We start from the raw sequence: 144,179 nt of genomic DNA, 5'->3' as shown, positions 1-144,179 counted from the left end.
TGCCAGCAGCTTTGGCACCATCGTCTGCTGCCTGCTCTGCTGCCAGGGAACATGACATAGAGACCCTGTCAGCATCTCTGGTGTCCTCCTGAGCACTGGCAGCAGGTCGTATCTCACCCTTGGGGTGCTTCCCAGCCTTGGGAGCCGGCACCTGGGTTGTTTGTGCTGGTGCTCTTACAGTGCTGGAGGGTGCGCGTTGCCTTGGACCTGCTGGTTTCTGCCAAGGTCCTGGTCTTGTGGCTACCGGACTCCTTTGGTATGCCAAATTGAGGAACTTGCGTGAGGGATGAGCAGGCTTGAGAGGGGGTACAGGGACATGCAGGAATGGTCCACCACTTGGCAGAGGCTGTGTCCCTTCCCCAGGGGCTCTGCTGCGGGTGGATGCGTCCCTGAGCTCCAGCCTGTCCACCTGCAAGAGAAGCAGAGGAGAAATGCTAAGTTAGTGGAGTCCTTTCCCCTCGCGACCCACACGTCCATGCTGAAATGTGTCCCGCGAGGCCCTGCAGGGAGCCCGAGGGCAGCACTCAGTTCACTGATTGCTGCAGCCCTGTTCCCTTGTGCCAGTGTCAGAGAGCTGCCCGCCGTGAGGCACCCTCATGCCCCAGCTGTCCCCTGCAACAGTCCCTGACACACTCCAGCAGCCGTCTGGCCGTGGCAGGGCTCAACCTTCCAGACTTCCCTGCAGTGTGCACGCTCCTGACCCTGCCTCCACTTCATGCCTGCTACCAACCACTCGTATCTTGCTCACCCCGTGCTGAAGCTTCCCTGGCACTGGAGACGCTGGAGGTTGGGCCTCTGCCTCACCGAATGATGTGCTCACAGGGTCTTTGGCTGCCACCACCACAGCGTCTCTCTCAGCGTCTCTCTCAGCGGTGCCTTTCCTCTCTTTCTGCTCATCCATCTGAACACTGCCAGTAGAACAGCAAAGACAGCAGGGCAGGCAAATGCCCCACCTCTTGACGGACCGTGGCCTTTCTTCAGTATCCTTGGTAGCTAGCATGGCCTGGGAAGTGCCAGCAGCTTTGGCGCCATCGTCTGCTGCCTGCTCTGCTGTCAGGGAACGTGACGCAGAGACCCTGTCAGCATCTCTGGTGCCCTCCTGAGCACTGGCAGCAGGTCGTGTCTCATCCTTGGGGTGCTTCCCAGCCTTGGGGGCCGGCACCTGCGTTGTTTGTGCCGGTGTTCTCACAGTGCTGGTGGGTGCACGTTGCGTAGGCCATGCTGGTTTCTGGCAGGGTCCCGGACTTGTGGCTATCGGACGCCTGCGGTACGCCAACCTCAGGGACTTGGGCGTTTTCTTTGCAGCCTCGAACGGGGGTGCAGGGACACACAGATCTGCCTGCCAGCCCTCAGCCCTCGCTGCCGTATCGTGGTGTTGAGGGTTGCCCTGTACAGATAGGACAGGCAGTCCACCACTGGTAGCTCCTACAGCACCTGCTCTGCCTCTTGGAGAACTCCTGGAGGCTGTTGCTGGCAGTGTGGACAATGTGGGAAGTTGTCCTTGAGCAGTGGCTGCATTCTGGGGTGCAGCTGTCAGTGGCATTGCCTGCTGTAGGAGAGGCGGCAAGGCTGGCAGAGTCTGTCTCCCTACTCCAGAGTGGCTGCTGCGGGGCACTGCCTGCCTGAGCTCTGGTCTGTCCGCCTGCAAGAGAAGCCAGGGGAAAGCCTAAGTTAGCGGGGTCCCTTCCTCTCACGCTCCACCGGTCCATGTTGGAACGGCTCCCGCAAGGCCCTGAGGAACAGCAGCCGAAGGGCAGCACCCAGCTCACGCCCACTGCCACCCCCTTCCCTAAAGCGGAACTGTCACAGTACGGCTCCACCCCCAGCAGTCCCCAGCACACGCCAGCAGGCAAGCCGCTGCAGCAGGCTCATCCTGCTAGGAGCGGTCCCCACCACCAGCTGCCACGTGCTCGTTGGCTGCTCCCCGCACTCGGGAAGACGTTCCCATTTCCCTTGGGCTCCCTACCTGTGCACGGCGGCTCCCAGAGGCTTGTGCGCTCTCCAGGTGGGGTAGCGGTGGCAGATGGAATTCACGGAGGGACAAATCCCGGCTCCGGCTGCCTGGCTGCACAGCTTGCTGCGGCCTGCGGCCCACCTGTGTAGGGAGAAGGAGGCATGGAATGAAGGTGGCTGCGTTACCACCAGCGTCCCTGGCAAAGCCCCCATTAGGAGGCCGCTCCTGCACACGGACGGCCCAGCTGAGCTCAGTCCTACTGCTCTCTGCCTCTGGGGGCAGAGCTGCTGGGCCCGCCGCATGGGCCTGGTCTGGCCCGGGAGTCGGCTCCTCGCCAGGAAGTGCCCCGGGGCAGGAGGAGCAGTGCCCTGGCCACAGGTGCTCAGGGCCCGCCATGGCACCCCACCCTCTGCTGTGCCCCACGCCTCGGTGCTTCGGGTGCCGTGGCATCCTTCTCCCTCCCACCACATCCCGCACCTGGCACCGTTCCTGCACGCTCAGCAGCCCTTTGTTGGGCTGGGAGCGGGCCTTCTTCTCCTGCTCCTTGGGCATCTCTGTATCCTCTCACGGAGACAAAGCTACGGGCACCCAGGGGAGCTGCTACCTCCTCACGGAGCTGCTCTCCTGAAAGTGAGCAGCACGGGGACTCTGGCCCCTGAAGGCACCGAACACCCCTATGTCACAATGCCTTTTGGGTGTGGTTGCCGCGTGTATCACAAAGTCCTGGCAGTTGCCATGGAGGCTCCCCTGGCAGCCCCCCACATGGCCAGCATGTTGAGGCGCCCCTCCTCACACAATCACAGAATCATTGGCGTTGGAAGGGACCTCCGGAGACCATTGAGTCCAACCCTTCTGCCAAAGCAGTGTGATGAAGAAGAAAGAACTGCTTGGCAGAACTGGTACCTTTAATGATAAACAGTTGTGTCAAACAGGAATTCTGCATGGGTATGGAAGATGTTATTTGGCTTAATTTTCAGCGTTCAGATCATGCATATCTTGTCTGGGTGCGGCAGTGCAGTTGCATCTCCAGTCATTAACTGAACAAAAAACAAAATCACTATGTTTTAGACATCTGGGGCTCTTCTTTTTTGCTTTTCCTATGGAAGGAAGGAACGAAGGGAGGGAGGGAGGAAGGGACGAAGGAAGGAAGGAAGGAAGGAAGGAAGGAAGGAAGGAAGGAAGAAAGGAAGGAAAGGAAGGAAGGAAGGAAGGAAAGAAGGAAGGAAAGAAGGAAGGAAGGAAGGAAAAGGAAAGAAGAAGGAAGGAAGGATAGGAAAGGAGGGAGGGAGGGAGGGAGGGAGGAAAGGGAGGGAGGAAGGCTCCTCTGTATGGTCTGATACTTCAGATAGCTACGGATAGCCAGCCTGCAGCCAGCTAAATCCCCTCCTAGCTAAATTCCCCTCCTCACTCAATCACAGAATCACTGGGGTTGGAAGGCACCTCTGGAGACCATTGAATCCAACCCTTCTGCCAAAGCAGCTTGCTGCCATCAGCAAACTTGCTGAGGGTGCACTGAATCCCACCATTCATGTCACACATAAAGATACTTAAATGCACCAGACCCAACACTGTCCCTTGGGGGACACTGCTCGTTACTGATCTCCACCTGGACACAGAGCCATCGACCACAGCCCTCTGTCTGTGACCTTCCAACTCATTCCTCACCCAATGAATATTCCACCCTTCACATCCCGGTCTTTCCAACCTGGAGAGAAGGATGTGGTGGGAGACCACGTCAACGGCCTTGCAGTAGATGACATCCCTTGCCTTCCCTTTGTCCACCTGTGGGAATCAAATGCTGCTGCTGCATTCGCATTAGATAATTTTTTATTTCACGGTCTCTGCTGCCATAGTTCTTTTTGGGAGTCTTTCTACTTTACTTGGGGCGGGGTCTCTGATAGTTTCCATTGCTTATTCTCTAGACGAACCTTCCCCAGGAATGCTCGCTCAACATATAGGTGTATGAATGTATATTTTATCGTACACATTGCGAGAATATCCTGCAAGAGATTTATCAAACCAGAGAAGTAGTCATGACATGCACATGGAAGCAACTGAAGAGACATTGGGAAGGCCTGGTACTTCACCCCCCGTCTCTTTTTTTAACAAAGACACTTTGAAGAAAATCATCATATCAGTATGACTGAGACATCTTGGAAACAACAGGATGGCCACTGACTGATACCTGATAACACACAAATTACCAAATGTAAACCTTTGATAAAACTGTGAACCCGGGGTAACCAGCCAATGGAGAAACAGGGGAGGGGGATAGGCAAAGGGGGAAACATGGTGCAAACTGTCATTGTGTCCTTGGGGGTGCTCCTGCTTGTGGGACGCCCACCATTGCAATCACAATTCTTATCGCTCTTATCAGAGATATCATCCTGGCAAAACTATTTGGTTATTTCCCACAATCTGGGGTCTCGTGTGGGATTATTATCGCCTCTTTGAGGGTCCCCTTACTGCTCTGGACAGGATAGGTGTACCCTGCTGATTTTACTGGTCCTGTTTGAGTGGTGAGGTGACTCCTTGTGATGGCCGATAAGAAACCAAGACTGTTACATAAAGGACGGGCTCTGTGAAATCCAAGGGGCAGGAAGGTACGTGCACTGACCCCCGCAGACCCGGAAACTTGGTGCACGGAGCAAGGTAAGGGAATTTAATTCCTGCCTTAGGGATCGGGGGAGACTCGGGTGAGTCTCCGGCGTGCTGTGTGCTTGACGAAGTGCCAGCAGTACACCCTATTGAATCTGAGAATCAGAGCGAGGTACTCCGGAGGGATTGGCCCTAAATCCAAGAATTGGAGTGTGGTAACCTGTGAGCTGGGGAGTTCACAGCAGTGTTCCGGAGGGATGGGGAATGGGAATTCCAAGAGCAGGGAGAAAGGGTCCCCGAAATCGTGCCTAAAGATAGCCCCTTGGGAAATAAGCTACAGAATTGGAAAATAATCCCAAAACTAGGGACAGGAACAGGAAAAAGATGCTTACATACTGTATACAGACATAGACTCAAGAGCCGCTACAAGGAGAATCATTATTTTGACCAGAATAAGGGTCTGACGAAGATGGGGCCTGTCAGACTTTGAACTCATAAGTAAACAGCAAGACTCCTTTTTCTGAAAGAGAATTGGCTTATGCCATATACTGGGTGCAAGAAGTAAAACAGTTCCTCACAAGAAGGGGTCGAAGCTCAAAAGAAAAAGTAAAGAGAAGCAAAAGATCATAAATGGGATCCCTTAGATAACTCCCCATCCCTTCAGTTTCTAAAGCAATGCAAGCTGCAGTGATCTCCCTCTCCAGGGAGGGGAGTGGCCGTGCTGCTGATCCCATGCAGGGTCCCGGAGAGAGGATGCACTCTCAGTTCCTGAGGGAACTGGAGCAATGTGAATGGGACCTGGAGAGTTTTTCTTTCTCTAACACTAACCTTACTAATACATCACTATACTTCCCTCTCAGGGAAGTCTCCTTAGGTCAAAGGCAAATAAGGTATGCTTATGCCTGCTGTTTTTACTAGCAGGAAGGTTAGGAGTTTCAAGAAGGAAATGAATTCCTTAATTGAGGATCTACAAGAGCAGCAGAACAATTAGATCAATTTCTAGGGCCTAAGTTCTGCTCATGGATGGAAATGATGTTTATGGTAGGTATCTTGTTCACCGGAGAAGAAAGAGGGGTGATTAGGTGGGCAGCTATGCAACTGTGGGAAAGGAATAGAGAGGGAAGTTTTGGGCCGTGGGGGGAGGCAGAGAGAAGAAGGATGCTGAGGATAAATTGTACTGATTATTGTCACTGTCTTTGTGATGATTAAAGATCTACGTTGTGAAAGTGTTACCTAAGAGGCTGTTATGGGAAAAGGGATGTCTGAAGAGATGCTGAGAAGGCCCATTGGCTTGTGTTTTGGCTCACTGGAGAAACACTGCTGGTAAGACAGGGGGAAACCAGGAACATAAATGGAGTAATGGAACCAGTTCTATAACTGGGTAGCCTAATCATGAGACCATGTGCTGGGTGTCTGTGGAAACTGAAGAACTGTATTGTTTGACTTGTGGATTTTGAAGGGAGTGGCAGAAACTGTTTTGATGGTACGTGGAAGAGCAATTGTTAATGGTATATGGAAGTGTAATTGTGAATGGTAGGTGGAAGTGCAATTGTTCTCGGTACATAGAAATGTAGTTGAGGACACAAATGTGAGAATTATGGGGAAAAAAAAACAAAAAAATACAGCAAATGGATTAAGGAAAATAGTGAGTTTGGACTATTAGAGTTTGTGCCGGCATGAGAATGCATTTGCAAAACACTGATGCTGTCACTCCATCATAGAAGGCCACCAGACTGGTCAGGCAAGATCTGCCCTCGGTGAAGCCATGTTGGCTCTCTCAGATCACCTCTTTGTCTTGTATGTAGCTTGACATAGCTGCTACAAGGACCTGCTTCATGATTGTCCTAGGCACAGAGGTGAGGCTCACTGGCCTGTAGTTCCCCGGGTCCTCCTTTCTCCCTTTCTTGAAAATGGGAGTAACGTTTCCCTTTTTCCAGTCACCGGGGACTTCACCGAACAGCCACCATTTTTCGGATAGGATGGAGTGTGGCTCGGCAACCACATCAGCCATCTCGCTCAGAACCCTGGGATAGATATCATCCAAACCCATGAACTTACAGACATTCTGTTTCATGACAAAGTCTCAGACATGTTCTGCTGTTACAGTGGGATGGAATCCGCTCCCCACACTCTCACCCTAGAGGTTCAGGGTTCTGCCAGACATGGGAAGCCAGACCACCAGTGAAGACTGAGGCAAAGCACTCATCCAGTACCTCAGCTTTTTCTCCATCTGAGGAAGCCAGCTCTCCATTGCCTTGCATCGGAGGGTCTCTTCTTGGCCTGTCTCCTCCAGCCTATGTACCTGTAGAACCCCTTCTTGTTATCTTTCACATCCCTCACCGAGTTCAGCTGCTGCAAGCTCCATCTGTGCCTTGGCGTTCCTAATCCTATGTCTACACACACAGACAACAGCCCCGTATTCCTCCCAGGATACACAATCCTGCTTCCACTTCCTGTACATTTCCATTTTCCCTCAGTTTCAGCTGCAGGTCCTTGATCAGCCACGTCGGTCTTCTGCCTCCCCTGCTCGACTTCTGCTGGACAATGGAGAGCTCTTGTGCTCTCAGGAGAGTATCCTTACAGAGCTGCCAGTTCTTTTCTGTGCCCATGCCCTTAAGGACAGTTTCCCAGGGGATCCCATCCAGCAATTCCTTGAGCAGCTGGAAGCTTGCCCTCCAGAAGCTCAGGGTCCTGACTCTGCTTTTTGCCAGACCTGCGTTCTTCAAGACCACAAACTTCGCCAGGGTATGGTCGCTACAGCTCAGGCTGCCCCCAGTCCTAACCTCTCCAGTGCTCTCGTCCGCACTGGTGAGCACCAGGTCCAGTAAGGCTTCACCTCTGCTCGGTCCATCTAATGCCTGGACTAAGAAGTTACCGTCAGCGGACTCCAAGACTTTCCTGGATTGCCTGATCAGGTGGCATGTAGCAGACCCCATCCTCTAGATGTCCTTTGCTGGACTGATCCTTGATTTTATCCCGCAGTCTCTCAACCTGATCGTGACTGTTCCTCAGACACAGCTTGTTGCAGTCTCTCCACTACCTAACACGGAGGACAACTCCCCCACCCCTCCTACCCGGTCTATCCCTTCTGAAAAGCCTGTAGCCCTCAATCACAGTATTCCAATGGTGGGTTTCGTCCCACCACGTTTCCGTGATAGCAGTTAGGTCATGCTTTTCCAATTATGTCATGGTTTCTCCCTCCTCCTGTATATTTCCCATGCTGCGTGCATTGGTATAGATGCACTTCAGCTTGGCTATTGACTTCGCTGCTTTCTCGGAGGAGCCCTCCCTAATACCTCCAGGACGAGTCTGGGGTTTTCTCCTAACACCTCCCACAGGGAGCAGCCTGATGAGCCCCGGGCAACCTCTCTTGCATGGGTGGACCTTCAGCCACATCCAAATTCCCCTCTTCCTCCAGCTTCAGAGCCTCGTACTTGCTACGTAAGGGCGCCAGGGAAGGTTGGACAGGCAGAAGGTTGGACAGTTCGCTTGCTGCCCCGAACAGGCACTTGTTTTCATCCCTCACTGTGTCTGAGGTCACTCCCTCAGGCATTCTCTGCAGCCCTGTTCCGCCCCGTTCCTTGACTAATGGGGCAGGGGACCCACTGCCCCAGAACACAAGAAAGGAGGGGGGAAAAAAAGGGGCGGTATCATTGGGATTATCGGAGGATGTGTTTTCCCACAGAAACAGGAAACGACAGCAATACTTAGATGCATTCATCTGAAATCTAGTGAGGACGATAAGCCATATGTTGCTGTTCTAAGAATGCTGACACTTTTGAAAAAGGCAAAAGGTTTATCACATCAGATGGAAAAAGTAAAATGAAATTTAATAGTTTTATTATATTTTTTCTTAGTTCCAAATTAAAAAGCCAGATTTAGCCTAATGAGGAATCCGTGTACAAAATGGTCATCTACATGTAGGTGAGAAGCAATTTGTACACAAACGGGAAAGCGAAGCGTCTCATCAAGTGCCGATACCTTTCCTACTTCCTTGCCAAATGTAAAGGCGATGAAGTGATGCTGCGGTGATGAAGGAAGAGCTGCTTGGCAGAACTGGCACCTAGATGATAAACAGTTGTGTAGAACAGGAAATGCGCACATGGGTACTGAATCAAGAGAACTGCTCTCCTGCATCATGAGAACAGCCTCTGGCATGACTTGAGCAGGTACAAGCTGAAGGACGGAGGCTTGCGTAAATGTAAGCTCAAGAACAGAGAGCAGAGGAGGCCGCGGATCTTGTTGCCTCCGGTATCTGAGTGACCAGGGTGTTTCATTTGCTGACTGGAGAGGGAGTGCAGGGAGGGACGTGCTGGGCTGGCCCACAGGTTGGCAGAGGCTGTCTCAACCTGCCAGGCTTCCCCCCATTGAGCGCAGTCCAGACCCAGTCTTCTTTTTGAGCCTGGTGCCAACCACTTGTGCCTTGCTCGCCTCATGCTGAGGGCACACAGTCACACCAGAAGCTGAAGGCTTGTCTTCTGCTTCATCAGAGTGGGGGGGACACCAAACAGTCACTGTGGTATTGGCTGCTTCTGTGTATTCCTTTACTCAGGCTTGTCTACCCAGTGGTCCCGCAGAAAAAAGCTTTCAGTGTCCCAACAAAGATCATCCTTTGGCAACAAGGCGTGGGTAGGTACGAATTGCCCCTCACGCCTGGGACCTGCAGACAGAGCAGAGGCTGGAGGCAAGGATTGTGCCTGCCCAGATGGTGTGCTCGCTGGGCCTTTAGCAGCCTCTCCCACAGTGCTGTCTTCCCCCTCTTCCTGCTCATCCATCAGAACATCACGGCAGGTAGAACAGCAAAGACAGTACGGCAGGAACACGGCCCCACTCCTGCCAGACCCTGCCCTTTCTTCAGCAATCCTGGCACCCAGCATGGTCTGAGAAGTGCCAGCAGCTTTGGCACCATCGTCTGCTGCCTGCTCTGCTGCCAGGGAACATGACATAGAGACCCTGTCAGCATCTCTGGTGTCCTCCTGAGCACTGGCAGCAGGTCGTATCTCACCCTTGGGGTGCTTCCCAGCCTTGGGAGCCGGCACCTGGGTTGTTTGTGCTGGTGCTCTTACAGTGCTGGAGGGTGCGCGTTGCCTTGGACCTGCTGGTTTCTGCCAAGGTCCTGGTCTTGTGGCTACCGGACTCCTTTGGTATGCCAAATTGAGGAACTTGCGTGAGGGATGAGCAGGCTTGAGAGGAGGTACAGGGACATGCAGGAATGGTCCACCACTTGGCAGAGGCTGTGTCCCTTCCCCAGGGGCTCTGCTGCGGGTGGATGCGTCCCTGAGCTCCAGCCTGTCCACCTGCAAGAGAAGCAGAGGAGAAATGCTAAGTTAGTGGAGTCCTTTCCCCTCGCGACCCACACGTCCATGCTGAAATGTGTCCCGCGAGGCCCTGCAGGGAGCCCGAGGGCAGCACTCAGTTCACTGATTGCTGCAGCCCTGTTCCCTTGTGCCAGTGTCAGAGAGCTGCCCGCCGTGAGGCACCCTCATGCCCCAGCTGTCCCCTGCAACAGTCCCTGACACACTCCAGCAGCCGTCTGGCCGTGGCAGGGCTCAACCTTCCAGACTTCCCTGCAGTGTGCACGCTCCTGACCCTGCCTCCACTTCATGCCTGCTACCAACCACTCGTATCTTGCTCACCCCGTGCTGAAGCTTCCCTGGCACTGGAGACGCTGGAGGTTGGGCCTCTGCCTCACCGAATGATGTGCTCACAGGGTCTTTGGCTGCCACCACCACAGCGTCTCTCTCAGCGTCTCTCTCAGCGGTGCCTTTCCTCTCTTTCTGCTCATCCATCTGAACACTGCCAGTAGAACAGCAAAGACAGCAGGGCAGGCAAATGCCCCACCTCTTGACGGACCGTGGCCTTTCTTCAGTATCCTTGGTAGCTAGCATGGCCTGGGAAGTGCCAGCAGCTTTGGCGCCATCGTCTGCTGCCTGCTCTGCTGTCAGGGAACGTGACGCAGAGACCCTGTCAGCATCTCTGGTGCCCTCCTGAGCACTGGCAGCAGGTCGTGTCTCATCCTTGGGGTGCTTCCCAGCCTTGGGGGCCGGCACCTGCGTTGTTTGTGCCGGTGTTCTCACAGTGCTGGTGGGTGCACGTTGCGTAGGCCATGCTGGTTTCTGGCAGGGTCCCGGACTTGTGGCTATCGGACGCCTGCGGTACGCCAACCTCAGGGACTTGGGCGTTTTCTTTGCAGCCTCGAACGGGGGTGCAGGGACACACAGATCTGCCTGCCAGCCCTCAGCCCTCGCTGCCGTATCGTGGTGTTGAGGGTTGCCCTGTACAGATAGGACAGGCAGTCCACCACTGGTAGCTCCTACAGCACCTGCTCTGCCTCTTGGAGAACTCCTGGAGGCTGTTGCTGGCAGTGTGGACAATGTGGGAAGTTGTCCTTGAGCAGTGGCTGCATTCTGGGGTGCAGCTGTCAGTGGCATTGCCTGCTGTAGGAGAGGCGGCAAGGCTGGCAGAGTCTGTCTCCCTACTCCAGAGTGGCTGCTGCGGGGCACTGCCTGCCTGAGCTCTGGTCTGTCCGCCTGCAAGAGAAGCCAGGGGAAAGCCTAAGTTAGCGGGGTCCCTTCCTCTCACGCTCCACCGGTCCATGTTGGAACGGCTCCCGCAAGGCCCTGAGGAACAGCAGCCGAAGGGCAGCACCCAGCTCACGCCCACTGCCACCCCCTTCCCTAAAGCGGAACTGTCACAGTACGGCTCCACCCCCAGCAGTCCCCAGCACACGCCAGCAGGCAAGCCGCTGCAGCAGGCTCATCCTGCTAGGAGCGGTCCCCACCACCAGCTGCCACGTGCTCGTTGGCTGCTCCCCGCACTCGGGAAGACGTTCCCATTTCCCTTGGGCTCCCTACCTGTGCACGGCGGCTCCCAGAGGCTTGTGCGCTCTCCAGGTGGGGTAGCGGTGGCAGATGGAATTCACGGAGGGACAAATCCCGGCTCCGGCTGCCTGGCTGCACAGCTTGCTGCGGCCTGCGGCCCACCTGTGTAGGGAGAAGGAGGCATGGAATGAAGGTGGCTGCGTTACCACCAGCGTCCCTGGCAAAGCCCCCATTAGGAGGCCGCTCCTGCACACGGACGGCCCAGCTGAGCTCAGTCCTACTGCTCTCTGCCTCTGGGGGCAGAGCTGCTGGGCCCGCCGCATGGGCCTGGTCTGGCCCGGGAGTCGGCTCCTCGCCAGGAAGTGCCCCGGGGCAGGAGGAGCAGTGCCCTGGCCACAGGTGCTCAGGGCCCGCCATGGCACCCCACCCTCTGCTGTGCCCCACGCCTCGGTGCTTCGGGTGCCGTGGCATCCTTCTCCCTCCCACCACATCCCGCACCTGGCACCGTTCCTGCACGCTCAGCAGCCCTTTGTTGGGCTGGGAGCGGGCCTTCTTCTCCTGCTCCTTGGGCATCTCTGTATCCTCTCACGGAGACAAAGCTACGGGCACCCAGGGGAGCTGCTACCTCCTCACGGAGCTGCTCTCCTGAAAGTGAGCAGCACGGGGACTCTGGCCCCTGAAGGCACCGAACACCCCTATGTCACAATGCCTTTTGGGTGTGGTTGCCGCGTGTATCACAAAGTCCTGGCAGTTGCCATGGAGGCTCCCCTGGCAGCCCCCCACATGGCCAGCATGTTGAGGCGCCCCTCCTCACACAATCACAGAATCATTGGCGTTGGAAGGGACCTCCGGAGACCATTGAGTCCAACCCTTCTGCCAAAGCAGTGTGATGAAGAAGAAAGAACTGCTTGGCAGAACTGGTACCTTTAATGATAAACAGTTGTGTCGAACAGGAATTCTGCATGGGTATGGAAGATGTTATTTGGCTTAATTTTCAGCGTTCAGATCATGCATATCTTGTCTGGGTGCGGCAGTGCAGTTGCATCTCCAGTCATTAACTGAACAAAAAACAAAATCACTATGTTTTAGACATCTGGGGCTCTTCTTTTTTGCTTTTCCTATGGAAGGAAGGAACGAAGGGAGGGAGGGAGGGAGGGAGGAAGGGACGAAGAGGAAGGAAGGAAGGAAGGAAGGAAGGAAGGAAGGAAGGAAGGAAGGAAGGAAGGAAGGAAGGAAGGAAGGAAGGAAGGAAAGAAGGAAGGAAGGAAGGAAAGAAGGAAGGAAAGAAGGAAGGAAGGAAGGAAAAGGAAAGAAGAAGGAAGGAAGGATAGGAAAGGAGGGAGGGAGGGAGGGAGGAAAGGGAGGGAGGAAGGCTCCTCTGTATGGTCTGATACTTCAGATAGCTACGGATAGCCAGCCTGCAGCCAGCTAAATCCCCTCCTAGCTAAATTCCCCTCCTCACTCAATCACAGAATCACTGGGGTTGGAAGGCACCTCTGGAGACCATTGAATCCAACCCTTCTGCCAAAGCAGCTTGCTGCCATCAGCAAACTTGCTGAGGGTGCACTGAATCCCACCATTCATGTCACACATAAAGATACTTAAATGCACCAGACCCAACACTGTCCCTTGGGGGACACTGCTCGTTACTGATCTCCACCTGGACACAGAGCCATCGACCACAGCCCTCTGTCTGTGACCTTCCAACTCATTCCTCACCCAATGAATATTCCACCCTTCACATCCCGGTCTTTCCAACCTGGAGAGAAGGATGTGGTGGGAGACCACGTCAACGGCCTTGCAGTAGATGACATCCCTTGCCTTCCCTTTGTCCACCTGTGGGAATCAAATGCTGCTGCTGCATTCGCATTAGATAATTTTTTATTTCACGGTCTCTGCTGCCATAGTTCTTTTTGGGAGTCTTTCTACTTTACTTGGGGCGGGGTCTCTGATAGTTTCCATTGCTTATTCTCTAGACGAACCTTCCCCAGGAATGCTCGCTCAACATATAGGTGTATGAATGTATATTTTATCGTACACATTGCGAGAATATCCTGCAAGAGATTTATCAAACCAGAGAAGTAGTCATGACATGCACATGGAAGCAACTGAAGAGACATTGGGAAGGCCTGGTACTTCACCCCCCGTCTCTTTTTTTAACAAAGACACTTTGAAGAAAATCATCATATCAGTATGACTGAGACATCTTGGAAACAACAGGATGGCCACTGACTGATACCTGATAACACACAAATTACCAAATGTAAACCTTTGATAAAACTGTGAACCCGGGGTAACCAGCCAATGGAGAAACAGGGGAGGGGGATAGGCAAAGGGGGAAACATGGTGCAAACTGTCATTGTGTCCTTGGGGGTGCTCCTGCTTGTGGGACGCCCACCATTGCAATCACAATTCTTATCGCTCTTATCAGAGATATCATCCTGGCAAAACTATTTGGTTATTTCCCACAATCTGGGGTCTCGTGTGGGATTATTATCGCCTCTTTGAGGGTCCCCTTACTGCTCTGGACAGGATAGGTGTACCCTGCTGATTTTACTGGTCCTGTTTGAGTGGTGAGGTGACTCCTTGTGATGGCCGATAAGAAACCAAGACTGTTACATAAAGGACGGGCTCTGTGAAATCCAAGGGGCAGGAAGGTACGTGCACTGACCCCCGCAGACCCGGAAACTTGGTGCACGGAGCAAGGTAAGGGAATTTAATTCCTGCCTTAGGGATCGGGGGAGACTCGGGTGAGTCTCCGGCGTGCTGTGTGCTTGACGAAGTGCCAGCAGTACACCCTATTGAATCTGAGAATCAGAGCGAGGTACTCCGGAGGGATTGGCCCTAAATCCAAGAATTGGAGTGTGGTAACCTGTGAGCTGGGGAGTTCACAGCAGTGTTCCGGAGGGATGGGGAATGGGAATTCCAAGAGCAGGGAGAAAGGGTCCCCGAAATCGTGCCTAAAGATAGCCCCTTGGGAAATAAGCTACAGAATTGGAAAATAATCCCAAAACTAGGGACAGGAACAGGAAAAAGATGCTTACATACTGTATACAGACATAGACTCAAGAGCCGCTACAAGGAGAATCATTATTTTGACCAGAATAAGGGTCTGACGAAGATGGGGCCTGTCAGACTTTGAACTCATAAGTAAACAGCAAGACTCCTTTTTCTGAAAGAGAATTGGCTTATGCCATATACTGGGTGCAAGAAGTAAAACAGTTCCTCACAAGAAGGGGTCGAAGCTCAAAAGAAAAAGTAAAGAGAAGCAAAAGATCATAAATGGGATCCCTTAGATAACTCCCCATCCCTTCAGTTTCTAAAGCAATGCAAGCTGCAGTGATCTCCCTCTCCAGGGAGGGGAGTGGCCGTGCTGCTGATCCCATGCAGGGTCCCGGAGAGAGGATGCACTCTCAGTTCCTGAGGGAACTGGAGCAATGTGAATGGGACCTGGAGAGTTTTTCTTTCTCTAACACTAACCTTACTAATACATCACTATACTTCCCTCTCAGGGAAGTCTCCTTAGGTCAAAGGCAAATAAGGTATGCTTATGCCTGCTGTTTTTACTAGCAGGAAGGTTAGGAGTTTCAAGAAGGAAATGAATTCCTTAATTGAGGATCCTACAAGAGCAGCAGAACAATTAGATCAATTTCTAGGGCCTAAGTTCTGCTCATGGATGGAAATGATGTTTATGGTAGGTATCTTGTTCACCGGAGAAGAAAGAGGGGTGATTAGGTGGGCAGCTATGCAACTGTGGGAAAGGAATAGAGAGGGAAGTTTTGGGCCGTGGGGGGAGGCAGAGAGAAGAAGGATGCTGAGGATAAATTGTACTGATTATTGTCACTGTCTTTGTGATGATTAAAGATCTACGTTGTGAAAGTGTTACCTAAGAGGCTGTTATGGGAAAAGGGATGTCTGAAGAGATGCTGAGAAGGCCCATTGGCTTGTGTTTTGGCTCACTGGAGAAACACTGCTGGTAAGACAGGGGGAAACCAGGAACATAAATGGAGTAATGGAACCAGTTCTATAACTGGGTAGCCTAATCATGAGACCATGTGCTGGGTGTCTGTGGAAACTGAAGAACTGTATTGTTTGATTTGTGGATTTTGAAGGGAGTGGCAGAAACTGTTTTGATGGTACGTGGAAGAGCCTCCCACGGGGAGCAGCCTGACGAGCCCCGGGCAACCTCTCTTGCATGGGTGGACTTTCAGCCACATCCACATCCCCTCTTCCTCCAGCTTTAGAGCCTCATACGTGCTATGTAAGGGTGCCAGGGAAGGTTGGACAGGCAGAAGGTTGGACAGTTCGCTTGCTGCCCCGAACAGGCACTTGTTTTCATCCCTCACTGTGTCTGAGGTCACTCCCTCAGGCCTTCTCCACAGCCCATTTCTGCCTGGTTCTGTGACTAATAGAGTAGGGGACCCACCACCCCAGAACACAAGAAAGGAGGAAAAAAAGAAGGGGGGCAGTAACCACTCTGATCATTGGAATAATCGGAGGATGTGTTTTCCCACACAAATAGGAAATGACATCAATACTTAGATGCATTCATTTGAAATCTAGTGAGGAGGACAAGCCATCTGTTGCTGTTCTAAGAATGCTGACGCTTTTGAAAAAGGCAAAAGGTTTATCACATCAGATGGAAAAAGTAAAATGAAATTTAATAGTTTTATTATATTTTTTCTTAGTTCCAAATTAAAAAGCCAGATTTAGCCTAATGAGGAATCCATGTACAAAATGGTCATCTACATGTAGGTGAGAAGCAATTTGTACACAAACGGGAAAGCGAAGCTGTGGTTTACAAGGAAGAGCTGCTTGGCAGAACTGGCACCTGAGATTATAAACAGTTGTGTAGCCATTGACCACAGCCCTCTGTGACCTTCCAACCCATTCCTCACCCAGTGAATAGTCCACCTTTCAAATCCATGTCTTTCCTACTTAGAGAGAAAATGGGAGTAACTTTCTTCCTTTTTCCCGTCACAAGGGACTTCACTGGACAGCCACAATTTTCCAGTATGATAGTGTGGCTCAGCAACATTATCAGCCATCTCTCTCAGAACCCTAGGAAAAATATCATCCAAACCCATGAACTTACAGACATTCAGTTTCATGAGAAAGTCTCAGGCATGTTCTACTGTTACAGTGGGATGGAATCCTCTTTCCACACCCTCACCTAGAGTGAAATTCCCTCATATCCTCTCCATCATTCCAAGTGAATGGTATACTTTATCAAAATCTATGTACCACTCTGGAAAAAAAGGGTAATAATCTCCCAAGTCAACCTGCAAGTTAATTAGAAGACTAAAGTAGTGTTCTAGAACAGTTTTGGAGTTTAATTTTTCCCAGCCTTATCTTTCGTTACAGAGTGTATGTCCCTTAGCTACCCCTAAGAGAGTTTGAGCCACAGCATACGAAGAGAATACCTGATCTCGCAAATACTTGATATATATATTTTTTTTTATAAAAGAGTGTGAGGGAGGCATAAGAAGTAGCTACTGGATTCCAGTGGAGGTAACTCATTTTATATCACAAGATTAAATATGACAAATTGATGCCATCTCTTATTTGTAGCAAGATTTTCTCATTTATTGGTCCCCAAAGTTCTTTGGAAATGCAATTCATGAAAAAAACTGTAAGCAATGAATTTGATACAGATATTTGAAGGTGAGCAACACAGTGGAAAGTTGGATACTAAGCCTATGAAAATCAAGGATATAAAATATTTTTCTGTTGCACATAATAAGGTCTACAATTAAGTAGCCATCTTGTTAGAAATATTTGAAATTTTTCATGACATAGAAAAAAATGTATATGTTATGTTGTCTGGTGAAATGTCAAAGTTGTCCACAAAACAGAGATTTCTGTTTTTTTTAATTTGCTGATTGGTACATCTTATCTTAATCTCTGTCTTCTATTACTATTTTAAATAACTAAATAAGTGATAATTAACTTATCTACCCAAATTCTAGATAGCCTAATAGCAATTTTTCATAGTGTTACTAAATGTTTCCGTCTTTGGAAAGCATATTCAGACCACTAGCCACTTTGCTACACCTGAGTGTCTAGTCTTTGGTATTCCTTCCTACAATTTCTTTTCATTAAAAATGAAAAAGCAGAGTGAGATACGAAAAGCTTTGTGAGATACGATATTCCTCCTGTCTTTCTCTAACAGTTGCCTTCTCTTTGTTGGCTGTGTAAAGCTTCCAGCAGTCCATGGCTGAGAAGTTTGTTATATTGGAATTCTGGTAAGGCAGAAAAATGGAAATGAAGCCAGATCAGTGTCTAGGCAGCAAGTACTGCATGAGGAATTGAGGCATGGGAGTTTCTCACTTCTATTCTTGTCTCAGGTTAAGAACCTGTAAATAAGTGGGAATATACCGGGTGTTCAAACCTGTTAGGTTTCTTTGGAGAGTATGGAATAGTGGCATTGTATTCACCCACCGTTCAGTTTTTCTTTTTTAACTGGAATGTTATGAATCTTGAAGTGTTGAATCGAATGCAGATAGTTTTAAACGAAGTCCACATAGTGTTGGGTGTGTCCTTCTCAGGAGGCTAGAAAAGCTATCTCATCTCTTCCTCCTAAATGCCTTTGATAGTTGCTAAATTTTGATACATTCAATTCCTCTTGGAGTTGTAGTTGGACCTGAAGCTTCATAATATTCTACTGATTGCTTTTTTTTTCTTTCAATTTGTATTACTTCTCCTTGGAATAAAATCTACTTATCAGAGCACCAGACAGTCATTAAGAATCAAAATGATCAATTCAAACCCATTCTAGCCAAAACACTTGCCACAAAAGGAATAATTAACTAATCAGTATAAGCAAATTAAGTTATTTACTACTGAGAGACTGATAATTGTAATAGAATTCAACTTTTACAATATATTTACTGCATCTATCATTACCCAAGCATTACATCCACTCCTTTTAATCATGAATTTTCATCCATGTGAAATGCAGTTTTCCCACTGAATGAGCAGTGGAGATTGCAAACCTGATCACAATCCACAGCTATGATAAAAGAGCTTCTCAATGGTGTTAAGCATGATTATCCTCAATTCTGTTGTTAGTACATTCTCTGTTTATACTATTCGAGATCCTGTGAGGAAATGTCCCTTGGAATTCAGTTTTGAAAGGTAAAGGGGTCCCAGGAGGCTGGACACTCTTCAAGAAGGAAGAGTCCCCTTGTGCCGTAAGATGAGCTGGTGGGAAAGATTGGTGTGGATATACAGGAAATATTTCCTGAAACTCCAGGAGAAAAAGGTAGACTACATTCTCTGGAAAACGGGACAGACAACTAGGAAAGAGTGCAAGAATGCTGCTAGGATACGCAGTGAGAAATTTAGAAAGGCAAAAACGCAGCTTGAACTCACATGAGCCACTGAAGTGTAAGAGAAAAGAACATTTTTACTAATATATCAACAGTAAGAGAAGGACCAAGGAGAATCTCCATATTTTTCTGCATGTGGCAGGGAGTGTGATAAGGAAAAGGCTGAGGTTCTCAATGCCTTCCTTAACTCTGTTATTAAATTCAGACCAGGTATCCTCGTAGTACTCTGTGGTCTGACCTGGAAGTCTTGGATAGGGAGCAGAAAAAGCCTCCCAAAATTCAAGTGGAAACAGAGGTGTACAACTGCACCTGGACTTCCACATGGATGGGATCCATTTGAGGATGCTGAGGAAGCCAGCAGAGGTGCATAGCAAGCCACTTTCCATCATTTATCAGTGTTCCTGGTCAGCCGGAGAGTCCAATAGGATTGAGGGCTTGCCAGCGTGACTCCGATATACAAGAAGGGTTGTAAGGAGGATCCAAGGAACTACAGGTTTGTCAGCCTGATGTCACTGCCACATAAGTTTGTGGAGCAGATAATCGTGAGGGAGATCACACAGCATGTGTGAGACAAGTTGCAAGATCAAGTTCAGCAAGCATAGGTTCGTGAAAGGCAGGTCCTGCTTGACAAACTTGATCTCTTTCTATGACAGTGAACCATTGAGTAGATGAGGGAAAGGATGCTGACACAGTCTTCAGCAAAGCCTTTGACACTGTGTCCCACAGTATTCTGGAGAAGCTGGCAGACTGTGGCACAGACACATACACTCTCTTCTGGCTAAGGAATTCATTGTCCCCAGTGGGCGAACTGTGAGGTTACAGCCTTGAACCAGTGTTTGAACACCTGGTGAAGAGGTGTAGCCAGTCCTGGGAGCACAGGTGGAAGGAAATCACCTGTGCAACCACAAGGGTGTTCACCCCTGCCTGACCTCATGTGAGGCCTGGCAGCCACGAGGAAGTTTCTCTGCTTTGAGACTGCTTCCTTTGGAGTGTTTGATGAACCCTGATCCTTGGAAAAGGGATTTATGCCTGATGTCTTTTGTTTAAATCAATTGTATATGCTACTTTCTATCTTTACATTTGGCAAGTCAGGTAGAATCACCTATAAAAGGCAATATTAATTCTGAAATGGCTTTGTTAAAGGCCATAGCAAGTTGTTCTGTATGGGGGAAAACCATTTCCTTGGGAGAGGAGTTACTTGGGCACATTCTGGGATTTCTCAGAGATGCCCTTACTATGGGCTTGCATCCATAGCAGAGATCCCATTACATCGGGATCTCCCATCGGGAGAACATTGCAGTTCCCCAGCCTGAATGACAGCATATTTTGAGGGCCTTGGATAGGATATTTTGATTAACAAAGAAAGAAAGTCTGCTGCATCCATTACAACCTGGTCCCTGTTAATGGCCTTAAATCACTTAAATACCTTAGAACAATATATTGAGGATGAAAATCGGCTATTATGCAGTCGAGTTAAACAGCTAGAATGTAAGTTTGCTGTAATAATAGATAAACTGACCAAACTAATATGTTACAGCAAGTCAAGGCCTTGTCTCTCACAAATGAAGGACACCCCAAGCAAGTGGACCCCTATGGCCCTGACAAGATTGGCGAGGAGAATTCTAAAAAACCTAAAAAGTAGACACTCTGGCGGAACTGGAATTTCTAGAAATCTGGCCAAGGGTAACTAAAAAAAAAGCAAGAAAATCCAAAAAAGACATATAGGAGTGCCACCCAAAGAAACGGCTTTGTCTCCCAAGCTATGAAGCATGTTACTGCACACCATATATGGCCACTGAATTGATGGACTTAGACCAGTTATTTCAGTAAAGACTAAGGGAGATTGTCCCAGCCTGGTTTTTGAGACTCTGGAATACGAGAGCTGAAAGTGTCATTGTAAATAGCTCAGAAATTTTCAAACTAGCCCCTGTCATGCCACAGCCAGCACTGAGGCAAAAGTTATGCATACATATACAGGTGTCCAGTTTTGGGCCCCTCACTGCAAGAAAGACACTGAGGCCTTGGAGCATGTCCAGAGAAAGGCAGTGAAGCTGATGAGGGTCTGGAGCACAAGTCTTATGAGGAATGGCTGAGGGAGGTGGTATTCTTTCTTCTGGAAAAGAGGAGGTTCAGGGGAGATCTTATCAATCTCTACAACTCCCTGAAAGGAGGCTGTGGTGAAGTGGCTGTCAGCGTCTTCTCTCACGTAACTAGCAAAATGATGAGAGGGACTGGCCTCAAGTTGCACTAAGGGATGTTCAGGCTGGATGTTAAGAAAAATTTCTTCTATGGAAGAGTTGTCAAGTGTTGTAACTGCCTGAGGAGGTAGTTGTGTCACCATCCCTGGCGGTGTTCAGGAAACATTTAGCTGTTGTACTAGGGGACATAGTTTAGTGGGAAAATATTGGCGGTAGGTGGATGGTTGGACCTGATTATCTCAGAGGTTTTTTCCAACCTTGGTGATTCTGATTCTAGTCCTCTCTCTACCTTTCTGTTTACTTGTAGCTTTTGCAAGCAACTTACGGAAACTAACAGGTTTACTTGAGGAAAACCTTTTACATGCACCCTCAAATAAAAATAAAAAAAAGTAAATCGCCAGAACAATTCAGTTTTTCCCCTTTATTTACTATCAGATTTAAGGTAGCCTTGAATCCATGTCTCTGCACGTAGGTCTACTCAAATAAAAATTACAGATACGATTTCTACTATGTTGCATAAGTCATTTCCCATCCTTTGTGTGAAGAAAATTGAGTAACAAGTAATATTTAATGAAAACATGTGAGACTAGCTTGTTAGGAAATTATGCATGGCATTCATATGCATAGATGTGAGTACAAGTCAGGGTTCTTCACATTATCAGTGAATCACTTTAGCAGTTTCCTGAGTTTACTTTGTGGGAAGCCTGTATCATTGGAATGATTTTCGACAATTATCTGTTCCCAAGCAACAGTCAGCACTACCCTTTTAAACACCTTTTTAAACACCTTTTAAAACAAAATCCCTCATTTTGCAGGTTATTAAATCCTAAAAGCCTATGGTCTAAAACATAAATAGCCCTAAACACTAAGTCTGTAATACAAGAACACTTCAGCTCTGTACTTTTCAATTTCTTTCTTGATCAGAAACACAAAATATTCAGTTTAGAGCTAGCCAAGTCTCAGGCTGTTCATTGCCTCAGATTTTCAAGATTCCCACTTAAAATACAACATCATCACCTATACAGAGAGTCAAACCTATTTGCATTTTGATTCTGGGTGATTATTCTGTGTCTTGGATAGACAATGACCAAAAGTATCACAGGCCATGATTTACTTGGACTGATGTATGACTTCTGCTGTATTGACCTATGTTTTTTAGCTCCCTTTAATATAAAGCAGTATTCCAAATACATTTGGAAATTTGGTCTCTAAAATTTGGGGATGCATGTAATTAGTCAGTATTTGCAAGCCAAAATGATACAGGTGATACGCATTATAACTTCTGGAAACCCTCTGGAATGAAGATTGGACAGAGGGTAGTCCTGGCTGTTGCTTGGGAACAGATAATTGTCGAAAATCATTCCAATGATACAGGCTTCCAAGGAAGTAAACTGTTCTATTGGTGTCTGCTCTAGAAAAAAATTACTTGTGCTTGGCCACCTTCATATTACAAAAGTGTAAAATTTATATGTAAAACAATTGTTTATTTGTGATTAAGAATGAGTTATTACTCCTGACATATGTAGGACAAGATAATCCATATTGTATTATAGAAGTGAATGAGGGAATAGGTTGATCTTGGACAGACAGAATCTTATGAGGAAAATAAAATTTTATGTTATTAGATAATTGCCAAATAGTTTCTTTCAAGGAGATATTGATAATAAGGGCTAGTCATTCTTTTGTATTAAATCCCAGGATTGCAGGATTGCTGGTGTTAGTTTTATTCTATAGTAGTTGGGAAAAAGCAGGTTGAGTTCTCAGTTTTAAACATTTTTTGGAAGCACACAAACAGATATGAGTTTAGAGCTTTCAGAGAAACAGCATTTCTTCTTCCCCAGCTATTAAACTCCTCTGACATAATGGGATTTGGTCAAATAAGAATTAGTGATTTTAAGTGTTACTTAAAATATAGACTTTAAGACTTTTAAGCATACCTTACTTTTAAGATATCTTGCTTTTGGGTAAGTTACTTAGGTGGGTAGCAACTATTCTGAACTCATTTTTTCATCTGAAAAAAATGCAACTGTAACACCCTCTCCTTCAAAAAAATATAAAATAGAACAAAATACCTACAAAAATGAAAAACAAACAAACAAAAAATCAAAAAAGAGATAAGATGAAAACCATGGAAAAATTAATCTTGTTTATGTCTTATCTATGTCCTGAGATCTCCCACTGCAATGCGTAATGTGGCCAGAGCTTTACTCAAATGGGATTACTGGAGTTGGAAAAAAGAGTGGGGAAACCTTTTAAAAATGAATAACAAGCCAAAGGTTAGAGTGAAGAGCAGATTGAAAATTATAACATGGAAAATTTCTATTAAGTAATTTCAACTACAGTATGTGAAGAATTGGCATTGTGCAACTTGAAATGAATCTGGAATGTCACAGCACATTCAAATATATAATGAGGAATACATGACCCATTCTTCAGCACCAACAATTAAAGCGAGGTGTGGAAGATCTTTCAATTATTAGAATCTCATTATCTAGGAGGGGATCAAAGTAAAAGATGAAATAACTGACTTTAAAAAGAAAGCTGCATACATAGAAGGAAGGGTTAGTTGCGTGTTTTACGGCAGGATAGGAGACAGCATGAATCTGTAATTTCTCCTCATTAGCACCTCGACCATTGCATTTAGCCCATTAGCTATGTGGAAATTAGAATAATTGATATAACTTTTAATGTCTTTTGCCTGTTCAAACTGTAAATCTTAGAAACTGTATTGAATCCTCACAGTTTCCACAGGACCGTAGTCCTGAAGTTTCCAGAATGGAACTTCAGTCTGAATATAAAGAAAAATAGTAACAGTGAAATTACTAGTTTCTTAGAGTGTCCCCAAAAATGAAATCAGTGACAAAAATAATTTTTATATTTCTAAAGAGAAAATATTTCTCCCAATATTTTTTGTTGTTAAATGAATAACCTTGAAAACAAGAAAAACTGTTTATATATAGATCATGAAAGCAAATATACTTGTTGAACTATTACCATATACATTCGTGTTAACATAGTCGATGGCATGCAGTGTAAGGGCCAGAAACATGAGTTAAAAATACTTTGATGGGCACAGTAAAAATTCAGGTCAGAGTCATACCCTTAGAGGTAGTGTTGATGTGCAGTGGTGAAGGAATGATGTTTGCAGAATGTTCAGGAAAAAAATCAAGGGAATGAGAGATCAGTTTCAGAAAACTACCATCCTTACTGTCAAAAACAGCCTTCATGTTGTTAAAGAGTAGAGCAGCTTTGGCAGGTCTTCTGCTTACATACAGAAAAGAAGTAGTAATTCAACTAAGTATGGACAAGCCTACAGTTTTTAGGATCTAAAAGCTGTGCTATTCCAGTCTCAAGGACTGAGAACTCTATAGCATAGCTATACTGAGGGCTGCAGCTCTGCTACAATCTGAGTGCTGACACAAGCATATGTTTCATTTGGAGTGGTATACAGGAATACCTTCATACAGTGAATTCAAATTCATTCAAGGCTTGATCTTAACACCCAGTTACTGAAGTTTTGGGCTAAATTACATATGCTGTTAACATTTCTGACTTGGACATTTGTCCTGTTTCTTATTTTGTATAAAATCTTTTAAGGCTATTCGCAAAATAGTTAAATATTTACATACAACTCCATATTTTGATGAAGTTTTACATGTGACAAAATGTGATAAAACTGTCGCAATTTACTCACAAAGTATTACATAGGAATACTTTGGAAGGTGTAATGACAATTGCTGAGCCTTTTCAAGACAATGAAGTAAATTCATTCTTCAAAAACTGCTTGTATTTGGCATAATATCTCAAATGCTAGGAAGGAAGGAAAGGAGGAAGGCAGGAAGGGAGGGAGGGTAGGAGAGGGAGGGATGGGGGGGGAAGGGGAGGAGGGAAGAAAGAAAGAAAAAGAAAAGAAAATCCTTGAATTTTTCTGTGTGACTACTTGGTCCTGGGATTTATTTTTAAATTGAGCTAGATTTGTTCTAAGTTGCTCCCTATATGAAACTTTCTGTGATTTTCTTCATAATCTATAAGACAATAACTAGGTTGGTTAATTAATGCTTTCTGTGCATGACTATGAAATGTTGAAAACTGGCCAGTGTCTTGTGCAAAACAATAAGTTAGGATTTCCATACTCAATTGTTTAGCAATTCAAAAGCAATGTAATGATGTAAGTGTAAGCAGGTACTTTCCTTAGTACCGAATTGGAAAAAGACAGTGTTGACAACAAGTGCTCCAGCCTCCTGAATTTAGATGCAATTGAAAGTCCTTTTCTCAGTAATACAAAAATAGCACTTACTGAGAACATTCTACCTGTTTGGTGTGCTAATACAGCAGTTATCTGTCTTTTGATTGCATGGCTCTATTAACTAAGAAAGAAGACAGACATTTTCTTCAATTGCGAAATATTTATTTTCACTTGAATTTTGTATACTTGAGATATCTATCACCATCCCTTTTCTGCAAACCACAGAAACTGCATAATCTTCCAGTAGTGGACAAAATTGTCTGTCTTAACAGCTTCTTAAACAATGATCTCTGAACAAAAAGGAAGATTCTGGCCAAGTATCTGTCAGGAGAACATCTACCTCTCTTGTCCTGGACAGACACAAGTGGTGACCAAGATAGATTGTAAATGATGTTTCAGATTTGTTATCATTGTACAAAGGAAAGAAGGGAAAAGAAAAGAAAATCTGAGAAGATATACTCATTTTTAAGGCATATCATTCTGATTTCTTTCATTTTTCAAGGTTTTTGCATTTTTCTTCAACAGCCTCTCCCTATTCCCCTTCTCCTCTCATTTTCCATGATTCATTCTTTAAGTTCTTATTTAAAAAGGAAACTCTTCACTAAGGCACGTAGCAGTTGATAGAGCTGGTATATGGTACTCTGTGAATGTCTTGTCAGTCTCTCCTTTGATTCTCTCAAGCATCCATCGACCAGCCTGCTTATTCCCATAGTGAGGATGAGAAGGGAGTGTTCAGAACTCCCAATTCAGTCCTTCAAAAAACAAAAACTTATTTATTTTTCCTCCATACTCGCTCAGTTGTCACTTGTATAAAATAATGCATAATTGCTATAAGTTTTACCTCCACACCTCTAACCCAAAAGAGTGAAAATCAGATCCCTTAGCTAGGAAAGCTCTATGTGAACATGCAGAATATTAATTTAATGTTTTCCTCCTTTTGTTTCACTTACTAAAACTGGAGAAAGCCAGTCAGTATGTTTTTCATTCTCCTCAACAAGTTATGATATTAAATTCCATCTTTCTTCCGGTTACAGTTCATTATTGTGTACCACAGATTACTCCAGCAGTAGTTAGAAAAGCAAAGTGATGCCACTGACAACTTTTTGACAGATTCCTGTTCATCCTTGCACTGTTGAAGGAAGCCTTCAAGAGAATTGTCAGTGCCCAAACTGTAGAGATTAAAGGCAGAGAGCTGAATAGTCACAAAGTTCAACTAAAGCTCCTTCTCAAAGTCTCTGAAAAAATGCTTTCCTGATTGGCAAGTATCTCAAGTTTCATCTTGTATGTACAGCAATTTTCTGTAAAACCACATGAAGTTGTGCCTTGGGATGCACAGAAATATGTGCATATGCAATCCCTTTGTGTGCAACCCAATCTCTCTAGTATTATCACACCTCATGCTTGTATACTGACTTGAGAGTCATTAGACTCAATTTCAGCCATCACCAAAATGTATACAAATACAAGGATGTTAATGTCCAAACCAAAGCACATGTTGCTCTGATCTCTGATGCTTCTGGTCTTTTGAAGGTGTCCTGGAAAGTGTTCAAGTGAAGTACTGTATCAGTAGTTTTATTTCCTACCTACAAATCTCTTAATATTTCACCAACTTCTGATTTTTAATTTTCTAGTATACTCATCCAGAGACACCTAGCCCCTATCAATGCATAAATGCATTACTTGCACTAATTGAATGTACTTTCTCATGCTCAGTGTTATCAGTGTTATGAAGATACCTTACATTATTTGGTTTGAGAATTCCTGTAACTTAGTGGCCATTTCCTGGAAGCAATGTATTGTTACTTATTTTCACAAAATTTTCCAGAAGCAATACAGAAAGAACAAGTCTTAGAGACCAAGAAGACTACAGAAAACCTGAAAGATATTATTAATGGTAGCACAAGTTAGTCCACTTCTGTATCCTTAGGGGGTGCATTAAAAATAACATGGCCAGCTGGTAAAGTGAGGTGATCCTCCCTCTCTATTCTGCCGTGGTGTGGCCATGTTTAGAATATTGTGCTTAGTCATGGGCTCCCTAGTTCCTAGAAGGAATCCAGTGCAGGGCCACAAAGATGAGAAGGGTCCTAGGGCACCTCCATTATGAGGAAAGGCTGAGTAACCTGGATCTACTCAGCCTGGGGAAAAGAAGACTGAGGGGAGAGCTGACAAATGTTTACAATATCTGAAGAGAGGTAAGAAGCAAATGGATGAAGCCACGCTCTTCTAAGTGGTGCGTAGCAATAAGACAAGGAGTAATGGCCTAAAACTTGTACATAGGAAGTTCCATACAAACATGCAGAAATATTACATTACAGTAAGGATGACAGCACACTGGGACTCACTGGGTTGCCCAGAGAGGTTGTGGAGTCTCCTTCTATGGAGATATTCAAGACCCAGCTGAACGCCGACTTGTGTGAGCTATTGAAGGGAACCTTCTTTGGCAGGGGAGTTGGATTCAGTCTGTTGAGGTCCCTTCCAACCTCTGTGATTCTGCAGTATTTTTTTTAAACCAAACGTACTGTTTATTTCCTTCACTGTTTTTTCACCATTGGTCTACTCTACCAACAGAATCCAGAGCATGTCAAAAGACTAGCTTCCACCATGACTCCTTGTCAAGCTGTAGCTAATACAGCAGACCTAAATAAATAACTCTGAATCAAGATTAGATACTTGAAAGGCTTGTAGGCAGACTACTCTTCAGAATGCCGAATCACTGTCTAAAGCTGAAAGTTCAGAAAATCTTTGAGAGACAGAGCAAGTTGAAATAGAAGTAGCTAAAATGTGGTCTAGAAAACCCTGAGGAAATCAAGCATGTAGTGCTTGGATCTGTCAAAAATTTCAAAATAAATATTCCAGAAGAACTTTTTGTCCATATACTTCATGGTTTATTCTAAAGAAAAGGCTAGTTTCAAAAAGAAGGGGAAGGAGCGGTTGCTCCCAAATGATTAATTTGAATTAGATATATAAAAATCTAAAATGTGATGAATATGCAATATGTTTTTGGAATCACAGAATCACCAAAGTTGGAAAAGGCCTCTAAGATTATCTAGTCCAACCATCCACCTACCGCCAATATTTTCCAGTAAACTATGTCCCTTAGTACAACATCTAAATGTGTCTTGAACACCTATACAGACTGTGACTCCACCACTTTCCTGGGCAGCCCATTCCAGTGCCTGACCACTCTCTCAGAGAAGTATTTTCTAATGTCCAAAATGAATCTCCCCTGGTGCAACTTGAGGCCAGTCCCTCTACTCCTATTTCTGGTTATATGGGGAAAGAAGCCAACTTCCACCTCACCACAACCTCCTTTCAGGGAGCTGTAGAGAACAATAAGGTCTCTTTTGAGTCTCACTGGAACGGACGTCAAGTTCCAGCCCCCCGCCCTTCCCTCTTTTATATAAGGGTATATTTCTTTCATTTCAGTGATAGCAGCACTACCTTAATCCATTATCCAATTTGAACTATGAGAATTGACAAGAAGACATCATTTCATTCATTTCTGGAGATTTATACTTCTGGTTTTGTAAACCAAATAGGTTTTGTTTTTTTTTTTGTCTTCTGCCTGGAAGTATATTTTAGCTGTTAAAACCTGAAACAAAATTCATGTCGCTCTTGAGAGTGTTTTTTTCAGGAATTCTGAGAAGACTTGTAGGAACTAGTCAGATGCTATCTTCTAATACAGTGCAAAGTGAAGTTCTAGCATCATGTGAGAGCTTAACATAGTAGCTCTTTGCTAATACCTGTCAAAAGCAATTTAGTTTTTCTAATTACTTGCATACATAACCAGAGTTCTTCTGTAGCCTAATGATCAAAAAAGGAACATGCTGCTCTGTTTGCAAAATGAATCTCTAATGTATTTGTTGTTGCTACCTACCAGTTAATCATTCAGAAGCTATTATACAAAAAAAATCTTGTTCTTTTCTATTAATCACCTACGGAATCATTTCCGCTTGAAAAATTACAAACTTTCTTGGTTAAAAAAAAAAAAAAAAGCAGAACATTTTCTGAAATCTCATGAAGTATTTGATCTCTTGTATAAAAAATAAGTACACACAAGAGTTCTCTAGTTCTCTCTATATAAGGGCTAGGCATAATAATTACTGTTATGTCAAGTCATGTAGTCTACCTCAAAACATTGTATTCTAAGGTGTTACTGCATACCTTGATTGTGCATCCAGTGGTTTCTTATTTTCTTCAGGAGAAGGCTGGGAAGCCGTGTCAAATGCCGTACTAAAGTCTGCCTAAACCACAGACTTTCCTTTTTCCACTATGTGGGTCATCATCACAGGAGAAGTTGAGGTTAGTCCTGAAATATCTGCCATTCATAAACCAGTGCTGCCTATATCTGATCACAAAGTCTAATGTCTCCATTAACTCTTTCACTTTCAAGGACTGGCTGCCATATTTCACAGTCCTTCAAGAATCCCCAGTAGTATAAACTCCAGCCTAGCAGCATTACTTTACCAAAGTTACTTGTCAGGTACCCAAAGGAAATGATGTGGATTTACTATGATTTGATAATTTAGATCATGAACTGAGGTAATTTTCCTCCTAGCACTTTTAAATACAGACTAGAAGTCAGAGCACTTCTGCTTGGACTCTTCAGTGAAATGGTTCAAGTGTCTTTTGCACCTGTGTCTGTTCTGTGACATCTCAGAATCATGAGCCAGCATTTAACCTTAAGCTGGTATTTTGAGGACATCTGTAAGACTTTTGTTTTGATTTGGAGAATGAAGATGCAGCCTTTCCATGAATCTATTACGTCTTTTGCTGTTTTATTAATATAAGTAGAATAATATCACAGAGCAACTGTTCGTTCAGAATGGACTGGTACTAATCCATTTTGACTTGTTCCATCCTGGGCAGTCCTGCAATATTGATCCAGAAAGCTTGAATGCCTCTCCACACTTTCACGTGACACCCATAAAATGCAAAACATTCTCATTTGAGGGACTGCTGGATGGCCTCACACTTTTAAAAACAAAGAAGAGGAAAAGGAAGAGAGAGAAGGAGAAGGAGAAAGAGAAAGAGAAAGAGAAAGAGAAAGAGAAAGAGAAAGAGAAGGACCATCAGTCTGTCTGTACATGGCCATCCCATCTAGCATCTTCACAGACAGTAAACAGTCCTCAATTCTTACACACTTAGGAGCACAGATTTAACTAATGTGTTTCAGTTTCCTAAGTATAAAGTAGGGATAAAACTTCCTAGCCTCAGAGTCATTACGTTTTTATGTAAAGATTCATGTGTTTAAAAGTGTGAAATATTTCAGTAGTGTTCCTATGTATAAGAATGAAGCATTTTGAAACTTAATGGACGTTTAAATTCACTGATTTAGAAAATGCTTATTTGCTGATTTATTCTGCAAGAATACTTGTGCATCATAATTACAAAAGGAGCATCTAATAGTTTATGCAAGTTCATTCAAGTGCTCAGATGAACACTGACAACATTGACAAATACTATTCTGAAACATTAACTATAGTGCTTAAATCGTAACTGAAGGTTTTTTCCAAGGTTTCTGTAACCGTTTACAAGAACAAATGAGTGGAAGAAAAATGAAGATTAGTTGGGAAGCTGTTCTGAGATTGTTGGTGTATGAAGAAAACTCCGAAGTTAAAGCAAAGCATGCACAGACAGGAGACTAAAGGAAAAGCATTACAATGAAGGCAGTGTGTCGCTATGGAGAGATTTATAAATATCAGAGAAACTTGGGTTTAAAGTGAGAAAAATGAAAGATGTAATATATAGATTGTATATGAATGAGGCAAAAAAGTAAGGAACTGATGATCTATTGAACTGAATAGGGGAATTTTATTAAATACATTATTTGAGCAGAATTCTGTAACAACAGAAGTAGCCACAGTGAGAAAACTGATCTGCTCATTCACACTGATTAAAATTAAAGCTATTTGCTAGGAGTGGAAAAGCAAAGGGTAACTTAAAGGTATCAAAGTATTTAATCAGAACCAAATGCTGTTCAAATTTGGAATGTGATATCCGGCAGTATTTTTATTTTTATAATTTGACTTCTCTTAACATGAGTAATTAATTTTATTCAATTTCTCTGTCCTCAGAAAACAATTATATATAGAAATGACTTCACCATTTAGGAATTCTAGCAAGGTAATTAAGGAAAAAGCTGAATTGGTTGAGTGGCTGTGGAGTTTCTGTGCTTGGATATATTCAACCCCTGAGTTGACGAACATCTAAGCTATCTGTTCAACACTGCTTGAGCCCTGGGATGGATTGCACCCCAGATCTCAGGAGATGCTTACCAGCCTTAGAAATTTTGTTATTCTGTGGAGTATAGAAAACAAGAAAAAAAATATTCTACCAGGCAGTCTTTGGTAGGTTTCATATGTACCTTTTGAAACAGGCTTAATAAAATTAGGTATGCGAGAGACAGTCTAAGGATAAGATTGAATGTTATGTAATGAATAATCTGAAATTTGAAATACAGAGACAGATTTTCCTCAAAAATCAGGTTTTTATTATGCTTCACTACTGACATTTACCTATCCCTACTGTGCTGCACACCAGAAAACTGATAAAACAAAAAGTAAACTACAGAATGTATATACTTACAAGTTCATTATCTTTTCAGCAAGGGCTGCTGTAATTTTATTTTATAGAATTTGGTGATGGCTTTACCAGCATAATCTTGTTGTAGTTTGATTTTGGTTTGATTAAATTTCTTTATTCATGTCTATTAATTTAATATTTAATTTAACATGTTAATTTAACAGTTTGAAATATTGAAACAAGAACAAAATTGTATGGATTTCTATTTTCAGTAAAAAGTACAGAGAGAAAAAGGAATGCCATCACACGTAATTTTATTTTATTTGCAACTGATTCATATTTGCATTTGCACCAAGGAGGACTGTTTGTGATGCCACTGTAGCAAAGGACAGCATGGATGTGAGCCAGTGTGTATATCACAGCATAGTAAAAATCATGGTAAACAATTATCCAGACTATTTTGTCATTCCAAATTCACAGTTTTAGTTTAATTTTCCTCATAAATGTGAGTTCTCACTTGATTTTGAAGTAACTGTCCTGCCTTTGGATACCTATAGAGGTATAAATAATAATAATAAATAATAATAATAATATTATAATAAATAAATACATAATAACAAATAATAACTTAGTTCAACAAGAACTGAAAGATCACATGGAAAAGTGCTACATTTGTGATGTTCTCTGAAACACTTACGGAAACAGATTTTGCACAAAATAAGGTTTACTTGGAAAAGTAAAGTTTTAATTGAATGCTTTTGTTTCATTTTGTTTTGTTTCTGATAGTCATATAAACTCATTCCTAATATTGATTGTACTAACATTGTCTCTATTAAAAAAAGCCAAAGATCAAAAAGATTAGAACTGGGCAGAAGTTCATCTCAAGCATTTACAGGATTTAGTTAATTCAAGGCTTACTTTCTTGGAATTATCTCTGATGCAGATTTCCTTATTATGTCTTTCTGAACACACCAAGCGTCCTTTGTGCTTCTTTTGAGGGGTAAAATGCACTATATTTTTATTAAAAAAAAGATGAGGTACAAAGTATAATTATCATTGTTGTTTCTAGACCATATGGAAATTCATAGAAAATACAAATGAAATCATCACTGGAGCTGGGTTAATTTGCTTCTGAACACTTTCCTCCTTATAGAAGAGCATCTGAAAGTAGGCTATAGCATGTACAGCCCTCAGATTTATTTGCAGGAGAGTGGGAAGATCAAGAGAAGAAAGGTCTTAACCTTAACTCTTCCAGAGAGCTTCTTAGTAGACTTTGACTGCATGGCATATTCCCTACAGCAGTAAAAATACTTATGGAAGAGAGAAAACCCAAGAAATACCAAGAATCATGGAAAAGGCATTTTTTCTATACACAGTAGTATATCATGTATAATTTGCTGTACATAATATTTCCCCTTTTCTGTGGTTCAGGTTACAGTATTTGTGAAAGTAGAGCAATTCTGTTCTGTAATTAAAGTTTATGGGCCACTTGCCTCTTTTAGATCACAAATCAGATGGCATTATTTTTCTTCTTGTAGGACTCAAATTTGTATCAAGTGTGATGGAAATCAAAGAGTTCTTGTGATAACTTTGTAGAATTATTTTCAAGCAGTAATGCATCTGAATAAGGCTTCCATTATGCTGGCCTCTTCTTGGAATAGTTTTGAAGATCAGAGAGGTTTTCCAGAAGTATTCGCAGGATACAAAAAGACTGTGAAGATTAAAGCAAATCCATTATTCTTATGACTATTTTGAAATGCCTTATTTTTCAGTCTCTATTCTCTTAAATAGTATTAAAGCTAGAGTTGTATGGCATATATAAGAAGATTTTATTTGTGCCTGTGTTCTTCTTAGCATGAAACAAGCACATTTCTCTAGAAGCCTGAAAGAAAAAAACTATTGCTTACAAAGATCATTTTTCAAGACAACTCTTGAAAGGAAAACTTATTTTCTTTGCTACATCGAAAACTGTGATTGACAACTTTTTAATACACTTTTGTTTTATTTGAACACCACTGCATTTTTATGATGGAAGTTAGGGATTTGATGACAGGAAACAGTAAATCATAGCCTTAAGTAAACTGTGATGTGCAGCCATGAATGAATGCGAACAGAAGGGAAAGAGAATGAAGTGGCTGAAGAGCTGAAGGAAGAAGGTAATTCACAGAGGGCACCTGAGCAAGGGATCAAGGACAGACTGGGAAACAAGGCAGAAGGAATGAATAAGAGTCATTTGAAATAAACTGGGATGAAGTGGCTACCATTGGGTTACTTAATAAAGAAGCATAGAATTTCTCCCCACAGTGGGGGGAGAAGTTGTGAAGTTGTTGTGCAGTAGCGCAATGAATTTGGTAGTTTATTTTTATTTTTATCTCAGAAGAGAACAGTAATAAAGAAACATCACAAGGACTGTTTGCAGAGAAATGTTGCAGTTTAGAGAAAAATCCAACCAGGAAAAGCCCAGTATTCCTCAAAAGTATTAAAAAGATTAAATAAAAACAAACAAACAAAAAACAAAACAAAACACCACAAAAAAAACAAAACAAACAAACAAACAAAAAACCATTAAAGTAGGAGTAGCAGAACTCTCATTTTTAGTGAGATCTGAAGTTAGGCGACTTAACCACAGTTCTTAGAATTTGTCAGAGAAGTTTTGTACTGCTTTATCTCTAATGTGCTTCGGATGATAAAGAATGGTGATAACAATAATGGCATTGTCATTGCACATCCAGACTTCTAAGTATGATAACAGGAACTCAGCTAAAAAAGGAACTCACATTATTAAGCTGTAGCATTTCCTATAAAGATTCAAATATATCGATTCTGCCTTTAATATTAGCTTGATATAATGACAAACAGAAAGAGAGAATTGAAAAATTTCCTATTTTCATTATCAGCTCTTCCTTTTTCATGCACAATAATTCAAATCTGATTGTGGGAAAGAAGCAAGACATGCAAGCTCTGTAACTGGTGTCATCATAATCTGGGTGTAGGACCTTGGCAAAAAAGCTTCTTAGCTCTGTTTGCCGTGTTATTTGGCCTGTTTGACTACTGATGCAGCAGAAATTTTATTATTCATTCCATTTGTGAGGAAAACTGCTCAATATATTATAATTTTTTTCATTTTTCAGAAATAAGAGTTGACCTTGACATGGTCTGCTTGTCAGAACATCAACAGGATGCCCTACAATCACTGCAGTATGGAGTGGGTTTCTCTGAAGCTGCTGACATATATTTGCCTTGGAAATAACTGCACAAGCTAAAGAAATTAACTCTTTCAACCACATATTACTACATGTCTGTGCCACTTTTGTATTATTATTTTATCAGTCTATAGTGATCCATATTAGGGAGATAAACTGTGTTATTTATAAAAGTCAGTGGAGATAAAACACTTTGCTTGAGGTATCAAATTTGAGGCTTTGTTTATTGCCATCTAGTTAAAAAACATGAGCCTGTTAAAGTGCTATTGTTAGTACATCCAGATCATGGACATATGCTGCAATCATTGCTTTTCCGATCCAATAAATCCTAGCAACAGTTGAATTACAGTGATTTGCTTCCTCCTCTTTGGGGTAGCCCACTGAACTGTAGGTACTTAGGCTATTTTCAAACCTGCAACATACAGCATGTGCTAACTGGTGGCCACTGAGATAAATGGGCTCAGGAAAACACATTTTTTGGAGACAGTGTACTATGATCTTGCAGATGAAATCAAGATGACTTAAAAACTATACAGTAAAGAAGCCAGATATAATCTCTTTGTAAGAAATTTAGGAACATTTGTACCAAAAAGGACATTCTTCTCAAACATTTTGAAAACACAAGCTTTGTCTAATGTAAGATATTCTACTACAACATTACTCTAACCATATTTTGGAACCTTAAGTATATTGAGATAACAGTATTTTGGAGCCTTGGGGAATAACTTTATTTCATGAGACAGAAATGCCTCTTAGTTCTCTTTACCTGGTTAATTTGCTGTGAATAAATTTGTTCTATTTTATTATTCTTCTGGGAAAGACCTGAATGTTGCACTTTTCATTGTTCACGTGATGTTTTCAACAATTATTTACAAGGGAGAAATCTGAGAGAAATATTTTTTCTTCCAAATATCTTCACTCATCATTTGGTCACTCCATTCTTCAAACAGGAAAAATGAAGGTGATACAGAAAGAGAAAAATGAATGTCTCATATTTTTTAAGAGTTTTCCAGTTCCACACAGTAACTCTTACTCAAATGCTTCTGGAAACGATATTTTTATATTGGGAGATGACCGGTCACAGTGTCTCTGCTGTTTATTCAAAATGTCAGCCTGAGGTTAACCCTTATTTTCTTTGAATGACAGACTGTATAAAATGCATATCTTCAAGGAATTTCTCCAAAGTGAAAGGTCTTAGAATGAAATGCATTCTCTGCGTTTTGACAGAGTGGATACAAGAGCTTCTGTTACTCTTACAAATGTGCTTTATACTTGATCACGGAGAAGTTTCTCTTGAATGTTTGAAGGAGAGGACAAAAGTAGTGTGATATTTCTAGGAATTTTAATAAGTATGGCTTCTAAAATATTTTCTGCTACTTATACAAATGCGAAGCTATATAGGTATATAAAGATAAGAAGAATTCATCCTTTGACCTTGACACTGACAGAGCAAATTATAGACAATAAGCAAGCAAGTTCCTCTGTAATGCATGAAAGCTCTGGAAAAGATGGGAAGAGTTGGATAGGTTCCCAGGACCAAAACCAACACATTCAGAAATGGCAAATATATGACTTGTTTATCTTCAAAAATATTTGGCAGAATTGCTTTTTAAAATATTATTTGATTATCAACTACTGAACATTTTAAAACCTTCTTGGGTTTATAGAAACAAGATAAAAATAACTGGAAAGAGACTGACTGTGGCAGGAGATCGGAGGTTATCGAAATTAGTTTTACTTCAGTGACTATGATTTGTTTGGAAAAGAACAGCCCCATGATATGTACTTGAGCACAGCCACAAAGCAGACATAAGCTCCCAATGCCAGCTTTGGAGATTCCACTGTCTTACAAATATGCTTCACCTGCTGCTCAACAAGCATCAATGGATGGCAAAAGGCCTCCAGTGCTTTTTCTTTCTATTCTTTCTATTCTTTTCTAGCTATAGTTTCTGCACACCTCATTAGTCTATGATTAAACGTGGAGCCTACCGTCAACTTCAAGATATTTGATAGATCGATGATAGCTTAGTGATTGCACATGAAAGCTTAGAAAGGTGAGCATGTATGGCATCTTATAAACATGCAGACCAACAGTATTTGTAATACTGCAGCATGTGTACATGTTTCTGGCACTGCTGTGGATGATTCTGTTTGAATTTATGTGGCTTGTGGCCAAGGAGAAGCAGTATTTCAGAAGTTATTTATTTCTAGCTTTTTGCTGCCTTATTTTATTAAAGTTTCTCTCGCAAGATCAAATTTTTAAATATACGCATGAAGATCTCTTCAGCAAGAGATAAAAGTATCACAATGAATACCAGACACTTAAGAATTTTATTTGTTTACTTGTTTGTTTTTATAAAGAGAGATCTATCTTGAAGGTACAGAAAAAAATAAGGAAAACATTAAATTCATACCCATGAGGTGGAAATAATAGAGTAACCCTTTCAGTGATACATATTGATTTTTCCTTTCTCTGATAGAGAAAAGCATGAACTTAGGGAGTGATTTTGACTGATGTTAGATATGTGTGTGCAAGTGCATGTAGGGAAGAAGGTGGCAATTAGCAAAGAACCTTTGACCCTTTTTGTCATGTAGTAATTTATAATTAGCATCATGGTTTCCAAATTAATGCAGTCATGGGATTACCACAAATTTCTCATTACTCCACTAAGTAAATTAGGATTGGTATAATTTCATCATTCTGCATTATATACTACTTATTCATATCTACTCATCAGTGCTTTAATCACAACACTAGTGACATACAGAAAACTAAAAAACACCTTCTTGTTAAATTCCATGTCTTAGAACCAGGGGACAGTCATGGTAGTCTTAAAAGTAAAGATACTTAAAAGTATCTTGACAGCCACTGAAAGAATAATGAGATATCACAATATTAACCTCTTACAGAAACTTTTTTAGAACATGATTCATTAACGAAGAATGTTTATGCCATCTGTGTCAAAGATCTGGAAAGAAATTAGAAATATCATGCAAAACAATATTAATTAATGAATTACTAATAACATTTCCTGACTGTGGATTTTGTATTTCAAGAGACAAATTTTTAAATAACTGAGTTTCTGAGTCTTATCTGTATCTGATCCAAGAGTCAAGCTAAAGTTGTCCATTTGGCACCTTGCTTGACAAGAATTTCTTCTATTCCTTGCAATGCATAATAAATATGCTGTTCTTTAACTTGTTTTGGGAAGCTTTTAACCTAGACAAAGGGTAAATTTACCAAAGAATTTTTTTGTATTCATACTTATGATAATGCATGTCAACAGTCACAGTTACCTAAGAGGTAAGAAATTATACACTGTCAGACCAGCCACCTGTCCAGAAGCCATCCATCTAGTATGATAAGCTATTGTTGACAGTTACAGCCAAGAAATGTGCTTTCAGAAGTGCCATAAAGCTTTTCCCATTCGGCAGCTTGGAGAAGAGATAGACACACAACATGTAGTGCAGGCCCCTGACTGCAAGAGGTGCCCAGACCTTTCTCCTGTGAAAGAAACAGGTGGCAGACCTGTCTGGAAAAGATGTGTCCAGATGGAGAATGTCTTGCAGCAAGTGGCTGAGCTGCAAGAGCAAGTGAGAAGGGAGGCCTGAGAATGTGCTGGATAGTTGGTTCCAAGTGCAGCCCACAGCCAGAGAGATGAAAATTGCCCCACCAGCATGCACAGAAGGGAGGACAGGTAGTAATGCAGTAGAAGGAAAACTTGAAATGGCAAGGCCCAGAGAAGGAAAAAACTTACCTCACAGTCTGGAGTGCCACTGCAGGACCTCTTCATTGCTCCACAAACTGATGAGGAAAGACCTGTCAGGATAGAAGAGAAGCTGGAGCTGAATAAGGCCTAGTTTGCTGCCTTACTAGAGACAAGTGACATTATGTTGCAGTTCTGCTGCACCCAACCAGGACGACTGATCAAGCCCTCTGTGGAGATAAAGGAGCAGCCTCATGTTTGCAAGCCATGGTCCTCATGGAGAAATTAATCTACCCCAGTATATGATGGAGAGGGAACACAGCAGGGCATAAGCAACCCAGGAAGTTCCTTTTCCAAGTGATAGAGAAGGCAAGGAGAGGTACTATACTGGATCTCATTCTCAGCAACTAGAGGGGACATGTAGGGAACATTAGGTTTAAGAGCAGCCTTGGCTGCAGAGACCATGACATACTGGAATTCAAGATCCTCAAGACAGCAAAGAGGACATACATCAAGCGCAATACCCTGGACTTCAAGAATGCTCTTGGTCTTTCAAGGAATCTTGTTGGTGGAGAGCTGTGGTATATAGAGCCTTGCAGTGAACAGGATTGCAACAAGGCTCATTAATATTCAAGGATCACCTCCTCCGAGCTCAGGAGGAATGCATTCCAACAAGGAGAAAAGTCAGGCAGAAACACCAAGAGTCCTGCATGGATAACAAGGAGTTTTTGGACAAACTCAAACAGAAAAATGAAACTACAGAGGATGGAAACCAGAACAGGTAATCTGGGAGGAATATAGAGAAACTGTCCAAGCAACCAGGGGTCAGATTAGTAAAGCTAAAGTCCTGACTAGTTTATATCTGGATGGGGACATCAAGGGCAACAAGAAAAGCATCTATAAGTATATTGGTGATAAAAAGAAGACTAGGGAAGGAATGACAACCACCCTTCTATCCTTCTGGATGTAGTGATCATGAGATGGTGGAGTTCAAGATCCTGAGTGGAAGAAGCAAAGCAATAAGTAGGATTGCTACCCTGGACTTTAGGAGAGCCAACTTCGATCTCTTCCGGGACCTACTTGGAGCTATCCCGTGGGCTCAGGTATTAGAAGGTAAGGGGGCCTCTGAGAGCTGGTCAGCATTTAAACAGCTCTTCTTCCAAGCTCAGGATCGGTGCATCCCTGTGAGCAAGAAATCGGGAAAAGGTGGCAGGAGACCTGTGTGGATGAGCAAGGAGCTCATGCGCAACCTCAAAGGGAAGAAGAAGGTCCATGAAATGTGGAAAAAGGGTCTGACCACTTGGGAAGAACATAGGAATGTAGTCAGGGCCTGCAGGGATGCAACGAGGAAGGTTAAAGCCCACCTGGAATTGAATCTGGCTACAGTGATAAAGGATAATAAAAAAGGCTTCTTCAAGTATGTTAACAGCAAAAGGAAAACTAGAGAGAATGTGGGCCCCTTACTAAGTGAGGGGAGGGTTCTGGTAACGGGGGATGCTGAGAAGGCAGAGATACTGAATGCCTTCTTTACTTCCGTCTTCAGTGAAAAGGCTCTCCCGCAGGAATCCCACACCCTGGAGGTTAGTGAGAGGGTCTGGGGAATGGGAGAATTCCCTTTAGTCAGGAAAGAGGACGTGAGTGAGCGCCTAGGCAGTACTAAGGTCCACAAGTCCATGGGACCTGATGGGGTGCATCCACATGTGCTGAGGGAGTTGGCAGAGGTCATTGCTCTCCATCATTTTTGAGAGGTCTTGGATAACAGGGGAGGACCCTGAAGACTGAAGGATAGCCAGTGTCACTCCGGTCTTCAAAAAGGGCAAGAAGGAAGATCCGGGTAATTATAGGCGTGTCAGCCTCACCTCCGTCCCTCGAAAGGTGATGGAACAGCTTGTGCTGGATACCATCTCCAGACAACTGGGAGAAAAGGAGGTTATCAGGAGTAGTCAGCATGGGTTCACCAAGGGGAGGTCGTGCTCGACTAACTTGGTGGCCTTCTATGATGCTGTCACATGCTGGGTGGATGGGGGAAGAGCGGTAGATGTAGTCTACCTTGATTTTAGAAAGGCATTTGATACTGTCTCCCACATCCTTATAACAAAGCTGAGGAAGTGTGGGATAGATGAGTGGACAGTGAGGTGGGTTGAGAACTGGCTGACTGGCAGAGCGCAGAGGGTCGTCGTTGGTGGTGCAGAGTCTGGCTGGAGACCTGTAACCAGTGGTGTCCCCCAGGGGTCTGTGCTGGGTCCGGTCTTGTTCAACATCTTCATCAATGACCTTGATGAGGGGATAGTGGCCTCCCTCAGCAAGTTTGCTGATGATACGAAGTTGGGAGGATTGGCTGACACGCCTGAAGGCTGTGCTGCCATTCAGCGAGACCTGGACAGGCTGGAGAGTTGGGCAGTAAGAAACCAGATGAGGTTTAACAAAAACAAGTGTAGGGTCTTACACCTAGGGAGGAATAATTGCATGCACCAATACAGGCTGGGGGATGAGCTGCTGGAGAGGAGCTCTGCAGAGAGGGACCTGGGCGTCCTGGTGGACGACAGGTTAGCCATGAGCCAGCAGTGTGCCCTCGTGGCCAAAAAGGCCAATGGCATTCTGGGGTGCATTAAGAAGAGCGTGTCCAGCAGGTCGAGGGAGGTGATCCTCCCCCTCTACTCTGCCCTGGTAAGGCCTCATCTGGAGTACTGTGTCCAGTTCTGGGCTCCCCAGTACAAAAAAGACAGGGATCTCTTGGAAAGAGTCCAGCAGCGGGCCACAAAGATGGTGAAGGGCCTGGAGCATCTCCCCTATGAAGAAAGGCTAAGTGAATTGGGTCTGTTTAGCCTTGAGAAAAGACGACTGAGAGGGGACCTGATCCAGGTTTATAAATACCTGAGGTGTGGCGGCCATAGCAGTGAGGCCAGTCTCTTTTCAGTGGTACGTGGAGACAGGACGAGGGGAAACGGACATAAGCTGCAGCATAGGAAGTTTCGCACGAATGTGCGTAAGAACTTCTTCACGGTGAGGGTGACGGAGCACTGGAACAGGCTGCCCAGGGAGGTTGTGGAGTCTCCTTCTCTGGAGATATTCAAGTCTCGCCTGGACACCTACCTATGTGACCTGGTGTAGGGAACCTGCTTTGGCAGGGGGGTTGGACTCGATGAATCTCTGGAGGTCCCTTCCAACCCCTACGATTCTGTGATTCTGTAATTCTGTGATTTTTGGAAGGAATAATCTGTTCATTGCATAGGTAAGGAAGGAAACAAGTAGGAAAGATTATTCTGCAGTTTCGGAACAGAATCTGAGCAGCTTCAGTTGTTGAAGGGTTCATTTGTTTAGAATTCAGAGGTTTCATTTTGCTTATGTTTTTTGTCTAATTGGTATTTGTTTGTTATTTTTAATTTTGAAAATTTAAGGGTTAATGAATAATACAAATCTAGCAATTACAATTCTAGTCTGAATGGATTTGCCAAATACAGTCTCCTGTGCCTGCTATGCAGTATCCCTAGGAGAGAAGAAAGATGTTTCAGCTGTAATAAGACTCTAATCACCAGATTTTTTTTTTCAAATATTTCAGACAGTAAGTGAAACAACACAATGAATATGCAAGTGATGAAGTTTAGTAACTTCATTTCTAGCTATCTAGAACCATAAATGATAAATAGTTTCAAGGTAACTAAATTAGGAGTTTTAGTAATTCTGATGTTGGGACTTAAAAGAAGCTAAATAGTTAAGGAAATGTCTTGAGAGGAAATTGAGCCAGTTCAAAGCACTCTGGAAAAAAATACATATGCATTGATGAAGACTCAAAATAATTCTTGTTACCATACACAATAATCATTTTGTAATTAGAAAATAAACTTGGAAAATTTCACAGGTTTTAATTAAAGGAAGTTCTCCAAAGATTTTTTGCAATTTCAGGTAAGTGCATTTATTGATCATTTGTTCAATAAATGAAACAGTTAATTTGTATGTTAAAACAAAATAGCAAAAAATTTATTTAATTACTATAAAGAAAAATAGATCCCTCATAAAATTATAAACATGATTTTGCTGGTCTTTGCACTCCTTAGTTCTAGGTAATATGCAGTTAATGGAATAATTTAGATTTGTTGGAAACTCCTTACTTCAGTTCGGTAGAGGTTCATTTTCAAAAGAGCCATCTCTGCTATTTACCTTATCATTTATTTAAAATTTTAAAATGATCCTGTCAGTATTCTCTATCCTGGTCTGGTGGTTGGTGGCTCTGCACATAGCAGGGGGGGTTGAAACTAGATGATCATTGTGGTCCTTTTCAACCCAGACCATTCTATAATTCTGTGTCATAGTTTCATGTACTGAGATATTGTGTTCAGTCATCATATCCACCATATTCACCCCGACAAAACATATTTGTTGGAACAATTAAGAGAAAAAAGGGAAATGAACTTTCATTAAATTGTTCAAAATTCCATTTAGTTTTCTCATTGAAATGTAAGATGACAATTCCAAGACAAAAAAAAAAAAAAAAATTGTTTTGTGTGGGTCATCAGCAGACTGAAACTGTTCAGTTGTGGAACTGATTGTGAAGTTTAGAAAGTAGGCTGTTCGCTTATCAGAGAATGGAAGTAAAGTATAATTAAATTACTTTAATAAGACTTCTTCATTGCTACCTGGACATAGAATTCAACCATAAATTTTCAAGTGACATTTCCTGTGGTACTTTTTAGACATATTTGCTTCATCCTTTAAAAGCAGTCCTCTTGTGAAAGCATGAGAATAGATTTTTCTTCCCAACGCACGGGCTTCTGCAGTTACTTGTACTTCTACTTAATGAAGACTGCAGTCCCTGGCAGGAAATGAAGGTGTGAGATGAGTGATAGTTAAAAGAAGAAGTATTTGTAAGTCATATTTTGTATCTAGTATTGAAAGAAGAAATCTTTGCCACACCTAAGATTATTTTAGTGAGTCATGGGGAAGGGAAGCTTTCTCCCCTTCCAGTCTGGTTACCTAAAGGTGCAGATAGTTGAGATAAACTTTCTATGGATATGAAAATTAAGCCTTCTTTAGAGGACCTTTCACCACTAAATTTTCATTTGAAAGGCTTTCCAGCACTCTGCTGAGCATAGTAATTATTAGCAGCATACGCTGATGACATAATCTTTTAATTATTAGTCAAGACAGAACTTAGTGGATACGTGGACTCACAAGTTTTTGTGTCCTTTTTTTTTTTTTTTTTTTTTTAGTTCCATCATCCATAAAGATTGCATTAGAGTCCTGATAAAAATAATAAAAAGAAAAAAAGTTGTATCAGCACTTAAATCCACCATTTTTTCTTTGGCACTTTTTCTATCACCCTACATTTGTAATTTTGCATTACACATAAAAAAATCTGGATGCCATGTGACATAATTTTTATTTATATGGCACTTTTTCAGATTGTTTCTGCAGTAAGAATGGCTAGATACTCCACCTCAGGTGCAAGTTTTTTAATGATTATTTAAGAACTGATGAAAATATCTCAAAACTATTATTGTATCAGCTTACCACCAAGAAAAATTATATACTTAGAGGCAAAGCATGAGTAAAACAAAAATAATCCTAATAAAAAGGGGAAAGAGAAGAAACAAGGCAAGGTAGAGCAAGGCAAGAAGAGGAAAAAATTCAGGAAACACACATGGTACTACTGGTCTTCCGTGAAATCAATACTATCAGCAATTTCTTGCCTGTTTTAGCCAGAAAAAAGTGAGTGCGAATGAACATGTCTTCTCCCAGTTCTGCCCCATGCTCTTAATGATAACGCAAGCACCTATGGAGAATTGGCACAAATTTATGTGTTTTGACTATATTTTGTGATATTTTTCTCTCTTTCTGCAGAAATACATGGTTTATATTTCTCATTCCTCAGCAATAAGTAAAGCTAGACTGATCATAGGTATCTATGATATATATAGATCATCAGTGGAGAAGAACAAACATTTTTGACCTTAAGGACAAAGCTGTCTTTGATATTTCATTATGAAAGACATGCTTAAAATGTAAGATGACTGTGTTATCAAACACTTTAAGAAGAAGGGATACATATTTATTTAACAGATTTTTCAACTTGAAAAGGGAAATGTAAATTTCTTGAGAAATATGCAAAGTTGGGAACAAAGATAACTTTGTAAGCAGCCTCGAATTATTTATCTTCTCACATAAGTGGCTACATTCTAATTCCAAAGTAAATGGCCTGACTTTACTGCACTTGGGGCAGATTTACATCAGTTTAACTGAAATAAGATCCTTCCATATGTGTTTATCCCAGAAAAATAAAGCCTTCTTTTTTGTGTTTACCTGTCAAAACATTCATCTGCGGGAAAGATTGTGCTATAAAACGGGTTAAGCAAACAGATCTGAACTTCTCTATCACTTTTATTGTACATCATAGCAATTACTCCTGCTGTCAAGAAAAATAAAGTTTGATATCCTCCGAGTTTAAATCTGTCAGATGTAGTTCTCCAAAATGTAATATAAGTTGCAGACGCTAAAACACAGAACAGAGGCAGGAATTCTACAAGGGACGCTCTGAAAATAACGCCTCCTATTTTATTATGTGGGCCCACAACATCAGAGGTAGGTGTTGGTGGTAAGGCAAGGGAATGTTGAACCTTTCCACTAATATTCCATTCCGTTTTGTTGCCATGTGACAGATGGCAGCAAAGGGGCAGTCTGACAGAATGGCATCTGACATGGATGTGCATATGAAGAAAAAATGTGTCACTGAATTGAAAAAAATAAAATTAAAAAAAATTGATATTCACTGATATTTGCTGAACATTTATAGAGACCAAACAGTGGATGTGAGCATAGTGGAGCAGTGGGTGGTGCATTTAAGCAGCATCAACAGTGACATGAAAGAAAAGCCATGTTATGGATGGCCATTCGCAGCTATTGCACCATGAAATTAAGACTGTCTTGATTGGCTAATCTGTACAAATTGACAGATTATAACCAGGCAACTGTCTTGAGAGCTGAATATTGGCTTCAGTGCATTGGAAACAATGGTGGCAATGTTGGAATATCACAAAGTTTGCACCAAGTAGATCCCAAAAATGCTCATGCAAGAACAAAAAGAACATCATGTGCAAGTTTGTTGCATTGAACCAATATGAGGCTGAAGGTGACAGTATTCTGGATTGCATCATTACTGGTGAGAAAATGTTGTGTCACCACTATGAGCCACAGTCAAAACAGCAGTCCATGGAGTGGTGAAATTTGAATTCTCCATCAAAGAAAAGGTTCAAGATGCAGCCATCAGTGGGTAAAGTAACGTTCACTGTCTTTGGAGACGGGAAAAGGCTGAATTTCCTGGAACACACACAAACCAACAGCTCTGACAATTGCACTGCAGTGCTGACTTAGCTGAAGGCCTGAACTTTCAGAGTTAGACGAGAGAAAAAAAACAGCCTTTCTCTTGCCATGTGATAGCATCAGGGCCCAATAACAATTTGAAGATCATGGAGCAGATTATTAGTCTTGGCTGGACTGTCCTACCACACCCACTATACAGGTTCAGATTTTGCAACTTCTGACTTCCATCTTTTCTAGGTGGTGAAAAATGGTTTGTGTGGGAAATTTTTTCCTACAAACTGTGATTGTGTTGAAATATAGTGTTTTGGAGCTGAGAGTGTGCTCTATAAAAAATTGTAATTGTACTTTTTGTAGCTGTTGTAATTTCCATAGAAAAAAATAGGAAGTACTACTTTCAGAACAACATCCATATTTGCTTCTGCTAGTGAGATGTGTAGGGATCTTGCAAGATGTTTTTTCACAGGAAACAGTAAAATGATATAAATATGCCCACACCACTACAGAAAGCTGGTTCTGAATCTGGAGGTGACAGGATATGTGGTCTTTTGTATGTTTGGCCATGCGCAAAAACAAACACGTAATTTGCTCCAATATTTTGCACTGTTGATGCTCGGTTTATGTAATATAAGCAATGGAATATACAAAAGGGAAAAAGAAGAGCAGAAAAGTAAAGGGCAAATCAAAACTCTGTTTATGTCAGTGAGGTATTAATTCACAGTGAGGTAATGATCTCATGAATATTACCTGTCTCTTGTTTGATGGAATACAAAATGACGTCATGTATGGGTTTTGAAGAAAGGGCCTTTTTCTTTACATATATAGTATCAGCTGTACTAGAGCAGAAAAATAGCTCATATATCTTGCCTGTCTCAGAAAAATTAAAACAACAAAATGCTAAGCATTCAATAGCAAGGAACTTATATAAGCATGTACTTAATAGGATGTTAGTATTTCTGATTTCCAAAAGTGATTTGTAATCAGGATCACTGAAGTATTCATTATATAAGCTTATGATGGCTTTTTATTGATATGACATTAAGAAGTTGTTCTGAGAAAAAACATTTCTGAAAATACTACAGGAAAATGTAAAGAATACTTCATGAAATTCTAAAGTTTTAATGGAAATTGAGAAAAAAATTATGTCTTTTTATTTTTTCTCACATATGATTTTTGGTTTTACTCTTGTTTTTCCAGTAGCATGGCTCAAATCAACATCGAATAACTTAAAATCCTGATAAACATGGTGTTGATAATGATTCTTTATTCAATGTACATCTGTGTATACACACATATTTGTGTATATCTACTTTTGTGTATATCTACTGATAAAGAATGACGTAATTAGAATCAAGCTACTCTTCATTTTTTAATGAGTTCCATATTCTTTTCCTTTTGTTTATAGTCCATTTCCTTCAGTGCTAAATGTAACTAGTATTATTTCTTCTAAAATTGAAAAGAAAGAGCTCTCTGGAACACTGAGAGAATTGAAGTGCAAGCTTCCCAATTAACTTTTTTTTGTTATGTGTTCTTTCTTGAGAATCTTAACTTGCATGCAATCAGCTTAACTGAGTGAAGAAATAAATAATTATTTTAATTCTACACTAACAAAATAACAACGAATTGTTTTATGGTTACTGTTTTCTCCCTCTATAGCCAAGGACAAGAAGTTCAAAGGGAAAATCTTACTACGGTTAGTTGTTGCTTCTTAGGATTCAGATACCAAATGTGTAACTAGTGGCAAGCTTGGGAAGGAAGTAAAGAAAGCAGACAGCTTTACTGCCTACCAGGCATGCAGAATTTTCCAGGCACGCATCGACTTTTCTTCAATCAGCACAACTCTGAGGAGCTGTATCTTCTCATTCAGCATTGACCTGTAGTATCCAAGTCAGTGAATACTGACCAGATGCACATTTGAGATTCAAGTTCTGTAAAGAGGTGGGACACAGAGACCTGCCAACCTGTCCATCAGCTCCAGTTGATTTTTCAGCTGACTGACAGTGATATTTTCAAATTTTTCTAATCTGGATTGCAAGATCATGCTGCCAAGAAAGGCAGATGGTGGTTAGGATACTAGTACTTGGAATTGTTTCATAACTCTGTACTTAAGACTCGAAAAAAGAGAGGTTGAGAGAGATAGATGAAAGGCATAGTTTACCTTCTGTTCAATTCTTTTTGGTGGTAAAATGAACATTATGAACATGTCATAAGTGCAAACAGACATTGCTGTTAAATTTCAAAAGGAAAACAGAACACAGTAGTTCTATCCTCCTAGAAAGCTTGATCCTTCACATACATTTCTCAGTTAATTCCCTATGTCTGGTGATAAATGCGACTACAGACAATATTGTCTGAGGTTGCGTGCAATATTATTCTTCTACAGTACTGCTTTGAGCTCAGTTCTAGATTAAATTGTATTAAAACCATATTATGAATCATATGAATGTGCAAGAGTCTCATCTGATATTGCTGGGTGATGCTATCCTTTGCATTTCTGGAATGGGACATTCCTGCTACAACAGCATCAGGCAGCTGGCAATGCAGAAGTGATTAAACATACTTCTCATAGTTTCACTGAATCTGTCCAAACTGTTTCAAGTGAAAACAGTAGGATTCAGTACAGAAGTCTGCCACATGCAAAGTCATTGTTGCTTGTATAGGAACTGATTAATCCCTGAAAAATCAGAAAAATCTCCCATGTAAAATGGGACTTGCAACAATAAAGATGAGAAATTTGCTGAGTTCCATAAAAACACAAAACAAAGCCTAACTTAAGGGGGTAGGATATATCTTAGTTATGGTGATAAGTCTGCCTTATAGAAATTTTGAAAGAATGTAGCTATGTTAAGTATTAATCTTACATAATCAATAGAATGGTACTTGTTTTTGTAAGAAGATAGGATTGTGTATTCATAAAGTATTCTACCTACCAGTGAAAGGTAGGTAGAATAGATGTCTCATCTATATTTTACCATAGTTTAAATCAAGATCTGAGAATGTCTTATTCATTTCTTTTGTAAAAGCATACAACACAGTGTCTTGTAATGTTGATATTCTCTGTGAATGTATAGGAATAATGACCAAATTAATTTTACTTTTCATTTCTCTGCTTGCTGGTTAAATCACTGCATCTATTTTGCAATTCTGTCCTCAGAGAATAAACAATTCCCTTCTTTTATGCAGTTTCTTACAGTTTGTTTTGTTCTATTGTGATCATGCACATCTTCCTCATCAATTAGCAGAAGCCCAGGCTGCCAAAGGAGAGCTCCATTAACAGGCGAAGTGGGAGGGCATTAAAAGTTTCAGGAAAAGTGACAGAATAAGATTAGTTTGCATTGTTCCTTTCCTTTAAAACTTTCAGTGGCCATATTTTCAGGGATCTCTTTATTCTGTTCTGTTGCTATTGCACATTTTGGCAGAAGGCAAGCATTGGGACCACATGTGGAGATAGTTTCTCTCACATGGAAGGGTACATAGCTTGATAAAGTGCTCTGGAAACCAGGGACCCTTTTGAAACGTAACCTACTAACTAATGTGACACAATTGCAACTTTCTAGCAGAACAATAAACACATTTCTAAATTTTAAGGTCTATATAGCCTAGGAAAGTATAAATTTTGAAAGGTCAGCATCACCTTAATTCCTTCCACCTGCTTCTTCTCAGCACGTGATCCAAATCCTTGCAGTCTGTCACCAGAGCCCTTCTATCCTTGAGTAAAGAGAGGTAGCAAGAAGGACTTTGGAATACAAACTACAAAGACAGAGAATATTGTATGAAAAGAAAGAAATAGCTGAATCCATCAATTAAATGATTATCTGTGAATAATTATCTCATCTGCAACTCAAAACAATCTGCTCCTGCTGACAGTCCTGATGCTCCTGCATCTGTTAATCCAAACACTGCTGTTTTGACATCTACATATCACACAAATCAGGGAGTCACAAAATTGATTCAGCTGTTGGAAGGGCCTCTGGAGATCATCCGGTCTACGCCTCTGCTAAGGAAGGTGGCCCAGGAAAACATCCAGGTGGGTTTAGGATGTCTCCAGAGAAGGAGATACCACAACCTCTCTGAGCAGCCTGTTCCAGTGCTCTCTTATCCTCACAGTAAGGTTTTTGCTCATGTTCAGATAGAACTTCTTGTGTTCCAGCTTGTGCCCCTTGCCCCCTGTCCTGTTATTGACCCTGTCCTTGAAATGGTATTGCTTTTTAATTTTTACTTCTGCTTAAGGAAGCCTGAAATTTTGTATGTTTTAGCATGGCTCATTAGAAATGCTTCTAATAAATGTTAGTCTGATGTTCACTGAAGCAAGTAGTTGTAGTCACAAAGGAATTCCCATTGACTTTTACTATTAATACTGTTAACCAATATATCTATATACCTAATAACATTTTAATTTCTGGACCAAATGGGATTTTATTTTGTCTTTTCAACTTACGTTTTTTTAAAAAAAAGTTTCACTACAATATAAATGAGAATAAAAGTTCTTGTTGTCTTGTGGTCTGCACGAAAAAAAAAAGGAAAAAAAATAGCATTTCAAAATCTTAATTATGACAATAGATGGGTTTTTTTGGTTGGGTGGGCTTTTTTTTTTTTTTTTTAATTGTTTTAATTGTTTTGCTTAAAGCAAGTAGAAAAGCACTCGTGTCATCTTCCAGTTTTTGCCTTTCTTTTAACCAAGTAATTTTGTATTTCTTAACTGAAGTATAAATAATGCAGAAACAACAACGCTGTTCTTTTTTTTCTGTGTAAGAATGACCAAGAGACAGAACTAAGTGATCCTGACCCACTTCTTGTCACTGATGAGAGATACCAATGTCCTATTCCCAATTTTGGTGTTCTGTTGGAGGACAGACTGTGCTGCATGGCAGTCAGTTCAATGGAAGGTCTCCATGACTATCAGTGTTGGAGAACAGGTTGCACAATGAGAAGTAGAAGGCACTGGGTTAGCTGAGGCTGAGAAAGAGGATGGGAAGGGGAGACTATCTGCAGCTGTAAGGGACGTAGCTGAGGATGTGGAGTAGTTGCACCTTCTCAGAAGTGCATGTTGGGTAGGTGAAAGGCAATGGCCACAAGCTGGAGTATAGGAATCATAGAATCATAGAATCCTTAGAGTTGGAAGTGACTTCTGAAGGCCATCTAGTCCAACTCCCCTGCAATGAACAGGGACATGCACAGCTAGATCAGGGTGCCCAGGGCTTGATCCAGCCTCGACTTGAAAGTTTCCAGAGATCAACTACATCTCTAGGCAACCTGTTCCTGTGCCTCATCACCCTCACTTTAAAATATTTTTCCTTACATCCAACCTTATATCCTACCCTCTTTTAGCTTGAAACCATTTTCCCTTGTACTGTCACCACAGACCCTTCTAAAGAATCTGTCCCCTTCCTGTAGCTCCCCTAAAGGCCCAAAAAGTTGCTATCTGGTCACCTTGCAGCCTTCTTTTCTTTGGGCTGAATGGCCCCAGTTCTCTCCACCTGTCCTTGTAGGAGAGATTCAATCTCTGGGATCATTTCTGTGGCCCTCAAACAGGTCCATGTCTCTCCTGTGCTGAGGATTCGACATCTGGATGCAGTGAGGTTGCACCAGCGCAGAGGGACAGGATCACCTCCCTCACCCTGCTGACCACAGTTCTTTTAATGCAGCCCAGGATACGGTTGGCCTTCTGAGCTGCAAGGGTATGTTGCTGGCTCATGTCCAGCTTCCCATCCACCAGTACCCCTAAGTCTTTTTTGGCAGGGCTGCATACTCAAACCTTTAATCCCCCAGTTTATATTGGTAGTGAGGGTTGCCTTGATCCAGGTGCAAGATCTTGCACTTGGATTTGTGAAACCTCATAAGGTTCACTTGGGCCCACAGCTTTAGCCTGTCTAGGTCCCTCTGAATCTCTCTGGTGTGTTGATCACAGCCCACAGCTTGGTGTCATCCCAACTTGATTGTGTACTTGACCCCTCTGTAAACGTCATTGATGACAATATCAAAGAGTAGTGATTCCAGCACCGAGTCCTGGGGGACACCACACATCACCAGTGTCCATCCAGGCGTTGAGACATTGACCACCACCCTCTGGACTCGATCCTGCACCCATTTCTTCATCCCTGAACAGTCTACCCATCAAATCCATATCTTTCTAATTTGGAGGGAAGGATGCTGTGGGGTACCGTGTCAAAGGCCTTATTGAAGTCCAAATAGATGACATCAGTGGCTCTTCTCTTGTCCACTGATACAGGAAATTCCACCTCAGAAAACTTCACCATGATGACAGAAAACAATCAGAATCAGAGAAGTACTGTGGGCTATTCATCCTTGGTTGTGATCAGAGTTTAACTGGGTTTAATGTTTTTCCCAAGATTTTAATGCCCTTGAGATGCTTGTTATAAGTGGGTTTGCTTTGAGCATCAAAACAAACTAAATCAACCTAGCTAATTCCATGATTTGGTAATCAGTAGTTAAGTTGTCTATGCATTTTACAGCTATATTCTATTTTCAAGGAATTTTTTTTAATGTGGATAAGAAACAAGCCTAAGTCAATGTTTTTAGCTTGTACACAGATTAAAATGCTCAACTGTCAGCAAAATTATTCCCTTCTTACCTGCCTTGTGACTTCAAGCTTGATTATTTACACTAGAAACTATCAAATGATTCTAATGTATTAATTTGATATTTAGTGAGCAGTATAATTTACATCCTAAGCATAGCACTGTCCCTAGTATAAAAATCATACAGGTGTAAAAAACTTATTTGGAAGGTTAAGACTATCTGAGTAGGGCGATACTTTTCTGAACTATGTCTGATATTCAGATATTAAAGGATAAACTTATCATCTTAGTGAAGCTGTAGGCCATACTAATTAGAAAAGGTTAATACTTTCATCTCTTCTCCATTTTGAACTAGGAATCACTTTCTTAGAAGTCACTGCTTTCTTTTCTCTTTGCATTAAAAGTTAAGAGTTTACCAAATGATATGGGAAAATAATGTTCACAATGCTTCTCTATTGAAATTATATTGACTGTGATAGAATACTAAACACTCTTTAAAACTATTTAATTGAAACAGAATCTTGCTTTTATCACATTTCTCTAATACATTTTAAGCAGATTTTTTTTTTTTTGACTGCAGTAAATATCTTCATATTTTGTCTGAGTTTTCTCTGTGATGAATTGCAAGCTTAACATCTTACAAAGACATCTTTGATTTTTTAAAAGACTTCCTTGGTTGTTTCCCCAGGCACAGTTTTATCTCTGATGAAGTCAAGGAGAAAAAAATGTTCTCCAAAATGGTATATAGCCCCTTTGAAACTAGATGTGTGCCAAATCCCAAGCTCAAAAAATAACATTTCTTGTGGTAAAGTTCAAAACAATGCCTTTCATAGCCTTTCTCCTCTCTGAAATCACAAAGCCAAGAGGCAAATCTTGAAGCCCAGAAAACCTACAACTCCTGACATTCAGCAGCATTGCTTTAACGTAAACATCACATTTTTCTCTCTTATTAATCTAAAGCTGGATCAAATGTTATTCCAAGAAAAAGTGCTACAGTGCTCTTATTCGCATGAATTTAAATCTTGAGGCCCGCCCGGATTAACTGGAAGAGTGCACAGTTCTTGTAGTAGTTGAAGTGATATATATGTACCTTAGAGATTTTACTATCCTGATGCATATATATATTTTCATCTGAGAAGTATTTGCAGATTGTGGAATGTAATTCACGAGGGCCTTATTTGTGTTTGACTGAGTGAATACTTCTAAGCTTTGCCTCAAAAATCAGAACTGCATTTATGCAAGATGGCATCTTCCATGTTTTATAACTTCAGCAGAAGATACTGTTTAAAAACAAAACAAAAACCCATTGTTTGAAGACCTCTTAATGAATAGATATCTAAGACATTTTCAGGCTATGTGGGAGACAGACAAAATAAAGCAAAAAATAAATGCAATATATCTTTACATATGTCAAATGAATCTCTTAACTATCCAGAATTAACTCCTAACAATATAGTTCATCCTACATCTGAACACTGGCTTATTGAAACCTCATGAGAAAGTTATTTAACTTATTAAATACTATTTAATTATATTGAAATACTATATTTAATTAACTAATTAAAATTATTTCCTTTTACAAAATAAACTCTCATCTATAGTAGAGCCAGTATTAGTTTTATTATGTTTTATCACTTACAGTATTATAAACACTAGGGGAGCAGCATGTCCTATTTGGAAGGTCTTTGAATTAGAAAAGCTGCTTAATAAGAAACAGATTGCTTTAAAGTAGTGCAAGAAAAAGAAAATCACACGGTGTCATAGACACTTAAGATGTTCTTGGCTTTTATATAGATTAAGTTCAGTAGGACACTTTTGTCAAGTCTTTTGGCACACAAGCTGGAACGAGCCATGAGAAACAGATGGGAATACATCTGTAGCGTTGTCATCTCTGCAGATGTTCTATATTGAGCTGCTTACATGAGAAGTGTTAAGAAGAAACTTTGCATAAGCAAGTTACCTCTGTCCAACTAATGTCCAGAATTACTGATGCATTTTACTACTTGTTGACACAAATCCTTGTTCTTCAATTCAGTGAATACACATACGTATTTATCCCCATTTGTATTTTCTTAAGGCAAGAGTCATCTGGAGGAATTTGCTTGCAGCAAAAAACAGAACCAAAGCCAGGCCTCAGTGGTTACATAACTGGAAGGTTCACCTAGCCTTGCAAAGAATACTGTAGAATAAGTTCAACTTGAAAATCACTCAAAATCAATAGACTAGAAAAACACATTTGAAAGTTGCCCTTTTGCAAGAATGCTGAAGATTTCATGCTTGTATCCCTGACAGGCAATATCTGTTTTGTATTTTTTGAAACCCATTTCTCTGTTATGTACCCGTAACAGTAAAGATTTAATTGTCTGTGACCTTCTAGAGGAATAGAAAGATTGTTCTTTCTCAGGAGAAAAATTGAACCCGTGAATGGAAAAATTTAAATGACATAGCAGAAAAGGGAGATTGACAAGATTGCACTGCAGATCAAGGGGACTACACCTTGGAAAGCAGAGAAACTGTTTGGATGAGCCAACAGCCAAACCTCAGAAGTGACAGACTTCATGAGGAGCTGAGGACACCAGACACATAATAAAATAATAATAAAATAATAATAACAACAACTACAACAACAACAACAACAACTCCTCTTACACAGAACTGACTAAATCCCAGCCTGGCAGAAGTGCTAGGACACCATGAACAATGCATAGTCCACTAAAATACAATTTTTAAAAAACCTGTTGCTATAAAAGTATTTTATATTCTTTAAGAACAGTACTCTAAGGAGAATATATAGGCAGCTCTACCTATAACATCTGGATTATATCATTTCCCATCAGATTATCTAATGGTTTTCTATCTAAGAGTTTTTCTGAGAGACTGGGAACATTGATGGGTGATAGACTGATAACATTATATCAAAGAATGGGATAATTCTGCTTCAAGACACACACCAAACTCTGCGTATCTGCCACGTACACATTGATTTAAAATTCAATAACACCTGAACAGACCTACAATCAAAGGCAGAATGAAAGGTATTCTGTGATGGTTGCACTGGGACGAATTCAGCAAACTTTCCTGACCAAAACAATACCTCTCTAAATGTATTATAAAAACCAGCAGAGAAAATTATTGAAGTTACAGAAATGCTCAATGTAACTAAGATAATTGTTCCTTAGGAAGCTGAAGTCTTATGCTAGACACATCAGATAAACTAAGAGTTGATTGTTTCTCTTTAAAAGCGAGCCTAGGTCACTTCCAGATGAAAAATGAACACTGTTCACTAAATACTCTTTGACCAAAGAAAGATTTAGATGATTCATTCCCTTCCGACTAAGAAGCAGATGATATTTGTGAGTATGCCTTATGCCAGCAGATGAATTTTCATTGCATAAAATTTTTATTGTGTACAAGAAGTAGAAGAACTCCATCAGCTCAAGCAAAAGCCACAGCTGTCGTTCATATACTGTAGATGAAATAAATAAATTTATTTTTGCAAACTTTGCATTATATGTCATTCAAAAAAAAAAATTCAAATAAGGTTCATATTCCTCATGAAAAAAATATTTCATAAATTCTGAAATACTTTCCCAGAAAAATCCAAAACCACCTGCAATAGGCTTCAAGGAGGAGTCTCAGACATGGCCCCACCCATATGGCATTACTGTCCTTTACAGCTATTCCGTGTTTCTCTCCAAGCATTTCTGCATTAATGTTAAAATATGCCTTACCTTTTTCCCAAAAAGTAATTACTGGTAGCTGCAAGATCTATGTTTTTCACTATTTTCTGTCAAACAGTAAGGCTTCAAGAAAAATACTTAGCTGCCTAGAAGACAGAAAGAAATTAAATATGCATTGATTTTTGGGTCATAGGTAAGCTTTATATGCTGTGATGAAACAATCTTTTTTTTTTTTCAGACTTGACAAGAATAACAGGTCACATTGCACCATCTGGCTTTTAAGGGTACCTCCCTGCTAATCTCATGTTCTGCTTTCAAAACAGATGGCATAATATGGCCCATGTGCACTTTTTACACAATGATGTAAGATTAGGGTTGCTTTAACTGTTTTTTGTTTGTTCATTTCTTTTTGTTTTGTTTTCAGCCTGAAGTGTTTGTAATACCCTAAGTGATGTACTAGGTAATTATTTTGTCACATAGGAACCTGAGTTGTCCCTGATTTGTCTTGGGGGCATTTTTAAATTGTCTTTTGCAGAATCTACCATTCCACCAGCTTGAAATTTCAGAGTATTGCAGTAAAACTCAGCTGCATTTTCTTGGCTCAGTATTTGTATATATACAGTGTTGTCATCTTGACATAAGCTGCCAAGCAAATCTGAGGCAAGGCCATTTAAAGTGTGTAGAAAATATGCTCACTGAGTTAAGGGAACTACGTAGTAGTCCACATCATTTATTTATGCTTAGCACTGCATTATTTTCATCACTAATTATTTTTTTGTTATCAATGTGATGAAGCTTTGGTTTGGATATATTGACTATTCTCTGTTGTGCATGTCTTTTGGAAGAGATGAAGAATTTGAGCCATGTTCTTCTCTTTTCTTTTTCATGTAGAGAGTATTACATTCTTTGTAAAAATAATGAACTGAAGGGGACTGGTGGAAGCAGTTAATCTTCCATGTTTTAGCACTGATTAATACTAAGCAGAGGCAATGTACACATAGAGAAAAAGTAAGGTCCCTCTAAATCACTGTAGCTTACTGGTCTGAATTTTTTCATAAACATCTGCCTGCATTAATACACTCATCATCTAGATACTGTCTTTTTTATGATATGTGATCATTATTGCAATATATCACAAATGGGTGTGTGTAATCAGAACTGGAAGTCCAAAAGGATTTTTGACTTCTAATTAGAGAGTAAAATATTCATATTTCTGCTCACACTCAACCATGTATATTGTCTTTATCTTCCTTTTTTAAGGTTTCATGCAATGACTGGGGAGTCTAGCCATGCACTGTGGGAACTGCAGTACAAGACCCCACCTGAATGCACTGTAGAACGGGTTCAAACAATTCATTTCCACATGCCAAGTAAAAGACCATAAAAAGCCAGTTTTCCATGGTAAAAGAGAACAGTTTCCTACCAGCTTCACTTTCATCTATAGGTAGCAGAAATAATTTTTTGTGTGCAAAAAGCTCACAATGGTAGCAATAAAGTAACTTTCTTTTGGAAAGTAATGTGGGTTTTTACAGCAGACTGAGCAATTTTCCAGCCAAGAACCAATAGGCTTAATAATACGATATTCTAAATGGTATTTGTAGCATCTGTGATTATTTTTATAAAGGTTCCAAAGTAATTTAGAACATAAAGTTTAAAGATTCTTCCATCTGTGAGGAAAAAAAAAGATTGAAAAAAGGAGCTATTATCTTCTGTATTTCTGTAGCAGCTGAAGTGCTAAGATTCTAATTGTTAGCTCACAGTCGTTTATTTTACAGAGGGCTTTCAGAAGTATCTTTTATCTTCCTACAGTTTCATTAAGTTAATTCCACGTCGGCTTGAAATTAGTTCAGTCTTCGGCTGGAACTGAAATATTTCTGAGAAGGGTCAAAAGTCACCAGATGTAGTGTCAGAAAAAGAATGATAAAGACTGTCCTAAAATAGCATTCGGTCAGAAATCTTGTCATCAATTTTGAATGACATTTTTACCAGGAACACTGCAAATCACATCGATTCCCTTGCTGAGAGTCCTATTGACTTAGTTTGTCGCAGTCTACTCAGGCTGGTGTGCACTGGAGCATATTTGAAAGGCCCTTCATCTCAGCTACAATATATTATTTAAAAATGTCGAGCCTGTTTTGCTGTTGCTGGAAAATAAATGATGTTGTCTGTGCGCCTCACATGTACACAGAATCTTCTCTTGCTAATTTCCTTTAATTATGTATTTCAGTGCTGTCTTCTGCAGAAAGAAATAAAGGAGGGTTGAATAATTTTCTTCCAGAGCCTATTTGGTTGGCTGCAGCTTTGAAATGTATTCATCCTCAGGCCCACTTTTAGTAGAGATACGTTTGGATTGTGTCTGGCAGTAATACTGGTCATACTGCAACACTAGTCTTAGCCAAAGAGGAATACAAATGTATATGCATGCTTTGCAGGTGCAGCTTAAAGGATTTGAGGGAAAAAAAGGAAAAAAAAAAAAAAAAGTCCTCAATAGAGTGTTTCTCTGAAGAAGCCCAGCAAACCATTATTATATCAAGTATTATTAGCATACATTTATGTCTTCACATTAAGTTCTTGCCAGAAGCCTGGGGAAGAAATGGGGGTTAAGGACCATTACTCTTCCTGTAGCTCATTTATTTTTTACAGCTCTACAAAGGATACAGCATTCTTTATGGTATCGACATCGAATCACAAAAAATGACCATGCTACATCAGACTGTTTGGTCTAGTGATTGGCTTCAGTAACTATGCTGTCTACATACCTACGGAGAAAGAACAAACGGACTGTCTGATGTAATGACTGCCTTTAATAATTTCACCGTCTAGATACCTTCAGAGGAGAAAGAGCAGATGCACAAGGTACTCTCCCATAATACTCTCCCAGTTTTTGGGAATCTGGATCTCTTCTGTGTAATCCAAGATCCCTAATGTATTTTTTCTCCAAGTATTTCAACCCTTGTAATCTTCAATCTCTTGCAATGAGTTTTCCATATTTACTGCCCTGGAATGGAAAATTTTGTCTTTTGTTTTGAACTTGGTTCTTGTTATCTTTACTGTATGATTCTTCTTACACTGAAAAAGACACTGAGCAGCTGAGCTCTCTTCAGCCATCCTGCATATTTCTGTAGGCATCTGTCATGCTTCCCTACTACAAGTTATCTTTTTTTTTTTTTTTTTATAATTCTGACAAGCCTCAGCTTATTAAATTATTCCTCTTGTGGAAGGAAATCTGAACTGTTTTATTATATCTTATTAGTAGTGTTTTTTCATCCTTGAACTCCTGCAGGACTCTCAGTTCAGTGTTGTTTGGTTCTGGTGAAAAAATATTGCTATACATTTTATCGTCTATTTCTTAATATCTAATGTCATTTTATTCACAGATATCATGACTGATGACTTAACGATAAAGGTTTCCTATACAGGAGATTTTTCCCATGGAGAAATCCAATGAAAAACAAACAAACAAACAAACAAACAAACAAAAACAACAATAAGTTTCACTGCAATGGTCTTATCTTCTCTGGATGTTTTATACCCCAATCATCAATAGGCTCCAAAGACTCTCTGGTAGGATTCCCATTCCTGATATTTTTGAAGAAGGATTTTGCATTAGCATAATTTTGCTAGTTGCTAAGTTTTCTATGTGTATGTGTATCTATATACATATATGCAAGGGCTGCTCTGAAAGTAATGCCTCATACTTTATTATGTATTGGTCCACAATGTCAGAGGTGTATGTTGGTGGTATGGCAGTAGAGGTTGAGCTTTTCTACCAATATCCCAGTACATTTCTTTGATGTGTGACAGATGGCAACAGAAGGACAGTCTGACAGAATGGCATCAGACTTAGAAGTGCGTATGGAGCTAAGGTGTGGAATGGAATCTCTCCATGAAGAAAAAATGACACCCACTGACATTCATCAATACTTGGTGAACGTTTATGGAGACCAAATAGTGGATGTCAACACAGTGAGGCATTCAACACAGAGTGGTGCATTTCAGTAATGACACCAATAGTGGGTCACCTCTGCAGATGGTTCTGAGCACAGCATGAAGACTATTGTTCATAACTGGCAAAAGTGCAAAGCTAATGGTGGTGATTATGTTGAAAAAATAGCATTCTGTTGCTGAGAACTTTCTCTATCAAACTGTGTTAATGTGTTCTTTACATCTGTTGTAGTTTCTATGGAAATAAATAGGAAGCATTACTTTCAGAGTGACCTACATATATTTTTTCTTACATTTGATCTGCTAGACATTTTTACCCTTTCTATTTCTTTGTTTGTAAACTACTTCAACTTTTTGAAGGATATCTTCTTGTTTCAAATTTTCATCTCTTACCTTGATGAGAAGCCATGACAGCTTCCTTTTGCCTTTTCTCAAACCTTTTTTAGTAGGTAGAATGCCTTGTACCTAGGCCTGCTTTAAGATGTTACTATCAGGTATGTTCAAGTATCCCATGTAACCCTTAAAGACTTTGCAGTATTAGCTTCTTTCTAACAAGCTTCCACCTTTTTCATTCTTCTATTCTTTTTGCTAAGGTCAGAATTCTGATAGCTTTTCATCTACAGTATATCAGTATTGTCAGTGTTGTCCTTCGGCACAATTAGAAGATCATTACTTCAGATCAGGAGACTTATATCTCCCCACGAGCGTTTATCTATAAGATGTCCAGTCACCTTCAAAATTTCAGCATACAGTGTATTTCCTCCTCCATACTACCATACTCCCTCCAATCTTTTCTCCTTCTTTACACCCTGTAGTAAAATGTTTTAAATAGTCAAAGCATACAAAAACTTCTCCAAATTGTCAAATTTCTCGTTATCCTGTAAATAAAGGCATCTGGTGGCAGATTTTTTTTTCACCTGTTTCACTTTTTACCCTATCAAACATGATATAATTGAGACAAAAAACTTGACACATTAATGAATGATTGTTATGATATCTGAATCCTTAAATGATTATAACAAGGATTTTTAAAATAAAAATCCTTGGGAAAAAAAAAGGATTTATCTATACTAAGTAAATATATCCAATAAATTTGATTTTCTTTTTAAGTGAAGCTAGAAGCATCAGTTGTATTTTATTTGCCTGTATATATGCCTTCATCTCACCGCAAAAAGAGTAGGATAATCTAAAGGTTTCAAACAACAAACTGCTTCCAAAACAAAATCATGGTGCCACATCTATTTGTTGGTAAAACTAAATATTCTTCTTGAAGTCTTTCTAATTTGAAATTTCTAACTTATTATTGCTGCATTTGTCTTCAATTCCTTGCACAGGACTTTCACTTCTGGGCTACCTGACAATTTATAATTGCTGTTGTCCACCATTGTACCCAGGTCCTTCCCTGCAGAGCTCCTTTCCAGCAGGTCAGCCCCTAACCTGTACTGATGTGCCTGATTATTTCTCCCTTCACATCAGTCCAATTTCATGCTTAAATTTTGCCTAAGTTTTCCTGAATTACTAACTTATTTTCCCTTGCACATTTATTCAAATAAAACCAGTCAACTACTTAAATAAAATTTCAAATTAAATTCAATTAATTTAGCTCTAAGTGCTTTCTCATCAGTCTAAGAATTGCTCCGAATAAATATATCTGCTATAAGATTGTTTTGTCTTTAGACTTTAAATTTTGTCATCACCATTTTAAAACCAGAGCTATGGAGAAAAGATTAGTTGTCTCAAGAGTTACCTGTCCCCCAGAGAGAAACTGAACACTGAACTCATAGATCTGAGTAGACTTTCTTATTTCCTGTATCTTCTCTTCTGAATACTGGAAGTAAGTCTGATAGACAGCAATCAAAGTTTTAACTCACATGCAGTTTCAAGAGGTAGAACATAAGCACATAGTTTCCTTTCATTGATTTTAATATGCAATGTAAGCAAAGTATTGTCTCATTAACAACTTATCACACCAGAATTTACTATGATTTCTGCTATAATTTTTAATTTGTTTCTTCAAATGTTTGGTCAACAATAGAGGTCAGCAATTTTCACTTGATTTCTTTATTTCAATATAAATTTCCATATCTCAGGTGAACAATATATTTTTAGTTAAAGGATTCCTTCATGATTAGTGAGATTAACTGAAAAAAGTTAAGACTCTCTCAGGAAAGTAAATCTTAAAATAAACAATGAGAAAGCTGAAAGTTTGAAAGTTCACAAAGATGAGTTCATGTAGAGAATCAACTTCAGCAATGCAATCATATTCAAAAAGAAAATTACTGAATCTAATCCATCAGTTCCCTAAAAGGATTTCTGTTTTCCTAGCAATAATGTAGTCCCACAGTACTGCTTATTTTCTGTTTCTGGTTTAAATGTGCCTTTTTACCACAACTAGTATTTCTAAGGCCCTCTCTTCAAGGAAATTGCTACCACTGCCTTTTAAACAGTTTAAAAATTGTTTAAAATAAGAGAGAATTTTTACGTAACTTAAGATATGAGTCCATAGTATATATATCAAAATACAAATATATATCAAAAAGTTGATATTTTGAATTGTATGTTTTTAAAAGCAACTGCCCTTATACAACATGGCATTGAATTTGCTATTAAGGAACATGCAGGTTGATTTTTGGTAATGCAGCACTTAACTAATTAAAATTTATTCAAACTGTACACTTGAAACATTTTCTTCTATATTATTTTAAATAACAATATCTTTTGTAGCAAGGAGAAGTCAGAGAATAGTTCAGGTATTTGTCTACAATACAGAGGCAGGAAATCAAACTTTTTTTCAAATCAAAAGACATTCTCAATTCATCAAGGTGTAAAAGTATGCTTATTCATTTGAACCTAGGATAAACAAAATGTTTGAATACTCTGAATATCAGGTTTCCCTTTTATTATTTCTGAAACAAATGGATATATCGAAGCTTACTTTCATTCTGAATTTGGCAAGAACTATATTGAAGCAGTTTTAGAGAAATGGTAGTAAGATATGAATATATTAGATCAACATTAACAAAACATTGAGTGGTTTCCTTATTAATACTCAATAACTCAGTAGTTAAATAATTACAGAATCAGTGAAAGACAAAGAATGATGGATGAACTTCAGGTTGTTTTTTTAGATGTGAAGCCCCTAAAAGGATTTTATTTCATGAAATAAAATACTGGCTTCATGAAAATCAGTATACAACAGAACATTTTGTAGTAGGTTCTGACTCAGGTTGGCAAAACCCGCACATGAAGTTTCTCCTTCCATGCTTTCTTTCCTTCCTTCCTTCAACATCTTATTTGCTTGCAAATCACTTCAGTTTTGTCTAAAGTGAAGGTCTTTATGAAAAATAATGTGTCTTAAACACTGGCAATACTAACATAAGAGTGGTACAAGTTGGTGACATTTACAATTTGTTAAAAACATATACTATTTTGCTCCTCCTTATGTGTAGGTATTTGTAGGTATATGTACAAATATTAAGTGATAAAAAAAATCATCCTGGCCATCCTCCCAAAGAATGATGCCAACATTCCACACTATATTAACTTACACTGCAGAACTTGAGATTAGAATGTAATGAAGAAGCATATGTAAATCAGTTGTGTACATTTACTATCACCATTTTATTTTATACTTGTAAAGAATAACTGAGGAATCACTATCATTAAAAAAAAAAGAGAGAGAGAGAGAGAGGGAGAAAAAACAGAACCACAACTGACCAAGTTTGCTGTGCCTTTATTTATTCCAATATTATGTTGAAAATATTTACCAGGGACATTTTCAATGTTTCAAAACAGTGCTAAGCTTGGGATTCCTATTTTTAATTTCCTTGTCTGTACCCCCCTCCATCCTCCTCATGCTTGGATTTTAAAAAATTAAAAATATTAAGGATAACAAGAGAAAAAAGCTATGCTGAATACATTTTGGAAAGGTAAAGGTAAAGTAAAGATGAGGCGACATGGAAATTAACAGGAAGCTGTATTAACCGAAATATCACTTATTATAATGATTAATTGTAAAACAACATTGAAATATCACTAAGATGGGAAAGAAAACTTCTGTTTTAAATTTTCATTGGTTCTGACACAAAAACTTGTCTCTATTTTAGAAGAATGATTAAAATATTTTCATATAACATATTCAAATTTACATGTACATCTTTCTTAGACCAATTTTCTTCTGATAGTTACAAAACCCACTGAAAATTTGTTGTATTTTCCTGACTGCCTGGCTTGGTGTTGCCTTGGATTTTTAGAGGAGGGATTGTCTCAGTCTCATACTGCAACAATTCAAGACTTATACTGTTATGACCTTCGTATAAATCTTGAAGGCCCCCTGGACAGCTTATCTTCTTATTGAATATGCTGGTTTCTATTTTTATCTAAATTTGGATCAAAATATTTCAAAACAAATCCAAGCTACATTACAGCTCTATAATTTTACAACATAAATTAGTGTAACATATTATTTAAGGTTTTTTTCTTATACCTGAATTGACATTTTTCTTATTGGTAGTTTTCATTAATGTGGTTAAAAATAGTTGATCGACTAGTCTTGTAGTATTACAGTACAATGCCTCAGGAGTATTAAAAATCTCCTAAGACTTAGGAGAAAGGATGATAGTAAGAATAAACAAGGACATAAAAAGCAGAATCAAATGGAAATCCATCTTTTTACATTGGGCTAATATATTTTCTCATTTTCATTGAAGGTGAAGAGAAAAAATACAAAAAGAAACCTGATTTCCATTTAATTACTGTAGTCATATAGCTCTACCACTACTACAAGAAACAGTTAAAAACTAATGCTTTTTTTGCATTTTCTGATGTCAAGGCATATTCTTTTGAATCCACCTCTATGGACTCCTTGACATACACTGACAGATGAAGAATTAATAGTCCCTTGCCATTTTCTCTTCAGGGGATGATGCTGGGCCTCACAGTGTTCACTGGAGGACTGAGTATTTATTGCAGAGCATAACCTTTCTAGTGAGCATGTCTTGTTTTCTTGTCCCTCCTTGGACAGTGAAAACAACTTTCCTCCACATAATTCTTTGAATAGCAGGCATGTCTGTGCCCCCCTTGTTCTCTGATATGTACTCCTGTGCCTCATTTTCTTCCCTCCTGAATACATTTCCATGGACTACACAACACCAGACACATGAGTGCTGGCCAAAGGACAGGTCTTGTTCTTTCCTCTCTTCTGGAGCTCCATGCAGAAGGGCTGTCAGCTGTTCACAGAGCCAGGAGATGGGAAAGAAGGGGTCACACTACACTTGATGATTAAATGAAGGATTATTTATTGCTACAAGCTCTGGTGAGCCTGCAGTATGTCCCAGGTGTCATCTTTGATGTAATGGAGGGCACAGAGTCAATGCTTTCGGTAGGGAAGAAGCCTAGCTAGCCTACAACTCTGCTGATGCAATCTGATGGCCTAGGGAGTGCAGAGGGTGTGGGATAGTGCCAGGTCATCTCTGTGACAGGTGGATCCCACTTCCATCTATTCTTCTTCATCTCCCAGGATCCACCTCCATGGGTTCTTCAACATCCACTGATGGACATAGATACAGTTGCCTCCCATGCTATTTTCTCCTCTGGCCACCACTGAGTGTCATGGAGTAGCTTGGTGGATCCACTTCTATAAGTACTTGATGTCCTCTGCTGGAAGGGAGTACAACAGCTCCATGTCATTTGCTTCTCAATGTACAGCACTAAGACTCACATCATTCTCTGGTAGTTACATCTCCACTGACTCTTCACTGTTCTCTCAATGATGGGCATGCCTGGGCTGAATGGTTTTCTCAGAATGATGGTTAAGGCCTCATCCCATTCTGCTCTCTGGATGAGATGCAGATGTCTTGGTTGCATACTGTCCTCTGGATAGTAGCTCTAGTCTGAACCCTACAGAATTCCCTATTTGGTGGGTATGCCTGGGCGCCATACCATTCTCTAAACGTCAAGCATTCTTGGGCCTCCTGGTATTCTCTGGCAGATTTACTTCCATGGGCTCCTTGCCATTTCTCTAGATGCTCTCTAAGTGCTAACTATTTGTTTGCTGATACTGGATGATAGAAAAGCTCCAGGTTCATAGGATTATAGAATAGCTTGAGTTGAAAGGAACCCACAAGGGTGGATCCTCGAATTCAACTCCTGGCTCCACACAGGACTACCTAAAAATTAAGCTATCTGCCTGAGAATACTGTCTAGAAACCTCTTCTGGCAGTCTTGGTGCTATGACTACTGATTCAAGCAGCCTGTTTGAGTGTTTGAGTGTTCAAGTGTCTCGGTGAAGGAATTTTTCCTAATTCCCAGACTGAGCCTTCCTTCATGCAGCTCCATTCCATTTCTTCAGGTCCTTTCACTGTCAACAGAGAGGAGTGATCAATATCAGTCCCTCTACTGCCCTTGTGAGGAAGGTTCTCACAGCCACAAAGCTTTCCTTCAATCTCTTCCCTAGGCCAAATAAACCAAGGGACCTCAGCCACTCATCAAACATCTTGTTCTCCAAAATACTCTTTGTCGTATTTATAGCCCTCCTTTGGATAGTCTCTAATAGTTTTATGTCCTTCTTATACTGTGGCACCCAAAACTACACCTAATGCTCACGGTAAGGCAACACAGTGCAAAGCAGAGTGGGACAGTCCCTTCTCTCATCCAGTGGCAGAGCTGGGCTGGTGCACACCAGGGTATAGTTGATTCTGATACCACTGACACATATTCAACTTGGTATTGAGCAAAATTCCAAGCAACTTTTCTGACAGGTCTGCTCACCAGCTTCTCATCCTCCAGTTTGTATATATCTCCAGGGTTATCCCACACTAGGTGCAAAATCTGGCACTTCCTATTGTGAAATTTCATGTGACTGGTGATTGTTCTACTCTCTAATTTGTCAAGATCACTTGACAAGATCACCTACCCTCGAGGGTGTGAGCAGTTCCTCCCAGTTAGTGTCACAGACAAACTAACTTAGTGTGTTCATGTCCTGAATCTAAGTAATTTATGAAAACATTAAGGAGAGCTGGCCCTAAGATGGAGTGCTGTGGAACTCCATCGGTAACTGGCCACCAGCCTGGTGTAAATAAGTGACTGCACGTGAGCAGATCGGCTGTGCCTAACAAAGACAGTAGGTCACCTGGTCTCCCTCTGAATATGTAAAACAGTATAACTCATATATATCAGTAACCAATATTAACTACCAGAGATTCAGTCTTTATCCCTATTAAATTAACATTGTACATCCTGAATTCCACACTGTAATGCTCATTATCTTTTTCTCAGTTTCTGGTTTGTTTTTTTTTTTTCATGTGTATGCACTTATTCCTAGCTTTTGCCATAATACTTTTTCATTTTTTTGATTATTTGAAGTGAAATATCCCGTGCAGTCAACAACTACACAATCAAAGGCAATTTCTGTCTTAATATTTTTTGGTATCTTCAAATACTCAAAATCTATGATGTAGGTTTTCTGCGAATACACTTTTCTTTCCCTCTAGCTCACTACAATTTCTACTCAAAAATTCCTAACTAAAGGTTTTTGAAACTTAAACATGTTTAATAAAATAAACCACATATTGACAATGAACACTACTGTGATTATTCTTTGGAAAAAAAAAAAAAAAAAAAACAAATACAACAACTACAAAATGTAGTTTTAAACTTAGGTTGTAAATAAAGCTGGTATTTGAATGCTTGATTTTTTTTCCCAATGATAGTATTCTGTTCTTACCAGTTTTTGTTTTTTTTTTATGGCAAACTTTGCAATAACTTGCATAACAAAAAATAACATGTTTATTAGTTCTGCTAGGTTAAAAGGTCTGGTTTAGTTCTCACCCAGCACCCAGAAATAAAGTAAAAATGACAGCTGAGGAAATAGTTTTTTTACTGAAAAAGGCAACAGAATAATGTTTATTATTTGCTCCAGAAAGAGGGAATGACATAGGAGTACAATTGTATGGTTCTTCAGACTTCTGGCAACCATTTAAAATCTCTCTGTTTTCATGGGACCGAGAACAACAGTTTGCCAACAAGAAACGCAAGGAATAAGAAAGAATTCCCTAAAAAATAATGATTTCATGGAAACATGCAGCAAACACACAGCAAAATCTCTACTTCTCTACTAAAGAGAGAAATGATGAGCAAATAAGGGTTAGTAAGGGAAAGGAACAAGATATGCTTGTTTTTTCTTTCTTGGTTGTTACAAGCCTGTAACTAACTTATGATTCATGTCAGTGAAAAACATCCACAGAATGAATGTATTGGGTGCCATCTAACATTTACAGGAAAATGTACATTGCAATCATAAAATAAATAAACATTTCATTTTGGGCAGTAACATTTTTCATGTTGTAGGAGATGCCTACATACCACTGCCATTTACAGCAGTCCCCATTTCTATGCTACATTTGGAAGACACAACCTTTAAGTCCTTAGGCATTCCACAGTTTTATGACAGATGGTTCTGCTGTTAGTGGTAGCTGTAGGGCAGAAGCTGAGTGATTATCAACCCTTGGTATCGCTCCTCCCACAGGTGCTGGGAGCATGTAGCTTGCAAGCTTTCATTGCTAACTGAGTGTGCAAGACAGTAATGGGAACCAAGTGTAATGTAATTAGAAGTTAATTGGAAACAAGAGCCCAAAGAAACAAGGGTAAAACAAGTTGAGTATTGAAATACAAGAAAGGGATGTGATGGAGCTGAAGGAATGAACTCTGCAAATATCTGTCATTTTGGAGATTACAGATACTTGCAAGTGTATTGTTTTTTCACTTTATTTGTAGTACTGGAATTAAAATTTTAAAAGCAAACTGCACAAATATTCTTCTGCATCTAAACTTGTGCTGTCTTCAGGTCAACACCTAATGAGTTTGTTTATTTTGTCAGCTCTTTATTTTCTATAACTGCGAGCCACACTTTAAAAAGAGAATAGTGCAAGGAAGAATAATAACAACAAAAAATCCTACTGTATATTTACAATGAATTTTTCAGGGCTTTTATTTGAAATTTTATTTGTTGTCAGAATATTTCACCAAGAAAATAAGTAATCAAGTAGCACGTAGTAAATTAAGTCTGATGCAATGCTGAGATATAATACAGGGTATAAATGTATTTAATGAAGTGATACACTTCAATGCATGTACTATACTAATGAAAAAATACCAGCAGAGCAAAAGAACAGAGAGAAAGCTACTATGAAAAAGCAAAACCTTATACAAATGGCTGGTACTAAGATGGCTCTTGCAAATTGTGTCTCTAAGGGAATGGTTAATGTTAAGTCTGCACGTCAAAATAAGAGATTGGGATGAAAAGCAGATGTTCATTTGAAAAAGTAATGCAAATGGAAGATGTTTCTTGACAAAGAGAAAATCAGTAGTACCCTAGAAAGCCTGGAGCACTTCCGCAGTGCGTATTTTGTACTTTAGTACTTTGGCCAAAGCAGAGTCAAGCATATTGTACCAACTTATGAGGCCCATTCCAAGGATATCTAACTTTGTGTGGACAAAGAGCCTGAAGCAATTACCATTACATTGTTCTTCAGCAAGGTCAGCAATACAACCTAGACATTTTTGAAATATCCTCTGAATGTTTACTTTAAGTATAACTCATGAGGCCATGTCTCGTCCATATTCTTTAGAAACACTGAGTTAACTTTGGCAATGACATCAACAGGCACCAGGTCTATGATTCACATGTCAAAGAGTTAAAAGTCAGCAGTTTCTCATCACCCCTTATTTTATTTGCTGCTGTATTACTGACAGATTATCTTTTACTGATCCTAGACACACTTTTCTTCAGCCTTAATTAAATGTGTAAATTGGAGAAGCCCGTTGTTTCCTTTCCATCAAATCTGTAAACTAGAGGAAAACAAATGCAAACTGCTTACTGACTTAATTATCAGTGAAGTTTTCATATGGCTTTCTGATTTAATAAGTAAACCATGTTCATAAAGTGAATGTACAAAGTTTCATTCTCTCTGAATGTTGAAGTACTTATGTGAAATGTGAATGGGAGATACAGCTGGCAAAGTTCCCTTGGTTTCTGAGTGGCAGGAGTCACTGCACTTTAAATGGCAAAACAGAGTGTTGGTATTAAAGAGCAAAAACATTATAAGGGTTGTATTTTGATTGACAAGTAATATTATGACTGTCATTTTATGGAGACCTGGAATTAGTCTGTCAACTCATTACTCTTCATTAAAAATTAGTATGAGGATGTAATTAATCTCACATCTTTGATAGGCCTTTCTGTTACTTCAGTTGTAGGCAATTCAGTATGTAACTTATTTTTCAGAAAAAGTATTACTCTAATTGACAGCTTCACCTTCCTTATTTTGATGATGTACTCAAAGAGCAACATTTACATTTGTATAGAGGCAGGCAAAATTGTTGAAACAGAACTAAGATTGACAATACAGCATGAGAAAGTAAAACTTAACACAGAGACGATGATTATCTCTCAAATAAGGCCTTGTATATTTTACTTCATTGCAGGGATTAAATACGCCAGAAGGTTACTGGTAATACTAGGAAAGTTTAGGACTACATAAGTGAAGGAAAAATGGGATACCATTTTGCCTTTCTTAAAAATCAGATAGAATAAATAATTCAAGTGGATGGAATGTAATAATAATAACTTCTCTTTTAGGAATTTTGAAGGAAAAGCTTTTTAAAAAGTGCTTGACAAAACAAAATACTCTTTATAAGCCCCTTGCTTTTTAAGAACAATACTGCTTCCCCCACAGAACAAGCTGGGAATACCAGATTTTACAAAGTTCTTTTCATGAGATGTTGGGTACCACTGTCAGAAAAAAGTTTTACAAACAGAGATACAGCATGCAGGGGCAAGTAAACTGTTTCACTACTGTAAATCAAATATTAGATGTGCAGAAAATTCTAGAAAAATATTCCAGCTGTACACATCCGTACATTTGCATAGCAACGTCACTTGGTTTACCCCTATGGTCTCTTTTCTTTTTTCATGTATTTACAACCAAGCCTACTGGTTGCCTCCAGGCTAGGCCTCAGATTTACATCCAGCATACTCACTGGGTTAAATAAGGGGAACACTGGAGCAGGACTGTAAAGCAAAGCACCTGATACCTGAAATATTTAAGGCAAGTCATATGTGAAGTCAGAATGAACATCAAAAAAATTGACTGATGTGTTTCCAACTACAGGGAACTTTTGCCCAGCTGTGGAATAAGGAGTACTGCTCAGAGAATATTTTTGCTTAGTAAGATCAGTAGCACTGAAGGAAATATTATTAGCAGAGAATTCTTACTTCATTCATTTTAGGGTGTGATTCTTGCCCATAGTGTTGAGTTGAAGAGGTCAGATGAAACCCAAATCAAATCTGAATTTCACTGTCTTTTGTACTAAAATTCCTGATGACATGTATAGGTCAGCCTCAGTGATCAACGTATCTAGCAGTAAATTGAAAACTGTGGAAGGAAGGCAACAAATTTGCTCAGAAGGAAAGTCAGGTTTTTGAACTGGCAACACGTTCATCTCCCTCAATTGTCAGTCATTGGAAGCATTGTGTAGTAACTGCAGGTTTAGAGCAGCTATGTACAAACACCATAGAATGTACAATGGCACAACAATGCATACAGTGTTGGATAGTGCAGAAATGCTCATGTTTTTCCATTTTCCTGAATACAGGTTCCACAAAAATGGACAAAAGACAAAGTAACAGTATGCAATTCATAGTGTCTAGATTATGTTCCATGACTGAAGAATAGCTGAAGTTAATCTGTGCTATTAGCACAACCACTTGAGACTGAAAAACTACTGATGGAGATGAAAGTACTAATGAACTGAAAATCATCTTATTTTTTTCTTTCTCTGATGATGAAGTCAATAGTACCATGCAGCTGGGTTTGAAATGATTTTTTATCTGAGTAAAAAATGAATACCGTTGTAGATGGCTGATATTCAAAACAAAGTAAAGTAATCAAAATTTAAAGAGACAAACGAATACATTTTGCTTTCATAAAAATAGGAATGGAAAATTAAATATTTCCACCTCACAGTTTACAACAATGCAAGATAGTATATGTTGTGAAGCTTATGTGGGATCACAATAGTGGGAGACAGATGAGAATCACTTGGTCAAGAGTTTTTAGGATGAATAATGTGTATATTTGTTGAAATTGAGGACTGTCTGTCTTTGAAGCAAGGTTGAATTAAATACAAACTACAGAAAAAAATCTGAATTAATTTTTAAGGATAAGAAAATATTAGCTGTTAAGAACAAAGCATTGAAAATGAGCGAAGTAATGCTGAACTCTGAGCATTCCTATTTTAAAACACAGACATTTAACTTATTTTAGAACCACAGATTCATTTAGACTGGACTTTCAAGATCATGAAGGTTCCCATAACTTAATCATGTCTAGTGCTGTGATCATGCATTTCTTGAATACCTCTAAGGATGAGGATCCTTGAATACCTCCAGTGAGCATGCCAATGCATGACCTCCTTTTCCATGATGGAATTCTTCCTAATTACCCATCTAAACTTCACTTAATACAGTTTCACACTGTTTCCTTGTGTCCTATTGCTTGTCACCTGAGAAAACAAACACCCTCTTCATCACAGCCTCCTTTCAGGTAGTTATAGAGAGCAGTGAGGTCTCCGTCAGCCATCTCTTTTTCAACTAAACAATCCCAAGTTGCATCTCATAGGTCCCTGTACACTTCTGAGCAACTCAATTCAAGATAATTTGTACTGAGTGTGAAAGTCTGGGATCTAATTTATTATTGTTTTTTAAGTGATTTCTATACAGTTGATGTTTGGTTGATGTCCAGAAATGGGTAATAACTTTGTACTTGAAGTTTTTTGGACTTTTTATATTGTTTCATATGGGTTCAGGGTTTTTCTCCCTTATCTTCCGCAGGTGTCTTCTGCATAGCAGACTTAAGGAGCTCATTATCTGAGACCCCCACTTTTACAAGGGCATGAAATTTAGTACATTTTTAGGTGATCCTGTGTGAGGGAAGGAGTTGGACTCAATGATCCTGATGGGTCCCTTTCAAATCAGAATATTTTATGATTCTGTGATACTAATATTAATCATATATGCATCATTCTTTTTTTTTTTTTTTTTTTTTTATGAAACTGAGATGGAGGTAGGAGGATTTTAAAAACTTTTTTTTTTTTTTTTTGGCATTATGTCATTCTGCATTCTGCATTACCTTCTTACCCTGTGCTTCATGGAGGCTACTGCAGAGTATTATTACTGACAGCCCTGTTAAGTGCTAAGGAATTTCATGTGATGAACTCAGCGGCCGGTGAAATCATCTTGTATGCAATGTCAAGCAAGTTAAACTCAATTTGAAAATGAGACAAAGTGGTTATATCTCAACAAGTTAACTGAATGTGAAACCCCTGATAATGTACAATGGTGATTCAGGTATGTTGGTGCATAAGAGCTATAGTCAGCAACAGATAATTCATTGCTGTCACTTTCATTGTTGTTCCCAGCATGGTAAGAAATGAAGTACTGAGATTAGAGTTGTTTTGGAACTATACTCTTAAATGTTTACCTTAAAGCAATCTTTATGTTATTATCTTATAATTTATTGATGCACTCCTCTTTTGATGTGTTTTGGTCTATTTGCTTGTTGTCAGCCTACTGAGATAATTAAGAATAAAATTATTCTGTGTGTTTACTTGGTTGCTAAAACTTAAACCAAAATGAAGGAATTTAAGGAATCTGTGCTAATAAACAGTGTGTTGTCATTTGCTGACTCTGAAAGGTAGGATTATAGCTTTTGTTTTATTAGAACATGACCATTCACACTTTGAAATGGATAGTTATGAGATTTGTCGGTTTGGTATCAAATACACCTATGAGTCAACAGTGCATGGCAGTGGACATCTTCAAATAAGGCAGGAATGAAGAATACAGTTACCCATTTTATAAGCTCCTCTCAATAACTACATGTATTGTATTAAAAGAGAACAGGTGTAAGCTAATATAGGAGTTTTACTCTCAATTTAGTAATTCATGTGTAGGTCCATACGGAATGTGAAACAGAGTCTCTGTTGCAGAATAATGCTAAAAGTTCCACTGCTGAAGTCAGTTATACATACAGTCATACACACATCATAAAGTAAAATAAACTCAGGTTTACTCCACTGAAGATTTGGAAATTACTCAAAGGCTTTGTGTTTTGTTTTTGTTTGTTCGTCTTATTGTTTTGTTGTTTTTTACTTTTTCGTTGTTTTATTTTTTTGTTGTTGTTATTTTGTTATTATTGTTATTGTTTTCCTATTAGCATGCAAGTACTTAGTGGCACGTCTTCACCATCAAGATACTTATCCAGGCTAAGAAAGCACACTTTTTGTGTGTTCTGTATTCCTCTATCAGATGCAAGGACTTGCACATTTTCTGAGTCAGAAAGCAAATGGCATCCTGGGCTCCATCAGAATAGGGGTGACTAGCAGGGACAGGGAGGTGATTGTCCCACTTCTACTCTGCTCCTGTGAGGCCCCATCTGCAGTACTGTGTCCAGATCTGGGTTCCCCAGTACAGGAAAGACAGAGAGCTGTTGGAGAGAGTCCAGAGGAGAGCCACAAAGATGATCAGGGGACTGGAGCACCTCCCTTATGAAGACAGGCTGAGGGAGCTGGGCTTGTTCAGCCTGAAGAAAAGAAGGCTGAGGGGTGACCTGATTGCAGCCTTTCAGTACCTAAAGGGAGCCTACCAACAGGAGGGGAATCAACTCTTTGAAAGGGTAGATAACTGCAGGACAAGGAGAAAGGGTTTCATGCTCAAGGAGGGAAGATTTAGGCTGGATATCAGGGGGAAGTTCTTTACTCTGAGAGTGGTGAGGTGCTGGAACAGGCTTCCCAGAGAGGCTGTGGATGCCCTGTCCCTGGAGGTGTTCAAGGCCAGATTGGATGGGGCCCTGGCAACCTGGCCTAGTATTAACGGGGAAGGTTGGTGGCCCTGCATGTGGCAGGGAGTTGGAGATTCATGATCCTTGAGGTCCCTTCCCACCTTGGCCATTCTGTGTGATTCTGTGTGTGTGAGTCAGCTTGCCCAAGGAAAGATGAAAGAGCAGAAGGAGAGAAAAACAAAATTAAGAAATAAAGAAAGACTTTGGACATAAAAGGTTGAGGAAAGTGGGAGGAATAAGAAAAATAATAGGAATTAAAATGCAGAAAAAGGAAATGCAAGGGACAAATCACTTCTGAAGGTGAGAGAAACTGGCTTTGCAACACAAATTCATCTGAAATAAAATGTGGATGAAAGAACTTAAGGTTGAAGAGGTGAGTAAAGAAACTAAGAAGAAAAGCATATTACAAGAAAAGGAACAAATGGGATTTTCACTGGCAAACAGAGTGTAAATCGGATTGTTGAATGTCAATCAAATAAGAATAATTAAAAGGAAGCTTGAGAAACTCCTGCTGAAAATACTGTATGGACACTAACACTTGTCCAGTGAATCTTAAGGTCAATTACCTTTGTCTTTTGACAAGACAAACAAAAGCAGAATCAGCTCTGGTAACTTGAAAAAGCATTTTGCACAAGAGGCAGAATATCTTTGTGAAAAAGAAAAACCTGTGGAGGTTCTTTTCTATAAAAGAAATTTAGCTGAGCTGCTCTAGCCTCTTGAGTGATATGAATGTATATATTTTCCTGCTAGTCTTAAGCCTTTAGCTATATCGAGGAAACCAGAATTTCAGTGAAGACAACTGGGTGATGTATGTGTGCATTTACACATGTTGCAATATTGATTTTTTCAACCTCGTTTCTTCACAATTTTGAGTGATACATATTTGGCAAGAACTGTTTAAATTTCTAAGTTATGTTAAAGGTTATGCCTGGAACTGCGTTTGTGTGTGCATGCCTACATTGCTTTTTTTTTTTTTTTAATATTTAATCAAGAAGATAAATGTGTTGCATCAGCACAGCCATGGGAGTGACTGATAAAATGGCAGAGAAAGATGTGTTGTGAAAACCTTTTGATTCATAATATTAACCTTCATTATTGCTTATTAGTTCTATAATTATTTAATGATTTACACTACTATTGCCTTTTAAAACATTATCTGAAGTTTAAAAATACTTCATAGCAATCAATGGTCATTGCTGCTGAAATTATAAAAATACTGTTTTCTAGGTACTATCATAAACTCTAGTAAATCTGTCATAGCGTAGATATCCATTATGATGTATATGAATAACTTACATATCTTCTAAACCATATGAATTTATCTATACAAATCTCTGAGTTGCCTCATTTAAAACCAAAACCAAATAAAAATAATCTCTGAAAAACATTGAAAACAGATGCTAATCTGTGAAAATGAATTATTTTGTTTCAATTCTATTTGCTGAAATTCTATTTCCAAAGTTATTTTTAAATCTACAAGAGTGTTCCTAAGTATGGATTTATCTTCATGAAAAAAAAGTGTTTTTGTTTTTCTTCAGAGAACAAAGTATGTATTTTGCATGCTTTTCAAAAAATATGGCATTCTTTTTAAAAAGCATGCTCAAACTCAGTACTATTCTCGAATAGCACTTGAAATATTATTCCAAGGGTACGGTCTCATCCTGCTTGATTTACTCACAGAGCAGCTTTCAGCCGTAATAAAGTCTGTATAAGAATAAAACCCCACTGATATGAATCCTAAGAATCTATCCAAAGAGTCTAATAATATCCAGTAAACTGCAGAATGATTTAGCTGTAGCTGTTGTTTGTATCTTATAACAAACTTTTTGAAAAGCTCTCTAGACATTTAAAGTTTTGCTTGGCTTTCAAAAGGAAATAGCTCTTTTCATGCAGAACGAAAACTAATATAGGAGATACTTTTACTATATACCTACGGCTTTTTACTTAGTGTTTCATTTATTAAAAAAAAAAGAAAAACAAACAAACAAAGCAACAACCAAAAAACAACACTACCTCCTCTAAACCTTCCCTGAACTGTTATTTCTTGCAACTTCATTCTGAAATTTCCTTCTGTCTTCCTCTTGTTACGTCAGACACTACTTTTGAGCTCTGCGAGGGCAGGAAATGTTTACTCCTGGTGTTTGCCTTGGAAGTACCATTTGCTGGCATGCTCAGTAGTTCTCAGGTGGCAAAATCTGCCTTTGTATTTTAAAGTTTGATTTAATCAAACAAAAATGGAGCACAGTTGTCCTTGAACTTTGGTAGGAAATGTTTCTGTTTAAACTGAAATGCAAAAACAAAACTGAAAATGAATCTTCTGTGTCAAGGAAAGGATATGGAAAAGACCCCTGATTGTAATAATCTTTTTTCTGTTGTTTTCTCATTTTCTTGAGTTTTCAGTAAGAACTGAAGATTTCAGCACTAATGTTTTTGAATAGGAGTTTGAGAGGAGAATAAGGCTGTCAGTAAATAAAATAGAGCTACATCAGATTATGTTGATATTCTAGGATGCTATGACATAGAGTTGATAAGAATTTCAAATTTACTGAAGTTCCATGAAATCTCTATATTTGTCTGAACCTTTATTTGCACATACCCTGAAATTATGGTTGAGATACATAATTGGGGGTTCATAGACAAAAAACAATCTCTAGCAAAAGCTGATATTGTAATACTGATAAGTAGCAGAGTTCTCGTATATATACGTTGTATATGTGGATTCAAATATGTAATTGTGCAATAACTTCAAAGAAGAGTTTAAAATAACTTGAACAGTCCTCATAGGCTGTTCCCATTCTTCCTTCCAGTGAGTGTCTGTTGAGCAGCCATGTTTATGTACACAGCTATGAAGAAGAGAGAAGTTACATTAAGCATTAATAAGTTGTGGAGTTTTTTTTCTTCCTGATAAGTAGATATTTCTTTCTGATAAGGTAGAATGAAACATGTTTTGATGCCTAAAATAAAATGACAACAGTATTTGGGTACTTGTATTCCAGCTTTTATAGTGAATATATTGGATGTACCTTCAGAGTCCTTGAAATTCTACTTTTGACAGATGCCCACCCATGTAAGACAGAGGCAGTCATCTGTGATAGATTTCCTTCTCTAAACAACACCTGTATCAGTGTTACTTAACACAGTTATTTGGTGGTTTGTTGGTCTAAGTGAATAGGATGTGTATAACATTAGAAAACATATTTTTATGATGCTTATGCAAATCAAAGACAATAAAAATGTTCACTACAATTGCGTAGTGAAAACACTACATCAACAGCTTAACTGTGTCTCAATAAATAACTGAGAACATAAAGAAACTTTCATCTAGCTTAGACCCTGAGGGTAAGTATATATGTAATTCTCCAAGAGTAAGCTCCCAAGTGGAATTTGTCTTCATGGACAAAGTAGTGTAAATGATGTATTGGAAAGTTCAGCCTCTGTAGTGAGGAGAAAGGTGTTCTGGCAAGGCCGAATTTTCCACAGAGATGACCAAAAATGTGCTCCAGTTTCAGCTGGTGGGGTAGTAACGCAGGTAAATAGTACTGCTATTTTTCTCCAGCCCCAGGACATGAAAGTACCACTATCACAGAGTCCCAGACCATAAGAGGTCATTGAGATTCAGAAGGTAACGACAATAATAAACTACATGGCTTCATGCAACTTGAACACATGTTCTAAGCTCTACTTCTTTTTTTTTCATCCTGAGGATTTAATTTAAAACACTCTCTCTCTGAATGTGATCTCTTGGACATTGGTAAGACTGTGAGAAATAAATCACCTCAGTGATCTATTGAAAAGGTAGAAAGAGGAGAAAAAAAGAACAAGGGCAAAACGATACTTTATGAACTGATTCTTTTAGGATACTGGCTGAGTAGCTCAATGTGCAATAAGATTCAGGAGCTGGAAGGAAAGTTCTGGACATTGTACAACACAAAGAACTCAAAACTCAGTTACCTACAGATATGTCCTTGTGGACATGATGAATGTCACCATTCTAGTATAGTGAAAATGATCTTGAATCATTAAAACCCACTTCCACTTATTTATTTGACTGTATTGTTGAAATGTAAGATAGCTCTTGTTCTTGACAGTTACTTCATAAGAAGTGCTCATGATTGCAAAATATTAACTTTTTAATGACAAGTGCATTTATAAGCATCTGTTGCAGTAAAATGCTGCCCTTAATGTCAAAATCTGCATATTAATTTATCTATATGCACTTGTCAAGACACTTAGGCAAGACTCTTTTTGACAAAGAACTAAATATGTTTACCAAAGAGAGAACAGAGTCCAATAAAATACTAATTGTAAGAATTTTTTGTTCATTACCTCATCATAGGTGACATCTGTCACAGGTGGACTGGAAGAATGTCAGAGCTTTTTCTTGGTTGGCAAGATTTTGTTTGTTTATTTAATCAGTAGACATGCATCAGTTTTAGCTAATTCAAGATCTGTCAACTCAAATGAGACCCAATTGTTGTCATTCAGATAAGAGAAGTTTGTTGAATGCTCCAAAGCAACTCCATTGACATAACCTTGTTATACAGGCAGGGATGGACTAATAACTGGTGCTGACGAAGAGAGAGGAAAGCAGAGTTCATTAGTTTCTTGGAAGGACAAAAACCATCACTCAAAATATCTTTCCTCCCCCGTTCTTCTTTCCCCCAGTTTCTATAGATGAGCATGACACCAAGTGTATGGGACATATCTATGTCCAGTTTGGGTCAGCTGTCCTGGCTGTGCCCCCTCCTAGCTCCTCATGCCCTCAGCTCCACACTGATTGGACAACACAAGAAGCTGAAATGCCCTAGGGTCTGTATAAAAATTGCTCAACAGCAATTAAAAATGGTGTGTTATAAACTCTTGTTCATTGCAGATCCAAAACTAACAACTTATGAGATACTATGAAGAAAATTAACTCCATCCCAAAACAAGTACGCCTTCCTATGCTGCTAAAAAAAACATTTTAGTACAGAATGGAGGGGGGGAATATAATGACCAGGTGGATACCCAGCACCAGTGATACATGCATGATAATTTAAAACAAAAGATGAACAGCAAACTCTAAGATCTTGAAAATGGAGGAATAAAATTATTAACCATCACTCTTATTCTGCTTTTATTGAATTTTTATTAATATTTTCTATTTTGCTTGTAAACAAGGCCACCTGAATGCAGACTGATCCATACACTCTTACAATTTGGTTATTATGGCCGCGTCCAGCTTTAAAGAGATTTTCATCTATACAGCTCAGTTGTATAGTAATGAAATATGCTCTGATTTGAATACAGAACATAGCATTAGAAATAAAACCAGGCTGAGAAACTCGGGGAAAAAAAAAAAAGAAAAAAAAAAAAAAAGCATATGAAACAATGTGTTCAGGCACTTTAATAATAATACCTTTGTCCTGATTCAGGATTTTTAATGTTGTAGAAAATGCTGCTAGTAACAAGAAGTTTGATCCTTCAAAATGGTGATTTCTTATAAAACTCTATACCTAAAAATAAATAACTAAATAAATAGCTAAGCCTTTGGCAACATATTATAATTTTAGATATTTAGTATGATGTGTGAATTTTAAGCAAAATAGTCATGTATTTAACTTCAGCTAAGGCTATTTTTACCATTTAGAAATATCATTATACAAAGCCCTGTGTAATTAAAATATGGTCTGAACATATCAGAAGACACAATGTAGATGAAAGATTCACAATCTTGTTGCCAGAAAACCTGCACATTCTCAGAGTCTCTCTGCAATGCAAAAATCTGAAGAACTGGAATATACTAAAGAGAATCTTGTAATGTACCAAATGGAAACTAAAGAGCTGTTGCATGGTTTATCATTTGCCTTTGTTGTCCAGCTTGCTCAAACCTGGAACAGAGTACAGTTCTCCTCCTGACATGCGGAAGGGAAAATTGAACCACAAGTAAAGATTTTAGAATCATAGCATCATAGAGTTATAGAATGGTTTGAGTTGGAGGGACACTTAAGATCATCAAGTTTTAACCCCATGCCATAGGCAGGGACACCTCCTTCTAGACCAGGCTGCTCATAGCCCCATTCAGCCTGGCATTTGAAGGCTTCCAGAAAGGGGGCATCCACAACCTCTCTGGGCAACCCCTCTCACCACTCTCATAGTAAAGAATTTCTTCCTATTATCTAGTCCAAATCTATCCTTTTCTGGTTTAAAACCATTTGCCCTTGTTCTGTTGCTAAGCATCCTAATGAAAAGTCCCTCCACAGTGTTCCTGTAGGCCTCTTTCATGTACTGAAAGGCCACTATACAGAACCCCCAGAGCCTTCTCCAGGCTGAAGATTTCCAGCTCTCTCAGCCTGTCTCCAAAGGAGAGGTGCTCCAGCCCTCTGATCATCGCCATTGCTCTCCTCTGGACCTGCCCCAACAGCTCCATGTCCTTCTTGTGCAGGAGGTTCCAGAACCTGACACAGTACTCCAGCTGAGGTCTCACAAGAGCAGAGCAGAGGGGCAGAATTGCCTCTCTTGCCCTGCTGGTCACTCTTCCCTTGATGCAACAGACAGTTGGCCTTCTGGGCTGCAAGCACACAATGTCTGCTCATATTGAGTCTTATCAACTGACAGCCCCAAATGCTTCTGCTAAGAAGCCATTCTCTTCTTGGAGGGGGGGGGGGGTGTTGACGGTTTACAGGCCAATTCAGGCCAGTTCTGCGAGTAATGGGGTAGGGGACCTATGGACCCACACACCAGGAAAGGGGGAGGGGGAAAAAGGGGAAGTGTAGGGAGATGGGCCTAAAGACTTAAAAGCAGCAACAATCTGAGAAGGAAGATTAATTTACTAAATATGATATAGAATGTAATACATTATAATTGAAATTGAGGATAACAAATCAAATAAAATAGGAGAGGGAATGTCTGAAACCAAAGGCCTTACTCTAAAATTGAAGGTGAAAAGGCTGGGGAGCACACCCACACACTGCCAGGCAGCAGGAGAGAGTGAGATCATGACTTGTGAGAAGCTTTATCTTTCTCTCTGGACACAAAGTCCTCTGGGTTATGTAGTTCTTCTTTTCTGAAAACCAGGAACCTGAAAAAATCAGCAGACCATGTGATCGGAGCATTAACTCTTTAACTCCCAGTGCTTTTACATGATGTTATGATGCAGAATACCAATCACAAAAAATTGTAAAACCATGACACCCCTCTGGATGGCATCCTTTCCCTCTAGCATGCTGACTGTACCACTCAGCTTGGTGTCATCTGCAAACGTGCTGACAGTGCACTCGATCCCATTGTTCCCTCAGCAAGATCCTTTAGGGCTGTCATTAAGTTAGTTCATAGTTACTTCTCTTTGCCCCATTTACTGAAGCATCTTTCTTGATATATTTTCTGTGATAACACTCAAAAGTGAAGGATCTTACTTTTTTCCAACATTTTAGTGAGCAACTGGCTTCTAGGCTTGATGCAGACAAATATTAAAAGGCAGTGTAGGACTATACTAGAAGATGCTGTTGCATCTTTTTGATTTGTGGAAAATATTTTCCCATTCCATTTCTATCTTTATTCTTTGCCATTTTGGCTATGGAAATGTTCAGCAGAACTCATTCAGTAAGACTATTCTGCAGTCACGGGAACTACCAACACCCTTCAAAATGTTCCTTTAATTTTTGCAGTTCTGGACTGAATTTTTCTGAAGCACTCAAACAATTAAAGTTTATTTTGTTTGTGCTCTCTTACTTTTGGTAGTTCAGTTTAACTAACAATTTTGTTTCTCCTACTCCATGTGCACACATTTCTACTGTGCAAATTTCTCTACAGTCACGAAATGTCTTTGCACCTAGATGCTGACAGAAAGATCTGTTTCTGTCCTTTGATTACAAATCATAGAATCATTTGAGTAGGAAGGGAACTGTAAAGGATATATGGTCCAACTCCTCTGCAATGAACAGAGACACCTACAGCTAGATTTGGGTGCTCACAACCTGGCCCATCCTGATCTTGAACATCTCCAGCGATGGGGCATACACCACTTCTGTGGGCAAACTGTTCCAGGGCTTCAAAATCCTTATTGTAATAAACTTTTTCTATATCTATTCTGAATGATCTGTTTAAATTTGAAACCATTTCTCCTTGTCTTGTCACAACAGACCCTGCTAAAGTGTCTGACCTCTTCTATCTTATAGCTCTCCTTTAGATACTGAAAGGAGATGGATACTAAAGAGATCTGCTCTCTGCACTGGTAGATTTTTCAGAGAAAATAGGAAGGAGCCAGCAAATAATTGCTTTTAAATGCCTTAGCAATCATTGTTTCACCACTCAGAAATTTGTTGCTAAATAGCTTCATGTGAAAGAAGTACTGGGGACCTGCAGATTCAGTACACTCCTTTGTATTTGTTGTACTATAAAAACAAAAGGCAGAGAGCTGGGTTTTACAGACAGCTTAGCACTGTAAGATTTGAGGTAGGAAGTTAATGATCTTTTAACAAGTGCTGAACCAGCCACCACTGCAGAAAGCACAGTATTTTAATTTATAGATCAAGATCACTTAATAATCAAGAGTACAATCACTTTTTTCTTGTTTCTGTTTGGTCAGGCAATCTTGCCAGGGAATATTCCACTGATGACCCTGACTGTCTCTATGTCTGAACTTGTGGATCACAGAACTAAATACTTGTGAATTAGCATGTATTTTGAAAGCGTCTCTGCCAGCTTGTGTTGTCATAGCAGTTCTTCCATTTGCTCTATAGTCTGCAAAATACATAAGCTCTCAGAAACCCTGTTTACACATAAAATATTTATTAATGTTTTGGGTTTTTTTTTTTAAGTAAAAGTGAAATAAACCAGTATAAAAATGTTCAAAGTTTGTATAAAAATTGACAAAATAATTGCTAATTAAATAGTATGAATAGATAAATAGTGGTAAGAGCTGTTTGAATAAATTTAAATAGTATGGTTCTTATTTTCATTTCTGTCATTTATTCACCCACAGTATTAACTCAGTGAGTCAGCTTTGTGTTTTATTACTCAAGTTATTAGTAAACTTTAGTATTTCTTCATAGCACCAGAGAAAAGTAGCCAAAATTGACTATACTCAAGCAAGTTTCAATATTTGGTACGTGACTATATCCATTAAGAACTATTATTATCTTCTTGTCACATAGAAAGAACAGAAAAAAAAAAGACAAATTTTCAAAGCTATCCAGCTCATTTCTGATTTACCAATTTTGTAGTCAAAATTAAGTGTGAAATACTAATGTCTAGAGAACTCACCATAAACAGCAAACACATCATAAAGAAGATAGTCAAAGAAGAGGGCATTCCAAATTAATGCAAATTGACTAGTTCTTCCAAACCTTTTCAAAGAACCTCGGATTGGGAAAGACATTGCATTCTCACCTGTCCTGGGACTATATACAGTTTGTGACATGCAGCTACTGTTCTTTAAGTTAGACAAATACAAGAATTACACTAAACATAATTTCAGATTTTTCTACATCTGGAATGATTTACAGAATTGCAGAACATCAGAATAATTGGGGTTTGAAAGGATTTCAGGAGATCATCCAGTCCAAAAACTCTGCTAAAGCATGCTCCCTAAAGCAGGTTGTCCGGGAAAGCTTCCAGGTGACACTGGGTGTCTTCAGAGAAGGAGACACCACAATCTGTCTGGGCAGCCTGTTCCAGTGCTCCATCACCTTCACAGTAAAGTTCTTCCTTGTGTAAGTATGGAACTTACTATGTTCCAGTATCTGCTTATCACCCTTTGTTCTATCGCTTCACACCATGGAAAAGAGTCTGCCCCCATCAACTTGCCTGCCACACTTTTCATATTTATAAACAGTGATGAGATTACCTCTCAACCTTCTCTTCTCCAGACTGATCAGTCCCAGGTCTTTCAGCCTTTCCTCATATGCTCCAGGACCTTAATCATCTTTGTCCCCCAGCTCTCATGGAATATTTCTTAATCTGAATTCTAAAAGGTTCATTGCAATTACTGCTGCAGTTGAACAATAATTTTTCATCAAAATTAATTCTTAATAAAATTTTCCTATATTCTTCAGTAAGAATTTGAAAGTATTTTTGCTAACTTTTGTAAAAGTGGGAAGTGACAAGCTAAATATTAAATCTTGCATGTCTGCATGGCTAAATATGAACTGTGCAAAATAAAGTATCTTGATAAGACTTCACTTTTCTTTTAAGTGAGAAAACACAGCAGTATATTTTACCTGGTAATTCTATCACGAATACTACCACTATAGTTGCAATGTTCTTGATACTATAAGATATTAAAAGAAGTGGATTGGTTTGTAATATAACAAGTGTTTAATCATAGAATCACAGAATCATAGAGTAGCTTGGGTTGGAAGGGATCCCAAGGATGATCAGGCCACAGGCAGGGCCATCAACATCCAGATCTGGCACCAGACCTGGCTTCCCAGGGCCCCATCCAACCTGATCTTGAACACCTCCAAGGATGCAGCATCCACAGCCTCTCTGGGCAGCCTGTTCCTGCGCCTCACTGCTCTCTCTGTGAAGAACTTCCCCCTGACATCCAAAGTAAACCTTCCCTCCTTGAGCTTAAAAACATTTCCCCTTGACCTACCACTGTCTACCCTTGTAAAAAGTTGATTCCCCTCCTGTTTATAATCCCCTTTTAAATACTGGGAGGCTGCAATGAAGTCTGATTGTACTGCTGTGTAATCTGTAAAAACATCAACAGATTTTTGAATTCCAAGAAATTCTTCCCAAAAGAAATGAACTCTTTCTCAATGGATATGCCTTTGACAAATTACACAGCATTTGATGACTGACATAATCAGTATTTTTTGTTGATGAAAAAATTTTCAAAATTATGACATCAGTTTGTCTGCAGCTGTTGTTACATCTAGGTGACATATAAGCGTGCTGTGGTTTTGCTCTCGATGCATTACATGCAATACATTCACCAAAGTGTATCTTTGCCCTGACAATAATCCCAATTCAATTAAAAATTTTGGTTTGCAATATTTACATCACTGTGGGACTCACAGGTCAACACATGTCTCTGATGATGAACATTTGAAAGTATTATTAAGGTGACATAAATATATCTCTTTCAGAGACATATTTAGTGTAAGAATGAAGATGTTTATAGTTAAATATGACATTTCCTTGTTTTCATAGACTTTCTCTTCATTTTTGAAAGACTATGTGTTGCATGACTCATTGCATGCTTCTACAGAATTAAAAATCCTGACTTAAAAGTTCATATTACTTTTTTTTACTGCATATTACTTACAATGTAAAAAAATCTCTGATACTTATTTTTGCTTCTAGAGACTACTAATATCTGGTATTATCCTCTATAGCCTGAGGAACTGAGAGAGGACAAAAGGAATGAATAAGCTGTTACCAAACTGCATTTTAGTCTTCACTAAAAGATTCTGAAAAATGAATATTCAAGAAACAAACAGTTCAAGAGAACAGAGTATTGCTTCTCAGATGAGCAACTTCAGTCAGAAGAAAATGGAAATGGAGCAGCTTTTGGATACTGTTTCTTCTTGTTGTTTTTATTGCTCACTTGCTTCTGTATTACCTTTTTTAGAACTTGATTGTGAGCTGTACAGTGCACATTAATGCCAATTTAATTTTAACAGCAAAAAAATTAGTCGCAATGCTTAGCTGTAAAGAAAATGTAAAAATCCATCCATCACTTAAAAATGTGGTCTCTGCTTGACTGGTATTTGCTTCTTTGAAGAAGAGATCTAAATAAATGTACATGGAAGCATGCAGTTAACAAATCAGTATCAGTATTTCGTGCACAATAATGTAAGGAAAATATCACTTACATGTTCAACCTGTTATTGCATACTGAGGGCAAAGAGTTCTGTTACATTACATACAACTGAAGCACTTGCTGCAGATATGTAGAATTTCTTAAAAAAAAAAAAAAAAGATCAGCTAAGCACATTGGAGAAGATACAGAAGCTGAACCATTAATACAGCACAGTTCTCTTGAATTTCAGTTAAATGTCTCATTTCTTCAGTGACAGATATCTGTGTCTTCCACAGCAGTCAACAATAATCACAGCTACGATAAGCCAAGCAAGGAAAATGTAAAACTAAGCACGGGAAAAATATGCAGGGAAAAAATCCTGATCTGTTGACTTGTGATATGGCCTATCACAAACAGAGACAGCATTTGTCTTTGATTTACACAGCACTTTCTAGACAAAATTTGTGTTTAGCATCCCCAAGTTTAACAAAGATTATTGAAATGGCAAATATACTAACAAAACTTAAGAGGGAAAAAAAGAGCCTGTCTCACCTCACAAGGTCCTTCCACAGGTTTTGTAACAAATGACAAAGAAGATAGTGTCAGACAACTGCTATAACTGATAGGAAATTCGCAAATGTTCCTAACCTTTCTTAAACTCATTTTAACCATGAGCTATGTGATTTATTTCAGAGTAACAAGATTACTGAATATCTTTTGTTTGGCAGATGCAAAAAAAAAAAAAAAAAAAAAAAAAACTCCATAAGCCCATTTGTCACTTCTAGGTGGCACATATAAAATTATCTGCAGCAGGAAAACAGCCTATGGAGTAAACTGATGAACATGATACAGAAATATATTTAGACAAGTATTACATCTGCATCAACATCTTCTGACAATAGGAACACTGAACACAGAGCCATTTGAGCTTAGATCATCTTAGATACCTGGCCTGTTACATCCATAGCATATGGTACAGTATGGCTGATCCTCTGACATATTGCCACCATAGGAATCTTTTAAATAAAAGCAGTACAAGACAAACCGCTAATGGAAAAACCTACTTTTGTCAACATTTTCATTTTCATTATGGATAAGTTTTGTCTATCTGCAGTGAAGCACGGAGATACCCAGGAGAGAAGCACATAAAGATAGATCAGGTCCTGAACACAGCCGAGTTAAAGGACTGTCCTCCTGGAGGTCTCTGCTGTGTGTTAGTGGATCTCCCCTAAGCCTTTAGCAATGGCTAAGGCATGCAGACATATTCAAATAGGGCAGCCGGGAATGCTAAGACACAATGGGTCCTCCTTCACATTCTCTCCGTGGCTTCAGTGTCTGCAGGAAGAGATAGCAAAGTGCAACAGCACTGCAGACAGCAATGACCCATCACATCCTCCCCATACAGTTTGCATACTTGGCTCTGCAGGCACTTTACAGGCAGGGAACATTGCCATATTGCCTGCTTTTACAGCTAACAGTAATGTAAGCAGTCATGCAAGGCAGGAAATAAATTTAGCCACAGAACATCTGAACAACTTGCCTTATCAAAATTGGAAAATGTTCCTACTTTTAAAACCACCTATCTACAACATCTTTTCTAAAACAACCCACCATGGAATTCAGTCCACGTGCTCTTTGGCTACATCTCTGTGTATCCTTTCCTCAGCCTAGCTTTCTGTAAGCGCCTTCTGACAAGAGGGACCTTTTTCTGAGAAAGTCATGCTTAAAATTACCTCAGCTGCAAGAGCAGGCACAAATCTTTCTTACTTCTTTACCATCTGTCATTTCAGAGAGCCTCCTTCCCACTCCCTCGGACTACCCTGACAAGCTGCATTGTAGGAAGTTAGAAAACCAATGCAGAGGATACAACTTCTTTCCTCTGTGGCTTATTTGCACCGCAAATAATTTTGCTATTGGGTTGGCTTTCTGCAGAGGAATAGGATTGTTTTCATCTCAAGATTATTCATGTCAGTGTTGCTTAATGAAAGAAAAATCAGTGAAAGTGTGTTGCATTGTCAGGAGTTCTTTGTTGTATTGTAAATAAATACATTCAAATGCACTTGCTGTTGCCAGAATTTTCTGTTTTAAGCACTGTAATAATTCAACCGAATTTTTTTTATAATTGCTGATACTGAAACACTGTTTTTGGTAAGATCATGAATTAAAAAGTACAAATGAAGAAATATATCTTTATTTAAAAATGTAGCCTAAGCATATTAGCATTTATATTTATATATATTCAGAACTTTCTCTCTAAAAAGTAGACTGAAAAGTTTGTGAGGATATGTTGCAGTTCAGCTAATGGGAGCAAAGTTGTTCTACTGTGGTTTATTTATATGAACAGTTTAATACTAATACATTTATGCATTTCTATTTCCCCTTTCGTATATTCTTTGAATTCCAAATCTGCATGAGGACCTACATTTTATAAAATATTTTCAAACACAGGGCACTTTTAAGGGTCCATTTCTGAGAAAAGTTATTAAGAAAGAAGGCAAGAAAGAGGTTCATAGCTATAAACCTTAAGTGCAATTTTATGGATATTTTGAAGAAATACTGAAAATGTGGAAAGAGGAAGGGGAAGAATCATTTATCTTTGTGAAATAAGTTTGTAGTGTGTTTAAGTAGTATAACCTCACAGAATTTACTTCAAATATATATAACAATGTTTTTAGATTTGATTGAAGCAGTAGATACAGATTTTAGAACTTCTAGCAATTAATGGATAACAATGGAATTTAGTTGTTCTTCTTCACTGACAAATAATGAGAAGATTTTAATGATTATTTTAACAATGAAGACTTAACAAGATTAACAAGACCTTAACAAGATTTTAATAATGTGTAAGCCTTGTCATTTTTTTAAATAAACATAGTAAATAAACATAGTATTTTTAAGACAAAGAGTCTTTTAATCACAGTATGATTTTTCTACTGCAGAAGAGCTTCATTGCATTATTTTTCCTTGTCCATCTCTTTTCAGAAAAGAAGTGAGATTATGTTTGATGAGGCAGCTCAGAGATGCTATTGTCTGATTGCCTGTTGCCCATCTTCTCTGTTTTCTTGGTCGATAAATATGAGAGAACTGTTAATGATCATCATATTAATTAATATTTGACTAATTGGATCATGGACTATGACATTTCTAGAAAAATGAGATAACAGAATGAAAACAGTATTACAGAACAAGCCTGGTTTCGAGCTATCCACTCATACATTAAATTCTGGTTCAGCCCATTTCAGCACTAAGAGAGTTCTTAAGAAAAGCCTCTTAGTTGACAAAAGGATCTGAAAAAATGGAGAGAAAAGATCTTGATTATCACATAAATACAAGAAATGCTGAATTAAGATGCTATTCTGTGATTCTCTCACTGGAACTGCAAGCGGCATGCATGCATACTTCTCTGATGTGGTGCACGTGTGTTCTCCAGGCAACAAGGACCTGAGAAAATGGCTGCAAGTTGTACCAGAAGTGGTTTAGATTAGAGATAAGGAAAAACTTTTTCTCTCAGAGAGTGACTGGACACTGGAATGGATGCCATTCCCAGTAGAATAAAATAAAAACATTTGCTGAGGAACATTTCCTTGCTTTAACATGCTAGTTCCTGAAAAGTAGACCGTGAGCTATGTTATCTAGTGTTTCTTATGTGTTCTGACCACCCATAGACATTTGCTACAAACTGTGATTTGTTATCATAGAATCATAGAATCATAGAATCACAGAATGGACTGGATTGAAATGGACCGTAATAATCAAATAGCTTCAACCCCCCTGCTATGTGCAGGGTTGCCTCCTAACATCTAAGCTAAATCTCCCATCTCAATTTAAAATCATTCCCCCTTGTCCTATCACTATCCACTCTCGTAAACACCCATTCCCCCTCCTGTTCATACGCTCCCTTCAAGTACTGGAAGGCTCCCTGAAGACTTTTCTTTTCCAAGCTAAACAATCCCAGTTCCCTCAACCTTTCCTCATAGAAAAGGTGCTCCAGCCCTCTGATCATCTTAGTGGCCCTCCTCTGGACCCACTCCAAGAGCTCCACATCCTTCCAGGCCCAGGCCTGGATACAGTACTGAAGATGGGGTCTCACAAGAGTCGAGTAGAGAGAGACAATCATCTCCCTCTCCCTGCTGGCCACCCCTTTTTTGAATGCAGCCCAAAACACAGTTGACCTTCCGGGCTGCAAGCACACACTGCTGGATCATGTCCAGCTTCTCCTCTACCAGGACCCCAAAGTTGTTCTCTGCACGACTACTTTCAAGGAGATCTTCCCCCAATTTGTATAAATACCTGGTGTTGCCACGACCCAAGTGCAGTACCCTGCACTTGGCCTTATTGGATCTCATTAGGTTTTCAGGGGCCCACTTATCCAGCCTGTCCAAGTCCCTCTGTACAGCTTCCCTTCCCTCCCACATGTTGACTGCACCGTTCAGCTTGGTGTCATCTGCAAACCTGCTGAGGGTGCACTCGATGCCATCATCTATGTAGTTGATGAAGAAGTTGAAGATGTTATGTAAAGAACCAAGCTGGTGATAAGCAACCTCAACTCCATGTGGAAATGGAGAGCCACATTACTATTTGTTGTATATCACTAAAATGTATTGGCTTTAAAAAATAAAAATAAAAAATCATAGACTATGCAATCCTTACTTTGTTTAGATGAAAGCCAGAGGGTAATATTTCAGTATTGATAAGATTTAGTTTAGTCTAGTTTAGACTAGTTCAGTCAGGGAAATGAAGACAAAGAAATGAATGGAAGAGATCTAAGATTTGAACTACTGAGAAAAATGAAATGAAATGTAATGAAATGAAATTATATCAGAGCTCGTGTTGACTTGAAAAACCATGGTGGAAGTTTTGACAGAGCTTGTCAAAACTCAACATTATTTTCCCACTCCAAAGTTTGCTTTTGTTTCAAGACATTTTGGATGGACAGGAGAAAAATTGAGGCATTCCTTCATCAATACTAATGCACAAGATGACAATTCTTAAATTTCAAAGGTGTTTTAACACATTGTAAACATTTGACACAAAAAGTATTGAAATATTTAATAGGTAGAACTAGAATACTTGGATAAAAACAGATAACAACTATTGTAAAAGGAATCTTGCTTCTTTTTTGTACCATTTTTTCATTTTTATTTTTGTTAATCCTTTGAGAAACAGCTCTATTCACCCAGAAGATTTGACTTGGAAATTTTGGTATTTTCCAGTAAAAGAAATCTAACAGAAATGTCCAGCCTCTGAAGTAAAGGGCTTTTCTCCTTGGCAGTATTCTTGCTTTCCTTTACATATTTTTTTTTCTTTTCTAAAGAATAGATATTGGTCCCTTTTTGCTTATTAATAAGTATCTTAATAAATATTTTTTTCCTCCTAATAGATACTACAGGCTGGAAAGTTCTCCTTTCCAGCTCCACAGTACATTTAAGAACCATTCTCATTGATTCTGCCTTTAGGCAAGAACTATTTCAGCCTTGAGTACCATTTAGTCAAAGTCTGAATGAGGGCTAGGGATTTCAAAGGTGATTCCTTCCCTCTGAGTAAATGAAAAAGGAAACAGGAAATAAATTATTGCCCAGTGAAGGAATAATACGTGACCTCAACCTTACTATCAAACAACAGAGACTCTTCCTAAGGGAGAAGAAAAACTCAGACTTTACTTTTCCCTCTTAGAACAAAACTATTGATGATGTTTGTAGGTCTATTCCAGCTGAACTACTCTATTCTGTTCTGTTCAGACTGAAATGGAACTTTCTCTTTATTTACTTGATGAAGTGGCTGGCTTTTAGCTCTACTGAGTTCTGTTAACTGCTTCAGGCCTTTCAGGCCATCAAGAATTCTCTACTTTTCCTACTTTGTTATATTAACTATGTGTACTTGTTAGCATTTAAGACATTATCCTTTCAATCAATTACTGACAGTTATATGGGATTTTATCAGGTTAGGTACATATAAATTTGGAATTTGCTCAATTTGTTTTTCACCAAGTATATTTACTGTATTTATATTTGATTTTAAGTCTAAAGGCAAATACACAAACATTTACAGTATTATTAATAACTAGAACAATTAGTCAAAAGAAGTCTTTTGGTTCAAATTTATTCAATTTTAGGTTTGGAAAGGTTTTGTTGGAAATAACTCAGCCAAGTCTAATGGTACACAGAATACAGGATCATAAGCATTTGATCATCACCATTCTGCATCTAGGATTATAAGGATATTCAAAAGATTCCCAGACTGATAACAAGATCCAGATTCATGTTCTCCATTCTAAGAAAGAAAATTCAGACCTAAGGAACAGTGATTCCTTGGAGTTCTTATTTACTTGGTGGTAGATGCTAACATCATGCTATTCTGATGCCTTTAGCACAGTCGCAGATGTTACTCAGAAAATTTCATAATCAATAGTTAAGGCTAAGGAATATGCTGACGTGAAAAACTTGCTACCTATGGTCTTATTTCTGTACCAAAGATTGCTTCTGTAACAAAAAACAATACTGGCAACCATTGGTGAAACTACAGCAGTTGTGTAAAATAACTTCAAAGATATTTTTTGACAGCAGAGAGCAGTAATGACTGACAGAAATTCTCTGCTTCTTAGAGAACAAATGTAATTGCGCTCATTGCTTGGGGCTTGTCTTAATCAAGCTAGAGTTATTTCTAACTTTTAATTTCATGCTGTAGACCTGTTCATGGCACGTAGGTTCACTGATGATTTTTTCCCATGTTCAAATATATATGTAAGTATGAATATCACGTGTAACTAAGGAGGTGATATTCTGTAAGAGGATTTCTAAGCTTGACAGTGTTGTTCAAAGTTATGTACTCTCCAATGAAATCATTTGGGATGGAAGTCCTTCCAGGTTCAGTTTTTCAGCAGCCACTATTTGATATTTAAGTCTTGCAACTAATGATCTTAAATGTGCTTTTTTATGTTCTCTAATGTACTTCTGACATTGTCACAACTTCACAGTAGTCAACAAATATTTTAGGAGAATTTTATGAGCCCATCACAGCTTACAAACTGTTCTGAAGAGTTAACATTTGCAAAGTTCAAAAAAAAAAACCTTTCAGAAATTTATACTCCTCAATAGGATGAAAAAGATAAAATTTCTCAGGTGTTGAAAAACACTGCTAATTTTTAAATATTTGTAGCACATAAAAGCAGAATTGATCAAAATCATCCTGTAACTTTTTTGAGTGAAAATCATAATAAACACACAAATAACACTACTCATCTATAAGTCTAGTTGTACCTAATTGTGCTCATTGATTAAAAAACGGAGAATTTTCTGATGAAAAACTCCTGTTCTACGACTTACCCTGAATGACATTAGAACTGGATCCACTGTGCACAGTGGAGAGGTAATATAAAATTATTTTTATAGAACAGGAAAACTTACGAGGTAACTGTGTTCTATAGTATGCTCAGACTTCAGAGCTCATTTGGCCATAAATGTTTTAGTCTGATTATGCAATAGCATTGCATTTAGAAAAAAGTTATATTTATATATCCTAAACAAGACTATTTTTGAGGCTAACAGACAAAGACCTATCTGAAAGGGCCATTTTTTGAAACTTTTTCACTTTCTTTAAAACATTTAAAACACAACCAAGACTGCCATTCAGAGTTTCAAAGTAATTTTCCTCTATCCTCTGATCAGAGCAGAAATACTTTCAACAGAAAGAAGAAGGTCAATGGATGAGATAAACATTGTAGATCTTCTTAAGCTTTAAATATGAGCATGTCCTTACAGCATCCAGCAATAACTCTGTCAAATACATCTGAGTTTACTGTTAGGTCACTGAAAGTACTTATATACTGAAGGATCATATCGGGGAAAGGTGAAAACCTGACTTGCCCTTTGTATTATTAATGAAGCCATTGTGATTATTCTACTGCAATGTTATCTCTCATAGAGCCTTACAAACTAGATCTTGCAAAGTTTACAGTATTTTCTAAATCATATTCAGCAGCAGAGGAGCTCTTTTTTTTTTTTTTTTTTTTTTTTTTTTGGTAGGTGGAAGAATGAGTTTTCACAAAGCTGTTTTTCCCACACTTGTGTGCAAAGTTGATGATGGTATCACAAGTCAGGTTTACTGAAAATCTGGAATTCAGAGACAGTCCCAGACAGAGACTGATCAAGACAATTACAACATAACCCCCATTGGGATGGAAAGCAATGGGATCTAAACAGCCAGAATTGGTTCACTTCTATGTTACAGCACAATGTCATAGAAATTAACATTATTCTGGGCAGATTAACAGGACCAAGACACTCTTGTCAAACCCAACATCTTCTTTACTGTGACTCTTACTAATCCCATCATTTGAAAATGAGGATCAGTTGTGAGCAGAAAGATCAATCAGAATTCAACCCTACCTGCTTCTACCTGAGATGTAAGAAATCACATGCTCAAAGGAAGACAAAATGGCTTTGAAACTACCTGCATTAATCGTATTTATTAATAGATTTATCCCTTCCCCATCATTGTTCTCTGAATTATCTAGAAAAAGTTAGTGTAGAGACTGTATGCTGAGACAGAGACAGCAGATTCCCCTCTGCAGCTGCTGGATCACAGCTCTTCCACAGCTGTGATGCTTTGCTGAAGTTGAGAGGAGGGTGTAAAGATAATGGCTTAATGCCAAGATGCTAATAGACAATGGTCTGGAGCAAAATATGTCAATTTAGACATGGTAAAAAACATGATAAATAAACCACAGAGAGTAGAAGCCACAGGTAGAAATGAAGTTATTACTCGCTGGTGAGAGGAAAATGGAGATGAGAGGAATTAGTGGAGAACGGACAGTGAGTATGCTTAAGTGTCTAGCCCAAAAGACACCACATTTAGTGATTGAAGACAGGCAATAATAGATCAGCAGAAAGAATGTAATATGTTAGAGTAGCACAGCAAGAAATGGGAACACAGATACACTTCCTCACAGTTCAGCAAACATCACTGAGACCAGTCGTTTCCTACTGCAGAGTCACGAAGGCAGCAGATGGCAAAGCGCTAACTGTACCAGAAGGCTTTAAGAAATACTGGGGAGAAAGGAAAATAAGTTATAAGCATTTGGGGACAATCCAAGATTGAGGCTAATGAGTTATTACTGGGAGAAGAGAGGCCTTCAGCTCCTGTGGTGCAGGAATTAAAACTACAATAGAGAGGGGAAAAAAAGCTTTTAAGCTACATTAGGCCCTTGATAGAGATAATGCGGTCACTGAGTTCATAAAGGAGACTGTCAACTGTGTTATTAGTGTGTTTTCAAAAAACTCAACCATACAAATGGTAAGCAGAGGAGAGGCCCTGAAATCTATAACAAATCAATGCACATCAACAGCAGACCTCAGGGAAAGAATGTGAGCTCTGCCTACATAACAGTCACATTTGTCTCACCAGCAGTCATGCTTCTGCTGCAACTGTGGCTGATGCTGTATGTTGCTAGATGAAGCCAGGGAGGGTTATCTGGGGCAATGCCTCAGGAGAGTCAGAAGAAATCAGAACTGGGGCATGGAGGAGAGGGAGCACAGGGAAAAAATTTTCCTCCTCATGCCCTCTGACTTCTGTGGGAATATTCTTATTCGTGATACAAAGATCAAGAAACATACCATCTATATTATCTGAGCACTAGATATTCATATGCTTTTAGCCTTTCTTTTGGAAAAGGAGATAAATGATGAGGTGCTAAGGTGCTGGTATTTCTGAGATGTGTTTCTGTATCCCCCTTTCTCCACCAGGTTTTAAAAGACCATTCAACTTTTCAGCCTAAATTCTTTCTTGTTTACTAGCAGTTAGGGGTCACAGTCCCAAACTACTTGAAGAAAATGAAATGCACAGCCTTCAGACTATGCAGATAGTGATATCAGAAATGTGTATCCCTTAAACACTTGCTACTGTATCTCAGCTTGTGGAATTCCCTTTCATTGCTTCTTCAATTGCATCTTTCCATCTAAAAGTCCTAATTTAATACCAATTAGGTTAATAAAAAACAGCTTACTTACAGAAGTTTGAGCTGTCAAATATGGAATCAATTTATACTGATTATTAGCTAAGCATTAGCAAACATCAACTTTGTGATAACACGCTGTGTAGAGAAAACAGTTTGGAGAATGTTACTTAAAGGTAATTGGAGTTGGAGGATTGCTTTATGAACATTTTTAATGTACAAACACTTCTACCATTCCGCTCTATATGTTCTTTCTGCACTAATAGTAACTGATTAAGGGTTCATCTCTTCACTAATCTGAAGAAAGGCCTGAATTTCTAGTTGATGTACCCAACATCGTATATTGCCAGGTAAGGTTGTGATTGCAGCAAAGACACCACAGAACACTTTACAATTAGCCAGCCACTGAGCCTCAGGTGAATTTCGTTATCATCACACCTTGCAGAGCTATTATTAGAACCAGAGAAGCCAATTCAGTATGTTTGTGTGGTGCTGTGAAAATTTTGTAATTTTCAATGTCTCAAAAAGCCCACACAAAGTTTTGAAATGAAACTTAAGTTAATGGTAAGTAATTAAAGATAAGCTCAAGTTATGGCAAATAATTTAATGCATTCTGATACTTCAGCGTAACACAGCCCTTTGAGCAGCAAAAAAAATGCGGTTACTTTCCATTTTGATAAAGGAGTATTTAAGAATATGTTTCAAGATTTTGAGAATATGTTTCAAGATTTCTGAAAAAGATCATCAATTTTTTTGTATACTTTCAACTACATTTTCAGTTAACATAAATACTTTACCTACAAATTTTCTACTAGAATGTATAGTTTCAATCAGATATTCAACTCAACAAAAAATTTGTATAATAATGTAATGATATATTATTTGTATAATGATATAATATGTATAATATAATAATGTCACCTTATTGGACTTTTAGAAACACTGTCTTTCCAGAGAAAAAATATCCCTCTCTTCACAGTCACATTTATTCATGTCATCTGTTTTTGGCAGTACTTACATTTGTGAACAACTGTTTTCCAAGATAAAACATAGAAAGAGTGAAATCAGATAAAAAATCTCTGGTGAGCACCTTGAGTCCATAATATGCATTGCAGCCACTGCCATCAAAACAGACATAAATGCATTATTTTCACCAAAAAAAGTTCAAATAACCAAGTGGGTTTATATTTTTGCTGCACTCTTTTTTTAATGTTTTAATAAAAAAAATAACAAAATACAAGTTTTTCTTTTTTCTTTATTTATGTGCATTTCTATACATTAACTGCATAATATATTTTATATGTGGCCCATTATAATTCCTCTTCACTTAGTACAGCTCAGCATTTTAAAAGGTTGGAAACCTAAAATCAAAGTTATTAACTTTTGCATATATGTATATTAGCTATCAATAAGCAACATAACAGCTTTTGCAGAAGTTTAATAATGTAAATTTGTTTTATTAAATGAGTGTTCAGGACATATAGAAAAGATTTAGTGACTTCTTACTGCGCTTACCACAGGTGATACCAGGCTACCAGTGCCTCTATTGAATGAAAGATTCTCATGTGGTAATTTTAGAGTAACTCTGAATTTGAGTTTATAAATACAATGAGTATTCAATATAACAGATGAATTAGTAGGTATTACTGGGTGTTACAAAGGATGGAGAAGAATCTCTATGCTACTGTTAGATTTTTGGCCAGATACTGGTCCTAATCAGTGTATTCCAAGGCTTGTTATATTTCAACCTATCCCTCTTAAAAAACATCTTCCTAAATACATATATGTGTGTGTCCTATAATACTAATCAATTCTTCAAGTATTGTCTTTCTGGAAAAGGCTACACAAAGACTAAAAGCAACAGCTAAAAAGAAAGTAGTTATTTATTTTAAAATATAAATGAGCAGCAAGATTGCTTGACCACATCATGAAAGTTTATGTTTTATTTTTGGTATTGATAAGATCATAGTTGTTTTTTTTTTCTTTTTTCTAGCTTGCTTTTTTATGTGTGTGTGCCAGAAAATAACATTATATGTTCTGATTCCAGCATTATCTAATCAAAGTGAGTGGAGTTTTCCAGTCCAATTTTCACAGTGCACGTTTGCTTGAAAATGGGAAACAGGCATTATGTTTGTAGCATCTATAGAGGTCTTCAAGTTTTTAATCAGACAGTAAGCAGAACTGCTCTCATTACAAATACAGGATTCTCAGATTGTTAGAAAATACAAGAATATAATACAAGTCTTTAAGGTGTCTTATTCATTTTTATTTTTTTTTAACATCCTTGAAACAGCAACAGCAAATAGAAAAATACTTTCTATATTGTCTTTCACTTGAAGCAATATCAGGTGAAGAGCTTTCTGCATGTATTTGACCCCATGCCAATACATACAACTTATCTCCTAAGCCCAGGTGGAAAGTGTTGGTGAAGAACCAGACATGCCTCTTTTGAGACCAGGAGATAACATCAGTCAGTTTCATTCCATGTCTTCTTCCACCTGTTTTCTGCTGTTGGTAATGCAGTTAGTACTCCAGAACATTGCAGATTTAACATCTTCTTTTGCACAGCAGGAAGAAATCCCTCAAGGAGAGGGACATGTCAGCTCAGAACTGCAGGGAATCTCCAGGACAAAGCTAGGTAATTGGAAAGCACTAACATCTCGGACCATGTATTCAAACATATGAACTACACTAGAAACTCTCCTGATTTCCCTGTTCTGGTATTGGCCACTACCAAACTTAATTGATAGACCTCAATTTCTTTCCCAAACTCTTTTTACGATCAGGGAAATCAAGCAAAATTTAGCACAGGAACCTCTTATGAAGAAGGTTAGTGCTGACAGTTGATGCAAAGGCACATGATCCAAACAAAGTGCTAATCTTTCAGCAGGATGCTCTCCTGATTTCCACTACTGGAAATATCTACATGTGTACTGCAGCATCTTTGTACCTTTATTACTGCTGACTGAGCAGTTTTGGACTATGTAGAGGCAAGAGTACAAACGAGAACATAATAATTATTGTTGTTAATGGGAAACATTCAAATGATAAAGTTCTCTATTTGGATGAGAATCTTGTCTTGGTTTGCTTTCTGATTAATGTGCAAGCATCCTGGAGGCAGACGACAATATAGCAAGGACATAATACAGATCATGATGGTGCTCCCACTATAGGCCTTCCTTTTCAGTGAAAAGAGAACGGAAATTATTCATCACAAAACATCTTTTCTGTGAGAAAGAGTCCAGATTTTATGTAAGTATTATTTGGAAGGAAGCAGTGATAACAACTGGCATCCTTTTTTAAATACTAGCTCTATTTGCAGTTTAACACCTTGGAGGCTTAAAATCCAAAAGCTAAAATAAACTGTAATTAGATCGTTTTCCCTCTTACTTAACTCACGAAGTCCTGAGGCATAGTTTGCCCTTGTGAACTAAGTGATGTCTTCAGTAATCCTAAAAAAGATCATTACGTGTACTTTGTTTCTTACCTTACAACTTCTAGGATTACTGCACAGTATAAATAAAAAAATGTGAAATAAATCGCAATACAGTTACAGAGTGGTCTTCTCTAAAGACCTTGAAATTCCTTACTGCTTGACTTCCTATGAGGAGGAATTCTGTGGAATGGACATTATTCAATTTGATTTGATATTTATAAATCTCTCAAAAATTTGTTCGCTTTGCAGCGATGTTTTACATTGTGTTTTATCACCATGTAGACTGAAAATTAATCATTATATATACAATTAAAATAATTCGCTCGTATATTTTGCAAATTAAGGCTATTGGAATGGCTCATACTGTTTGATTCTCAGAAGGCTATTAAAAAGAGGAAAACAAAAGATGGTAATATGGTTTATAGTCTAAAGAAAGAAAGCCCTAATCCTGTAATTGCTTTTACATGGAGGTAAACTTAGTTAAATCTGAATTAGATTTAATTTCGTATATACATGCTGGAAGTTACTAGAATGGGTTTATCCAAATCCATTGTTAAAATATAACCTTATATATCTGTGCTTTGTTTGCCCATTTCCAAAACAGTTTGTTTGTAAGGTATCTCTCCAACAACAGAATAAGCTGTTTATGATTTTATTTAGTTAACAACAGAAAACAGTGTTTATTGAAAGATATGTCCTTTTTGTGATTTGAAATAATTGCTCCATCAGATACTGGTTTCTTCTGTCCATATGTAGATAACTTAGTTTGGTCTTTTCCCAGATTTCCTTATAACTTGCAATTAAAACATGTCTATTGTCATTGTATGTTGAAAAAAAACACAAAAATTTCAAATTACATTTGTAAGAAAAAGATGTACTTTTATTAAATATTATTATGTAATTTTGATAATGAAAGATTTCATATAGATACATGAAATTATACCTAGAACCCAGTGTTAAAACTCTATTGTTGAATTCTGAACTCAAGTCTCCATGATAGCAAATACTTTGCTTAGCAAATCTCTCTTTTGGGCAACACAATGATAAGAAAGCATTTTTCATTCTGTTTTTCTTCCCCTAAAAGAATATTAAGCTATGTACACTTCCTATTGTTGATGAGTATAATTTAACTTCTGATAAATATAATCCTATTTAAATCTGCTTTATTCCAACCCAGATAAAGAAGATCCTCAGTTTAAGATAGGTCTAAACTCATCACACAAATTTTTAAAAAGAGAATTTTTTTTTTAATTTTCATTTTTGATTAGTGAGGTCTTTGTCTGTTAATAATTCATACAAATTATACTTTGCTGCATATCTTCATTATTTTTAATACACTAAATAGTCCAGTGGTGATAACAAGAAAAACCTTTTGTCTTTGATAAAATGCTGGAAAAAAAAATATAATCTTACCCATATATAAATTAAAAATAACATAATGTTATTATTTTGAGTAAGAGTAGAAAATAATAGTTTAATTGGCCTTTTTATTTGTTAATAGATTTCACGTACATTTCTACTTTTGCTGTTATTTTGAAAGCATTTAATTAATGATAAGCTGACTTTAAAGCCAGAACTATTTCAAAAACTTCATTTGAAAGATAACCATTTTGGCAAAGTTAAGATTTTAATCTGAATTTGAAATTATAATATTTGAAGAAACTTTTCACTACTGTTGAGAAGCCCAGCAGGATGTGAAAGGAATTAGTTTTAGAACATTGTGAGAAATAATTAATATTTCTTAAAAGTGCCAAAACCAGCTGAATGAATTAATGGCATACTCAACAGTGTGACTCTAATCCTTCTTATTTCCCAGTCTACAATCCAACCACAAAATGCAAACCAGAGAAAAAAGGTCTTTAATACAATAGAATTCCACTCAGCAGTCTGTAAAAGCACGATGTTATTCTGCTGCTGCAATTTGCAAAACATTCGACTTAAAAATTGCTCAAAATCAGATTTTTGAGCCTCCTTCAGCTTGGGATATTCTGTATGAAAACATATAGCTATAATAATAAAAAAGAGACTATCTATAATGATTGTTAATTCTGGATTGGATAATAAATCATTGTGTATCCAAAAATATAAATTTTGCCTTCAGAAAAAAAGTCATCATCTACAACACTGAAGAACATATGTTTTAAAAGTACCTTTGGTTCAATACACAATTAACGAATTTTTAAAAGATTGCCTTTGTATTTCAGCAACTATTACTGTGACCACATGAAACTAGTTAAAATCCTATAACATTACCCAGTATTTAACAACAAGTACCAGTTATGTTTAATATTTGTTTCAGCTACCATCTCTTGCAGCTTTCTGGGAAAAGTAACTTAAGATAGATAGAACAAAATATATAATATCATGAGGATAACTGCTTTTATTGTTGCACTTTTAAAGCATGGCCGTATGTCTAAACAAAAGTATTGTAATTTTGATTTTTAATCTACATCAAAGGCAGACCATAGAATATTCTACGGAGCTTGTATACCTGCATTTTCAGCTTCAGGAGGAGATTCTGAAAAGCTAAGGTCGCTGCTTCCATCAGCTCAGATAAATCTGTTCTGTTCTCACCTCTATAATGATATATATACATCTAACGTGAGCAAAGTCGCTATTGAAACTAATGTAACTTTGAAGTAATTCACATGACTGACTAGGATCTAAGTGACTCGTTTGCTTCATAGCTTCCAGTACTCTTCCATTTTTCAAAACATACAAATATTATCTTAATTCTATTCAACTAGTAATTCCAGAGGAAAGTCAAAGGGCCTTTCCAGCTGATTCATGGTGATAATCTTTTCTCAGGTAATACCCATTTAAAATACCTGTGCCTCTGTCACTTCACACTCGGAACTTCTGGCAAGAGCAATTGCCCAGAGTTTTGTATGGCTCTTAATAGACTTAGGTATTCTTCATGTGAAATTTTAGATGGTTTTTCAGTTGGCTGGCCACATTTGACAGACTTATGAGCACAACTAATCTGTCATTCCTTAGTGAGCAGGCAAGTTTAGCTATGGATGAGCGCTCTGGGGTTTTAAACTATTTTCAGCATTTTTTAAATAAAAGATTACAAAATTATTTAATTTCAGAAAATGCATATGCATATGCATAGACATATTATATGCATATATAGATGGATTTAACAATCCCGCCTCTTGGCACAATTTTATGTTCCTCTTGTATTTATGGATTAATACATAAAATATTTGACTGCCTTGAAACATTTTCCTGAATAGTTATTAAAGAAGAAAATAACATAAAACCCATCATTTCTGTTTCATATGTGATGTAGGAATTAACACTGCATTTCACAGCAATTTGAATTTGTTGGTTAGGAAAACAGTCCTGAATACAAATTTGAAGTTTTCAAGGCAAATAATAGATAATATCCATTGAAATAAAGTAAAAGCATGTACAAAGATTTTTTAGAATGTTTTGAAAAACTCAGCAGTAACCACTTTTATTAGACCAGCATTATGTTTTGTTAATGGCACATAGCAAATATGGTCCCCATATGGATTACAAAAGCTGCTTTTCATCCTTAAAGTGGGCTTCCTGAGGAATTTAGTTTCTAAAAGCATTTGCAAAAAGACACATTTGGATGATATTTCATTGTTGCTTCTGTACCTATAGCTGTAGTTTGAGAAATTCTTTATGAACCTGAGGCTTTGAGTTGGATCAAAGGGGCTAGAGTCTGCCCTTGCCAATCTGAGCATTTTTTAGTATTGCTTTGAAGCAAGAGCAATATCGGGTCTTGCTGTTGAATTAGGACTGTTGTTATTTTCTTTTCAGTTTGCTTGCAAAGGAAAAATGGCAGCAATTTTATTTTTCTCTGAAGGCAAATATTGCAGGGTTTTTACAGTAATAAAGGCTTGCTGAGTAGTCTCAGAGGTCTGTGAAGGAAGGAAGGGATTGTGCCATTCAATTAACAGTTTAGATTTTTTTTAAGCCTAATTACCTGTAGAACCTCAAAACCACAAAAGTAGCACTGTGGAGGCTGAGTAGTGACTATAAGCTCACATAAAGAATGACTTCAATGCACAGAACTTTTTAAAGTACATTAAGGAAATAAGAGAAGGGTCTCTCCTCCATTTTACAGAGTCCACTGAGAAACAAATGCTCACTACTGACAGTGAAGCAGAATTCAGGGACAACACAAGAAGCTGAGTTGCTCAGGTGCCAATAATAAAGCATTCGGTTAACTGAGCATCCCAGTGATTCTAGAAGCCTGCTTTCAACACTGGCCAGCCCTGGCTCACCCACAGGCAAGTCCATGATCCAACACAGCACAGAGTTAAATGTTAAGCTTTCCACAGCATGTTTCTAAGATTGCTTACACTCTGAAACTTGAGGCAAGATACACTTATTTGCTTATTCTAAAAATGCAACTTAAAAAAAAAAAAATCCAAACTGTAGCAATAGATAAAAGGCACACAAAGCTTCATTACATACATTGCAGTGATGGATGTTTTCTACACGTCAGAGTGAATTTCTGTCCCACTGGAATTAAGACACACTCAGGTTTTTAAGCAATATGTAATCTGCAATGCTGCATGCTTTTGAATGAGCAATGACTGATCTTTTCTCCTTTTCTAATAGGTTTGAGTTACAGCTTATGTAGCTCAAACCAGATGTTACAAACGGAAGGTGAAGGATTGTTGGATTATTTTGGAATTACAGTAAGCACTGAAATATAAAGGGAAATATAACATATGAAAGACAGTGTTGCAGAGCAGGGAGCTAAGGAGGAGAATGACTTATTTTAAACCATAGTCGCCTTGAAAATTCCCTGAAATGGACAGGCACTGCTAATCACTGACAATACTTCCTTCTGCACCATCATCCCACACTGACACCCATTCAGTTTTCCCAGTGAAATATTAGAATATCACAGTCCCCCAGTATTCTTCATAATTAAGTCAGCAGTCAGGATGTCACTCATACAGTACTGTTACTTGCTTTGGGCTAAAAGACAAGCCTTATGATGCACAGTCCAGAAATGACAGAATCAAATTATTAGCCATAAAAATTAACTGTAGGAGCTTGTCTGAATCTTTACACACAGATGTGCAGACTTTTAACCCAGCCAGACAATGGCAGAAGGAACATACAGAACACAAGGAAACCTTAATTGCTCCCTGCTGTCTCTCCAAGCATACAGAAAACCTTGCCAAATGAACTGACATAGAGCTAATGTGCAGGAGATGAGACTCACATACTACTATGCAGCTGGAGTAACAGGCAATCTTGATAAAGACAATGGGAATGGCTCCCATAAAGATGGATTGTGTCACTGCATTGCAGTGCTGAGGAGGAATGGCAGTGTGCTGGGAATTAATATTTCCACCCATTTTCTCCTTGACTGTCCAGCCTCCAATGGCCTTACTCTCCTCTGAATTTTGTTCTGTGCCAGACAAGAAAGGAATCATATTGGTCATAATAGTATTCTGAATAGTATGGCTGACATAAAAGACAAAACTAGCTTATTGTTTCTAAAAGTCTTAAGTCAGCAATTTTATAATAGATAAAACTCAAAAAGAACTAGCTGAATTTCAGCTTCCAAGTGTAAGGGACCAAGTCATTTATCTTGGCTATTACGGCAACTAGCACAAACTACAGAATAAATACTACCAATCTTAACTGTTGGAATTTTTACAGATGGTATTTGAGCTAGTGCTTTGAACATAAAAAGACTTCTGGCTCCAGGATTTCCCTGTCATGATAAAATAAAATAAAAAAAAAAATGCAGAATGTACAATTTCTGAAGACTTTCTTTAGAGGATATTCCTGGAACAAGAACTTATCTTTATATACTGCTACAGAAAAAAACATTCTCTTAAGTCATCTGTGAGAATCACATCTCTAAGTCCATTTCTCTTCATTCACTACCTTTTATCATGGCTTGTATTTCAATGATTTTCTTTTCATGAACTGCAGTTGTATTCAGGTAAGAACAATATAGTAAAAATTATTGATGTAGACTAGGTGCATTTTCTGAAACTCTCTTTAATTCAACATATAATGCTTCACTATGTATTGCTATCACGATTACTGTTAGCTTCTTAATCAATGCAGTACCAGATTAAAAAATTCAAATTCTTTTCTTTTCACTGCCCCTTTTCTTTTATCCTTAATCAAATACGAACAATAGTACTAATTCCCTGCATGTTCTTTTTCATGTCTTCATCTAAGGGTTATAAGTCACATTGTTTGGGAAAGACAAGATTTTCACTCAGAAGTTTGCCAGTCAGATTGTTATGAATCCCAGAGCTTGTCAAGAATTACCACTCAAAAATAAACTGTATGATCTCACAAATACAGGCTGATTGCACCATCATCTACAAATCTTCTAGACACCTGATCCTGATTCTCTATCACTTTGCACCTTGAGTCATCATCCCCAGTTACACTGAAAGCAAAATGCATATTAACTTGCAGCCACAGAGAATTGATCCAGAATTATCGTCATTCCCTTCTTCTCTAGTACAGTTATCAGAAACAGGACTTGCCAGTCATATTGATCTGGGCCATTGGGAAGGGAATGGATAAAAAAAATAGAGAGAAGTTTCTAAGAGAAACATTTGGTGAGTGTGACTGGTTGGACTATAAGGTTTGGTTTTTACCAAATGCATGAGATGAGAAGTTTTTGGTTAGGACTGAAGAGCAACATGTTGTCACAAATTCATTGTGAACACTGGTTCACTCTGATGAGTTTTCTATAAGTACTTCTGTGCTTTTCATGGAATCATCAGAGGTCCTCCATCCATTATCACCACATATAGTAAGGTAAGCTAAGTTGCTTTATATAAATAGAAAAGATAATACAGGCTAAAATGTTTGAATTATTAAATACATGTATGGTGACTATATTAAAAGTTTTGCAGACACTTCTAAGTTTGCATACATAAAGTTCAATAGAAATATTTAGTAAAGAATATTATGCACTTCTTTAATCTTTTTCATCATCAAGTATATGTATATACCAGTTGTAAAGTAGCAATCATTAATGTGTCTTATTTGTACATATAATTTTTTTCTCAATGACAAATATATTTTATGCCTCCCATTCTGTTTCAGTTTTGCTTTGATTTTTAAACAGAGAAAATAGAGATGTTTTTGCTTACAGGAATCCTCATTAGATTTGTCAGAAGCACAGAATTCACAGACTAATTTAGTTCTTGTTGTGACTCTATGCACTGGAGTTGTACTTTGCCAGGAAGGAAAAAAAGACTGAAAAGACAGAATCACTTTTCTGTACTTCCCTTTGCCTCACAGACTGTCCCATTGGAAATGGATTTATCTGTGTTTTTTTACTGTCCTTATGGTAAGCCAATGCTATGTCAAGACCCCTCACGTATCTGTAGACCCAGAGGCTAGGAGGATAATACACCAATTTCTGTGTGGCAGCAGTTTTATCTTGACCTATCACCCCCATGGTTTTCTGGGAAGAAGTTAAATTGGCCCTAGCATTTAAAATCAGGCGATGATTGGCTCTGGTTCTCCAGCAATGTTATAGTAAGTCTGTTGTTAACAAGAGGAAGAAATGAACTGTTTCATACAAGATAATAGGTCACATTTTGTCATCCCTTAGGATATTTTATTCAGTCCATTAAACATTTCCAGTTTTGTTCTGGTCCAATATAACAACAAAAAAGCCCTTTCTCTTATCGCTTCCTTCCTTTGTGGACTGTTCTATACCAGAAGAGCATTCTGCTCTAAAACTACTAAGCATTCTGGAAAATGAGATACTAAGAAAATATTTCCACTGCTTTAAGTTCACAGAATTAAGCCTGATTTGAGACAATGCCTTCAGTCAAGTCACTGTAATTCCTTCTTAACAGTCCCAAATTTAACAGTCTTTGTTTTAATCATATATAATTGTTTTTACATACGTAACATACACATATATAATACTGTATGGAAGGTACTATGCTTGTTGTGTGTGCATATATATGAGTTGATTCTTATGTATAAGTGAATGTAGACACAAATACATTTGGAAAGCTGCAAACTCTAAAAGAAAAGAAAAACAGCTATTCTTTTCTATATACTTACTATATATTGCAAACTTTATTATCATTTAGGGAGAGCAAATGGAATAGACAATAGTGAAGCAGAATTTGTAATAAAATGCTAGCAAAGAACGTATCTGAGTGTGATGGAAACCACAGATTGTGCTGGAATTTAGGTCACACTTCTGTGGAGCTTAATGCATACATATATTTGGCTATTTAGAGTTGTATTGACACAGTGTATATGTAGAGGTTGGAGTGTTCTTGTTTTATACTCTTGGCTGCATATATAACATCTTTAAACATTATGCTGCGAGGAAGTATATTACCTTAATAATTGATAGTTAACAAAAGCATTCTCAGATGGTTTGATGAAGAGCATACTTGTCAGTATTTTACACTTCCTTTAATGAATAAACTTTTGTGGCCAGTATATTGAGAGAATAAATCAGGAGAAGGAAATTCCATCACAGAAGTTTTAGAACTTGAGCTTTCACAGGCAGAATGGGCTTGAGTCTCTCTGCAGTGACAATGCTACAGTGACTTTTTATTACATGTGGATGTAAATTTGAAACACCACAGTCAAATTTCTAGATGCCAATTTTTTAATTTATATTAGTATGGCTTTTCCGTAAGATGAATATAGAAGCCACATTTTTAGTGGAACTTGGAGCAGAAGGTAGAAGCTTGGGGCACTTTCTTCCTGATTCAATACCCTTTGCATTCTGCTATGGACTTCCAGCAGCATCACATTTCCTGCAGAGCCACAGAAGTGGCTCAGCTTGAATGGCTGGAAGCTAGTTTCATATGACTGACTCTAAAGCAACACGGTTCCCTTTTCCTAATTCCACTAAAGATACACCATTCAGATCAAATTAAAAGGTAAAGTTCATCACTGTCACAATGATAATCTTTTAGAGACCTGAGAAATGTGGACTCCCTAGAGACTGCGTTTTGGCAGCTTTCATTCTGATAAATGAAAAAATGAAACTAATAATGTTTCTAGCTAAGGGTTTACAGCTTAGGGATTCTGATGAAATGAGAAGATTTTGACAGATTGAATTCCCCCCCCAAAAAAAAAACAAAAACAAGGCTGCTAAAACATTACTTAGTGTTAACCGGTAGAGAATCACTGACATCAATTGAACAATGATAATCACTCATTTGAACCTCCTACTGGTGGGAAATTTACCACTGTGACGTCCTGCGATGAAAGCCACCATGATGTCCTATGATGGACAGCTACTGGTGTACTTTGTTTCATGGCAAATCCAGAAGGTGCAATTTTCCATGAGGTGAGCTTTCCCCTACTTGGATGCTAAATGGATTTCAAAGGAGGTTCCATTTTCTCATTTCCATTTGTTGTTTACATTATGTGTATACCACTGAAGTCACAAACTTGTGGGTATGGATGTTACTTTCCTATGCCAGCCATGCTACGAGGACATCAATTCATTTTACTTAAGAGCTGTGTAATATTACAAACCAAGACCATATGAACAACTCATCATCTCCCCCAAGTGGATCATTACATCATATTATCAATACACTGTTCTAGGCTATTCTGAATCTTATTTCTTCTAAATTCTGATTTAACATGAAGCTTATATTAATGAAATTGCTACATGTAAAACAAAGAACAACATAATGAAAAAAATGCAAATGAACTTATCACTGAAGAGGAATTGTTCCTTTGTGACTCTTCTGCATACAGAAAATATACATATTCTTGAATATGCATAAATATATATGACATGAATTAAGTGGTGGACAAGCATATAACAAGTAGTTCTTTATCAGAAAGTTTTCTTCATAAAATTTCTTAGGTTTTGCTGTGGTCAAACACCTGAAACACAGTGGATACCTTGTGAACATATGGTAGCACCTTTTCACTGTGAGAATGATCAAGTAGAGGCAAGGGTTACTCTGAGCGGTTGTGGAGTGTCCACCCCTGAAGACATTCCAGAGCCATCTGGACATGTTTTTGGGCAACCTGCCCTAGATGTCCCTTATTGGGCAAGGAGATTGGACCAGTTGACCTCCAGAAGTCTTTTTCACCCCCAACTATTCTGTGATTCTGTTATGATACAAATATCCATCTCAGTACCATTCACTTACAATAGTATGTATAATTCATTCAATAAAGACATGTTAGTAGAAAGACACATTCTTAACTGCTTCATGTTCATACCTCACTCCTCAGTTATCTCTATTTTTCTTCAAAAACTATAGTAAAATTTGTCTCAGCTAAAAGTAGCATATCATTCTAATACTTCCTTCTTCCCATCTGTCAGTGCCCTCTGGCTTGTAAAGTGCTGGACGTAACTGTTGTATTTTATCCATCTCCCTGTTACTTTTCAGAATAATGTACTGGCTGCTCTCAGAAACTGATATCCGTATCTGCTTCATTGTACAAGACATCATTATAAGGAGGCAGAAGAAGAATATAGGTAGGGCAGCCACTGAGACATAAACAAGCTATCAGCAAACCAGAACTCTGATGTGATTATCTAGCAAGTGGATAAGAATTCATGTTGTGAGGATGCTGTTAATAAAAATAATATATTACCACTACACAGTGTATAACTTGAAGCATTATCAGCAAGTACAGAGGCTGTGGCAATTAAGGATCTTCTAAACAGAACTTAGGTCAGTAGACAAATATGTTCTTCCAGTAGATCCAAAATTGTATTTAACAATGACCTATTAATGCCATTGTCAGAACTCTTATGAGGAAGAGGAAATGTTCGGATCAGATAAAATGGCCTGTAAAAATAATTATACAAAATAATTATATAAAATAATCTGAGAAAATTATCTTGAGATTTAGATGAGGTTTTAGAATTTTAATCATGGAAAATGATTTTAAAATGCTAATGATAATAGAAAAAGTAAGAAAAATGGAGTAGAAGCTTGTTAGACGATATTTAGTTTTGTAATAGATAGGTAGGCAATATAGGGAAAGGATGACAGTGCTGAAGCCAAAGAATACTGATTTGTAAAGAAAAACTAATTCTTCTTAATCAATTTCAAATTAGAGTGCTGTTGGCTCAGTATGTTCTGGTAAAAATTTCAGTGTCAGCTCTTACTCCTTCTGAAACTGAAGTACCCCTCACTTTTACAAGTGGATTTTACAGGCTGAAATTGTAAGTGGCCCTTAAAGACTGCAGATATTGTATTACCTCACTCTATGTACTGCATTTGCTCCCAAAGAGGCAATCTAGCACTTATGCTGTGGTTTCCTGTTCGTATGTAATTTGCACTTGCTGGGAGGGTTTGGAATAGCAAGCAGCAAATCTGGAGCAGCAGAACTTGCATTCATTTTACTCAGCTATAAATGATGACATAAGGCAGTAAAGAATTAAAAGCTTTGTTCGAATACTGCTGGGAAAAGGAGTAGAGAAATATAATCCTGAATTTTGTGTATGACAAGTGTAAATGAAGTATTATGTAAATAAAACCTATCTTCCCTACGCTACAAAGAATAAGCAGATTACATTTGCTACTTCAAGTTACTAGAGCTCTTTTCACCTCTGGCAGACAATGAATTCCCAGTTCAAATCCAAAGGCTTTTTGCTGAAAGGTTTTTGTTTCACTGTATTTAAGGACATGAATGATCAGGTGAAAATGTTTCATTTACTGTTTCTTGAGGCGAATAAGACTAGACCATTGTCTCAATGGATCTGACAGTAACAGAAAGAGGGGTTCCTTTTTTTTCCGCAGTGGAAGCAACTGTGTACATCTCCTGGTACTGAAAATTACTGTCAATTTTGCAAGGATGACAGATGTAACTGAATGAGAAGCAGAATAAACAAACCTATGATGGTGTCCATACTGCTGTAACTGGCTTAATTAATTATCTCAGGGAAACAGACCTCTAAATCACCAATGTGGCTGTAGTTAGAAAACTGACAAAGCCCTCATACTCCTTGTGCCAAGTGCAGGAGTCCCTTGTACACTCATATTTAATCATTTATTATTTAGAGAACGGCCATTCACTGGGAGAAAATATCATAACTCACACTATTTGTATGCAGACTGCTGTGTTTCATGCTGAATGTGGTTCCTATCTTCCCACTGACCCTTCCCACTGAGATATCTCTAGATAATGTGTTTTACGTAGCACAATGCTTTCTTCTTTCTGAGTGTAGTGAGGACAGTTATACTAGGGATTTCCACAGAAAGCCCAAGGTTGACTAAAATCCATTGACATCTGCAGCACTCAGTGGAATTAAAACACATGGGTATATGAAGTAATAATAGACTAGGATTTCAGTCGTGTGGTGTAATATTTTCATACAAAATATATTTTAGAAACAGAATCTTATTAAAAAATAACAAGCTATCCTTACACTAGAAACTGTTCCATCATCATTTTTCAACCATTTTGGTAAAAATAATTTTAAATTCTGTCTTTAAGAATGCAAGCAGCACATCATCTGCTTTTCAAACAAGACAGAAACAATAAGCATATCCTTTTAAAGTCTGCATACACAACCAATTGAAAATAAAACTCAGAATCATGGGTTTTATTTGTCTCTTTTTCTACTTCTAATATCACACTGTTGGACATAGAAGATGGAACATTAGGACGAGTTGTTTACATATAGAAGGGATCATTTTCAGAGCATTAGGTATTTCTTAAAGGTCAGAATGACACAGTTGCTGTGCTTGGAAAAGTAACCGTGATAATGACACTTCTGTTCAGAACAGATTGTCTCTCTGGGTTAGATCTTCCTCTGGGGCAATGTTATGGAGTTAACTTGACTCCAATTGAGTTATATGGATTTGTGTCAGCATTAGGACCCCTGTGTACTCAAGTTATCAATTTCTTTTACTGATAAAGCCAAGTGTACTTTATATGACCCAGAAAGATGGGCACAAAATCATGTGAGAACGGTGTCTAAAACCAATAAATAATAATATTGTAATGAATCTATTTTTCTTCAGTAAGGTAAAACTGAGTGATCCTGAATCTATTTTCTGAAGAGAGAGAATGCAGAAAAAATTCCAGACTCTCCTACAGCTGAAAAAGCAGCCTGCATCAAGAGAATAGCAAGGGGATTTTCAAATGAGCAATAAATTATCCTGTCTATTAAACAGCATTGTTTTTCCAAACTTTGTTTGATTCAGTGAAAACATTCCTGCTACCTAAGATATCTTTTCACTGGTTTGAGTATGTGCATACACATTTATGCTATAGTCCTTAAAGCAATAGCCTTATGTAAACATGGAAAAACCTACTGGTAGGAATGATCAATTGGTATACTGAAACTTTATTTAGCATTACTACTAATATTACTTAAATTCTGTATCTATAAAATACTTATGTCCAACAAGTAGAAATGTATGTATACAATAATAAATTTTAGAGTTTTTCTAATTTAGAATAAAAAACTATATATATATAAATATATACTTTACAATATATATATATATACTTTATATATATATATATATAAAGTGCAGATAAGTTATACAGAAAAATTTCCATTATCTTTAACTTGGAACAGTATATTAGTATGTTCCAAACTCTAGTTGCTATTCAGTCTTTTCCTACCTTAACCTAAGAGAACTTTGTTCTTCATCTAGGAGAAAATGCACCTTCAAATGAACAAAGATAACATCTTAGAGTAAAAATCAAATGAACCTGTTATTCTTCTAATTTTAAGTCAGCAACAATAATACAGCAGAAGGCAGCCTGTGCCACGTGAAAAAAAAAAAAAAAATGCCCCACATTATATCTTACAATTACTTTGTAATGAATTTGTAATTTTAGATGTGAGAGGGTCTCTAATTTCATAAAGACAACAATAAATAAATGAGGCAGAAGTTTGAAATGTGTAATACAAAATTCCCCAGGGATACCATGGGCAGAAGCTTCCAAATTCACAACTCGCTTTAATTTTTCCTTGAATTATCATTCCCTCCATTTCAGTTTCCAGGACACTCTGTGTGTCCACTCAGTCCTCTGTATCCAAACAATCCTCACTGTTGTCATGGCAATATTGATAGCTCAAATGATCAAGAATGAGATCTGTCTTATCCAGAAACCCTTTCTTGGTAACAAGACACTCAATGGAATCTAGCAAAGAGTTGGGTCGCCTATCTATTTTACCAGTTTGTTAGGAACTAATTCTCACAGAATCACAGAATCACTGGAATTGGAAGGGACCTGTGGTGATCACCCAGATCATCCCTTTTGCTAAAGCAGGTTCACTGCAGTAGGTTATACAGGAAAGCATCCAGGCAGCTCTTGTGGAGCAGGAGACTCCACAGCCTCCCCAGGCTTCCTGTTCCAGAGCTCTGTCACACTAAAAGTCAAGATTTTTTTTTTCCCATTTGATTTTTTCTATGACCACCTTGCTCATCCATGTTACTCACCTGCTACTTTTATCTGATTTCTTACTCTTGGGGATGCACCATTGCTGAGCCTGATCAGTCTTCCTAATGATCAATCTAGTTATTTGGTTTGATTGTTGAAATACATTTTTCCTCTCTGATTGCAGCAGGTTCTTAATTATGAAATCTGGAGAAGTGTTCTAAGAAAATTCCCTTTGAAATTCTGACGTTCAGCAGAATTCAGTAGAAACACATAAAGATTTATTAACCTCCCCCTCCCCCTATCAGATAGTAGAATTCACCGGCAGCAATAAAGGAAATGCTGCACAAGCCCAATCTGTATGAAACTATGGGTACTTCAGCTTATTGCTTTTCTATAGAGCAAAGCATAGAAAAAAAGCAAGCAATACACAGACAACATGGGGTAAAAAGCATCTACTCATAATTTGAGAACTATGCAATGCTGAGAAAGATTTTAGATTCCCTCTTCTCTCATGCTACGTGTAGTCATGCTAAGGTATGGAAAGTAGTTTCATGTCTTTTTAAGATCTTAAATGTTTTTAAGAAATTTTCAGCATTGGATTCCTTTGAATTATTATGAAATACATGTTCTCACTCTCAGAGGGATTTTAATCAATCTAAACTTTGAAACCTGGGTTTTTTAGATGGAAAAAAAAATCTGAAAGATTTTAAAGAATGCTGCTCATATTATCTGCCTCTGAGGAAAAAATAGGAATAAGAAAGGTTTCATTCAGCTGTCCAAATGGAATTTAGAAGATAGCTGCTCATTTCCCTGCTTGAGCATTGTCCTTCTTCTTATACAGCTTTAGTTCATTTTTATCATGCCACTTTTTACTCCTCTCATGCAAGATGAGCATAAAAGCCTCATTTTTCTACCACTCTCTTTATGGAGATGGAAAGTTAGATTTTGTAGGCGGTAGATATGTCTTGTCAAGGTTATTTTTGAGGAAATGCATGATGGGGTCTTTGCTATAGATTCTAGTGAACTAGAAGCAGTAAGATCATAGTATCCAAAATGCAGTCAGCTGAGAAATATTCTCCAGTAACAGGCAGACTTGTAAACAGCAGAACCATAGCAGATTCACAGGAGGGATGAAGAAAGATAAGTGTTGCAGAAGCAAGTACCTTTGTTTCTCCTTTTTACTCTCTCAGCTTTGAGAGAGTTATTATTGTCTAACAGTTTACTATTGTCTAATGAGTTATTGTCTAAAGGGGCACTGCAGCCCTTAATTTTATAATAATGGTCTTTGGGTGGGTTCAATATATAAAGGGGTACTCTTTTCATGTCAACCCATTTTTCAACACCCAATACTTTAAAACACGCTCAAATGGTGAAATACTGAAAATGCATTGTGCAGATAACACAGTGGTTTGTTCAATTTGTTGTCAAATAGAAATATAAATCTAATACTAATTAGATTTATCTGTAAATAATGAAACTATGTATGACTTTACATACATGCAATAAACATATATGAATCTTGATGTTCTGGCATTTAAACAGAGTATACTCCCACTGTATTTTTATTTATTTATTTTTAAGAATAGCAGTTGTTTAATATGAACATCTTAAGATGTCCTTCCATTTTAATGCATTATTATTTCAACAAGCAATATTGATTGTAAAATACTTTTGCTACTACGTTTTTATATGAATATTGAAGATAAGTTTTTATTTTCTTGGCTAGTTGCTGGAGTTTCATTAGTTTTTGCAATTACATACTATTTTGTCGGATTACTTGGAAGAACAGCATACAGCAGCAAACAATCAAGAAGATTTCTAGTTAAGTGGAAGATTCACTTGTTTAATTTGCTCTTAAGATCAGATAACATCAAGTTTGTTCTCTGTCATGGAAATGAATCCCAAAGTATGTTTTGCTAAGAAAGGTAGAACAGCTAAAGGTAAATATGTTTTTATTGATTATAGACAACAAAAGACACAGCATACAAAATGCCCATGGGTTATAATAGTACCACATTCCTTCTATTTTCCAAAGCATTTCCATCATATATTTTTGATCGTTTCCACTGTAATTCTTTTTTAATGTGTACACATTTACAGGATGGTTTAATACGGGTAACTCCTAAGCTGATTTACTGCGTAGTTCTACATATCACATTTCTTCTTACCTCTCATAAGTATTTATAATATCATTTCCAGTTCTCAGAAGATACTGCTCTCCTGCTGCTTTTATTTTTAACCTGTCAGCTGAATTCTTACAAATCCATATATTAAAGTCCTTTCAGGACAAAAAAAAAAAATTAAACAACACTTCTTTGAGGAAAAACAGCAATTATCAATTGTCAAGTAGCCCAGAAATGAAAGTCCTGTGCAAGGAACTGAGGACAAATGCAGTAATAAGTTAGAAATTGCTAATTAGAAGGCTTGAAGAAGAGCTGAATATTTGGTTTTTCTAACAAATAGATGTGGTACAAGGATTTTGTTTGGAAGCGGAGGATTTCTTTTGTTTGAAATCTTTAGATTACCTTTCTCTTTTTGTCTATTTTCCTACAATTACTTTATTCTAAAGGCTGTTGAATAAACTTTGTGTCCAAAGATACAATTTCCCTCTTTGTCTTCAGCTAGAAAAAGAAGAAAAGGAGCACAAGGCGTGTGAACACTGTGGCCATATCAGCTCATTCTGTTTCTAGGATGGCCTTTTGCTCTCAATGAATTACCTTCGCATACTGAATACATACAGGGCTCAATAATAATAATAATAACTAAAAATAAATCAATCAACAGAAAGTTTTATCACAAGTTTTAGATAGTGTTCCTTTACTCCTTATTCTGCTAACCTAGTTGAAAATAACAAGTTTTTGATTCATTTCATTAAAAATCATGTGAAAAGATAAAAGTATTAAGCTGTATAATTAATAGGATACATTAGATGAAGGCATAAAACAAACACCATAAGGCACAGCAAGCATCATGAAGCACAAGAAAATATAACACAAAAGCTGGGCACAAAACTGATAAATAGCTGAAAAAATAATTTATAAAGTTAAGCATTGTAAGAAATAACTGGAAGAGCAGGAAAAATAAGCTACCATTCAAGACTGGAAGAATTTGTGCTTTCTTTTTTAAACTGTAGTAGAAAAAAAATAGTAGGAATTAAAATGACTTGGGTATTTTGTTTTGTTTGTTTGTTTGTTTTGCTGTTGTTTGTGTTTAAAATATTCTTTCAAACAAGCAGGAACTGTACTGTTCATTACCACACAGATTAGGTAAAGCTTGAGGACTAAAGCAGAAGTGAAAGAAGCTCAAGTAAAGAAAACGTGGTAGGTAAGGATTAGAAGTATCTGTATATTTTCCATGGTCAAAGACAAACACTTCAGGAAAGTCTGATTCTGCCCTTAAACAGAAAGTGGACTTTCAAGGATGTTTTAGACAAACCATATTTTTCTATTCATTTAAATCAAAAGATATTATTTTGAAAGGTTTAGCACATTTTTACCTTAAGTCTAGTCTGGACAAGTTATATTTGGTTTTTCTAAGCCTAAAAAAAACACCATTATAAATCTGTGGAGTACACTTTAGCAACTCAGTGAAGCTCACTCTAGATTATGTTTGGTTTATCAACAAACATGAACTTTGTGTTCAAGTTATATTAGGATCACAGTGTCTCTGCTGTTTATTCAAAATGTCAGCCTGAGGTTAACCCTTATTTTCTTTGAATGACAGACTGTATAAAATGCATATCTTCAAGGAATTTCTCCAAAGTGGAAGGTCTTAGAATGAAATGCATTCTCTGTGTTTTGACAGAGTGGATACAAGAGCTTCTGTTACTCTTACAAATGTGCTTTATACTTGATCACGGAGAAGTTTCTCTTGAATGTTTGAAGGAGAGGACAAAAGTAGTGTGATATTTCTAGGAATTTTAATAAGTATGGCTTCTAAAATATTTTCTGCTACTTATACAAATGCGAAGCTATATAGGTATATAAAGATAAGAAGAATTCATCCTTTGACCTTGACACTGACAGAGCAAATTATAGACAATAAGCAAGCAAGTTCCTCTGTAATGCATGAAAGCTCTGGAAAAGATGGGAAGAGTTGGATAGGTTCCCAGGACCAAAACCAACACATTCAGAAATGGCAAATATATGACTTGTTTATCTTCAAAAATATTTGGCAGAATTGCTTTTTAAAATATTATTTGATTATCAACTACTGAACATTTTAAAACCTTCTTGGGTTTATAGAAACAAGATAAAAATAACTGGAAAGAGACTGACTGTGGCAGGAGATCGGAGGTTATCGAAATTAGTTTTACTTCAGTGACTATGATTTGTTTGGAAAAGAACAGCCCCATGATATGTACTTGAGCACAGCCACAAAGCAGACATAAGCTCCCAATGCCAGCTTTGGAGATTCCACTGTCTTACAAATATGCTTCACCTGCTGCTCAACAAGCATCAATGGATGGCAAAAGGCCTCCAGTGCTTTTTCTTTCTATTCTTTCTATTCTTTTCTAGCTATAGTTTCTGCACACCTCATTAGTCTATGATTAAACGTGGAGCCTACCGTCAACTTCAAGATATTTGATAGATCGATGATAGCTTAGTGATTGCACATGAAAGCTTAGAAAGGTGAGCATGTATGGCATCTTATAAACATGCAGACCAACAGTATTTGTAATACTGCAGCATGTGTACATGTTTCTGGCACTGCTGTGGATGATTCTGTTTGAATTTATGTGGCTTGTGGCCAAGGAGAAGCAGTATTTCAGAAGTTATTTATTTCTAGCTTTTTGCTGCCTTATTTTATTAAAGTTTCTCTCGCAAGATCAAATTTTTAAATATACGCATGAAGATCTCTTCAGCAAGAGATAAAAGTATCACAATGAATACCAGACACTTAAGAATTTTATTTGTTTACTTGTTTGTTTTTATAAAGAGAGATCTATCTTGAAGGTACAGAAAAAAATAAGGAAAACATTAAATTCATACCCATGAGGTGGAAATAATAGAGTAACCCTTTCAGTGATACATATTGATTTTTCCTTTCTCTGATAGAGAAAAGCATGAACTTAGGGAGTGATTTTGACTGATGTTAGATATGTGTGTGCAAGTGCATGTAGGGAAGAAGGTGGCAATTAGCAAAGAACCTTTGACCCTTTTTGTCATGTAGTAATTTATAATTAGCATCATGGTTTCCAAATTAATGCAGTCATGGGATTACCACAAATTTCTCATTACTCCACTAAGTAAATTAGGATTGGTATAATTTCATCATTCTGCATTATATACTACTTATTCATATCTACTCATCAGTGCTTTAATCACAACACTAGTGACATACAGAAAACTAAAAAACACCTTCTTGTTAAATTCCATGTCTTAGAACCAGGGGACAGTCATGGTAGGAGATCAAACTCATCCACTTAAAAGTATCTTGACAGCCACTGAAAGAATAATGAGATATCACAATATTAACCTCTTACAGAAACTTTTTTAGAACATGATTCATTAACGAAGAATGTTTATGCCATCTGTGTCAAAGATCTGGAAAGAAATTAGAAATATCATGCAAAACAATATTAATTAATGAATTACTAATAACATTTCCTGACTGTGGATTTTGTATTTCAAGAGACAAATTTTTAAATAACTGAGTTTCTGAGTCTTATCTGTATCTGATCCAAGAGTCAAGCTAAAGTTGTCCATTTGGCACCTTGCTTGACAAGAATTTCTTCTATTCCTTGCAATGCATAATAAATATGCTGTTCTTTAACTTGTTTTGGGAAGCTTTTAACCTAGACAAAAGGTAAATTTACCAAAGAATTTTTTTGTATTCATACTTATGATAATGCATGTCAACAGTCACAGTTACCTAAGAGGTAAGAAATTATACACTGTCAGACCAGCCACCTGTCCAGAAGCCATCCATCTAGTATGATAAGCTATTGTTGACAGTTACAGCCAAGAAATGTGCTTTCAGAAGTGAAAGCCAATGGCATTCTGGGGTGCATTAAGAAGAGCGTGTCCAGCAGGTCGAGGGAGGTGATCCTCCCCCTCTACTCTGCCCTGGTAAGGCCTCATCTGGAGTATTGTGTCCAGTTCTGGGCTCCCCAGTACAAAAAAGACAGGGATCTCTTGGAAAGAGTCCAGCGGCGGGCCACAAAGATGGTGAAGGGCCTGGAGCATCTCCCCTATGATGAAAAGCTAAGTGAATTGGGTCTGTTTAGCCTTGAGAAAAGACGACTGAGAGGGGACCTGATCCAGGTTTATAAATACCTGAGGTGTGGCGGCCATAGCGGTGAGGCCAGTCTCTTTTCAGTGGTACGTGGAGACAGGACGAGGGGAAACGGACATAAGCTGCAGCATAGGAAGTTTGGCACGAATGTGCGTAAGAACTTCTTCACGGTGAGGGTGACGGAGCACTGGAACAGGCTGCCCAGGGAGGTTGTGGAGTCTCCTTCTCTGGAGATATTCAAGTCTCGCCTGGACGCCTACCTGTGCGACCTGGTATAGGGAACCTGCTTTGGCAGGGGGTTGGTCTCGATGATCTCTAGAGGTCCCTTCCAACCCCTACAATTCTGTGATTCTGTGATTCTGTGAAATGGAAGACCTTGTTACATGAGATACAGAGAAGGCTGAAATGCTATACAGCTTTTTAACCTCATTCTTCACTAACGAGTTCTAGCAATACTAAACAAGTCAAAGAAGGCAACAGCAATTTTTGGGAGTCTGAATAACTGTCGACTGGAGGAGATCAGGATCTAGACCATCTTTGGAAACTGAAGGTGCACAAGTGAATGAAACCTGATGATATGCATCTGAGCACCGTGAAGAATTTGGAGGATGAAGTTGGTAAGCCTCTATCCATCACATTTGAAAAGTAGTTACAGTACAGTGAAATTCCACAGGCTGGAAAGGGGGAAACATAAACCTAATTTTTTTAAAGGAGGGAAGTTGGAACTATATGATTTTTAAGATTCCTCCCAAACCAAATTGTCTTATGATTCTATTATTATAATATTTTCCTTTCAGTAACTGCTTATGGATTTCCTGACTTTGTCTTATCTTTTCCAAAGATTCTGACAGTCTCTTCTCCACAACATGCAGTCTAAAATCTACTCACCATCTGCTGTATAAATACATATTTTCTCTTTTAACCTTTAACAAGATCTCATGTAGGTATCAGTAAGTGCCCCATCATTTTAGTTTTGTGAAATCTGGCAAATAATGACTCTGCATTTATCTTATCTATTTCATTATTTTCATAAAACTTTGTTTCATATTCTCTTAGTGGAATTGCACTAGCATTCCAGGTAAAGTGATGAACCAGGGTGCTAGAGAAGGCTATCAGAGATCATCTGAAGAATATCAGTGACAAGTCCTGGGACTTCCTCTACTTGGCTACACAGGTGTAATTTTAATAAAAAATAATAAAAAAAATATTTAATAAATATTTTCTCCTCCAACACTTGCTAAAGGAGAAAGTCAGAAGTCTTCGTTGCCTAAGGTGTCAGAAGTATTTCTTCAGGCCCTCTTTAAAACAAAACAGGAGACATTAGAGAGAAGGTAGTCCCCTTCTATTTTATTGCATTAGTTGGTTTAAAACCTCTAGGTAGGTATGAAAAATAATATTCACACTCAGCTCTCCAGACAACACAGAAGAGAATAAGTTGCAGCAGTTCCAAGTTTTACAAAGCTAGTATGGTTACAAGCAAGTGTCCCTTCTTCAGCTGTAAGAATTTTTATATTTGCTTGTCATACCATGGAACAGAGTATGGAGTCAGTACTGCAAATCTGAGTTTGCAAATCTATTTATATTATTGTAGGCATTAATCTTGTGCACTTCTGCAGTACAAACAAATGTAAGAGAAAAATGACACTGTTATGACATTTCCTGATGTGAAAGTGTTGTGTGTGTGGTGTTTTTACTGGAGTGTTTTAAAGAATGTCACCACAAAGGCACAGAATATATATTTCAAATGTAGATATTTTCCAGTATAAATTTGTTGTTAGCTACTAGTTTCCTCTGCAGTTACTTCTTCCTTATGGCTCTTATGAAATAGATAGATTGTATGGTGAAAGTGATCACAGAAAAGGCAAAAGATATGAAAACTGCCTTATATAACATGATCAGTATCTTGTCTCCTTGATATCAGATAGCAGAAGTTTGATTCATAGAGAAGACATTGTGGCTGCATGTTTGTTAGAACTGCAGAGAAGTGTAACTGCAACCCTTCTCTTCAAAGGAATGAATGCCTGAGTATTATAACTATAATGAGGAAGTAATCATTTTAATTCTTGCTGGTAGTTACTTCTCGTGGGCCGTAATACTACCAACTGGAAGTCCCTAACTGTCACCATTCTATGAGTCTCATAGAATCACAGAATCATAGAATGGTTTGGGCTGGAATGGACCTTTAAGATCATCTAGCTCCAGCCCCTTGCTATAGGCAGGGACTTCTCTCTCTAGACAGGTTGCTCAAAGCCCCATCGAGCCTGGCCCTGAATGCTTCCAATGAGGGGGCATCCACAACCTCTCTGGGCAACCTGTGCCAGTGTCTCACCACTCTCACAGTAAAGAATTTATTTCTAATATCTAGTCTAAATCTATCCATTTTAAAGCCATTTTCCCTTGTTTTGTCACTACCTGCCCTTATTAAAAGTTCCTCTCCAGCTTTCCTGTAGGCTCCTTCAGGTACTAGCAGGCTGCTATAAGGTCCTCCTGGAGTCTTCTCATCTCCAGGCTAAAAGGCCCCAGCTCTCTCAGCCTCTTCTGACTGGAGAAGTGCTCCAGCCCTCTGGAGACATCTTTGTGGCCCTGCTCTGGATCTGCTCCAACAGCTCCATGTTCTTCTTGTGCTGGAGGTCCCAGAACTGGATGCAGTACTGGATGTGAGTTCTCACAAGAGGAGAATCACCAGAATATAAGTATTTGGTACTTCGCTGGAATTCCTCATAAATACATGACTTATTGACAGTTTAATGTGATATAAGCATCCTAATTGGAGAAATTGGTTGCTTGACTCTTTTAACTAACTGCCTAAATAAGACTCAAAGTCTATGGGAAACAGATTACATGATACTCATTTGTATACATACATATATATATAGTTAGACACATCCACAGAAATACGGATTATTTTCACAAGAAATATGGAGTCTTTTCATGAGCTATAGACAGGAAAAGCAACAGAAGGAGTTTACTAGCAATTTCTTTCCTGAAATTTAGTTATGAATAAGCTCTGAATGTTAGAGCTAACATTATTAGAGTTTCCTCTTTCATATTTGTTCCATATTATCCTAAATGTTGGCATGAAATTATCTTAATTCAGATTACTTTCTAATGAGATCTCTACTGTCTCCTGATTGCTTTTTATTTATTTTATGTAAAAAATGGAGAGAAGAGTTGATGTTCTTAAGATAGAATCAAATTAATTTAAATTCTGGATTGATATTTTTTTTCCAGTAAATAAAACTGTGACTGGGTCATTGTTCTGTTCCTGGCTTTGTAAGGGTTTTTAAATATATTCTTCTCTCTATGCTTTTCTAAATAGGTTCTATAGACAAACTTCTGTTTCATCTACAGGACATTTCTAACATGTTACATCCTCTTCCACACTACTGTTTAGATTATGCATTCACCATTACCCAACAATTACCCTGTAATTGCTTTTTTTTTATCCTATCACTGACAGTAGATAAAAAAGCTTGAAATACAGTTCAAGGGAGTCACATTCTTGCATAGTTGAGGATAGTATGCCTGCATCTTTTTCCCCTGCTAAGAAAAAGCTCCAGGTAGCTCTAGCATTCCATATATGAGCAAAAAGGAAGGGGAAGTTTCTTAAAGACCTGACAGCTCTGATGTAAACTGCTTTGCTTTAACCTCCCTGAGTGTCTCCTGATATATGCAGTCAGTTGCCAAGGATTGCTCTAAGGACAATTATGTGTCTGCTGAGCACATTTTCTTGGTGAGTTCTACATGTTTCTACCCTTCAGTTTGATCCACTGCACTTAATAAAAACTGAAATGAATGAGAATTGTATCTGACTAGTTATTTCATTGGGGATTAGTTTAATATTAAAAAGCTCTGTTTCTCCTTTGAGAGTCTCACAGCATAAGAAGTACACTGAAACATCTTTTAAAAATATACCTTAGTTAACAGAAAACTTAAGTCAGGATTCAAATTGCATTTGTCCATCTCTTTTTTTTTTATTTTTGTCATGCTTTTTTTTTTTTTTTATAATCTAGAAGAATCTCATGTATCTCCACTGAAATTCTAGTGTATATAAGGCTCATTTGCATAATTTTTTTTTTAACTTCATATTCTGCAAACTTCTAAAATCCTGAGTGGATACTTTGAGTATTCCACTGTGTTTGAGTGTTCCCTTGCACAATTTGAGTGTCAGCAGAAACCGATGTTTCCTTGAGTCTTCTGGTTTCACACAGATAAAAAAGCCATTCACAATGCATCACAGTTCTGTTATTCCTAAAGTTCTGTTTTTTGTTCTTTCTTGAAATGTAAATATATTAATTTCAGAGTGCATGCTTTCTGCTCTCTGTTAATGGAGCAAAGCACCACTGAGCAGTAGGTAGGTAGTCATGTACATATCTGAGTTCCAAAACCACTGGTTAAAATGTAACATAAGCTACATGGAATTACAACTTCAAATTGAGTCTTCTTGCTTTTCAACTAGTTAAAATTATCACAGCAGGTCAACTGAAAAAAATATTTTTATGCATTTTGGATAATGCCAAATGTCTTTTACTACCAGAATTTGGAAAATATAGCTTGTCATTTTGCCTGGAGCAATTTTGTTTTCCTAAAAGACTAAAAATACTTTGCTGTTGGAGTGCCCAGTTTATGTTATTGTTTTACAAGAAATATCTTAAATAATATATATTTTTTTTATGTTTGGAAGTTCCCCAAACTACACTGCTACTAGATCACTTTATTTTTCCCCACTAATTATTCTTATTCTAAGACCCTTTTATTTTAAAACAGCACTTTCATCAAATTGAATTACATCCCAAGTGTAAAATGTACTTGCATAACTGTTCGAAGTACTAGACACCTAGCTTAAAAAATGTTTCACTTTTTTCTCCTAATTTATAACATGTACTTTATCATCTCCAAAGCACAACTAGGCAATATTTCAATGACACAGTATTTGTTCTGCCAGTAAGCTTACTGTCAAACATTTGTAAAGAGATACTTGCAAGTAATGAGATTTCATTATTAAAACTCTAATTTTTTGTTCTGAGAGGTATTGTCTCTGATATGCGGAAACCTGAAAATGCTTATGTATGTATGAGGTAATTATATTCATGTCAACAGTCCCATTGAGTTAATGAGATTATTAACAAGAGAAAAGATGCTCCTATTTAGGTGTTTTCAGAATTAGACTATATTCTCTGTTTCAGTGTTTTCAAAATCTTAGAAGCTGTATAAGCAGATCTTTTCCCTCTGGATTCATTCATTGCTAACTGTTAGACCTATATTTTACTGAGAATTGGTACCCAAGTCCTCTAAGCAGCTTTACAGATATAAGCCTAATATACTTGGTATATGGCTATGCAAATGTCATCATTTTCCCTGCTTCTGTGCTGATTTTCATAAGCATTGCTAATCAGTATGACAGAACAATGTGATTTTTCTTTTTTATCCCAAGAGTTCTCAGCCTGTCTTGTATGTAGCACCAGGAATATTAATTTTAATTTTTTTTTTAAAGCTTATATCACTTACACCCCTTCTTATATTTTCTGTATATTATAATTTTTTCCTTAAGCTTGTGCTGCTAGAATAAGAGGGATTGAGTGGCTCCTACTGTGATTTAATATAATTGTTCTTCTGTCCTCGTTTTTAAGGAGTCTTCAGTTTCCAAAGTGTTTCAAAATTCTGTGTTCCCTTCTTCAGATAGTGCAGTAAACCTCAATTATGAATACAGTGTAAAATTACTTCACAGCATATTTGCAAAATGGAAGTAATATCCAGTATATTGCAATTATTATGTTGCAGAACATTTGTTCCTCAAATACCAACGTATATATACCAATTTATTTTTTCCTGAAAATCAAGTTTTTATTAATGGTTATAAAATAGTGCATTTTTTCCCATGCAGAAATTGTACATAGGACTACAAGATACACAACAGATAACTTAATAATGATACCTCTCTATGATACATTAGCTTGCTTCCCTCAGGTATCTAAAGATCAGTCTTGGCTGCACATTATTTATTGTGTACAGAGAGGCACTTAGGTACAATTTTATTTTATTTCTACAGAGAGTACACGATTCCTTAGCTCAGTAGCAACGTCTCAAGGGCTTTTTTGTTTTGTTTTTTTATTCTAGAAGACTTCAAGGAGAAGAATTGACATGCATGGAGGAAATATAAAATAGGAGTTACCTGGGAACACCCAACTTATGTAAGTTCATGAGACCTAGTAGGGTGAATATAATAGTGCACAGAGAACTGGCTAATGACTTTAGAGGTCACAATCTCTAATGTCTTTGTAAAGTTGCAGAGAGTTAGGATAATCTGACACAACTGTGGAAAGACAGATGTCACACCATTTGAAATTTAAAAATAATAATAATAATAATAATTTAGGGAAGTACAAACCAGTCAGAGTCGTATGTGTTCCTAGTAAAATCATAAAGTGAACACTTGGAAAGTATTTCTGGACTTGCAAAGAACAGGAACACAATGGGAACTGTCAGCATGGCTTTACCAAATGTGAATAAGGTTTACCCTATAATAAATCGGCTGACATCCAAAATTTCTCTGAGCAACCTGTTCCACTGCATTACCACACTCATGAAGAACAATTTCTTGCTAATTTCTTCCTAATAGCTTATCTAAACTTATAATATTTCAGTTTTAAACCATTATTGCTTGTCCTATCATCACATACCGTTGCAAAAAGTCTCCATCTTTCTCATAAGCTCCCTTCAAGTACAGGAAGGCCACAGTGAGATCTCCCTGGCGCTGTGTGCTCTCCAGACTGAACAAGACCAGCTCTCTCAGCTTTTCTTCTCTGGAGAGGTGTTCTAGCCCTCTGATTGATTATCCTTGTGGTCCTCCTCTGAACCCACTCCTACAGCTTTGTATCCTTCTTATGCTGGGGGCCCCAGTGGACATCGTACTACAGGTGAGGTCTCACAAAAGCAGAGCAGAAGAGGACAATCATCCTTCTGGCCATCCATCTTTTGATGCAGCCCAGTATACAGTAGACCTTCTGGGCTGCAAGCACATACTGACAGCTTTTCCCTCTAGTATGTCAGTTGCACCCCATGGAATCGTATCATTCACAAACTTGTTGAGGATGCATTCAATTCCACTGTCTGTGTAATCAGTAAAGATATTAAACTGCAGTGGTCCCAGTACAGATGTTTGAGGGACACCATATCGCTGATCTCTGCCTGGAGATTGAGCCATTGACCACAACTCTCCAAATGTGGCTATCCAGCCTATTCCTTCAACACCAAGTAGCTCACCCTTCAAATATGTATCTCTCCAATTTAAAGGCAAGGATGTTGTTTGGGACTTTGTCAAAGGATTTACAAAAATCCAGTTAGATGACATCAGTTGCTTTTCACTCATCCACCTTAGTAATCACTCTGCCACAGAAGGCCACAAGATCTTTTCTGAAGCCATACCTTGAATCATGATCCTGACTCTCATATGATTTAACGTAGCTCGTTCCTCAGCACTTCCTTAACCCTACTTCGTTAGCATATTCAGACTCCAGTCTCTCAGTACAGGAATGGTGTTGACAAAGTAGAGTAGCTCAGAGAACTAAACCACAGCAGCAGGGTGGAGCACACACCTTTAGAGAAGAGGCAGTGAGGCCTGGCCTCTTTCAACCTGGCTTTAGAACCCCTGGCAGCACCCAAGTACAGAGAGGTGATCAGGATTACAGAGATGGGCTGTTTGCAACAGTGCTGGCAGAGTAGCAGAGCGACAGTGGAAACATGTAAAAATGGGGAAGATCCCAAGTAAACATATGGGAAAAAAAAAACACAAAAACACACTATAAATATAACTAAGCTTTGGAACAAGTTGCTCAGAGGGATATCAGACTCTCTGCTCTTAAAGATTTTCAGGAATGGATAAATGCCCAGGTAACTTAGTGTGAATTTTCTGTGCTGATCCTTCTCCAAACAGGAACTAAACTAAGTTTAGTTCCTAAGTCCCTTCCATCCCGAAATAATCTCTGATTCTCAGACTAAGTTTGTGGCAGTAAGAGTGGAGAGAGCAGCTTGTTCTTAGTGGAAAAATATGTGATGAAGAGTGTTATTTTTGTTAGTTGATCACCTGAATTAAAATGAGAATACCACAAAGTAGAATAATTTAAATTGGAAGGAACTTCTGGAGTTCACACAGTCAAATACCCAGCTCAGAGCATATCTAGATAAAGGTGTTCTAGACCTTATTGAGTCTTAAAATGGACTGAGACAAGATGCCATATCTGTATTGTAAGCTATGAATGCTATACCACTACATAGAATTATTAAATAAAAAATAAAAATTTTGAGTGCAGATGATGACAGTGAGTCATCATGGCCCATTTTTTCAGGTATCTCTTTTGAGAATTAGTATTTGTGGTCATGATGTGGGATGACACTGACATAAATTCATCAATCAAAGGGAGCTTATAAGTGAAGGGAGCGTATAAGTCAGAGGGGGAACTGTTTACATGGGCTAATAGTGATAGGACAATGGGGGAATGGCTTTAAACTGAGACAGAGGAGGTTTAGGTTAGATGTTAGGGGGAAGTGCACCACCACAGAGGGTGATGACACACTGGAACAGGTTGCCCAAGGAGGTTGTGGATGCCCCATCCCTGGAGGCATTCAAGGCCAGGCCGGAATGGCTCTGGGCAGCCTGGTCTGGTGGTTGGCAACCCTGCACATAGCAGGTGGGTTGAAACTATTTGATTATTATGGTCCATTTCAACCCAGGCCATTCTATGATTCTGTGATCAAACTTCTTAGCAACTTTGGAATACAGCGTCAGAAAACGGCCTTTAGATACAAATAAAGAAATCAAAGAGCAGTATGTGAATCTGAACCACAAATGCCCATCGCCAAACTGCAGCAGCAATCTTGATGCTTTATAGCATCATGTAAACTGCTTTCAAATGGCGTCCTGTTTAAGTGCTGATTTTGTTTTTAAAGAACTAAAAGTTCTTTAACCAATTTCTTATTAAGTGAAAAGTTTGTGGCCATCATTTATTCTACACAGCTCAAGAGATAAAGAAATGTGGTCTTGAAGCAAAAATCAACTTTGAAGATCACCTCTTCTTTCAGGAAAGAAATTGGTTTCAGGATTACTGCAAGAAAAGATCTCCTGGAAGGTCTGATCGAAGGAACTTCCTGAATGGCTACAGCAAGAAAGCAATTAGGTCTGCAAGAAAGGAGTCAGAAGTCATGCTGTCATAGACTTGTGGGAAATGTTTACACAAAGCAATATTTCTTCTATGGAATTCAAGACATGTTTACACTGTGCAAATTTGCAGATCTTAGATACTAGCTAATGTCTTTATGTTGTTCAGTATCCATTCAAAGCTAGCTTGGATACCACATTGCGTGTTTTAACCTTAGCTTCTGTAATATAGAACTGATCTACTGAGATCAGACCAGATTGACATTCTGCCTTCCAACTCTGCCTTTTAGTTTACACTATTATCCTGAAATATCCGTAAGGGGTTAATCAAGACATCACTGTGCAGCACTGTAGGAACAGATTGCTTGGGCTGCTTTAGAAACAATATATGAAAGATTTCCCCAAAGGCTGTGGTTTTCAGTCTGGAGCCTGAAAGAATGGAACTGCTACTGTGAAGCATGAGGGCTGAGTGAAAAGAGACTCTGGAAGTGCCAGACCATCTTGAAACAGTTCCTTATTCCTGCTTGACAAATACATTTTTCAACCCGCATATGTCTGGAAATTGTAGCATTACTGTACTGCCTGATATACCAGGTGATGGAGAAATACAGAAGTAAGGGCCGATCTAAAAATGCATACTTTTCTCCAAATTGCAGGTCTGATTGTCACTAAAGAGCTTTTAAATCTACCTCTGCTTTTATGTTACCATTGCACTACATAGAGTTAAAAACAAACACACACAAAACCAACAGAAATGGCCCTTCGGATTATTTCTTTCTTAGAGGTGAAAATCCTAGATGCTCTACACTATCCATTAACCAGAACTCAAGCATTTCTGCTATTTAATTCTTACTTTTGTGCCCACTTCGGTTTGTGTTTTTATCTTGTCTAAACATTGCAAATCTTGGATACATACCAACAAAACCTTTCCCTATAGCAGTATCCACATCTAAGTGGCTGGTATCATCTGTGTCAAAGATTAATAACTATCTGCTAAAAAATAAATCAGATTTCTTTGATCACTGATTCCTAATGAAAGTAAACTGTTTTTTCTTTTAACATAACAAACAAACAAAATTGAATAGGCTAAAATAAAATAAAACAAAATTAAACACAATTAAAACCATCTCAAACTAAAGCCATTCCTGAAGATGGATATACAGACCAAATTCATTATCCTTCCTTTCCCCTATTGTCTCTCCAATCTCACCTCTGATTTTGGCTACTCAGATAACTGCCCTACTATAGTGGAAAAGAATTTCTTGTCTTGCGCCAACAACATGATTTGTCATTTATGCTAAATTTAGGGATTGTGTAAAGGGCCCAAGCCTGTTAAAGACTGCCAGTAAGGTTCATCCATTTCATCTTTCATAGGATTTCATGGGATATCAAGGGATTTCTTAAACACTGATGTACAAGTGAGGTGCCACAGAGAGCATTTTGTTCTTTTGTCTTAAAGTCAGGCTGTTTATAAAACAAAACAAAACAACATTGTGTAGAGTTCCAGAATCATGCTCCTAAAATCTGTTCCATCATGCACTACACAAAAATCTGAGATCTCCCTTGCACGCTTTCATTTCCAAGAGATTTGCAGCAAATTCTTCCTTTTTAACTTACTCTGGGTTTTGCTCAATCATGAAAATATTCCTCCCTGTCTTTGTAGTCCTAGAAGAACACAGAAAATAAACTTCTGCAGAAAACCAATGGAGTAGTCTATCTATCACTGCCAGTTTTAAGGAAAGAGGTTTGTATTATTGAAAAACAATAGAGAACAGAGAAACCGTATCTTCTTCATGACCTTGTAATGGTAGGTCACTGATGTGAAGGAAGAAATAAGTGACATAACTGGTTTCCTACAGCATATTTGGCAAGGTTTGTTTTTCCTTTTGCACCAAGTAGAAGCAGAATACACAAACTAAGGAAACACCCAGTTTTCTTTACCAGTCATATGGTAAGAATAAAAGGACTTAATTTCTTCAGCCTTTCCTTCCCATTCACTAGTAACTAGTAAAGCCGGCCTCTCCAGGATACACTCTCTGCTTTCTTGATGCCACTTATTTCCAAAACTCTGCACTCCACTGGAACAGCAAGTTCAAACCTGTGATGTTTCTGATGTGGTTTTCTTTGCTTCCCACCCAGAACAGAGAAAGAAATTCATTAATACTGCTGTTCAACTCATCAGAAGGTACCAGTATCTCTTTGCAATGCTGCGAGGGATGTGACTCCTAGAGAAGAAGAATCCAAATATAGTTAATATGTCTGCAAAACTGCCATCCAGCTTTCTCTTTCTTTTTCTTCCTTTGCAGTCACATCAGGTGAACTTTCCCACTTTGATGCATGCAGTAAGTTGAACTTAGAAAGAAAAATGTTCTATTCACAATAATTTAGAATTGGAATGAAAATAAGTCTGTCATCATTGTATCATCCATCATCTTTGTGCCCTTGGCAATTTTGTTTAGTCATATGTCAAAACTAAGTGAACCAGAAGCAAACTGAACTGAATGAAAAATAAACTGAAATGTGGGAAATAAATATATTTAAAAATATATATATATGTATTTTTTTAAAGGGAAAAAGCTCAGAAAAAACTTATACAGGCTTTCTTTTTCCACATCAAATTATTCAAGTGTCAGTGTAGCATTTCTAATCTGATTAATTGTTCCATTTTTTTATCTCCACTTTTTGCTGGAATACACCAAAAATGTCTAGGTCAGAACATCATTCCTAGTCTATCTTAAATCATTGTCAGCACTGGAGATTGTAGTTACATTGAATTTATCCACTACAATACTCAGTGCCGAAGCTGAGCTCTTAGGATCTTATCATGTGCAATTAAGTGATAGGTCAACATAAATGTTGCTGCTCCTTCACACCAAATGCTTGAGAGTGCACAAGAGACATTTTCCCTGGACCCATTCTTCATTTCCAGCATTACAAGAGTTCTTACTGAGAAAGAACTGTGAAGAGATCTCTGATCCCCTCACAGTTTTGTATAACTGTCCTTAAATACCAGATTTCCAGAGCCACTTTTTCCTTCCCACTTTCGTCTACTGAGGTGACCTGGGGAACCATATCACCACAGCTGTCCATTGATATAGGTGACAAAGTTCCATTGAAGATCACTCATCCCTTCCTGGAGAGTTGTATGCATTCTTACTGCCACCTATTTATTGCTGCCTCCAGCTGCTAATTTGAATTTTGTTCTGTGGATGCAATCTCATTGCTACCCTCCACTCTCTTTGTGCTCAGACAAGGCTCTCCGTACTGTGTTCCACCCTGTGCAGGTTTTTGGTTAAAGAGAGCGTGTTAGGCAGCAAGAGAAAACCCACCCTAGGAGAAAAGTTGCCCACCTACATATTTCTGGCAGTGAATGACAGATTTGCTGGAGCACAACCTGCCAACCACCACCTATCATGGGGAGAAATAACACAAAATGAAGAGCAGCCTTGTACGTTTGTATCTTCCTTGCTTTTGGCAAGAGGAACAAGGTCTCAAAGTTACCTTCTCTCTATGGTCCTTAATTAGCAAGTGGGATAATCTTGACAAATAAAGATCTTTCGAGGAGGTTTAAGGAATTTGGGCAATGCAGTCATTTCACTCTGGCTTTTCTGTGACAAAGTCAGTTGGTGCTCACTGCCACTGTGAGGCCAAATTCCATGAAAAATACAGACCACTGATGATAAGATGGGAATGCACTGGGCAGGCTGGAAAGCAGTAAACAGTGCTGAAAATCTCACTAACTCATCACAACTTTTCTTTTGAAATATCAGCAAGCACATCTGGTTTCACGTAAGTGTGTACAAGTGTGTGTGTATTGCAGAAATACGTTTCTGTCCTGAAGGGGTTGAGAGGTCTTTATTTGATTACTAGTAACACACTGCACAGATGCATGATGTATCCTTCTGCTAGTGAAGCAGCAAAATGAATATTTGAGTAAAGAACAGCCATTCAAAGCAGTAACTGGTGAATTCAAGAATTGGAAAGTGCTAGAAGAGCAGTAAGTATGAAAATTTCTTCTAATTAAGATTGTGGAGGACTGGGAACCTAGTTTTAGCCTCTGACTCCACATATACACAGCAAGCTCCATACACCTCATATTCCTCTTGGCCCAACTGCTATTATTTGCACTTGAATAAAGTGGCTCTGCATCTTTCCACTTGCATTGTTCTCTCTCATCTACATTTCAAATTCTTTGGGACAAAGGCATGTGTTTACCATATGTCTGTACACTGCGTAGCACAACTGGATCCTCAGCTAGATTTGCCTTATAGGCACTCCCACCATTTGAACAATTCAGGTATTGTTACATTTTTTTTACTATTACTTTAATGTGATGTATTCCCTGCAGGGCAGTTATACTGTTCTTACACTTGTCTTTTTTATTGCAGCTCGTTCTTAATCCACTTGAGCTTGAATCCTATTAGTAGCACTCTGAAAGCCACAGATGATTTCATCAACCAAAGATGTTCTCTTTTACCTGTTGTTTTCTCATTTGTCATTTACTTATTTATTTTTATAAGACTGTGTGATCATGTCAAAATTAAACTAATAGCTTGAAGCCAGTGACTGTTAGCAGGAGATATGTGCCTACCTTTCTCAGATAATGAAAACAATGTGTCTGTGCTAACTGTTGCTTAGTGACTTTTATGTTTGTAGCACTCTGGAGCCTACAAGTAAATAGATTTACATATAATAGTGTCAGGTTACAGAATTTTCTGTTGCTCAGGCTGGATGCAGTCATCATATCAAAAATATGTTTTTACTGATCAGACTTAAAAAATATGTGGTCATTATAGAGCAAATATATTTGTCTCTAAACATTCAAAAAGATATCCTCCACTATGGGAAAACATTCTGAATTAATACAAGGTTTACATGGAGTCCACTGAGCATAAGTAAATCTGCACTGAAAGGGCCTGAACTCAGCATAATTGGTAGAGTCAATAGTTTCCCATATGATGGTTCCACCTGTTAGGTTAAAACAAACCTGGAGGAAAGGGATGGTCATCTGTTGAGATTAGTATCTTGCAACAAGTCAAAGAACTGAAGTTACAGAATCACAGAATCACAGAAAAGCCCAGATTAGAAGGGACCTCAGAAATCATCTGGTTCAATCTTCCAACATAATATCAGGGCCTAGACAAGATGGCTTAGCAAGTCACCTAGCTGAACCTTGGAAGCTTTTTTTTAATGGCAGAAACAAAAACTTAACACAGTAATCCAGTTGAGGCCTGACAAGCACTGAGTTGAGTGCAACACTCATTTCCTTATCTCTGATAATGATGTCCTTGAAGTAGACATCAACCCATGATTCTGTAAGCCTTCCATGCTGCAGCTGTGCCTTGTTAACTCATAAACCCATAGAATGGCTTGGGTTGGAAGGGATCTTAAAGATCCTTAAGCTTCAACACTCCCTGCTATGGGCCGAGTTGCCATTCACTAGACCAGGCTGCTTGTGGAATCCAACTCATGTTGAATTTATTACGCATCAGGACCCCCAGGTCCTTCTACACAAAACTGCTTCCTTACCAAGCATACCCCAGTATATACCACGTTCTTAATTATGTGCAGGACCTTATATTTGTCTTTACTGAACTTCATAAGGTTGTTGTAAGCCCACTATTTTTGCCTGTCAAGGTCTTCCTGCAGGGATCTTCTCCCTTCAAAGGTGTCCACTTCTCCACTTAATTTGGTGTCTTCAGCAATCTTAAGCAGGGTACATTCATTTCCATCATACAGATTGTTTATGAAAGTATTGAATAACATGGGACCTACTCTCAGACCCTGACAGTCTTCACTTCCCGAGGACTATCAGCTTGAAAGGGTCATTTATCAATACTCTCCAAAAGTGTTAGTCAGTTCCCCATCTATTTTCCAGAACGCTTATCTAGTTATGTTGCATTAGTTTTTCTAGAAGGAAGCAGTAGAAAAACAGCATTAGAAGTCTTGCAAAAATTTAGATAAGCAACATTCACTGCTCTCCCCTGATTTAGTTAATTTGTCACAGAAGACAATTAGTTTTGCCAACCATGATTTGCTCTTCATTGTATACATGCTGGCTTTCCCTAGTCATCATCTTCATTTCGTATGTAATAGTTCCCAGGAGGATCTGATCCACAGTTTTCTTGGGAATTGAAGTAAGTCTGATAGCTTTCTTTCATCTTCTTTCAAGTCCTTCTTGAAGATGTAACATTATCTCTCTTCCGGGATGTTTTGTGATCTCCATGACTTTTGAAAGACTATAGAAATTGGCCTTGCAATGATGTTAGACAGTCCTCTTAATATCATTGGCTTGGTCCATTGATTTGCAGGGGGAAAGCACTGGTAATAGGTCTCAGACCAACTCTTTCTTCACTGACACTGTGTTGGTGCCCAGATGAATACGGATTTTTATTCTCCAAATCTGGAACTCTGCATTGCTACTAAGGACAGAAGTCAAATAAGTGTTGAGAATCTCTGACTTGTCTGTGTTGATAATAACTAATTTGCATGCCTTATTTAACAGAGGATTTATGTTTTCCTTGTGTTTCTGTTTTTTGCTTACGCATCTGAAGAAACCTCAACATTTGTAGCCAATTGTAATTCAAGTTCAGCTTTTGCCTTTCTAACTTCCTTAGCAATGTCCTTATATTTTTTCAATGGACCTCTCTCCATTTTTCCATTATGGTATACTTTTCTGTTTGTTTGTTTTTGAGCAGTTCCTGAAACTCACTGCTACCCCAAAGCGAACTCTTCCTTCACCTCCCTTTTTTTTTTTTTTTTTAAATAAATGGACTGCTCTTAGGCTTCCAGGAGAGATCTTTTGAAAAACTTCCAATACACAAAAGTTCCTTTATCTTCCATGGTTGCTTCCCATAGAACTCCATTTAAATGAGCTCTGAACATGTTGCTCTTCTAAAATCTAAAATCTTTGTCTTACTATCTACCTTCAGCATGCTCAGAGGGATCTTAAATTCCACATCCTGGGCACTATATCCAAGACTATCATTAACTGTTACACTATTAAGCAGGTTTTCTTGGTTAGTTATACTTGATTTGTTTCTTGGTTAGCAGGACTTAATTAAGTCCAACAGTGCTTTATTCCTTTCAGTAGTTGTAGGGAGTTTATAAAAAGATGGAGAGTGACTTATTAGACAGCGTGATAGTGATGGGAAGAGGGGGATGGTTTTAAACTAACAGGGGAGATTTATGTTAGACATTAGGAAGAAATTGATCAAAATCTTCATCAGTGACCTGGATGAAGATCTGTGAAGTCTACCCTCAACCAAGTTTACTGATGACACAAAGCTGGGGGGATTAGCTGATACACATGAAGGCTGTGCTATAATTCAACAAGACCTGAACAAAATGGAGAGAGAGTTCGGCAGGATGGAACCAGATGAGGTTTAACAAGAGCAAGTGTAGAGTCTTGCTCCTGGAGAGGAATAACATCAGTATAGGTGTCATGATTTTATGATTTTTGGTTATCGGTATTCCCTTTTCTGGACGTGCGGATTTTGTGAAATCCCTCTGCCCCACTAGTCATGGAACTGGGCCGAACCAGCCTGTAAACCATGGACAACAAGTTAGAGCATGACCTACTGGAAGTGAGCTCTGCAGAGAAGGACATGGGGGTCCTGGTAGAAAACAGGTTGGCCATGAAACAGGAGTGTGCCCTTGTGGCCAAGCAGCACAATGCTATTCTGGGGTTAAAAAGAGTGTGGCCAGCAGGTCAAGGGAAGTGATCCTCCCCCTCTACTCTGGCCTGAGGAGGCCACATTTAGAATACTATGTACAGTTCTAGGCTCTCCAGTTCAAAAAGACAGATATCTCCTAGAAGGAGCCCAGCAGAAGGCCACAAAGATGTTAAAGGCCGTGGAGAATCTCCTGTATAAGGAAAGACTGAGTAATTTGGGTCTATACAGCCTGGGGAAAAGATAAAAGAAGACTGATAGAAATTTCTAAAGAGAGCTGGGATGCAAATGGATGAGGCATGATTCATCTCGGTGGTGTGCAGCAATAGAACAAGAAGTAATGGCCTAAAACTTGTATATAGAAAATTCCGTACTAATGTGTAGAAAAACTTCTTGATGGTAAGGGTGATGGAGCACTGGTACAGGTTTCCCAGAGAGATTGTGGAATCTCCTTCTATGGAGATATTCAAGATCTGGATGAAGACCTTCTTGTGTGACTATTGTAGGAAACCTGCTTCAGCTGAGGAGTTGGACTTGACGATCTATTAAGGTCCCTCCCAACCTTGCAGTTCTGTGATTTCTGTGAAATTCATTACTGAGAGAATGGTGAAGCGGTGGGATAGACTGCCCAGAGAAACTGGGGAACCTCTGCTCCTGGAGGTGTTAAAGGCCAGGTACCACGGCCTTGATGGGGCCATGGACAACATGATAGAGTGGGTGGCAACCCTGTCCATGGCAGGTGGTTTAAGGTCCTTTCCAATCCAAGCCTTTCTATGACTGGTTATACACTTCTGTGATTCTTATTAGCACATCTAACATTTGTACAAAAAAGATGCTCTCTATCTATTACAGGAACCCAAAGGACAACTTATGCATCATTGTACTGTTCTAACAAATGTCTGAGAAGTTGAAGTCACTCATGAGAACCAGATTCTGTTGGCCTGAAGTTTGCTTAAGTAATTAAAACAAAGTTTTTCAGGCCTCATTGTCTCAACTGAGAGGTCAGTAACAAATGCCTAACGTAGAATTCCCATAGGAAGCAATCTCGGAAGTGTTGATTCAGAAGCATTCAACAGGGCTTTCAGAGGCAACACAGTTAACTCCTATGATGATTCTCCCTTATGCTCCTCTTCTTCCCTCTTCCTCTTTTCAAAATAGTATGAAGCTTTCCATAGCGTTCTTACAGTCATGCGAACTGTCCCGGTGTTTCAGTTATTCATCCTCTGTGCATGAAGCTCCAGGTGATCTTGCCTTTTCCCAGACAGTGAACATACTGTTGTACATACATTGGAGGTAGTTTGTCTTCTGAGTCTTATCCTGGGAGACAGACGAGAAGTGTTTATAACTTCTCTGATTTGCTTGGCTGTTTACTTTGTTGCTTCTAGTGACATAAGCACTGTCATTTTGGAATCCACACTCCAAGTTCTTCAGTTTAAAGCTCAATTCAGCAAGTTAGACAACTCATCAGCACAGATCTCTTCCTTTGGACAAGTGAATCCCATCTCTCTCTTGAGGGCCATAGTCATCAGAAAAGCATAATCCACAATCTCAACGTGCCTGATTCTGTTTGGCATCAGCTGTTACGAGACCAGTAATGAAACCATGCATCTACTTTTGTTTTGACACTTCTAAGAGTGCACAGGTTTCCCACAAGTACTCCACACATGATTTAGAACAAGCTTCAAGCATTTTCTTTCCACTGCCCCTAGACATTATTCGGGGCATATATGTGTGCAGTCTTCAGACTAACAGAAATATAGATGGGAATAATACTTCAAAACTAGCACCATTCCTTAGCTGAAATCACTTTTTGAGGTGTTGAAAGCACTACTGTGTCCTACAAACTTCTGAGGAGGCTCAGAATTTTTAAGGTGAATGTTGAGTGTGTTTAAGCACAAATGGTATGAGCTGTAAGAGCTAGAGGTCAGCGTTGGTGCTTGCATTTACTGTTGGTCTCTTTTTAACAAAATGCTTGATGCAACACATCATGGTTGATGCAGAGGACACACTATCTTGTGTGGATCAGCTTGTACCAAAGAGGCCGGGCCATGTGTTAGCAGCTCTTGTGGGATGCTCAAGTAGGAAAGGTGGGGTCAGGGTCAGTTTTTCAATCCATCCATCCATCCATTCCCTCCCAGCTGCCACAAATTACTCTTGAAGCTCACAAAGTGAGATAAGTCCTATGAGGTCATCCTCTCTGAGAAAATCCTGAGAACTTCTCATGGTTTTGCTGAAGGAGTACTATTATGATAAAGGCAAAAGATCCCAGAATTTCTCTCGTGATACAGAAGTTGGCTGTGAAAATGAAGCACATTTTCAATCATATTTGATAGATTATAGTTGTGTCTGTACTCCTGTAGAGAGAATAAGACTAGACATTACACAGACTTCAAATGCCAGAGCAGGCACTGTGAACAAAAAAGCCTTTTGGAAAGTGTTTATTTTCATAACATGATTCAACATTTTACCTGAATGTTCCTGCTAGTTTTCTTATCAGTAAATTATAATTCAATGTCTGTCTGTTCTCCAAGAAGTTCTGTAATGTTGATCTTTCTCCCCCATCTCCTAAGCTGTTGTTTTTCAGCCGTTCAGTACAGTTCTTGTATACAAGTTTAACTGTTTGCCACGCAGGGATAGAAGCTATTGTTTAAAGCTATTCCAAGAAACAGGTGGTTATTGTTTCCCACCCTGCTTGTCTACATTCTTCATAGACTATCACAAGCAATTAGATAATTCAAACTCCATGGTACTTATGAGGAGACAAGTATCTCATTTTCATGCCTCATATGCAATTACTTCCTTAGGAGGCTTGTGGTTTGGTGGGGTTTTTTTTCTGGTATTTGCTATTAGTGTGCTTCTTCAAATAAAAGCAGTCAGTTACCACACTAATAATGTTATACTAAAGTATAATTTGTAATACTTGGTGACTGCCTTGTACAGGAAGGTAGGACAAATTAGGCAAAGGGCTAATTAGCTAAAGTCAATGTGCATAAGTTACAGTCTATTCAGGCTCCATGTGGATTTTCTCATTCAGAAGGAAAGCAACCATCACTGTAACCTAATCCTAAGAGATTTCAGCTCTACTGAACTGAAGTCACATGACTTCCAATTTAAATCATCTGTGCAGGGATTCAGTAAATGCCTTACAGTGAGATTAACCTTCAGTGAAATAAAGCATCAACTTCACTCTTTTCTTGAGGATCTCCATGTAGAAAAAACACATTATAATTGTAGACTAAACCAAACACAACAGTGGAATTATGCTTTCAAATGACTGCTGACATAAGGGTGGTCAAACCCTGTCACTCAGCAAAGGATAAAAATTGACAATGAGACCTATTCCACCATTTCTAATTTTTCTAAATTTGAAGTTTCCGTAGAAAATAAAACTCAGCAAGGACACTTTTGCATTGCTTAAAATGATTAAGTTAAAGCAGACTGAAATAAGATATTTTGAAAATGTTCTGCTGAAAACATTCTTAGCACTTTGCTATGTATCTGTGAGGAACTAGGCCACGAATGATGGAAGAAGCCCACTGTCTCAGACATGCAGGAGCCATGAAATCAGAATTAGAAAATTACAGAAAAACGGACAAAGCAAAGGCAGACTCTCTGACACAAAAATGCAGGGAATAGGTGTGTTTGCCATCACAGTATGCTAGAAGCAAATGCAGTCAGCAACATATCCTACCTAAGTAATTATACTTGCTGCTAGAGATTTGAAGCTACAGAATATTGTGTTGGGTCAGCATAACTTCCAATTAAATAAAAATCTGCACATTCCAAAGTAACTTCATAAGAAAGAGTTAAGTGGTGTGAAATCACCAGCAGGAGATACTATCGAAAGCTAAATAGCTGCATCACAGACTAAGTAAAAAACAAGTACAATTTTTAATAAAATATGTAGTAAGTGTAATCTCTGTTTGTGCACACTGCCAATATGCCATGCTTTGACATGTTTAGAGAAGAATGACTTTTGTGCTTTCATCACATGTCTCTATGTACATCAATATATAATTTATCTGAATATAACCTGACAAGTCTTGAAAGCAACAGAGGCTTTCTTCCTGCACAAAGCAAGGTGAAAAATGTTCCCCAAACAAAAACTTACGTGAACATATTTTAACACAGAAAATAATGTTAAAGTGTTCTGAATTCTGACCCAAGAAAGCAGACTTTCATTTGCTTCTCTTGCTAAGCAATTTATAGAGTCAGGATATAAGAGATTTTTGGGTTTGGTTTTGTTTTGTTTATTTTGTAAAGACATATAAGCTCTGTATGCTTTTAGGCTGATCAAACTAAGGAACAGCAGCACTTTATTCTAACATTTTATCAAGGATCATTTTAACCATAGTTCGGATTGTTACTAAGTTCTTGTAGGAGTATTACTGTAATTTGTCTTTTGGTAAACGAGAGATGTACTTTGGGCAGATCATGTCCCAAACACAAGATGGTTTTCTTTATTTATATATATTACAGTTGGAGCTGAACTCTTTTGCAAAGCTGCAGATGCAGTAGTCTTGCTGACACAGTTCAGAGCAGCTGGATCCCAAGATGTAAAAGTTGTGTTTCAGCAAAAATGCAATCTGTGTGTCAAAAATCATCTACAGTGACACATCAGGTATGGCTAACTGCAGCTGTCTGAAGCAGGAATCTACAATTATTTGCATGTAGCTCTGCTATTCCAGTCCTTCTTAAAGCCAGGGACAGAATCAGTCACTGACAACTTAAAAAAACTCTATAGTCTGTGACAGAGATGCCAGTCCATCAATTTTGCATGCTTAGATGATGAAACTGCTGTTAGCCAGGTGTACTGAGAGCTACTTCAGATACAAAACCATCGAGCATTGCACGCCTCCCTGGAAATGTTACAAGAAGCCTGCAGCTCATTTTGATTGAAATAAATCTGCACCATCAGTTCCCCACATCAACCATGAGTCTGGTCAGCTGAAGGTGTATTTATGCAGCCCAGGTTGTCCCAACCTGGAGGCAGGAGAAGGAAGCTTGTTCCCTGAAGCGTCACTCCCATAGTGAGCAGCACTGAAACTTTATGTCAGCGTGGCCACTGTCCTTCTGCAAACCCAGGGTGAGCTCTCTATATGACACCCCCCAGCCACCAGTTCTGCACCAAACCCTATCTCCCAGGTGCCATCTGAGAGCACTTCCCAGAGTCTTATAGTTCATATGGACATTGGTGGCATTAACTAAACCAATGGCCCGACTTCTGCCTCCATACTTGAAGTAATGCTTTGTGACTGGATGTAAGTATGTAAGGATGAACATTCAAAACAGTTTTTCCCTTCAAATTCCAGAACTTTAAATGTTTGATGACAGACCCTAATTAATTCATTTATTCAAGGAGAATACCAATAAATTAAAGCATATCTACATAATGAAATATGAGCTAGCTAAATTCTGCAAGATCCACGTAGTATGACAGACATACGAGGACTGCTCTGAAAGTAACACCTCCTATTTTATCATGTTGGCCCATGATGTCAAAGGTGAGTGTTGGTGGTATGGCAGTACAAGTTGAACCTCCCTACTGGCAGAATGGCATCTGGCCATTCTGGGATGCATATGGAGCAAAGGTATGGAACTGAATTGCTCCATGCAGAAAAAATGGCACCCTTTGACACTCACTGACACTTGATGAATGTTTATGGAGACCAACCAGGGAATCTCAGCACAGTCAGTGGTGGGTGTTGCATTTCAGCAGTGGCAACAGAGACAGTGGGTCACCTCCACTGATGCAGATGTTTACGAGCACGGAATGCAGGCTCTTGTTCATCACTGGAGAAAATGCATGGCTAGTAGTAGTACTATGCTGAAAAATAGTGTTTCGTAGCTGAGGATTTGGTCTATTGAATAGTGTTAATATACTCTTTATAACAGTTATAATTTCCATGGAAATAATCAGAAGGCATTACTTTTGGAGCAACCTGCTTCAAATACTAACACTGCAATACAGTTATAATTTGATAGTGCAGTGTGCAGCAGAATGTTTCCTAAAAAGCTAACAGAGAAATAAAAAAAAAAAATGTGTATTTGAACTGATTTTTGCTACTGTTTCATTTACTTTGAAAAGGTTCTTTTTTTTAGAAGAAAAATTATGGAGTCCCTTGAAATGGCTACTGATCTTCTTGCAACTATCATTCTTTTAGCACATGTTTTTTTCTGTAAAATGTAATAACTGCCCTAAAGGAATGCTGTAACTTTCACTCTTTTTGTAGAATGCTTGTGAATTGTTGTTGTTGTTGTTGTTTCAGTGTGAACATTTCTGTATAGTTGAGTCTAAGTAAATTATATTTTCTATTTGTAACTCAGTCAGGCTATGGATGTTATCTCCACTCTCTCAGAACACTTAAGTTAAATAAAAACAATGTAAAAGAGGTTTGTATGTTTTTCAACAAAGAACAAATTGTAAGCAAGACTGTATCATTGTATGCTCACTATTAATAAACTTAGGAATAAGTTATTACTGTACAAAGTAATCATCTGTACAAAGAAATCATATTCTTCAAAAATTAAGGAATTTTGGCTAATAAATGTATGTGTATCTAAAAATCCCATCCTGTTGTATTCAAACAGGATCAGCCCTCAAAATGACTGAATTTTGTTCCATGTGTACCTGCAATTACTCTCAAATATTGAAGGTCTCACCAGGAAAAGCCATATCATGCAAATGTGTATTTAAAAACATCCCT

Source organism: Meleagris gallopavo, chromosome Z (genome assembly GCF_905368555.1).
Source record: "Meleagris gallopavo chromosome Z, MGAL_WU_HG_1.1, whole genome shotgun sequence".
Taxonomy (NCBI): Eukaryota; Metazoa; Chordata; class Aves; order Galliformes; family Phasianidae; genus Meleagris; species Meleagris gallopavo.
The sequence above is the reverse complement of the archived record's forward strand: the minus strand, read 5'-3'. Positions refer to the sequence as shown.